This window comes from Streptopelia decaocto (assembly GCF_964273445.1).
Source record: "Streptopelia decaocto genome assembly, chromosome: 1".
NCBI classification, from domain to species: domain Eukaryota; kingdom Metazoa; phylum Chordata; class Aves; order Columbiformes; family Columbidae; genus Streptopelia; species Streptopelia decaocto.
This window is the reverse complement of record NC_138663.1, coordinates 117,112,580-117,216,605: the sequence shown is the minus strand read 5'-3', so window position 1 is coordinate 117,216,605 and position 104,026 is coordinate 117,112,580. Positions and strand designations below refer to the sequence as shown.

The window sequence follows — 104,026 nt, the reverse complement described above, 5'->3', positions numbered from 1 at the left end:
TATCCCTCACATCTGAAAAGCTGCCCTTTGAAACAGCTTTGCAGTCTGTGTCCCAGGTTTCAGCCTATCTGCTTTTGGCCTTATGAGTTGCTCCAGCCTTGGGATTGATCTCTCATCTCTACATGAGAAGAAACACAGGCAAGTTGCAGGGACTATTTTTCTTCTCTGGTGGGGCACATGTCTATGCAACTATATTGAATAAGAGGAGGTCTTGAGCTCGGTGGCCCCAGCATGGAAGCTGGTTGGGGTGAAACAAAAGCCCTGATGAGGGTAAGGATGGGTGGGAGTGATGGTGGTGCTCCAAATTACTCCTGCTGCTCAAATGACACCCAGTGAGAGCAGTGATGATGGCACACTGCTCACCTGGGGACAGAGCCAGGAGCAGATAAGGAGAGGGAAGTGAGACAGAGTTGGCACTAACTGACAAGAAAGAGAAAAAGGAAACTTCCTTCAGGAACAGGAGTCTTCAAAGCCATTTAAAAGACTGGTCCTTTTTAAAGCATGGTTGGCATAAAATTTCAAGTGCTTTCATAAGAAACTTAGCCCTATTTTTTTAGGAGTAAGAGGTTTTTTTCTGTAATACTTTAATATATTAATCCTAGATTGTGCTGCACATACCGGTTTAGGTTGAGAATCTGGACCTCCTTTTAAAATACCAAATAAAACACAAAATGACATCTCTGCCTTCACCCAATGGCATCAGAAGTATTGTCAGGGTGGGTCTGTTGTGAAGAGTAACCTGTAAGAACAGCATCATCACCTTCCTTGGAACAGCTTTCCTATGTTGCTTCCACCATGTGCAACATAGCAATGAAATACTAGTCTTTGCTTTTCACTCCTTTTGGTCTCCAGAAGTAATGCTACCAAAAGCCAGTTTACAGCAGTCTAATCCTGTAGTTGTGCATCAAGTTCCTATCTAAAATGAGTACGTGCAGGCTGCCCTAGAGGCAGGTGTTGAGAGGGGAGATGGACATGGCTGGGGGAAGTGCCCCTGTGGCTGGTAGCACCTTTCTTAAGGGTGAGTGGAATATGAGGGAAGGAGTCAATCAGTATGCCCAATCTTGGTATTTAATCATGAGACCCATAGAGCACAAACAACACTATTTGCAAACTAAATATGCTCAACAGGTAGATTGCTAAGACACTTCAGTAATAAGCAAAAGAAACAGGAAATTATTTTCCAGTTTCTTGATTTTTTATTGCATCTTCAAAAAATAGATGTTGCTTTTCTCCATTGCAATTTTCTTTAACTGGATCTATTTCATTACAAAGTTATGTAGTTTAATAGATGCTTTTAGTACTACCTAAAGAATCAGAATGTTTTGTTTATATCTCAAAAACTGAAAATATATATTATTTTGATAAAGATATACAGTGATGTTAATATATGGCGACACCTTGTGGGAAAACACAGCCTCAGATTTACAACAACTTAATAAGATCTGGTGTGATTGAGAGATGAGGAGGAGGAGCAGCACTTTTTTGGTTTCAAACAAGAATGCTCTTTACATACATGTTGAAAGCATAATAACATAGAAATTTATAATAATGTCTGGGACTACTTCTAGGCAGAACTGCTTGGAGAGACACTTTTGCCCAGTTCTTCTGAAAAGCAAGATAAAAAAAATGCTGCGCATGTGTTGTTCCTGATTTTTCCAAATCTTTTTCATTGGGTCAGTGTTGATACTGCTGCAAGGCAAATGTGTGATTCTGCTGACACAGAACAGCAGTTATTTCTATTCAGTTTGCACAATTTTAAATCATCAGGTGGGGAGTAAAGCAGTTGAGTAGACTTTTGGCTGTCTTCTGAGAGCTTTGTTATTGAAATGCTCTGAAACAAAAGGAATTTTTTAAAAAGAATGTATGCAGCTGTTTATTGTGAGTTGAGAAAGAAGTATGGGCCTGGTCTTTATCTTTTAGTGCTTTCTTTAGTGGGTGATTAAAAATTAAAATGTTCATGACCCTTTGAACCTGAGAACAGCACGAAAGCTTTGAACAAATAAAAGGGGAATAGGAAGGAGTTAGTGAATAATATAATTTTACACTCCATTTTTTTGTGGAGATCACAAAGGGTCTGGACAGCACTTCAGACCTCTCGATTCCGTCACCTAGCTAAAAGAAAAACTTGGAGAAAAACTGTGCAAAACCCCAGGAGGCAATGTCTCCTACCTCTACGGGTGCAAGGAATAAAAACAAAACCATACTGTTAAAAGAAGTTAACTCGATCCACCTGAAAGTGCCTCCTTAATGGAACTATTTGTGTAATCAAGTGTTTGGAAAAACAGGGCCTAAATCTGTATCATTTTGGCATTCAGATACTGCTAGGTTGGAGAGGAAAGCAAATAGAGATGCTACTAACACACACACATGCTCTGGAAAAATGGCATAAATTTCCTTAGCATGAAGTGGATGCAAGAGGGTAACGCTTGCTTTATGCAACAGCTCAAACTGGTCTTGGTTCCCTTAGCATCTGTGACTGTAAAATGAACCTCTCTCCAGAGGTGTTTAAATAATTTGCATTTTCAGGTGGAAACAAGTGCACTCCAAGACCTTCTTGGTGTGAGAAGAACCACAGATGTCTCCTTTAGCTGCAATGAACTCTTATGACCAGCTTCCTTGTCAGCTGCGAAAAAAGTCCCATCTCTGGGAAAGAAGCTCTGCAAGTTAAACATGACAGGGTCTCCTGATGTTTTTCTAAGACATGTGGAACACAGATACTCTCAGCACCATTTTTCATACACAGCTTTATACGTAGGAGAGAATTATCTGACTCTTAATTTTGAACTCATAATGTCTTATATGTCTTCAATATACCAAGGTCGGGTTGAATGAGGCTGTGAGCAACCTGATCTACTGAAAGATGGCCCTGCTCATGGCAAGGGAGGCGGACTAGAGGATCTTTAAAGGTCCCTTCCAACCCAAACCATTTTGTGATTCTATGATTCTGTGATTTGAAGACAAAAAGCTGGATGCCTGCATCAGTACCAGATACATAAGTTAAAATGGTCCAATATTTTTAAATAGTACTTGTACGAACTTTTGAGTACACTTTGGACACCAAAGAGATAACCTAAGGATGAAGAGGTGGAGGGCAAGCTTCAAAGTCTTAAGTTCAACATTATATCCTTGCATTTGGCACATTGTTTTTTTTACTTTATTTAGGAAGATGTCTGAAAAATGGCTGCTATAATACTATCTAAAATGGTCTTTCTTCATTACCAAGAAGTGAAGAGGCAGAAGGATGATTGAGGCTTAGCATACCTTCATGCAACAAGTTTTGTCAAGGATTCCTCACTCTCCAAGATGGGGATGAATGAACCACTATTAACTAGTTTCCAAATTATCCTTTTGGTATTTCTGAAAAATACAGTGAAATGAAATGTCTCCTCTGACAAAAGCACCAGTGGTTTCCAAAAGGAGCAAGCTATCTTCTTAGGAGCACTTTTTAGCACATTAGAGTCTTCCACATGTTCTTAGCTGCTCTTGGTTGTATTCCAGCCAGGATGGACTTTTTGCAAGTATACCCACTGGAGGTCACTCATGTACTAATAAACGGTACAGTGCTGGCTGCTGCAGGGGAGAAGGTAATTTTGTAAATCATCCAAAAATTAACTCAGCTTGAACTGAAAATTACTTTAAAATGGAAATGAGTTGGGAAATATGCTGTGTGGATATTTCTCAAATTTACAATAGAATGCACTAAAACTAGCAAACAAACTAATGATTTTTAGTTTTTTATAAAAAGACAAAAACATCAACATTAGCAAGCCAAGTTTGCTTTCATCTAGCGAGAGTAATAATGGCAATGCAGCACTTCTCTTTGCCAAAGCAAGCAAAAAGAGGAAAAGATAACCACCTTTAAAAATACTCACTGAACTCAAAATCAGTGCGACAAGAAATTGCAAACAAAATTACACGTAAGATAGGAGGGCAAAGATCGCATGGGAATTTTCTCACTGTGACATATCTGGTAGGAGACAAATTGCAGGAAGAAGTAATGAATTCTGTCATATGACTTGTTTCCTTATCTCTACTTTCTGTTAATCCATTGTTACCACTAAAATTCTGGGCACACCTTTGCTGAAATTGTGAGTTGTTGAGAAAAGAAACTTGCTAAAATGTTTTCACTTTTTCCCCTAAATAAAAATTTTAGTATAGATTTCCTGTTCTGACGTGAAGAATAAAAATATGCAGGTCTTGTTTCAGCAAGATCAGTACAACATCTCTTATCCCAGCTGGGCCTAAACCAGTTATTTTACTTCAAAAGCATGTTGCTACTGGCTGGCAACTCTCTACCTCTGGCTCCAGGCCCATCAGCATTTATACCAATGATCTCACTGTGTGAGTCAAAGAAAGTCAAACAGATACATATGTTAACAATTAAGGTATTGTTTACATATTATCAGGAAAAAAAAATATTTCAGAGCAGCTTTATTCACCTGCATAAGAGGAGAAAAGTTCTGTCCATGGCATTTAGTGTTTGCTCCGCCTTCCTCTCTACTTTTAACTTACTATTTATATAATGTCATTTGATTCTGGTGGCTTCCAGGGAACTTCTACAGCTGCTGTCTCCTGTTGGCTGCTTCCTGATTGACAGGTTCTCGATTTAAAAGGAGCCGCATATTCAGTAGCTAGCTGCCTGCTGATAAGGGGGTGCTGGACTGTTGTTTGTCTGCTGTTTAGGGATGCTTATTCAGCTGGGAGATGGGAATACAGCAAGCAGAGCTTTCAGTAGTTTGTGCATGCTGGGGAAAAGCAGAAACCCTCATGCAAACAGTGTGGGGCTGTGCAACACCAGTGTGGATGAGCTGATCTCCAGCATCAGTGAAGAAAGTACCCTTGGCATGTCAGTGTTGACAGCCTAGACAGGGCTTGGGCAGGTGTCTCACTGGGGCTGTGGGTGATGAGGTTCTCCCCTGTGGGAAATGTGTGGTGGTCCAGGTGCTGTGTAACCAAGGGCCTGCAGAGGAAGGTGTGCAGGCTGCCCACTATTAAGGAGTGTAAATGGGATATCAGAAGGGTCACCACAGAGGTGAGAGCCTGAGGTGGAGGAATGCCTAGGGGCTGTGCTGGACAGAGCAATGTACAGGGACTCCCCTGAGGCAGGTAGCTGAAGTTCATGACTTCTGACAGCAGGAGAAATGTTCCTCCTCCCTGCTCAGACCTGAATACAGAATTGGTATTGAGCCCTAATAGCAACGGGAGGAAAACATATGCTGCTAAGGGAGGCTTCAGACCCAGCTGTGCCCATCTTGAACAACAGCAGCAAATGGTAACAGCTCGAGATCCCCTTCTGTAGGGAATAAAGAAACCTAACTGCTGACCAGATGTGCTGTCATGGGATGTTTGCTGTTTGGTAGATGCCCAGACACGGGGTGTTGTAGAGAGATGGCCAAGGCTCATCCAGTCCCCTGACCATTACTGCTCATCAATGTGACCATCAGTGATGCTTCTGAGGGACACCTGGAGCAAAGCAAGAGTACCTGTAAGATTCTGGGTGGCAAAGGACATGGAAACCCAGAGAACATCCCATTGATCCTCCATGGGAAGAGGTCAGGTAGGAAGGGAGACAATCCTGAGAGGTGACAAGTAGTCACATGGCTGTTGCCATAGGTAGTGCGTTAGTTTTCATCACCATGGGTCCTTCTTGGAGGAACAAAGTCATCTAATAAAGTGGAGTAAGAGTGTCTTCGTCAACAAGTTTGTAAATCTGGTGATGAGAGACCTTGAAGGATGGTGATTAACTATGTACACTAAGTAAAGGAATGGAGTTCAGAGGTGGTAAGTGAATGGGGCAGAGTGATGGGAGCAAGGTACCTCTTGGGCAAGATAAAACGAGTCAAAAGGGGCCCTGCCTTAACCATATGTATACAAACGGATCCAGCCTAGGAAAAAAAAAGGAAGAACTAGAAACTGCTCTGTGTGTAGATGCAGAACTGAGTGACATTCTTGGAAAATCTGAAACATGGCAGGACAGTTCACACAACTGGAGCTCTCCAATGAATGAAGGGTTCATTGGTAAAGATAGAAAGGGAAAATGAAAGGAAGAGTTTGTTTGCCTGCCCTGAAGAAACAGCTTGAATGCTGCTTGGAGTTCTGTACTATGGACAACATGCTGCTTAAGAGCTGGTGGATCAGCAAGGGTATAAAGTGTGGCATTGGGAAACAGTTACAGACCCACTTCCTCACCCTGATTAAACAGCTTGAGAAAGGCTAAAAGTTAAAAACAAACAAACAAAAACAAAAACAGAAACAAAAAATGGGACTAAGCTGATTATTACTAAAGTGGTAATATACAGAATACACTGAATAAGTAGTAATATACAGAATATTCTGAATTTTGTATCAGAAATAGTATGGCAAGCAGGACTAGGGAAGTAATCATCCGCTTGTACTCGGCATTGGTGAGGTCGCATCTCAAATACTGTGTTCAGTGTTGGGCCCCTCACTACAGAAAAGACACTGAGGTGCTGGAGAGAGTTCAGAGGAGGCAATGAAGCTGGTGAGGGGTCTGGAGCACAAGTCTGATGAGGAGCGGTTGAGGGAACTGGGGCTGTTTAGCTTGGAGAAAAGGAGGCTGAGGGGAAACCTTGTCGCTCTCCCATTGGCCTCTTCTCCCAAGGAGGTAGTGATAGGATGAGAGGAAATGGCCTCTCCAGGGGGAGGTTTAGGTTGTACCAGGGGAGGTTTAGGTTGGGTATTAGGAAAAACGTCTTCATGGAAAGGGTTGTCAGGCTTTGGAACAGGCTGCTCATGGAAGTGGTGGAGTCACCATCCCTGGAGGTGTTTAAAAGACACATAAATGTGGCACTTAGGGACATGGTTTAGCAGTGAACTTGGCAGTGTTAGGTTAACAGTTGGACTCTATGATCTTAAAGGTCCTTTCTAACCTAAAAGATTCTATGATTCTATGAAAATGGAAGCAAAAGCAGACTACAAAGGGCGAATTTAAAAACACTGCACCAGCGTTAGGAAAGCAAAATTCAGTTTGAGTTCAAACTGACAAGGGGAGATTTAGGGCAACACAAAGAGTTTCTGAAGCTACACAAATAAAAAGAACAAACAAGGAAAATGTAGGTCTGTAATTGGTGATCTAGTGACAGGGGATATTGATGAAGCTGGGAAACCTAATGCTGCCTTTGCCTTTACAAACTAGATCCCCAGGTCTGTGTGCCCAGAGGATTCAAAGAAGAGAAGAACTATCAGTAGCAGGAGTTTGCTTCTGCAAACTTGTGAGGACACAACTTCATGAATCCAGGATAATTCCATGCTGATTTCAACAACTGACTACCTGCTACATGGAATAAAGAGTTACCCTGAGACTGCACACTCCGAGATCGTAAAAGTTTCACAGATATTTATTCCAGGCATAACAGTGACGAAGTGTTTATTCAAAGTATCTTAACTCAGCCTTCTATGAATAAAAATGTTGCAGGTTTACTCTAATAAATGATGCACTCTGAAATTTCCTTTTCTTGGCTCTTTATCTTTAGATGTATCCAATTAGTCTGCTTCCTTTGATTCATCCTCCTAGGTCCTCTAAACTAGTAGTTGCTGTGGAGGTGAAGCAAAAACAGGACATAGAGACACATTTTATTATAAAATAGTGGAAAATAATCCTAGTAACCCGTAATATAATTCTAGGACTATGCTGTCTACTTCAGTCATCTTTCCCATTACCTTTCATTGCCAATACTTGAATGTAACTGTTACACACTGTTTGTCAGCTGCCAGACAGACTCAGTACACACATATATTGACTGCCAGCTGGCCCAAGCATAACTCTGAAACAGCCAAAGAATGTCTCCTATTTAGACAACTATCACAAAAAACATGGAGCAAGAAGGATGGTATTCCTGTCTGTAAAAAATGATGGTAATGTGACAGAATACAAGGCTGCAAGAAGCAAAATTTTGTTACATCTGCTTTTCACATTATGCATATTTTCTTCATTTTGTCTTACTATAACTTAATCTTGTTAAACATAAAGACAAGAGGAAAAATATGTTGCCTAATTAAATATGGATGTAGACCTATGCTGAAAAACGTATGAAATCCAACTCTTTTATACTAGAAATAAAGAGCTGGAAGGAACTGTGAGAAGATCTATCACATTCCTATGTTTTCATGCATTGGAATCTATATCTATATTTTCTCTGACAGGTACTTGGGTCCACTTGCTCTTTTTTTTTTCTTAAAATAATAATAACAATAATAATTTTTAAAAGGAATACCAGGACCGCTTCATTGTGGCAGGCCAAAAATTTGTTAGAACAACGTTCATTTAAAAATAGTTATTTGAGTCCAAGTGACTTTGAGGCAAACCAAGTTTGATTAAACTTTGCCAAATCCACAACAGAGCCATGCAGGAAACCTGCTTAGATTTCTGCTGGATCTGATCCAATCCCAGGGATCCTGTGAGATGCCAGTTCCACACACCAGCTAGCTGGCTAGTCTGCCCTGAAGCAGGACTGCACCTTCAGAGGTGATGAGTAAAAAATGAGAGCTAATTAACTATGAAAATGCCAAGAGCTCACCTAAATGTTTAGTGTATACCTCCAGACATTGAAAACAATGTGTTTTCAGTGTTGAAGAGTCTTTCTGATCCCCATGGAGAGTGCTTTGTTTTGATTTATTGTAAAATGGACTGATAACAAATGGATAAATTTATCTCATGTTTTCATCCATCAGATATGTAATCTTGTAAATGTTAACACAATAAACATGAACACCACAATTTGGTGGAGATCCATAGGCTAAATATGAGTAAACACAGATGCATACTTTTGTTGCTGCTTAGTAATTTTGTATTCAAAAGAGGTTTCTGAACTGTCAGGAAGAAAACTCGAGCATCTGAACCCCAGGTTTCTTTGTTTTGTAAGAGAAATAAATCAACCAGGGACTGTTCAAATCATAACGCATAACAATACCTAAAATTTGTTTCTTCAGATTTGTTTTGCCTGCTTTTTAACTTCAGTTGAAAAAATAAGAATACACAGTTCCGGTCATGAGAGAAAAGTGCAGTGCTCAAAACCCCTTGCATTTCCCAGGGTCTTAAATTTTCTCTCTCATTTTTGCACAGAAAAAAAGTATGTGAATGCAATCACTTAGAAATTCAGCCCTACAGCTGCTGTCAACTGAACATGCATAGATAATGCTGCACAGAGGTGTCACTTCTAATTTGTACTGCTACAATATATGAACTTCACTACTCAAAACCAGTTTACGTCTACAGAGGACTGCCCCCCTTATAAAAGGTAGAGATTCCCATGGTCTCTTTGGCTTGATAATGGACCTCTCAGCAGCAGCATGACTTCAGCTATTGACATACATCATTTCAGACCCTGATTGCTAATTGAAGAATGAGAGAATGAGCAGGCATGCCCCATTCCTCACCTTGATCCTCCTGATCTTTGTTTTCTTCTTCCTCTCTGTTTCCCTCATCTTCCTCTTCTGCATCCCCTGCTGGGCTGAAAACTTCACTGGATGCTTCATAAAGAGAAAGCTCATCATCCCTACCCTCAGCAGCCTCATCAGCGACTGAAATACGAGAAATTAGAAATACCAAAGTAATTTTTACAAATTTGCACTCAGCCATTGTTTTCATGCAGTAGCTAATAATTCTTAATGAAGTCTGCAGTCTCTAATCATGTGAAAAATCCCACAAAATCTTCTGTAACTATTTAAAATCAAGTTTGTATAACAGGCCATTATAGAAACTAAAATGATTCACAGGCTTCCTAAGACAGTTGTACCTAACTATGCTATGTAAGATAAAACAGACATATATATATTTTGTACAGATTATGAACAGGCTTGGAGATTCCTAACATTCAATATGTGGTAAAAATTATAGGAGAAAAAGAAACCGAAACAAAAACAAAAAAACCTCTCTCACACCACTTGATATTAAACCTGAAAAATACTGTTTCAGGGGATGGTCAAAGCATGGAGTTTCCAGCTGTCCAGCAGAACCAACCTGAAGTTGTTGGTATTATTTTCTCCTCTTCAGTTACTGCTTCTGCTGCTGCCACTAGGGAGACTTCTCTGGGAGAAGGTGGGTTTTCCCCATGTGGAGTCCAGAGTGTTAATTTGGCGATTTCCGATGCTTTCCATTTTGGTGCAGCAAGTAATGAGGGTTCTATTTCTTCTTCATCCTCTCCTTTATCCTAGAAGACAAGTCATGAAATCCAGCATCTCATCTTATAGGTATTAAGGGAATAACTAAGATGATGGTTCTGTGTACTGAAACCACTTTATCTGGGCTCAAAACAGCAATCACATGGCCTTTTAAAGTTTTAGAGGTGAAGGAACTTGAGCAGCTGCAAAATCTTGGAAGAAGAGAACTACAGTTTGAACCTTGATTATGCCAGATGGCTATTACCAATGATCAGTGCTTGCCAGCTTGCTTTCTTTAAGGTAAAATTTTGTCTCCCCCTTAAACAGAATGGCTTTGAGGGGCCTATCAACTATGTCTCCTCTTCTATGCCTGTCTACAGTATGACAGCAGCAAATAAGACCGGACTCTCTCTTGGGTGGGTGCTACACTGTCTATCTCACACAGGAACAGAGTGGCCAAACAGCTCCTTCCGCCTCAATTTTTGCTTAGGGAAAACCATGGAATGGATCTAGGAGACAGTGAGGTACTGCACAAATCTTATGTTTTTGAAATTTGAAGAAAACTTTTTTTTATCTAAAAAAATATGTTTTATTTTATCCAAATATGAAGGAGACTTTGTAATGGAATCATTACCTCCACTGCAAACTAATTTATTTGAATTTTCTTTAAATGGGCTTTGTTCTGCAATTACTTCAACTAAAGAAATGAGGCAAAATATAATCTTACTTTAGTGACAGCACTGCCCCTTGATTGACACAGTCATTACAGCATTCACATGAAAATAAATTCTTGTTCCTGAGAGTAATGATTTTCAGAAGCTAAGTGCTTAACCTTGGGCTCTTAAATTCATGTTTAAACTTCCACATCAATGGCCTAATATTCCAAAATCAGCACATCCAACAATTCCCAAATGAACCGAGGATACTAGATACACATTACTTTGTATAGTCATATGAATCTAATACTTAATTTGAGGATCTCTTGTGTTAAGCCAAAAAAAGCAAAACGGTCTCCGTGTTCTGCAAATCTCTGGCACTAATGATAGGTTTTATTATTATTACTATTTTGTCTTTGTCTTAAGAAACAATTGCTGCATTGGTGAATTTTCAGAGTGTGTAATGGGAACTAAACTGTCTGTCAACAGAGGTAGCAAGCTCTACCCTAAAATGTGGCATATTTTCTTGAAATCAAACCAGTAATGTTAAGTTATATTTTGCATCATATTAATCAGAAATATTTCAAAACATTTCTACATGAAGGAGAAGGAAATATAGGCCCTAGTCCCAGCTGTTTCCTACAATCATTAGGAGCTGTGGATAATAAGCTCCTATGAGGATCAGGACAACAATGGGACATATTTCCAAAACATGAATCTGCTGAAAGTTACCATTTGTATCCATAGCATCAAGCAATCCAAAATATAAGAAGAAATATTTTGAATTATTTTCTGGTGTTCAGAACAAAGTGAAATACAGGCTAGGTGTACAGACAAATACATCTACATTCTTTTGTGGTTTGAAACTTCAAATGTTGTGGAAGGTCCTGATTCTTCTAATCAACCGCTTTTTGACTCATTAGATTGACTTTAACATCAGTATCTGTAAGACATTTTATAGATTACTGAACAATGGATTTGATTTACTGAGTTCTCTGATATTAAGTATAATCTGCATTATTTCAGTTACCTGGTCTGCTTGTATGTATTCACCATGCTGTTCACATCCAACATCAAAGACATATTTGCCATGACCTACAGGCTGCACAAAGATACAAAAAATTCAGCAGAACTATAAAGTTAGTACATTCTAAGCATGTAAATGTAAAATACGCTTTTCTACAAAATACATAAAATAGTTAACAACAATATAGTTGAAAGCAAAGTTAGAGAGAAACTTGGCATTCTGTCTACAGATTAATTCAGTGTCATATGTTACACTTATGGTACAAGAAATACTAGAAAAGATGAGGAGCCTAGCTTCTTATTTTAAGTGGAAAAAGATCATATAAAGGCAATTCTATGCTAGCCATTCAGATTAATAGAGAGTTTTGCAGAACACTTACATTTCCTTTCAAATACCTGCCCTTAAATCTATGGTTTAGGTGGATAAGTTCAGCCGCTCCTTCCTGGTTTCCATTTACCCAACCACCAACATACTTAGATCCTGTGTCTTTATAGACATATGTACCTTGCCCATGCCTAAGGAGAAAATAATAATTTTGCTTTATATTACTGAATATTAAGAATTTAGGATGTTGTTAAGGTATTTAAACTGTATTATTCAAGTAGATGAAATTACTCAAGTTGGACTAAAATGCCAAAGTCATCCAGTAGCACTTGATTGGCTGCAATCAGCCACACTTTGAAAATAACCTTTACATTTTAATGCCGTTGCGTGACTTGAAACATCATTGTGAGAATGAAACAAACCTATTGTGGTCACGCCATTCTCCAGTATAGGTGTCTCCATTTGGATATGTGTACTGTCCATAGCCATGTCTCTGGTCATTCACCCAGTCTCCTTTAACGAGAACACAACAAAACCAGAGTGAGATGTGGTATATTTCATAGTGTGATACGGTGGTCAGTTTGTGAAGTTATCATACGCAAATTATTAGAGAAGGAAAAGAAAGCTATGACATCACTATGATTCCTTACCATTCATTAAACTAAGCTCTTGATCTTTTTTCTTCTCTCTGTCCCATTCTGCAAATATTTTGGCAGCTGCCTGATCTTCCTTTCACTCCAAACACATTTTGTCCATCACAGTCTACTCCATTATCTTATGATGAACAGAAGGAGCCCTGTAACATCCTGCACCTATCTTTAAATTTGGTAATAAGTATTACAGTTTCATTAGATAATGTGACACCTCCACTCAAATGAAAAGGGGGACTACTACAATTTGACTCATTTGCTCAAATTGTCCTGACAGTCATGGGACATATGTACTCAAATGCTAGACTGTGTGTCTTAATTAATCTTCTGTTCAAACTTAAACAAACAAAAACAAACAAAAAAAAGCAATCACAGGTGGATACAGTCCTATAAGGCAAGAACTGAGTTGCTCTTTTTGCCCTTTGCTTCTAGCTCTCACAATGTTAATGTTCTTTCTTGCCCAGCTTGGAAAGGAGGAGGAAAATATTGTTCCTTGAAGCTTAACTGATATTCAGAAGGCTTTGGGTACTACTCTCTAGGACAAGGGAAACAATGCAAGTTTCAGCTTCTTCAAACTTCAGAGGTATCCCAATCCCTGACTAAGTGTTCTAATCAGTAGATTATGTTTTAAGGATGGACCTAATAAAGTTCTAAAACACTTTATACTGAACACAGTCTGTGGTTCTAATCATCACTCAGAAATAAGTAATTATACTCTCTTCTACCAAGATGGCAAGAATAAACCACTACTAAATACCACACTTCTCAGAAAAATCAATAAATCCCCATAAATAAAATGAAACACACTCCTCAGTGCTTATAGTAGTTAAAAAAAAAAAAAAAAAAAAAAAAAAGGAAGGAAAAAAAAGAATTAAAGGAAAACATTTTGTAGCAAATTTATCTTCCTAAAATAATACTTTCTCCAATTCACCTAACTCCTTACATTTCAGGGAAGGAGAGAGGAAGAAGGTGTCCTGTCAGTTACAGAAATCCTTGCAACTGTGTTCAGTATTTTACCTTCATATTTTGATCCATCTGGATAAAAAAAAATACCCTGGCCATGCTTTTTGTTTTGAAGATACTGTCCAATGTAGCGAGCACCATTTTTAAATCTGTAGGTCCCCTGAAAGATATTTGTTATAGACAAAATACTTGTCAGTTCTCACGCTTGTTTCAATATAGTGCCCAAACAGAACTATCGAGACATACACACAACCACTGTCTCCTGTCACTGTCTTACCTGTCCATTTCTGAAACCGCGTTCATATTCTCCATCATACGTATCACCATTGGGTAGACGAGCTTTCCCACGGCCATGTCGCTCACCTTCTGCATTGCGTTCACCATCATATTCCTGATCAAATGTGACAAAAAATTAAATAAGACAGCTAGACCTGACTGGATTTAAGCTAACTAGACAGAGGAAAACAGGTCTTTTGCTCAAAGCTCCTCCAGCTCGGCTTGAATCTGAGATTGCAGGAGCAGCTAGGCAACAGATGCACTGCTTATGCAAACACTTTCATCAGACCCTGGCACTCAGAGGCTTTCCTTCCCTTCCTGACACGCTACTGGAAAGTATGGCTGACTTGTTTTTGTCCAGTGGAGAAAGTCAGGCAGGTCCCAGGCAAAATGGTACAGCCCCACGTGCGAAATCCCTGCGCCCAGGGAAGAAGCGCCTCGGTAGCTATCCCAGGCTCGGCACGGCCAGTACACGGTATTTCAGACCGGTAACGTTCACTCTTCCCTTCCCCTCTGGCGCTCCCCCACCCCCTGCCCGGAGCGCCCGTGGCCCTGGGCCGCTTTCCGCCCCGCTCCGCCCCAGCGGAGCCGGGAGACGGGGCAGGGCCGCCTCTACCCCGCGCTGCTAAGCCGCCAGCGGCACCCCGACCGGCCCGCCGGACCCCTAAATCGGCCTCGGCCTCCTCCGCCTCCTCAGAGCTCAGGTCCGACATGGCCGCGGCGTCACCGTCACCGTGGCAACCACGGCGCGTGGGGAAGGGGAGGGCGGGACGGGGGCTCGCGCTGCTGTCCCGGGTGCTGAGAGCAACGGCCGGCCCGGCCCCTCAGGGCGGGGCGGGGCAAGGGGCGGGGCGGAGGCGGAGGCGGGGAGCGGGGGCGCCGCGCCCTCTCGCCGCTGAGGAGAAGCGGCGGCGGCCGGCGGTGTTACCGAATCTGGAGACTTTCGTCTCCCTAAGCGGCCTCCCGGGCTGCCTGGTGGCTCTGGGCTCGGAACTCCGGAGAGGGCTGCAGCAACCCGCCCTTCCCTCGGCGCTGATGTCCCTTCTTGGCTTCTTGGCGCTGAGCTTTGCCCGACCTGTGCCTTGGGGATCTTGAGACAGGCTACTGACATCGGAGATGAGACCTGGGACTCCTAGGTCTTCCAAGAGCTCCCAGGAGTTTGGCTGGTTTGGCCTGTAAACAACATTTTAGATTTTAAAAGCATTCCTGCATTTAGATTTATTTTTTTTTCATCACGTTTAATGTTGTTCATAAATTGCAGTCCATGGATCTTTTTCTATTTTACAAGTTTCAGTCCGATGAGCCTCATTCACCTGCTCCACAGACCAGACGTTTCCCCCTGGTGAATCCTACTGGAAGTTCAGCACACTCCTTCAATGGGCGCCAGGAGGCCAGCGGCATTCAGCTCCAGCCTGAAATCTGACAGGAATCCCACAGCTAACTTGACGGTGCACATCCCGTGGCACGGTTACAGGCAGAGGACCCACGTGTACTCACCAAGAGGTGTCACTGAAACCTGCTTTGGCTGTCACCAGCACGCCTGGAGCACTGTAGTATTGTTAGTGGTCAGGCTCTGTATTCTGGAGCACTTTGAAGAGATTCCCTTGTTTGCTATGAAAAGAGCAGCAGAATGGTCCATATGGGTGAACTGGGGATCAGGACAGAGGCGGGAAATGCTCTACCACAAGTCACTTCTGGAGCTTAGGCACTGGAAGTCATCAAAGCACAGGGTTGTCTTGGCTGGAAAATCCTGTGTTTCTGCATAAATGAATGAAGGTAGTGCGAGTTACCTCTCCCATGACTTTTGCTAAGTTGCACTGAACTGCTGTGGTGACGGGCACTGTGCAGTTCTAAGAGAAATAGCAGAATGATGAGTCAGTCAGGTTTTTACATCACTTAAATATCTTCTGCTTTCACACATACAATTACTTTTACTTCTACTAAATTTTTTTCTACTCCTTTTAGTAACTATAATTCTCAATTATCTTAATATGTAGGAAATTATCTGTATTATGAGTTTTCTCCAAACCCCTCTACTCAGTCATCCTCAGCAGTGATCTCTGATGACAAGTTCACTCACCTCAGCCGGTCAAGAGCTTCCCATACTAGCATGACTGCAGCTAAATCAATGCTGGGAGTTAAGGAGAGGGCTCTCCTTCCTCAAAAGGCCAAGAAGGGAGTGGCTCACAAGGAACAGGAGAGAGGATCATACATGATAGCCACCCTCAGTCCATATAAATCAATAATAACACCCCATATGGAAAAGACCTGTTTTGCATTTCATGATATTTTTTTTTTTTTTTTTATGTTTCATATGTTAGCCGTTGTAATCAAAGCCAATCACTCTTCAAAATTATCTTATTTGCCTCTCTGCAACGTAGTGCTTTGTTATTCTTTGCAGAGGAAAATGCCCTAAAAATCTGCCTTGGCTAAGGGAGCTGTTGGTGATTACATCACAGCTCATGCCCACCTCCTGTAGATATGGAGGACGAGTTGGTTTGGTGAAGGCAAGTGGCACTTCACTTCTCTGCAAAGCAGCAGCTTCACGGTGCATGCAGGAGCCTGGGGGGACTCAGGGCCTGCCAGTGCTACAGGACTCAGGCAGATCCCCTCGCTATCACTTTGCACAGTAGTTTAATAGCCAAGGTTTCACAAGAGGAGCCCTGTGAGGATACGTGTGGTAAAAAGCTGTTAGCTAACTAGCACTGGGCAGAGGAGGTGACGCTTCTGAGGTAGCACAAGGAGTGGCAAGTGGTTGGAAAACATGGGAGAGGTCACCTTATACCATAGGTCAAAGTTTTAGCACCCGAACCAGAAGAAAAACAGGGTTGTCTTTATACAAAGATATCTTAGTTTTCATAGGCAGAAATCTAAATAGCCAGTATTTAAATAATACATAAATAATATTTCTTTGTTTATTAAGATGTGTCACTTATTTGGATATGTATCTTTTTGCTTACAGTTTGGCAAAGATGAAAACGAAAAGAGAACTATTGCTAAATACCATCATGCTCTTAGCTCATAGGAAGCATTTGGCCTTCCAAGTTAACACCCAGTTACTAATTTGAGAGTACTTTCTGTTTGAAACAAGAACACAGAAATTAAATTTTCTTAGCTGCCAGAGCTCTAAGAAGCTATACACTTATTAACTCAAAATTGGATGGCTATTTCTCTTTCCTGTACATCTCCAGCATTTGACTAGAGAAGCTTAATTTGCATAATGGGCGTACTGATAATAAGTAACTGCAGAGCATGCAACATACTGCTCTGATTGCTTACCTCCTGCAGAACTGGATATGAGTGCATATTATCTGATATACAGCCTGCTCATTTCCTTCTTTCTCACTCTTGATGATGCCTCAATCCCTTCTTTCACCTAAGGATGGCTAAATTATTTTATCTGTTATAAGATAATGTCTCTAATTATAAAATTGGTTACTTGGGCTGTGAGCGGCATATTAATTCTAAGCAGACACTGTGGCTCAGAGTTGTAAGGGAAAATATGTTTGGGATGCAGATGGAGGTGCTCCCTGTTAATGACAAAAATAACCAGATATGGCTTTTGACTTCAAAGTTCACGTAGCCCCGGGGACAGCTGTGATGCAAACAGGACACAGTGGCAAGCCATCAGATACTCTCCCCTTAATTATCACTAAGTGTTCAGTCCTGAAGGAGGACCAGTTCACTTCTCTTGGGAAACAGCCAGGAACTATTGCTTTATAAAGTTTAAACTGCTCTGAACCTAGAAGTGGCAGATTGCACAAATGTCTGTGTGTCAGGATCACATAGTTTGACCTAAATGTGGGAGGCATTGTTTAAAGCTTTCTACACCTAGAAACTTGTCTTATGAGGACAACTACAGACTATATGGATGCACATAATTAACAACAAGGAGGATGTATTTTGTAGCTTCTGGTCTTCCAGTTGCATTTGGGTGTGTTTCAATGTCAGATTAAAGTCAAGCTTTACATATGCTACTATTGAAAGAAGGGCTGCTGTCATCCTAATTTTGTTCTTTTTCCTTCTCTGCTGAAGGACTGACATAATACCATAAATATTCTTAAGGTCTTGCTGATTTTATATATAAATTTCATTTGCCAAAAAGCCTGAGAATGTCCGCGGCTGTTCTGAGGATGTGCTCAGCTCTCACTGCTGGCTCAGCTGGCATCTGTCAGCACTGGCTGCCAGTCGCCCTGGCAGGAGAGGGCAGAAGCTGCCACAGCTGTGGGCTGCCCTGGGGAAGCTCCTGGTTTGCAGTTTGAGCAGAAGCCCCATATGGGGATGCAGCTGCAGAGAAACCCAAAGCTCTTGCTGCCGAAGGTTCTTACAAACAGGGAAAGACAGTGACACAGAAAAGCAAAAAGCAGTGAGGCACAGGACACCATTAGGTGCCTCCTGTGAGAGAGGACAGCCCTGGTTGTCCTTTTGTCCTGCTTTGCAGGTCCTCACTTTGAATTTCGCCAGAGAGCACCTGTAGGAAGGAATGGCCAAAAGGCACTTTCGAGACCCGCTACACTCCTGGCTCTCCTTGGACTTCACCCTGTGCTATGAAGGGGAAGACTTTTGGCAGTGTCCTCCACACCCCCAATTCTGAATTATGCCAGATTCTGAAACATCAAAATCCATTGTAAAATGGGAACTTTTCTCTGCACAATTCTTTTTAAGGCAAACTGAAAGCTGCTTAGTATGTTTGTAAACCAAGTAAAAATAGCCTCTATTCGTGCATAAAACCAAGCCAGAAGAACAAGTAAATGACCTTTCTAGCCACTCAGTTTACAACTGCCTTCTCCAAGTACCATTGATGTTGGAATATCCTGAAGGCGAGATGATTAGGAAAGAAAAGTTTGTGTGAAAGCCATTCTTGAAATACCAGTAATATTTTTTTTTGCATCTTGGTTAAATATAACCTTTCAGTTCCCCCCTGCAAATTATCCAAGGGAAAGCATTCTGCTGTGTTTACACCCTCCCTCCCATTTCTCTGACCTTACTGCTCATTTTGAAGTACAGAGCACATTCCATTCTTCAGACATATGGGAAAATTTTCAAGTTTTTCTTTTATATATGGGGTCTCCCTTTCTACTAAAGTGAAATAGGAACAGATACAGGTCACTTCTATTCCATTTTGGAAATTGTTGCTAATGTCTTTTCTCTATACATTTATGACAGCGTTACTACTGCTGCCAAGAAAGAAGTTTGCATTCCTGGAATGAAAGAATATCATATGGTCAGTATAAGAATAAAGCGGTGTTAATATTACATTTTTCTCTGCTTTACTTGGGAAGTGGGTTTTGTTTCATTAAATAAACAAAACCCCAAACCTAAGCTTCTTTATTTAAGCATAGTTTGTAATGCTATAAAGCTAAATCAGTCCAATCCTTTTGTCCATACCATCTCAAGTCCTAACCTGGTAACTCAGAATTAATTCAGTTGAGAAGAATGTAACCATTAGAGTAGATGGGACTAATCTGCTGCCTCCTTATTCCTGTCAGCTCGAATACCTTTGTACTTCATCGTCTTGTACATGACTTGCAAGGCAATTGCTTTAGTGTCAGCTCTCTATTATGGTCTGCTTTCTGTTTTACCATAGTATTTGTAACTGTTCTGGTATTTGGTTTCTACTAAAATATGCCTCAGTCCTCCCTTCTCATATAACTACTTTCCAGTGATCAAGTCTGCAAGCAAGGAGAAATGAAGTCTGTCAGTAGTCTTCCTGCCCATTTCATTCTGTTTACTCCTTAGCAATTGTTTCTGTAGCCATTTCTTGCTCTTCCACTCAGCTCTCTGGGCAACTTAAGAAGAGCAGAAATAAAGGCAAGAGAAACTCCTATTTCCTGCTGGAAGCAGAAATAAATTCTTCAAGATAAGTTCCTCAAAATAGATGTTCTTCTTTTGCAATGAAAGATGGTCTATATATTGTTTTACAGGTTCCATTTATAACAATACAGTTTGGTTGTGGTTTTGTTTGTTCATTTTTCTTAAATTCTGTGTTCTCAGCATATTCTTGTTTATTTTTCTGCGAGCAGGTGGCTGAAGAGATGAGAGTTGATCTTGGTCTCTAACCGGGGAACCTCCAACCTTGCTACAGGGCCACTGATCCTTGTACCAACAGCTCACCCTGCCACAGCTCCAGCCAGGACTCCCTCCAGTAGATCCTACCCCATAGACACCACTGTTGCTATAACTGCATTTTTACAGGTCTTTCCTTAGACAGCACGAGGTGTTTTAGCAGTTCCACTCTCACCCCTCTGGAAAGCCTTGGGGAGAGCTGGAGTAGCATACTGTCAACACCTCGATCTCATTTTTCCAAAGGGAACCATCGACTGATAGGCAGCTCCCAGGGTTCAAATAATTGCCATTGTTCCTACATGTCTCCTGCAGTCATAGCAATATCTGCCTTTACGTAGGAGGTCTGGAGGCAGTTCTACTGTCCCTCCCCTTCCGTGTTCCACATGGTAAAGGTTTTTTAATTCATAGGTAGCCTGTAGTGGTCAGGTACCGTCCTGCTCTGGCTGGGGAAAAGGTTGTGCTGGAAAAGTGGCCTCATCTGCTGGCCTGTTTTCCTAAAGCTACCAACTCTCACTAGCTTTCTGGCAAGCTAGATTTGATAAAAGTACCGGTTGGGAAAATATGTAGTCATATTAGCATGGCGCTGTGCCGGCACTAAAATTTCTCATCAACTGGCAGGACATCCTGTGCTAACTCAGCTCTGTAGCTTCTAGAGCACAGCTGGCTCACCTCCAGCCCTTTCCAAGTGTGGCCACAGCAGGGCTACACCTGTCTACTCCCAGCCATACAGGCATAACCTTCACAGCCTCCTTCTTTTATGGCCCTCTGGATAATAATTTTTTTTGTCTGCCGTAGCTCAGTGGCAGGTGATATTTGGATTGCACCCAGTGTTGATGTGAATTGCTTATACAATATCCCAGCTGCTCTGTTGGGAAAACAAAGCATGTAAAACTAATGAAGGCGAATAAAAGCTGTGATTATACCAGTCCTGAGAATCCTGCTACTTGTGTGGAATAAAGTCTAAATAAATATTGATTTTTTATATAGTAAAATACTATTTAACAATCCATTCTTATGTAAAGAGGTTATGAACTTTTCTGATCCCCTAATACAAAGAGATCACTCCGTGGCTAAACAGATTAGCTTTTTCCATCTGTGCAATTATGAATCATAAAATATACTTGTGCAATTTACTGGAAAGAAAATAAACACATTAATCAGCTAAAGGATGCAAAAGTCTGCATTCAGACCTCTGGTCACCCAGCATCACCTATTCAGCAAAAGAAAGACTATGCTGACATCCACTGACTTCAAAGCGGTTTGCAACATCAGGACTTGAGGAGTTAAGAGCACCACTCGTCTTCACTGGAAGTAAAATTTAATTGTCAACCAGGAAATTAGATTATATTTTTGAGAGGAGCACCAGCAGAAGCATACGTAAGCATCCGTCAACTCATAAGTCTTTACTTCTGTTTGGTTTTGCAGACAAGAACACACCCTTTTCTATTTCCTCTAGTATGAACATTGCCAGAGGCTTAGAAAACCAAGCTGCTGCCACGCTTCCTACCTAATACAACCATTTTCAGGACCATATCCTTTATTTGTATTTCATTCTAGAAAGGAACTGGCAACATGTCCTTCCTGTTCTTCTCTATGAGGCTCTAGATTACATGTTATTTTAAAAAATGTTATTTGTGTTCTGTTTTTTAACCATTTACTCCTGGCTGTGGACTTCCTTTTATCTCTGGCAGACATCTGGTCCTCCTTTGATAACTGTACACCAGAAGGCTGTTGTGCAACCAGAGGCATGAGCTCACGCTGCTCCTTCTGTGTTCTCACTTACTTGACGACTTCTGGCAGCTGGAGCTGCTGGTGACCAGCACTGGCACAGTAGAGAGAGCAGCTGTGCCAAGTGTGGCAGCCAGCAGGTCCCAGTGATGTCAGAGGAATGGATTAGGAGGGACCTTTATTTTAATGGGAGATGCAGTTTCTACTTTAAGTAGGAAAAATATCAGGGGAGTTTGTGGCTGTTTGGCTCGTGCTTTTTGCAAGTTGCCTGTAACTGAAAATATAAAGATACTCAAGCAAGGTTAAATTATTTAAGTAACTTAAAAAGAGGCAAGACAAAATAAAATTTTTTTTAAAAAAAGGATCCTACATGATGATGACAGTTGTCATGATTATTTGAGATGGCTAATCATGTATACAAACAAATGCACTGCCATGGGCCTGACCTTTTCTGCTGTAAAGAGACAAAGCCTCATTTCTGCATGTGCCTGTGCCAAGTCAGAATAGATGGTGCCTGGGTGCCTTCCTGTGCTGCTGCAGAAGTGCAGCCACATGATTCACACAAATCCCTTTTCCTAGGGGAGCATTCCCTGTCTAGTTTTGTCTTTGCTAAATGGTTGATACAGAAGAAATGACAAACATCAATATGCACAGATGCTTTGCTCTGTCTGTAATTACCTCATCTATATCTGACCTTAACGTGTGCTTTTCCACCCTAGAGAACAAATGAGCCCTCCATAAGACAGTGGTATTTCTGCAATAAGCCTGCTTAGAAGAATAGAGAGGCTTGAAGTATTTCCTTGTCCGCTTCTTGCACCATCATATGTGGGACAGCAAACGTGAAGAGCTTAAGAAGCTCTGAGACATGCCTGTCTGTGCTTCACCTCCAAGTGTTAACAGTCACCTAAACATAGTCCTACTGCCCAGAGCATCAGCCATTTCAGCTGAGCTGATGGGGCTCTGGGATAGATGATTTTTTGTTTGGATTCACAAGGGACACAGGACTGTACTGTCCAAAAGCCACTATGCACTGTCCTTTCCCCAAAACACTGGGTGAAATCGTGGTTCGTCTTATACTGCATGATGGTTCTGTAAAAGCAGTGCTAATGCAAGACCTTTTGATGCTGAGTAGTGGCTTTGGCTTTTATCTGTGAACCAAAAATAATCTCCTTAGATTGCCGCTAATCAAGAGCAGTGCATTAGCTTTTCAAGTAGGAACTTTGTAGCATTTGGGGAACCAAAGTGAAGACTTTTTTTTCCAACCTTTGATTCACTACTTACAAACCTCAGATAGAAGGATGTGAGCCTGAGCAGGAATCAACAACAGCTGCTCTAACACCCACCTGCATTGCAATGGCCTGGTGGAACTTTGCCACCCTGGTTCTGCAAATGACTGGAGAAAGCAAAGGAAAACGCCACTGGGATCATGGACCAAAGCTGAGCATGTGTCTAAGTGTTTGAAATGTGGGGTCTAAGTAATTTCATACTGGGAATCAAAGTATCTTTTATTGGAATTACCAGCATAGGCAGTGTGAGAAGGAAGAGACAAAACAAACCAAAACATTCTAGTGAATGCCTTAAGGGGGTGGCTTGTGCCAGGCAGGTGATACTCTACAAGGGACAAACAGTTATACAGATCAATTAAAACCTGCACGTGGTAATTGTTAGCAGCTATTCAGCTTTGGATGAAGTAGAAGCATGGCATTACCAGCACTGGTGAGATGGTCATGATAGAGGAATACAGCTGCAAGTATGCATTTATATAAATAACTAAGCTTTGAAACATACACATTTGTTGAAAATGAAAATGTGCTGCAGGATGAGAACACCAGAAGGCAAATAAAATAAATAAATATTTTTTTCTAAGAGTGCCACTGATTTTTTCCGTCATTTTTTGGGAGACCCGGTGCGTGATTTCCTAACGTTTGCGGTTTGGCAGCAGAAGTATCACGCATTTCACGCGGGCAGCCGAGAGCGCTGCAGCACAGCACCTGTGCACACCCGCCGGGGCCAGGACCGGCCTGGGAATGCCGGGCAACGGCGCCGGGCCGCCCCCGAGCCGCCGTTCTCGAACGCGGGGGAGGCTGCCGGGGTGATAGATGGGTCGGCGAGGCCTGCGGGCAGTACCAGCTCAAGGAGTGGCTTTTGTCTCCCCAGCGGGACGGGGGTGGGGTGGGTCCCCCCCGAGGAGCCGCCGCCTGAGCCCCGCGGCGGCAAGGTCCAGGGAGCGGGGGAGGCCGGGCCGCGGTTCCCTCCGCAGGCTGCGCCCGCCGTTACAGAGGCGGCCCGTAGCCTCTGCGGGGCGCGCTGCCCGCACGGACCGGCCCGCGGCGCGACTCCTACCGGCCGCCACGGCCCGTCCCACCCTAGCGGTGTGTCCCGCTGCCCGCCGAGCCCAGCCGTGGCGCAGCCCGCCCCGCCACCGCGGGGCGCCCTCCTCCGCCACGGTACGGCGGGGAAGGGCGCGGGCAGGTAGGTGCCGCCGCGCAGCTCCCGCGGCCGGGCGGTGATCCGCAGCCGCGCCCGGCCGCGCAACCCCACCGGGCTCGGCGCAGGCCAGGCAGGAAGCAGGAAGCTACCAGCGGCGGGAGGGCGAGAGCGGCGGTAGCGGGTAGGCTCAGCGGGCGGGGGGGCGGCCGTGCACCTGCCGTGCCCGCGGCGGGGGCGGAGCGGGGGCGTCGCCGCCGCCGCTTCCCGCGTGTGGGGCCGCGTTCCCCGCGGGACTGCTCGGGGGTGGCGGCGGCCGGGGGGTGTCTTGGCGCGGCGGCTCTTCTCCGCCGGAGGCGTTGGGAGGGCGGCTGCGGTGCTGCCGGCACTCAGGCGTTCACCTCCCCGGCCACCACCGCCCCCGGCTCTCCGTTTTCTTTCCTTTTGTCTGGCTTTCCCCATTTTAACTCTTCGAGGCTGGGCTGCTTGTATGACCCCCCACCCCCGCCTTCCTTCGCCCCAGCCGGGCCCCGGGGAGGATTGTTTTGGGGTCAGCCCTTGGTTTAGTTAGTAGCGGAGGGGACAATTGTGAGCTTGTGCCCCTCCGGGTGCGCGGCTGCAGGCAGGATGCCGCTGCCCGGTGGTAACCCAGAGGCACAGACCAGCCCTCAGCTGGCGTTGAACTGCCCGAAACCTCTTCGGGGGCAGCAAGCGGCAGCTCCCGGAGGCCGCAGCCCCTGGTAACGCTGGGGGAGAGGCGTGTGCTGGCACCCTGCTCCTCGTTCTGCCCCTGAACTGGCCCCGCGGGGTGCGGGGAGGCTGTCCCCGGCCTGGCTGGGCGGCCGCCCCGGCTGCCACCGGGTCATCGGGGGTGCCGTGGCCCCCGGTGCGGGGCGGGTGGTCACGCAGGGTCTCGGGACGCAGGTGTGGGTTTGCTGTGTGTTCACGAGCTCTCTCATCCCACGTTGTTAAACTGGGATTAGCTGTTTTTTGCTTTCTGTATTAAACAGAAGGAATATGGCCGTTACAGGTCCAAAGCCGATGGATTTGGCAGTTCATGGCTCAGGTGCCGAGCAGTTGGGTGTTAAACCTAATATGCATTAGATCTGCATGTGCCTAAAAGTCCTTTTGAGTCCTGAAGGGACATCCTGATGAGGACTCCCCCCCGTCTGCATACACAGAATTAATTGTCTGCCCTCCAGTGGAACTGTGCACAGCGGGGCAGGAGCTTCTCGCTGTGTCCCTGGCACGCAGCACAGCTGAGCCAAGGTTTGCAGTATGATTATTTGCAGTGGTAAACGCCAGTCACGAATGACCATATTTTCCTGAAACAGGGAGGGAGCTGTGTTTCAGCCAGTGCAGCAGGAAGCCTGAAGAAGCAGTGCAAAGTTTGGAAGGTAAATATGGATTCAAAGTAAGTACCAGGATATTGCTTTATATGTTGCAGTACAGCAAGGAGGAAGCAAAAGTGTTTGTTTTCATTGCCAGGTAAAATAGTTGCTGAAAATGAGAGAATGGAAAAACAGTTTGGGTGATTCAAATGGAGCTTGTCCTTGGGCTTCATTAGGAGAACGGAAATATAAAGGATATGTTGGTAAACTATCAGTTATGCGTTGTAGCCTGTTAATGTAATTTCTGGAGAATAGCTCGGTTTTAAAATCCATTTGAATCTGCAGCAGGATGTAGTCTTTATAACCTGTTATCACAAGTTTTATTGCCAGAAGTTTCTTTGCTTTTGTAGAGGAAGTTTCATTTACCTATTAAAAGCACATGAATGTCAGAGGAACTTGCAGATATATGAGGGCAGAGGTAATCTGTTGACGAGTAAATGAGAAACTCGGGTCTGTGTGCCTGCGGTAGGTAAAATGAAATCAGCTCCTGTCAAAGAGAGTTAGGCTGTAGTTCCCTCAATGCTGCTGGTAGTCCAGTTGCCTTTGTGACTCTGGATTTACAGCCAGGTTGCTGTTAGGAGGTGTTGTGAGTACGATCAGTGCAGCAGGTGCACAGATGTGCAACCTTGTGTGACCGTTTGGCATTGAAACCTCTCTGTAAGATATGTGAAGCCTTTTTTCTGCTTACACTACAGCTGTTAAATAGTAACCTGCTAAACAATTACTTTTCTGTGATGACAATTACCTTGTCCAATTATATTTTAAGGGAACTGTTTAAAGAGGTTTATGACCTCAGATTTTTGTTCCTTTTTGGTTTCTCACTTTTTTTTTTCCTGTAAATGAGTGTTACCTCACTTAAAATGTGACGACCAGTTAAATAATAGTTTTGATGTTTGGGATAACTGTGAGTGAGGGGAGATGGTGTTTGTGATCACCCTGGAACAGGTCTGTTACTGCTGGAAGAAAAGTTCACTCTTCTGCTGGGCTGCTTGTGCCTACCTCTTCTTACCTTTCTTCTCCCACTTGAGCTATCCACAGCTCATTTCAGCCAAACATGAAATTATTGACAAGCAGTTATTTGTTTGAAATTAGAGTGCAGCTGACCTAACTAGCTGGCTGTGGCCGTAAGGGGCAGTCCCACCTTTAGTCCCTGCCTTCATGCTCCTACTGCTTTGGATTCATTCTGCGTATTAGTTTTGTGGCCAGAGAGTGAGTTAATATTCTCTTTTGGATCAGTTGTTTTTCAGGGTGGGTTTTCTGATAGATGAGCCACCTGAACCATCACTGTATCGCTACAAGGTCTGACATGGAGACAGAGACCTGCAGCTGGGGTTGGGAGAGGGGTGAAGGGTTGCCCTTTCCCTAACCTTTGCAGTCTCAGGGAGGAGGTAGGAAGCTCATGTTGGGTGGGAATGATTGCTGGTTTGCTGGTTAATTGCACAACCAGTTATCTGATTCGGGGCAAGGAGAAGGAGGTGGAACATGCCAAACAAGATTAGCAAGTCAATTCAGTTTTAGGGGAGGGAGGTGTCAAGCTGAACCAGGACACTGTGGAAAAATTAAAGGTATGACAAAAATGTGTAAGCATAAGGGAGCAGACGCTTGATCTTTTGATGGAAGACTCTGTTAAGTGAAGACGTGGTAGTTTTCCTCCATTCCTGGGGAAAAAGCCTATGTAGATAGTGAAGCTTTCAAGTTTTCAGTTTTGATGCAACAGATGCTGTTTGGTGTTGTCATTCAGCTGGTGGAGGAGGAGTAGTTTTGATTTCTGTAGAAAGATGAGAGAAGAGGGGATCACAGCTTTGCCTGCCCCGTGTCAGTGTCCAAAATTCCCAGGTTAAGACAAACCCCTTGGTCTTGGCAGGTGTGTTTTCCTCAAAGGAAATTTTGCTGTAGCTCTCCTCCTGTTGTTTCCCAGGAGAGCTAGTCCTGTGTTATACCAGCTTCCCATCAGGATCGTGGTTGTGGCTGGTGCTGCCACTGGGCTACCGGGAGGGCAGGGATTATGTTGTAGACCATGGTGTGTTATTTGGCATCCTGCTGGGGTGGCTCTGCTGTTAGCACACAGGGAGTGAGGCTTGGCTTGCACACCTGAGCTGCAGTCACACCTTTTGCCTACAGTGCCTTTTGTCATCTTACTCAACAGTTGGCTCAGGCTTGCTGAGAAATAACAGTGCAGCTAGTTCCTGCTGCAGTACCTGCAGTAAAGGGTACTGTGCATCTTTTTCTGCTGAGGGATTCAGCCTGAATTTGAAGAAACAGGAGGGGCTCTGCAAGATTTTAAACCAAACTGAATTGATGCTGCCACAGTCTCAATTTTCCCTTCATGTCAGGTACACACGTATGCCTGCCTTCTCCTTGGGGCTGGATGACTGTGTAGGGAGCTCAGGTGGTGGGAATAACTTTTTTTTTTTTTGCTTTTCCTTCTGACAATGTGGTGCTTTGTGCAGCACAGATACTGGGACAGGGAAATTAGGCTGGAAGAGAAAGTGCTGGTCATGTCTTGCTGGCAGCATTGTTCAGCAGGACCGCTCAAACTGGAGGAATCTGTTCTGGGCTGACAACACTACAGTAGTTTTTGAACAAATTTCAACTTCATGGATGTTTCCGATGTGTTAAAATAGATCTTTGTGAGGTGGGGAATTGCCTATTTGTAGTCTTTCTGAGACAAAGGCAGAGTGTTTTGATGTCAGCTGGCTTTGAATCATGTTCTAAGTGCATCTTTTCCTTGTCTCCCCTGTGCTGTCTTCTCAAAGTAGATTATACATTATAAAATTCAGAAAAGGCTGTGATTTATATTGGCTTAAAATTCTCCATTGCATTTTTGTTGTCTGGAAGGTTAGTAATGGTAATTACTTGTTTCTGAAATAGATAATTGCTGATTGAAATGTTATTATTAGAAAATATTACAGTAACTTGATAAGAATATTTACTTATCATCTTCTCCTGTTTGAAGATCAGCAATTAACAATTGCCACGTCGTGACTGAAGGTAAAAAAAACCACCCAACACTACAGGGAGATCAGCTCAGCAGCATATCTTCCACATTTGTTAACAGCCTACCATCACACAGCTTTGGGAGGATCTTTTCAACACATTCTGAAGGACAGATAACGTTGTCACGAGCACATAATTGTGTCACCTAAAATTTGATGCCAGCTGTAGAGTAGATGGCTCAGCTTCCTCTTGGGATTCGCTTCATCACTTCATTTTCACGGGATCAGTGGTAAGTCTGGAAGTATGGTGGTGATCTTTGTTTTGGGTTATGTGAGTTTGTGTCTGGGGACGATGATGCTGTTGCCTTGCTCTATTTTTGCTTTTTTCATTGCTTAGTATATACAGCAAGAAAATATAGTCAGTTGTATAGTAAATAAATATTGCTGAAATTTAAAAAGTGACATTTAAAAAGACAGACCCTTTCTAGTTAAATGTGCTAGAGAGTAAAGTCTTTTTTCCTTTTCTTTGCAAGGTATGTATTTGAAGGGATGCATTTCAGATTTGTATTTTCAGACTCTTAGTTGGGAGGGGTGCTTGAGGTTTTCTTAACCAGAATTGTATTTTCTCCCTCATAATTGGATGTATAATATACGGTTTTATGTCCTGCTACTGTAATATTAAAAAAAAAAAAAAAAATCTTGGAAGTTGGATGGCACCAGTTCTTGTGCTTTCTGAGATAGAATTCTGAGGCAGTTGTGTGTGAATAACAAAAAAATAACAAATGAAAGACCAAGCGCTTCCCGCTTGAGCAATTTTCTTACATGCTTTCTCTAGTAAAGCAGCAAGGATAAAGTCATTTCAGTTTTACCAGTTGTGAGGATGTTTTCAGTTATGGTGGTAAATAACTCAACTTGTGGGATAACTCACTCTCTAATTAATGTCTCTCTGAATATGCCAGAACTGTAAAACCAGACCCTTGTTATGTAGAAGTTTATAGGGCAGAGAATTATTTAAAGAGGTTAATTTAAAATTAGGGACCATAGTAGGCTGTGTGATATCAAATCTTTGTATGTATTTATGTACTTTTATTTACGGATGTTAATTTTAGGGTCAAGGCTACAAGCAGCCAGTAGATACACTCCAATCTCTGTGTATTGTTAAAAGCACAAATCCACAAAACACTCTCCTTCTTGAAAAACTGAAACATGCTGCAGGTAGAGAACAGAACAGATGGGATTATCTTTGTTTAAGGCTTGCTGTGACAGGGAGTTTGAGATGCCCGTTTAATTCAGATGAACTGCAGAAAGACCCAAGGATGACAGTGAAGGTACAAGGGAAAATTCCTTCCCAATCTCAAAGCTGGTTAATTATGTCTGTGTGCTACAGCTGACAGTACACACAGTCAGTGTCAGTCCCCTCGTCTGTCTCTAGAAATGGCTGATTTCTATTGTTACACAGGAAGGGAGAAGTAAAACAAAATCCTAAAACCAGTGAGGAAGGAAAGAAGTAATAACCCACAGTACCAAAACTGACAATTCACCAAGCCATCGTTTATGTGCTAATCATATGAGAAAAACAGATGAGACAGTGAAATGTGAAATCTGATTGTTGGTGTGTTTAATATTGAACTGCCTTTGAACAGCTCCTAAAGGAAGCTTGCAAAGAAGGCAGATCAGTGCTGTGGGCTCCAGAGCACTGCCCTGTGGTCCTGCCCATAGGGGTGTGGTACCCAGCTGCCCCCCAAAGCCAGCTCAGAGCAGATGTGGTAAAGCAGAGAAACTGCTGGGGTGGTTTCTCCGGCTGTTAGAGAATGGGGAAAAAGTTGTCTTCCACTGTTATAAGGTTGTCAATGACTTGTGTAATACTTTTGTGTAACTTAAAGCTAAAAATAAATCTGAATTAAATAATCTTCAAATACTTTGCTTCTATATTGTAGGTACAGAGCCTTCATTTTCTCTCTCACTTTCTTCTTGTACGCCAGCTTCCATTTATCAAGGAAACCTATTAGTATAGTTAAGGTAAGGAAGGTTATGTCCTTGTTTAAACATCCTTCTAATCCTATCAAACACGGAAGTAGTCATCTTTTTCAGCAGTTCCTTTTGTGACAGCAGTGTTAAACTTTAACTTGGAATGGTTTGAAAGCTGGGATACTGATGAAGTTAGTACACGGTGACATTTACTTGATAAATTTTAGCGAGCCCACACCTATAATATTGTGTAAACTTCTGATCTTTGGCCTTAACACTTGAAACAGCTGTGCCTATGCTAAAGACTATTCGTGTGAATTAGTCTCATTATAGATACTTAAGAGCTTACAGGTTTACATTCATATCTTTGAGAAAAGTTGCTCATAACTGATGAGTCAAAGGTGATAAAAATCTACTGGCACTTACAAGACTGTTCCAAGTACTGTTGAGCATCATAGTACTAGTTGTCTGTACACTTGAGACTCTGTGGGATATATATATTTTTTTTTAGTTTCTCCTGTTCCCAATGAAGCTGTTGGCAAAATATTATCTAATTCTGGGTTTGTTAGTCTAATCTTTGGCCTGTATAACTTGCCAAAAACAAATCAAATCTCCCAGGATGCTATTTTAAATAACTGATGAGTAACAGTGAGCAAAGTAGCTTGATGGTAGTGAAGAATTTTGAAATTCTGCATTAGCTAAAACACCAGTTCACTATAGCATGTTGTTTCTAACCACATAATTACTCTGTCTTGTAATGGTGGCTTCACCCAGCAAACTGCCAAGCAGTTAATGATGGCTAACAATTTTACTGGTTTCATTTGGTTTGACATGGGTTCATATAGAGCTAAAATTGTTAAATTCGTTGCTGTATCGCATTTAACAGTCACAAGTTAATTTTACAGTTTCAAATTTCCTTTTCGTGTCAGGGAGAGCTTCATAAACATTGTGCTGCTTCACATGAAGTTCAACTCAGCTCCTACAAAGAATATGCTGCCCAGATTCAGCCTGTCAAAAAGCTGTCTAATGTATCTCGGTGTGGTTGGGAGCCATTTGGTAAGTGTTGTTTTTTTTGGTTTGGTGTTTTTTTTTGTGGGTTTGTTTGTTTGTTTAGTTGGTTTTTGTTGTTGTTTTTTCAAAATAATGAGCTGATATTCATAATTAGATTGTTTGCCTCTTGCTGATTCTTCTTCATGTGAGGGGGGATTCAGGAGATGTATATGGGAGGAGTGTTTTGTTTTCAGTGTTCTCATTGACTTTTCCGAAGAAAGTTAAGTTTTGACTTACTTTATGGTATCTTTCTTACTTTAAGTCACTTAAACAACTTGTTTTATTTTACCTGTTACAGCTATGAGATGGTTTCAGTAGATCAGTTTTCAGTCAGAAAATGGGATTTGTCTTTAGAATGTCTATTAGGGCAAAAAAGGGGGTGAAGAATAAAATAAGTCATAATTTTCTGCTTTTTTCCTTCAAGGTCAAGCAATCATTTAAATGAAATTACTTGGTGTTTATCTAAATTGGAACTTTTCAGAGTCCCTATCTGCCAGAAAGAATATTTTTTTTCTTCCCATTTTAATGGAGAAAAATGTGAGACTTTATTGTGGAATAGAGTTGACAACTTACTGAATAGCTTATGAACCTGGCCTTTTACTTAAAGAGGAAAATACTTGCCTACTAACAATTAAATTTGAATTTAATTGTGTTTGGATTTAATGGAGATTTTGAATCATTCATTGGCACTTTTATCACTACCAAGAATGTCAGTGGAGTAGAATAGTACATTCTGCCAATGTGCCAGTCTGCTCCGGTCTATCTAGCCATCCATTCTAATTATTCTTCAATTAGAAATTAAAAAAAAAAGAAGTCCCACGCTGTTAAAAGATAAAGATCTGAGCCTGGGTTTTCTGTGGACAGAAATCTGTGTATTAACTGCCTGCTGCAACATAATCAGTTTACTGAAGTTATTTAGTCCCACAGGTTTATAATTACATTGGGATGAAGTTAAATTTGATTGCTGTTGATCTTGGACCAAAGAGAGACTGAGCTTGCTCATCTAAAACACTAGTTAGTTTTCTTAATGGAGACTCCTGAGCTCCAGTGTCCTCGTTTTTCATGAATACACATTACTGCAAAGCAGCCCCTTTGGGATGGCACTCTAGACTTGTTCTTTCTGCTCTGTTTTTGAGGCAGCATGAGTGGCAAGCTGGGAGTAACACTGAAAGAAGGAAGGATTTAGTGACTATTACTTTATTCTCAAAGTCAATGGGAATTGTGGTTCCTTGCAGATACACAGGGTATGAGCTCAGGTCTCTGGAAACTAGATTTGGTATTCCTGTTCCCTCCATCCTGCCTGCAAGTCCCATTTAGTTGTGATTATGGTCACTTGCTGTACAGAGCAGAAACCTGTTGTTTTTAAACAAGACTTCTGTCCCTGTGCCTTATGAGTAGTTGGAAAATTAAATGTAAAAGGCTATAACCATTTCAAAAAATCAAAACCATATTAAGCTGATTCCTTGAAATCCTGTATCATGATGGAGTTTTTTTAGCCATTTTGACTTTTAGGACTTGAAACACTTGCAACACATCTTTCCACTTAACTATAGAGTCGGTTAAAGTTTGGATTTTCTTTTGTTTAAGGAGCCATAAGAAAAGGCCACCTCGTTAATAGCTGGTGTTTCTTCTCTTCCAAAATGCTATTTTGAATAAGGTGGAATTAAGAACGGACCTACAAATGTAGTTTAAGAAGGACAAGGAATTACTGGAGGGAGTCCAGTGATGGCTACGAAGATGATTGGGGGCCTAGAGCATCTTTCTTATGAGGAGAGACAGAGAGAGCTGGGTCTGTTCAGCCTGGAGAAGAGAAGGCTGAGAGGGGATCTCATCAATGCTTACAAATATCTCAAGGGTGGATGTCGAGAGGATGGGACCAGACTCCTTTCAGTGGTGCCCAACAATAGGATGAGGGGCAATGGGCACAGACTGAAGCATAGAAGATTCTGTCTGAATATGAGGAGAAACTTCTTTACTTTGAGGGTGCCAGAGCACTGGAACAGGCTGCCCATAGAGGTTGTGGAGTCTCCTTCTCAGGAGACATTCAAAACCCACCTGGACACATCCCTGTGTGATCTGCTCTGGGTGAACCTGCTTTAGCAGGTGGGTTGGACTAGATGCTCTCAAGAGGTCTCTTCCAACCCCAACCATTCTGTGATGTTTTCCTAATACGTTACAGCAAAAGGGTCAGTTGTAGGAGGTTGGTTTGTTTGTTTGTTTTAATAATATGTGTTTTGCAAAATGAATACTTAAGTCTAAAAGTGTCCATTGAAAATTAAATGTCAGTGCATGTCCACTAACGTTTTTCTTGTAATATGTAAAAATAGTTGGGAAGTTATTGGTCCATTTAAGCTGATAATGTGTTTTGATAATTATTCTTAGATAAGAACAACTACAAACAGTTACTGGGAGCACTGGATTACTCATTTCTGTGTGCATATGCAGTTGGAATGTACTTAAGGTAAATTTCACTGTCTTGGAAACCTCCTTCATTGCTTACTGTTAATGTATGTGGCTGTACTAGTTCTGAGATATTGTCCTTTCCCACTCTAAAGTTTCTCATGAAGAGAAGGAGAACTTGAGTGTAATTATCCCATCTATGTGCTAGTTGGTGTGGAAGGAAATGCATCATCTTGAGTCCACAGTGGTATCGTACCTGTTGGTATGTAGGGAGCTTCCTACCTGGTCCCGTCCTGGTTGCCTTGTGCAGGAATATCTTCCAGCTGACAATCTAGTCTATGTTCCCTTTGTATGCAATATGAAGCAGTATATGCTGAAATAGAAGTTGCCAAAACTTATCAGTCTCCCAGCTTGCGCATGTAGACTAAGATGATCGTCCTGGCTTTCTCTGTAGTCAAAGGACAAAAGCAGATGCCAGGACAAGGGGTGATGGTTTTAAACTAGAAGAGGGGAGATTCAGGCTAGATTGTGAATTGGAAGATCTTGAACTAGATCGGGTTGCCCAGAGAGGTGGTAGATGCCCCATCCCTGGAGACATTCCAGGCCAGGCTGGACGGGGCTCTGAGCAACCTGATCTAGTTCAAGACAGTAAATCACTTGCAATGTGCTTCAGGGGGGTGTCTCTCCAAAAGGTGGTTGTGCAGATGTCAGCATGTGGAAATTAGCGAACACGAAAAATTTGTTGATTTTTCCTGTCAAGTGATAAATATTGCTCGTGTGCCATTGTCAAGAAAAGCAGCAGTTAACAGTAAAGTTTATCCTCAATCAGAATTAAACAACACAAATATATTCTTTATTTGTCAAGACTTGGGGTATGATGTGATTATAACTGTTGCCTTTCTTTTTATTTCTTTCCACACTCTAAGTGGAATAATAGGAGAACGGCTACCTATCCGGTACTATCTGACAGTCGGGATGCTTGCCAGTGGACTCTTCACTGCAATGTTTGGATTGGGCTATTTCTATAATATACATAATCTGTGGTTTTACATAATGGCCCAGGTAGGCACAATGTTATTTAGATACTCTGAGTTTCCATGGTGCTGTTTAATGTTGTACTGGCTTTTTTTTTCAGTTGCCAACAGTGATTAGTGGTTGCATGGGAAGATGTAAATCCTGGCGCATGTTGTCATTGATGACAGGCAGAAATGATAGAGTGGATAGCCCCAGGTTGTTGGTGGGTTTTTTGGGGCTTTTTTTGTGTAAGAAATCTGTGAAAACAAATCAGTGTGTTTCAATCAGTGTCAAATCAATGATAAAATCTTTGCAAGCTTAAATGTGGGCGAGTTTTAAAACAAATGTGTTTACTTTTGTCAGTCTGCCAAGACCTGAGTGACACACCCTGGCTTTCTCTGCAGGAAAACTACATTTATGCTGCTAATGATGAACAGTCTCCCACATCGGTGGGGCTGAGAACAGTCAGCTTCTGTAATGAGATTTCATTGTGTGAGATTTTTCATAGCACTTGTAGATCTAATCAGGCGTTACAAGAATGTTTACCATTGACCTAAAATGGAATTTAGGTCAGGACCAGGATCCAGTTGGCACCTCTGAGTCATTTTGGACAGGTCTACACCTTGCACTGCTGCTGCCTTTGTGTTATTGCAGCAGCACTTTCACTGCCGGCATGTTTGCACGGTGTTGTGCAATGGGGCACACAGCAATGCTAACTGGGGAACTGTGAGCTTTTATAAACATTTCACCAAGTTGTCCCTTCAACCATGTCACTGCTCCAGTGCTATTGGCTTATGTGGCTTCCAAAACAGGATCCGGCTCCTTTGGGGTTAAGCTAAATACTTCTACCAACACCACACTGCTGCGTTGTGTGGTCTGTGAATCTTGTAGTACCAAGGGGGGTCTTGCACCCCCAGCCTAATTGGGTTTTGTTGGGTCGAGTGAGGTGGTTTCGTTGCATGTTCAAATGCTCACTGTACATGTGAATTGGTGTGTGATCTTTGTGTTAATGTGTAATTCTAGACAGGGAGCTTTTTAGGAGCTGAGATGAGTTATGATCTGTGCAATGTGGAGGCTGAAATAGTTCTTACTTCAGCCTGAATATAAGTTAAGTTTCCCCTCCCAGTTTATCTACACATGTCTGTTAAGCATTTTAAAGTTAATGCTCAAACTTATCTGGGCTCCCCTGAAGCTTTATTTTTTCTCGCTTGCTTCGATTGCAAACATGCTTACTGAGATGAGTATTATGTTACTGTTTGAGTGTGAGAAATTTGTTTCTTTGTTCAGTTCAATACAATGTGATTTTTTATTTTTTTTTTGTAAGCATGTGATTGAATTACTATTTTCTTGTGTTTTAAATCATAAAATTATTGGAGAGACATAGGTAGAGGGAAGAATCTCTGGAATATCTGCAAAACACTTTAACTTGTTTATTCTTGGAAAAGAATAAACACTAAACTTCTAAATTCAAAGCATTTGTGTAGGCTTCCTTTTCCCAATGCAGCAGTCGGCAGGAATTGTGTAGGAACCTGAATTATTATAGGGTATGTTTATTTATTGTTATTTTTGTATACTTTCAGATAGCTAATGGGTTGGTGCAAACTACTGGCTGGCCGAGTGTTGTTACATGTATTGGCAACTGGTTTGGAAAAGGAAGGTAAATAACATGTAATCCAGAGTTTTGAAAGTACAAAACAACATGTTCTGGGCTTTAATATTATAGTAATTTTAAATATCTTGCTTTTACTTCAGTGGTTTTTTGGTATGAAACAAGCAGTTAGGTAGATCTTTGAGAGGAGTTTTCTTTGTTACGCTGATTAGTTTCTATATCAGTTTGAAATATTCTCTCTCATGTCAAAACAGTGTTGTGTCTGTGGTAGCTGTTTAGCCTAACATTTAATTTTTCAGATGAAGTATTTCAGAATTACATTAGGAGTAATTCTTACAAATGTTAACAGTCTAAACCCACTTTTAATAAAGGCTGTTATTATGCCATTTTAATGTGGAATTTCTTGTGTTTTTATTTGTGTTTCAAAGCAGTTGTGAGGGTGTAACTCTAAAAGTATCTTTCTGTCTAATGCCTTTTTTCCTAACGCACAGAAACTTGAAAATGTAATTAAAATAAGAAAATACACATGGTAACTGATTTAAGGTTTCTTTTTGCCAGTTTCTTTAAATATCCTCTTTTTCCTTCATCCTGCATAGAGATCACTCATAATGTTTATTATGTCATACCACACAGGAGTTTTACATAAATTTTACAAGAGCTGCATGCTAAATCCCCTCGTTCTGGTAATGGTTGATGCATGTAGCGTATAGTAATGCTACTGAAGTGCCATCCGTTGTGGGTACATACCATTGAGTGAACATTATTGTCAACTGGTTCAAGAGAACGACATGAAAATTAAGTATATGCTTTATATATAAAATCATGGGATAGTTGAGAAGATGTAGGCTCAGACTAGTTTTCTGTAGTCCCTGCAGCCTTTTTGGTGAATGTTACAAAATGCAAAGAATGATAACCATCGTACAGAACTGAACAAAATGGGCAAGTCTGTACAAAACAAATACATTTTTTCAGATTTTGCTTTGTGCAAAAGCAACAGCCTTTTCTTTTAGGAGGCTGCATAGTGGACTGGTGGATAGGGCTCTGATTTGAATGTCCGCGGTCTGAGTCTTGATTTTGCTACAAATTCCATGAAACATGAGCAGACCTCTTAGATCCTGTTTTCAACCAAAGGAAAATACTTGGTTTAGTTTAGTCAAATTGTGTTGTTCCGGATAAACTCTGGCTAAGGGCAAGGCAGTTTCCCCACGACTTACAAGGAAAAAAATACCTGTTAGCTGTCATGGCTTCAGTATTATTTTTGTGGTTTACATTAGCTCAGCTGGAGATATTCTACAGCAGTTCTAACCTGGGATTTCCAGGCAGACAGTTTGATGTGCCTGTTAGCCAAGCATTCACAGGCATTGTCTTCCACTAGTGCTTGGCAAGTCCCGAATGTGATCAGAAAATACTGAACTTGCTCTCCCCATCCTGCACAGATTGTTTTCTTCTGCCTGATGAGTCTAGCATATCTTTAAAGCATCAGATTACTGGTGCAATGTGTTTGCAGGAAGATTTTCATTCCCAGAAGCATCAGATTTAGTTTGCACATGCTACGCAACATCTGCGTGCTTGCTTTTATCAGAGAAACTCTCTTGCTCTCTTGAGCAAGCCCTAGTGGTGCCTTTAAATGCCATTAAATGCAGGATGAGTTCTGTCATGCACAGAGAAGTATTTAGAACACTTCTATTAATATTTAGGTGCCTCGAAATTGCCAGATGGAAGACTGTAGCATAAATAAGTGGTCAGTTAAAGAACAGTAAGATTGCAAATATTACACTAACACCACAGATAAACAGTCACTTTTTATACACTTTTCTCAAGATAGTAATGCTTATTGTTGGAATAATAAGAAATATTTGTGAATTTTTTTTAAATGCAGGAGAGGTTTGATCATGGGAATCTGGAATTCACACACTTCAGTGGGAAATATCTTGGGATCCTTAATTGCTGCTTATTGGGTGTCTACGTGCTGGGGTCTCTCCTTCGTGATGCCTGGTGTTATCATTGCTGTGATGGGGATTGTTTGTTTCCTGTTTCTTATTGAACGTAAGTGCTTTAATGGGGTAGAACCATGGAGGGCTCATTATGGGGGAGGAACACCAGCTGTTTAAGCTAAACGACCCATGCAAAATATATTCCTCAAGCTGTGCCAATACTTAAATAACTTTTTCCTGGAACACTAGACAGAGAAGAACCTGTGTAAGTCTAAAGAGTTCATACACTCAAACTCTGGCATACCTGAGAGAGTAACACTTCCAAGTTCAGTCCACTGGCCTGTCATTATTTCTCAGTTTCTATAAATTGTTCAAGTGTATCTTAGCAGAATGCCCCACCTGGCTGCAGTGTATATTCTGTGCTGCTGTTCAACCTGTGCCATCCATTTTTTGTGCTACGAAATACAGAAATCAGCTGATAGAGATTTTGTCACTTTAAATTAGAAATTAAAAAGGAATACCCTGTCTTGTCCCTACATAGACTCAGAGGTATTAGCATGAATGTGTATTTTGCTGTAACTGTCCTGTCTTGGGAAGTAGAAAGTTCTGCAGAGATACCTAGAATGCTGTAATGAGCTGGACTGCCAGAATAGCACTTAATGTGGTCGCAGGATGAGAAGGGTACCATGAAACATCCTTTTCTTTCTCCCCAAAGCTACAGTTACATATTTCTACCAGGGCTGCATCTGTGTTGTCTGTACTGTTAATTTATTGTTGGCAAATGATACTACTGGTGTTTCAAGAGGGATTCATTGTGCTTCTTTTCACTATTAAATATGTGTGGTATTCTATTTCAGATCCTAAAGATATAAGCTGCTCCTGCACACTATCCAGTGTAAGTGAATGCTGCTTCTGTTTTGATTTTTTCCACCTAATACATGTGTTTATTATGATAGTTCTGGAAATCAGATAATCTGCATGGCCCTTTTGTACCAGGCTGTTATAACTGAGCCTATGCTTGAGGGAATGATAGGTCTTCTGTGGTTCACTGGTAAAGCAGCAGTTTACTTTCTATCAAAGCGATGTGAATCAAGATCTGAGTTTGTTTTAACTAAGATTTGGCAATAGATTGTATTACTACACTAAACCAAGTAAAAACTGTTTGTCTTTTTTTTGGGGGGGGGCGTTTCTTGCTTTCCTCCAGTCTTCCTGGCCATCTCCAGAGCATTTTGACCTGTCTCCTGCTGTTGCATTCTTTGTTTAGGCATGACATAGCCTAAACATAGCTGCCAGACATAGCTGCCAGACATATCCTGTGAAGGGTCTCACTGTTTGAGAACCCTGTATTAGGCATTGCAGAAAGTAAAGAGCAAACAGACCTTTTCCTGATGTACCATCAATGACCCATGCATCTGTGGGTTTGGGAATGGAAAGTGAGATGTTCCCGTGGGTGGAGGGAAGGACAGTAGGAGCACATTACTAGGGAAAAGAGGAAGCAAGGGAGGGATATGAAGCTGAGGTGGAGAGGCTGCAGAAGTCAGTCGGTCTGACGGTGAGCTTAATCACGGTGTAATATGGCCTTTATTTAAACAAAACTGACATTAATGAAGAGCTATGAAAAGGAGAGAGAAATGTTCTGTGCTTAGTGGTATGTCTCATGTGACAAATCAATGCTTTAGTTTTTGTGGTATCACAGAATAATTTTGTTTGAAGGGACCAGACCTCTGGACATTGTATGGTCCTACCGTGTGTTCGTATTAGGCCAAAATTTGACATAGGATCAAATTGTTCAGGGCTTGCCTGTTAAATTTCTAAATCCTCAAGGATGGAGATGTTGTTTATACATAGATTTTTTTTTTTTGTTTGTTTTAATATACACTGGGGTTTTTAGAATGCAATGATCACATGCTTTACTGGCATCAAGTAAGTGAATCGCGCTATTGTATGAGAGCTTATACTTCAGGGGCTTAAATTTTGGCAAGGTAGTGAACTTCACTAAGCTGTAAATATACTGTCAATGCACACAAACTGCGGAACTCATACTGCCTGGATCATGAGGGAAGATGCGACTCTCTGGACACAAGAGTCTGAAAATCCAGCATCAGAGATTGACTGCTTAAGGCACTGTTGAAGCAGGGTTGGAGTGTATGTGTGTCAAATGTCTAAGCTTTCTCTGGGTTGCTGAATATTGCATGTATACTTCCTTGTGCCATTGTGGCAGCAAAACTCAGAACTTTTAATTGTTTCTAAAAGGAAAGTTTTCTCTCTAAGTATTAGTGTAAAGTTGTTCAAACACTATTTTAAAAGTAGGTTGGAAATGGTTAAGCTTTGGTACCAAGATGTTTGCCCAATGCTTTTAAAACAAAAATTCGAAAGATACTTTATGTATTCAACATTATTAATGTAGAAAGCCATGTCAATGATGAAAAGATGCACCTTAGAAAGCTTTAGCTAATATATGGGGTGGCGATTTCTTTCTTGCCTCGTGTAGCTGTGACCCAAGAGGAGAGAGGCAATCCAAATAGAATAAGAGAAAAATAACAAGGAAGGAAAGGGAACAAAAAAAGAGAGCATTAGGAAGACCAGCTGTGTATAGCTTCTTAAAACAGAATGTCATCTATAGCCTCGTTTCATTTAGGAGGGTGTTTGCAGGTTCATCTCTGTTTGATGTTCCATCAGATTCTGGTAAATGTTTGTCTCTACTGTAAGGAAAACCTGGAGCAGCATGTTGCTCCAGGCTCTTTCTCCTCTGGCTCCCAGGGATCTGTGGCCAATCAGACCTGCCACATTTTTAGCAGGTTCTTTGGAAGTATGGTAGGGGGAAATTGCCAACAAAGGTCTTAAGGTCTCCCATGTGTGAGTGCAAATCAGGGCTGTTGGGGAGATTGTTGGAAGGAAGGTCCCAAGGGAACCCCGCGTATGTTTTTCTATACTAGAGGATTATACATGGAAATTGTTTGCACATGTAGGTGTATGTGAACTGTACCTTCTAGTTGCAAATCTCGCAGATAGATTGTACAGGGATAATTGCTGGATTTTTTACCCATGTCCCCCAGTAGTTTCAAACAGATGTTTTTATACATTTTAAATGTTTTCTTCTTCTTGAATAGGAACTGGAGGTGACTTCTCTAGTCTGTGTTCTCTCTTCTTTACCAGTAAATGGATTTTTTTTTTTTTCCTCATATGGAGTTCTCCCGATAAAGCTTCTGAATACTTTTAGTGGTCCTATTCTTAGTTTGTTACTGTGAGATAAGGTGTGCTCACAAGGCACTCTTTTTTTTCCATATAATTCTCTTTCATTTCCTAAAGGTAATAGCCATCAAGTGACAGAATATTTTAAGTGACTGCTAGAGAATCCAAACAGGAGGCATTTTTTTTTTTTCCTTAGGTTTTATATAGTTTAGAAATGGTCCTATGAACATTTCAGCTCTGCTGTTTGTAATGCCCAGAGCATAATGTTTACAGAATTTGCTGTTAAGCTTTGTGGAAGTAAATGTTTGTTATTTGTTTCAAATACACTTATACTGGAAACCATAAGTAAAGAGCTCTGCACAATATGTTGCTCATATGTCTCAAGGAGCTGGTATGGAAAAACTCGATATTTAGTATCTACTTGCCATTATATTTTTAACAAAAAATTAGTATTTTAGGAGGTTTTTTACATTTCCATTCACCACCTTTTCCCCAAGTCCCAGAAAGGGGCTGTCATTTGACATAATCTTCTCTAGGACACCAGCAAGATCACAGCTCCAGGCACAGTCTCATTGTGCAGAGATGTGTTTGACCTTCTGTTTCCCTGGAAACCTTGCTCTCCAGAGCAAAAGGCATCACTTCCCCCTTCCCTATTCCATATATTCACATCTGCTAATCTTGTAGGTTTATAAAAGTGCTCTCCCATGGGCCTTGGACCTTTCTCTGATTAGGATTTGCCATTGTCTTGGGAAGCTGTATCACATTGAATTGCTCAAATACCTCTCTTCAGACCTGTGTGGTCTGCAAAGTACAATGGATTTTAAATCCTTAGTGAACAGGGCTTGCAGCTTCTGTTTGCCACAGGGAGGGTGGTTTCAGAAATAAAGGAAATTAATAAGATAAGAATAGAAGTTCAAGAAGATCTACAAATATAGGTGCAGTAGTGACCATGTCTGATTGTAAAGAAAAAAATAAGATTACTAACTGAAGGAAGGCTCATGTAATAAAATAGACCGTGATATCACTGGGAACAAAAAATTTCAGCTGTGTTGTACAAGGGGTAGAATTTGCTGGCAAGCATGAAATGCTAGCTGTCCTTTTTTGCTATGTCGTTTCTGTGACAACCTGGACAACCTGTGTGCTTTGGCAAATAGTTAGAAATATCTTTTTCTAGGAAATTAAAGAAACACACACACTTGCTTCGCTTATAAAGCTGTAGTATGTCACTTTGGACCTATGTCTTGTTTAGGTGCAGGCAGTTCTGCCAGCTGGTGCCAAAAGCCAAACCTCATTGTGAAAGAATGAGGCCAGTTAAATTTAAGCACAACTAAAATAAATGCTCAATGTGAGGGAAGGATTTAGGGTGGATTTAGATTAAGATGATGTACAGATCAGATTCATCTCTGTGTGATACCACTGTCTTGGATGAATTCGGTCTACTGTTTATTTGCAGCATGATCGTGAGCCCAATATTTCTACAGAATTTGTAGTGGTGAGTAATCTGATTTCACTGAGTTGTCCAGAAGGCAGAGAGCCAGGCACAGAGCCTTGCATGTGTGGTTCTTTCTTCACTGATTCCTTGGGCTGTGCTTCATTTGCTTGTCTTCACCTTGGCTCTGCTTTATGAATCTGAAATTTGTACTCAAATATTTGTTTTGAAACAATAAAGTGGTTTCAAATGCTAGCATTGGAGGCTCAATCTATGACTTTCCAAAAGGCTAAACCTATGACAAATCCAAATGAGAAGCCAGTGTGCTTTATTAAGCATTGGTGCACTTTCATAATGAAAGTTAAAAAGTAGGTTTAATTGCTTTTGTGAAATGTGATTATTTAGAACTTTTTTTATTGCTTATCTTTTTTCCCTGGAGTTTGTTTTTTTGTTTGTTTGTTTTTTTCATAAGCAAACACATTAGTTGCAGCATGTTCATACAGACCTGTCTTTATGTGCCAGGAACTTTCTTTAACCTGACTTTGCATTTCCAGAAAACTTAGCTCTCTTCAACTCCTGTGGTAAAGTACGTGTACATTTATAAGATACCGGGCTGCAATTTTTATATTCTGAAGAGGAGAAAGAAGTCTAAGAATTAGATGTGTAGCCTCTCAGTCGAGTCCTTATCCCCAGACATTTCCTCCTTACCACAGTAAATCATGTTTTTGACAGTCAAATGTAAAAATCTTTAGTTTTTTCTCTTCTGAGCTGCTGAATAAAGGTATAGATGACTAGTCTCTAGATAATGGATTTTCTTCCCATAGGCTATTGTAAATCACTTTTTTGACAAGAACCTGATTTTCTGTAAGATAAAATTTAAAAATCTGTTTTATCAGGCCCCAGGAGCTTCAGCGTTGTTTGTTTATTTTGGGGAATGCATTCCCAAGACTGCTTGTGCCTCAGCTCTGCGTTGAGCAGCAAAAATACTTTATCCTCAAGCCTTAAAAGTTTTTTGCCTTCTTAGAAGGATCTGGTTGATGAATTGCAGTTTGTCTAGAGAATACTGTAATACATATCCTTGTATTTTTATTGGGGAAGAATTACCTAGTAACAAATTTTGAATTAAAATGTTCAGTGAGGATGGGCATTCTTTTTTCATTTGTGGTGGTGGGTTTTATTTGGGGCAGGGTTTTTTTGTGTGATGTTGTTGGTTGGTTGTTTTTTTTTTAATAATAATAATGGCATTCAGGGTGTGGTTAGACACTTAAGCATCCCTTAGGAATGTACAGTGCCTCTTGTGCTCTTAGCAACAGGTTGTCCCTACCTGGCTGCAAAGCTACTTCAAAGCTGTGTTTTTAATTCAGTGGACAAACCTTAATGTCCCCAGCAAATCTTTTTAGACCTAGGATCTCAGAATGATGTTTTCCAAGGAATGCAATGTTGGTGTGAACTAATACACTAATACACTTGTTAATAAGTAAGTATAAAAAGCAGTGTATTAGTCGAGATCCGTCTGGAGCCTAGAATGTAGCTGGTTGCCTCAGCTTCTGTACTGAGCATGCTGGAGGGGCACAGATGCTTCACCAGCCTTCCTGCTCACAAGAGCACAGTCCATGTTAGAAGAATACAGCTACCATAAGCTAACGGGATAAAATTTTATCGTAAAATGATAGGGAAATGAAGAAACAAGGTTTTCCTGAAACAAATAAACTTCTGTATTGCTACTAAGATCATCTGCTTATGAGAAAAAGACTAGGTTTTCAGTATCAATGAAAGTTCAGTGGAGGAAAAAGCAGCTAAATATTTTAAGAATGGCATGACTGTACTCTGAATTCAGTATACTCCTCCTTTATAAAACAGTGTGAAGTTAACCTTCAAATAAATGTGTGATTGTGTTTTATGCACATTGCCAGAGGCCTGCATAAGAACTTTAAAAACCCAAATTTGTTGAGGGTTTAATTGTGGGGTGACAATAAAACCCTGGCAGATGTATTGTTAACCTCCTCTCCCCCCCACTTCCCCCTTTTACCCCTCCCTCTCCCCCCTTCCCAGTAAGGACAGGCGATTGGGAGGGAAAGAAGGACAGAGAGAAGAGAGTTGGAAAAATTAAAGATGTTTTACTAATAAGAATAGAGAAAATAATACAAAATATACAAAACCAATCTTGAAAGTCTCAGCAACTGCAGGGCCGGCACCCAAAGTCCTGGATTGGACTCTGCAGCCAACCGGAGCTGGATTCAGTCTCTCACTAGGCCTCAGTTCGCAGGGACAACTAGCAAGGTCCTCTCCTAATGTCGGCCATAAGGAAAGGCACGAGATCCTCGTGATCTCCCACTTTTATATGAAGTACTCACGTGAATGGAATGTTATACACACTTGGTCAGTTTCTTGGTCACCAGTTTCTCGTTGCCCCTCTGGCGAGATGTCCATCCATGCTTATCAATAAGTTTGCATTCCATTGCTAGGTTTACCAAAACATGTGTCTGGTTCTTCAGGAAAATGCAGTTAATATGAAGGCTTTAGCTGACAGGCAAAATTCACTAAAAGAGAAACTTGTTTTTTAACAAAACCAGGACAAAAATGCAGTCATTACAGGAAAGATGCACCATTTGGGGTCATGTTTATGTTACAATGCACAATGACTTTTGTTGCATAGAAATGATTAATACTAGTTAATCCTTTAAAAACAAGCAACAAAAGTATAGGGTGTTTTGTCTTTGTTTTTTTTTTTTTTTTCCTTTGATTTTTTTTTTTTCAGAGTTCTAAAACTTTCCTGAATGGTGAATCTCGATTTAGAGTCCAGATGCCAGCCTTAAATTCTAAGGAAAAAAGCAAGACTCAGGTAAAATACAGCATATTGTTGTAAAGTAGTATAAAAGACTTCCTAAAGCTCACACAGAATATTTACAGTAGATTTACTGTTGGTAAAGATTGCTCTTCCTTTTATAATCCTGAAATATACCTCCCTTTTCATACACAAATGTAACTTCAGGCAAGAGGACTAAGCATTATCTGACATAAATACTGCAAAATAAGATGAATACGATAACGTGCTTACTCAGTTGGTCTTAATTTGTGATCTTCATACAATTCCAGCAGAAATAATGTACCACAAAATATTTTCAAGCTAGCCCATTTGAAGTCATTAAACTACTTCATGGTGTTTGTCCCATCCTTGCAGTCTCAGTTCTCTCCTTTTCTATGTAATAGATGTATGTGTGTACAGCGTTATTCAGGAAGATGGAGAGTTCTAAACATGAGACATTATTCACAGGGATCCTGCTTAAAATTTGTACCTGTAATGCTGGTAATTATCACTAGAAACTGAACTCTGAATTTGCCCATTCACGGGTGAAAAGACAGTTTATCTTATGGCGGACATTAACTGAAAATTTCCATTTGAAATTTTGTATTTGTATTCAGTACACTTGGCACATCACATCCTGAAAACATAACTTTTTTTTTTAACTTCTTTCAGACTTTTAAAGGAAAATGGAAGCTTCCTGTTATTTTCATTCTTTGCGCATAGAATAATAAGTAGCATTCACAGGGTATAATAACCAGTGTTGATGAAAAGGTTTTGAATTTTTTGTTAAGGCAACACTTTACTCATAATTTTGATCAGTCTATCTTAAACCCCCTCTGTACTGAGTTTAATCATGTTTATGCTGAGCTGCCCAAGAACAGTCTTCAGCCCAGAAACCATTTGTCAATGTTATTTCACAGCCAGCTGGAAGATAAGGGGAGAAGACAAATGAGTATCAGTAGCTGTCTTTAGACAAGTCATAAAGACAGAGCTAAAACTGCAGTTGGCAAATTAGTAAACAAAGGTTTATCTTCTAACTCTGCTCATACCTCTACTGTCAGCTGGTGCAAAGAGTCTGCATAGCAAGTGGGCAAGGAAAATGTGCCCCTTCTCACACTGACTGGTGGGCAGGACAGAAACAGCAAACCATGAGGGCGCTTGCTGGCAATTCTCTCAGTATTCTTTTTTTTTTAAAAATTCTTTTTTCCAACTGCACCACTCTGCATCCTGCCAGCTGGATTATATGTTTGTCATATGGAGTCATAGCAAGCTTTAAGAAGAAATAAATAAAAACCTAAAAATCCTTGTTTATCACTGTTTGGGACTCCCCCTGATTTTCTGCCAGTGACAAAAGATAATATTTTTTTTCTGTAAAGGGGAGTTAAATCTTTGCTCTTTACAGCAGTTGTGTTGCAGTTATGCTGAGATTATTGCAGTCAGCTTTTGTGCTGCACAAACAACAGATGTTTTGCATTTATGACCTGGTCTCCTCCAAGTGCACTGGAATGGCAGTTTTTACTGATTTTTCAGTGACCTCTTCAATTACTGTAAAAAGCAAGCAAATATTCAAGACATGCAGTGATTGAAAGCAGAATGTGCTTTTGACTGCATGACCTTGAATACCTCTGTGTGTTCATTACCGCTTATATCAGGTTGGCCTTTAAAAATTACACAAAGTCGAGGGATAATGAATCTATCCCCAGAGATCAAGAGTCTGCCATATGCATAATCACACTCGGTGACAAGCTGGCAAGGCTAAACAATGTTATCTCTGGCAAGCACAAACTGCTGGTTTTATTTCTCATTTCACTACGTGCAGTATAAAAATCCTATGTTGTTGATAAAAGTTTCCATCATGAGTTGCTAAGTAAGTCATTCAGACTTTGGTGACTTCCACTTCAATATTTAACCCTCTCTTCTTAAATAAGCTTGGAGCAACCTGTCTGAGAAAAGTGCATCATTACTCTCAGACGGTCTTGTTTAGGTTTGCTATGCAAGTTGTGCAGGAGATACTCACCTAAGACACTATCTAGACGTGTCTTCTATTGAATCCAGTGGGGAGCTTGACTATATAAACACCTTTCTCTCTTTTTTTTTTTCAAATGTTAGTAGCGGATGGTTTCAGTTGCTGCTGTAAAAGTAGTTCCAGCTTTGAAATTGCTTCAGTAATTCAGGAGATGGATGCTGCTGATGATGGAGTGACTCGTGTGCCATGTCAGAGGTCCCTAGATGTTTTTCCGGTCTTTTAGTTCCCGCTTCATCAGGGTGCACCATCTCCCATAAGTTCTGCATCTGATCTACCAACTTGTACAAATGTTAGGGTAGCTTCTAAAATTATAAGAAGTGTCTGGGCTCATTTGCCCAAATGGTTCCCTAGTGTTTTCTCTTAAATAGAGTTCTTGAAAAACATAATTTATTTAGAATTATGTAGTGTTAAATAGGAGGATTGAATCTGAATTTGTCCAGTACTTGATTTTTTTTTTCTTTCTTCCTCCACCAGCTTGCCAAATAATAATCAGAAAGTTTTGATCTTTGTAATAACTATGGGAAACAGAATGATATGCCATTTTATCTTTACCAGCCTACATATGTGAAGCTTAATTCTTTACTAACACTTTATTCAAATGCACAAGGCTTGGGAGAAAGAAGACAGTATCTAGAACACGTCCATAGCTAGGAAAAGTACGCAGCTAGGGAAGCTTCTCAGCAAGCGAGGGTGAGGACAGCTGATAACTTGCTCCACAAGTAGTCTTAGCAGCTGGTGCAATTATTAGAGTAAAATCCTTCCCAGTGCTAGAAAATAACTCAGAATTCACAACTTAGGTGTTACTGGTAAACTCCAGGCTTTCATAATTTGTGAATTGCAATGCTTAAATGAAACAGACGTGAAAAAATAAGGAATTGCTTAACATAAAGCACTCAGTATGCATAATTTAATTGGAAAGATGACCTGTATTTAAATCAGTGAATAAGATGATGTTACAGTTTGAAAAATGGGAGTAATATTTGTACAGAAGGAAGATAATTCATGCTTTAATACAGAAGTGTGTTGTACTAAGTGGATTGTCAGTTTTAATTAGACCACATTTATGTAGTGAGGTAAGGGAAGACTGGAAATGGTTTTGTTCCATTCAACCATACTCTATTGTGCCACAATAGAACAGAAACTTGATTCCATATTAGAGTATGTGCATTCAGACATAAGCAACCAGGCTTGTTTCACCTGATATTCTGTCTGTATTCTGTGTATCCTCTGTAGATCCAAATCAAAATATTTTTAAATGCTGTAACTTTCTGTGATTAAAAAATATACAATTAAAAAATATTTTGGAATTATTTGATTCCTTGATACATGTTTTGATACGTTGTTCCTTTCTCTTTTATGTGGTGTTGCTGAGGGAAATTGCAGGATCCCGAGATGCAGCATTTGCTTATTGACAGTGAAAATTGCAGCGTGTCACTGGACTCCAGCACTGTGGTCACTGGGGAAGGCAGACATGGGACATCAGCTATCAGCTTTCTCGGGGCCTTGCGAATACCTGTGAGTACATACGCTATTCTTGTCTATTCCTCAAATAAATAAGTTTTGCCTCAGAAGTCATATTTCCATGAAGCTCTGAATGGAGTGGTAGATGAATTTAACTTTGCATTACAACTTTGATTGGCAGTTCTGGTGTATATAGGGTAGAGCAGATTCTGGTATACATGACAAGATGTGCTCCTCCCAGAGCAGGAGTGAAAATCGATAAAAGCGTACTTTCTTCCACAGTAAGCAGATGGCTCATGCTCATTGGTAGCATCTTAGAATCATAGAACCACAGAACACCAGGTTGGAAGGGACCACAAGGATCATCTGGTCCAACCTTTCTTGGCAAAAGCACAGCCTAGACAAGATGGCCCAGTACCCTGCCCAGCTGAATCTGAAGAGTGTCCAGTGTTGAGGAATCCACCACTTCGCTGGGGAGATTATTCCAATGGCTGATTGTTCTCATTGTGAAAAATTTCCCTCTTGTGTCCAATTGGACTGTCCCAGGGAACAATATGTACCTGTTGCCCTTCATCTTTTCTATGTGACTTCTTGCACAAAGAGGAGCCTCCATCATCCTTGTTGCCACCCTTTAAATACTGGAACATGGTGATAAGTTCTCCCCTATGCCTTCTTTTCTCAAGGCTGAAGAGACTACAAGAATCTAGGTTCTAGTACCCATGTAAACTTCTGTTTTGTTTTATTTTTTCTTCTTTTGTTTTTCCTTTTTTCCTGTTTTCTTTTTTTTTTTTTCTTCCCTCCCCCCATCTCATTATAACTGACGTTAGAGCAGCCTATAATGTAAAAGTTTATTGGTCTTAGTTAATGACACATGGGTATTAGGATGGAATAGCAGGCTGAGTCTATAAGCACTTCTCTGCATCAGACCTTCCTTCCATGGCTTCCCTTTCATGGTCCTCAACATTCTTTTTAAAAGCTTCAATTTTAAAATTTCTTGTATGGTTTTTATTGAGAAGATTCAAACAGCCCAAACATTTGGACTGTTGGCAAAAGGAGAGGAAGTTTCCTTTAGGTTAGAGACTGTTATACTTGGTTGTTCTCTAAGCTTGAAGCCTAGCAGCTTCAGTAGCTTGCATGAGTAGAATTATACGCACATTGATTTGGACCAAGCGCAAAGGTAGAGGAGGAAATCCTGAGCACCCAGCTGCTGTGTTTCTGCATCTTCTCATCCTGTTCAATCTGGTCCTTGGTCTCAACTGTTTTTCCTGTGACAAAGTGGAAGTAATGGGTAGAAATGGGTAGAAGAGTTGCTGCTGCTGCCACCTGGAACTGCTGTAACTCTGTGGTATTTTTCCTGCCTGTGGTTGGAGAGGATCAAAGCTGTATGTGAAACAGAGCAAGCTGTGTATGTGTGTCATCCATGCAGATAACTGCAGTACTCCATACCAGCGATTTAGGAAATACGTGTTCAAACAAAAAGGTGTCAGATGGTGGGGGGAATGAAGATAGGTTGATCTGGCAGTTTAGTTGCAGCTCTCTGCAGTAAGTATACTTCTCATGTTCCCAGCAAGAAAGAGGATGGAACAAGTTAGTGGTTTAAACAGCCATGTGCCCTGTCTGTAACATACTTTTACTACATACTGATTTGAAATGTATCATACGGGTTAACTGGCTTTTTGTAAAGAGTTAAACAATAAGTGAGAAATCTCAGACCGATCTGAAGGAAGGATCTAAAGAACAGAAAAATTTGCCCATTTCTCTGAAATACACTCCAGACCTGCTATAATGCTTTATAAAAGCTCTTTACATGAGGAAAATAAGTGAGCCAGGTGTCCCAAACAGCATCAAGTCCTTCCTATTCATTTTAGTGTTCTTTCTTTAGTCAGTTGTGTACCATTGAGTGAAAACAGATAAGTAAAATACCACAGTCTGCTCTGATTGTAAGCTTGGCTGTCAGGGGAAGAAGGCCTTTTGAGAATTCTTGAGAGAAGATAAAAGCCTAAATGCTTCTTAGAAACCATTTTCATAATGATCTTTGAAAGCAAATAGCAGCTTCTATCAAGATACTAACTTGCTGTTTTCTTTGTTCTCTCAGGGAGTCATAGAGTTTTCCCTTTGTCTTCTGTTTGCAAAGCTGGTGAGCTATACTTTCCTCTTCTGGCTTCCCCTCTATATCACAAATGTAGGTAAGTATCACAGTGAGGAGATACAGAATTATGACTACAACGCATCTGGAAATATGAGCTTGAAATACATAAGAAAATAAACATTACTGCTGCTGAAGTAGATTCTTTGCTACAGTAGCAGGAGAGTTGTAAGTCACCAACTACCATATTTTGCAGTGCTATTAATTCAGTATTATGAGTGGGCATTTTCAAAACAAACAAAAAGAACCTGGCTTATCTTCAACAATTCCAAGCATCAGTGCTGTGGCTGTGGCTCTTGCAAATCAATCAAAAAGGTTTACTTTCTAATAAAGTTTTAATGTGATTGAAGTGCCTTATGAAAATTTATACGAAAAATCCAAATGAGCTTCTTCATCTGTTCAGTACTGCTGTTTTGGTTTGTGCTGTAGAGCGCAGAGAAAGGAATTCTCCCTAGCCAGAGAAATTAATGTTTTTGTGAGTCATGATGTGACCTTTAAACCCCCAGCTAAGAAAATAGCTATACTGGACAAGTCTGGCAATAACAATCAGCAGAGAGGGACAACTGGAACACCCTATGAAAAGACACAGAATCACAGAATGGTTAGGGTTGGAAGTGACCTCTGGAGATCATCTAGTCCAACACACAGAGCTGCTAATCCTGTAGCTAAAGGCCATTGTGTGTGGATTCCAAACAACCTGTGCTCCTGCAGGACTGACTACCTTGAAAAAAGCAGACTTTTAGTAGAGAGGTTAATGATATTTACCACAGTACTGCCAGCTGTGCTGTGGCAGATGTTGGTGAGGTTATGGTAGTGCCGGACACCACTGCCTTAGCACATACTGTGCTTTCAAATGTATTTCAGAGGCTTAAAAGAAATGCTAAGGGGGTTAAAAATTCAGTTCGTTTTGAAACTTCACACTTAACATAATGGGACTTGGATGCTGAACTTCCTGATGTACTTATCAGTAACTACATTAGACTAAATGTAAGTGTGTGCAAACAGTGATCCTCACTGTCCGTGGCAAATGGTGGAGTTGAGGAAATCATTGTCTCTTCGTAGTCCCCATTAATATTGCTGATCATGTGATGGAGGACTATAGGGTGAGGCTCTGTTACTGATGCAAATATACACTAATCATGCTTTTAGGGCAAAGAGCCTCACAAATATTTATTAGCTGGTTGTGAATCTGTGGCTATTCACAAATGGGAATATTGTTAGTCTCGACAATCAACAGCTCTATTGCTTGGACTGTATCTACAGTTAAAGTGGTAAGATGTCATGTCTTGAGTGTAATTGCATTTAAAACACTGTATTCCTGAATACCCAGTTGTGATACATTCTTATTTGTCATATACAGTGGCAGCATATGGTAGCTTATTCCTGTGAACAAGCAATACTGCCTTAAGATGTCTTTAGCCTACCATGACCAGATGGTGTTGAGTTTTCTACATTTTGTAGTCTGGAAGTAATACAAATGTTTTGCTTTGGTTACTAGAGCATCTTGATGCCAAAAGAGCTGGGGACCTTTCTACACTGTTTGATGTAGGTGGAATCTTTGGTAAGTTTTAATATTTTATCCTTAATCAGACCAGTTTATGAAAAACTGCAATGTGCACAGCTTATGTATATTATTAGTTCTTGTGCCTTATAGCTGCTAAAGAAGAGTGGCAGTAGAAATACTAAGTTGGGAGCTGGGTTGGTTGTAGGAAACCTTGTGAAGTATCATTAAATTGAACAACTCACAGCACCAATGATATTGTATAGTACAGATTGTAAGAGTTAAGTATTGTGGAATCTTTTAGCTCCATCAGTTCTGGCCCATGTGTCTTGATCATACCATCTATCAAAATGTCTTCCTTTTGTCACTCTAACATAGTAGAACTATCCCAGCTGGTACAGTTGTGTAATTTTTATGGGCACAGAGCCCACAATTTTACTTACCTGCAGGTGGCTTTTTTTTTCCTTGCTGCCTCATATAACTGTATGCGATAAAATTAGGAGATTGTAATAATAAGGATGAGACTATTCCATTGTAATTTGTGAGGTGACCACAAAATAATAAATTTTTATGCCAGTGCAGGCAGTATAACTCACAATAAAAAGAACGCATTATCATCTAGGTGCCCAACTGATTTGGGTGACCTGCCATTCCCCTCTGCTTCACTCACTTCCCTTATGGAAATAAGACATGTATCAGTCTGTTGGAAAACGATGCTCATGATGGAGAAGTTCCACTGGATCAAGAGCTTTGTAGACCCCAGTGGTTCATGATGCGGGTGTCAAGGTGTGTTGCAGTTACTGTTCCAGTCTTGTTCTGGATGTGACTTCTGCCATTTTTGACTGGTCATTTCATCCCAGATCTCTGAAAGCCAGAGTTAGTAGTACCTTAGAGATGTGGATGATTTATTTCAGCAGCATCTTATTCCACTGTAAATGCAATCCTAATAAGGTGCCCTGTGCTGCACAATACTGTTGGCATTGGCATTTAAAGTCAAGTGGGATGTGAGAACTTTGGAGATGGGCAGCTGTGAAAGGAGAGGCAGGCCCAGTGATATTTAGGAATCCAGAGAATCCAGGAAACCTCCTTTCCTTTTCCCCATACCAAATTCCCTTTATATCATTTTGGCAGCTCTTTCCCTCAGGCCTTCCAGCCCCCTCCTGCCACATGATCCGATTAGTACTTCTGTGTACAGGCGTTGGCAAACACAAGAAGTAGGGAACACTAAAGAGCTTAGAGTGACTGCTTGGAGAGAAAAACAAATATTGCAATTGCCCCAAGATCTAGAATAGGTAATTTCCCCTAGTTTGGCTCTGACAAAGGCAGGGCACTTGAGACCCAAGTTTATCATTGCATATGAGGAGTTGGGACCAGTGAGCAGCTGGGCACAGCTGGATGCCAGGGTGCCAACAGTGGGGTCACATGACACCTGGTGAAAATGCTTTTTGCGTTGAAAAGCTGCAGAACAATGACTTCTAAATTTTTTTCATCTCTGTTCTGCCCCTGGCCCGTCAGCTGGGATAATTGGTTGGCATAAACAATGAGGAAGAACAGCTGTCTGCTTCTGTTATCTTCCAAGTCAAAATCACTTGGGTTAATAAGGATATCGCTAAGTGCAAATTATGTTGTCAGTCTTCTCCTCTGTGCTGCTTTGTACATTAAAAGTCGTCCTATTGTTTTAATCTAGGCTGGGTTTTATGAAGTATAACTGATGTCTCTGTGTAAAACATGCACAGTGTTTTCCTCACAGACCTGTCTCTTCTTTTAGGTGGAATTTTGGCAGGCTTGATTTCAGACAGGCTGGAGAAAAGGGCATCAACCTGTGGAATGATGTTATTGCTTGCAGCACCCACAGTAAGAGTTTGTTCCTCTCTTGTAGCTGTGGCTGAGACTTTGACAGCATTTCGTGGGAAATTCTGCAGATGGTGTCGTAATTTAGATGCAAAGAACTCAGGCTGGGTTAAAAGCCGGCTTGAAAAGTTGAGCATGTGAGCAAGTATAGACACTGGGGCTGCCTTTACTGAACAAGCAAACCAGTCTAATGTATTGCTTGTTAAAGGATTATATGGAAAGTTTGTCACTGTCTTGTAAAACTTGCTGTTCAGTTCTTAGCTGGAATTTTAGGTGCTCAAAGGCTAAAATTTCTGTGCTGTAAAGGCTGGAAAACTGGCAGTTGGCCATATGAAATGCATTTGCCTTTGATTCTCTTGTGAACCATATTCTGTGTTGTGTTGAAACTGGCAATATGAGAGTTTAAAATTGAGTGGTCTCATAACGCGACCCTTCGGAATATTGGGGAATAGGAGCATATACCTCATCTCCCTCCTCTGTCCAATCAAAGAACCAACCTACTGTGATCTAAAAGGATGTAGTAAAACCTAGGACTAGCTTGCACATAATACCAACCAAAATATTTTACAGTTAACGTGTCAAATGGGGGACCTAAGTTTAGTCCCTAAGTTGGTATTCAACATGTTTGTTTTTTCTTCTTTACAGTTGTACATGTTCTCTGCAGTCAGTAAAATGGGCCTCGAGGCAACTGTAGGTGAGTATTTTTTAATTATTTTCTGCCTGCTTTATGTGAACATTTCATTCATCATCCTTTGATGCTCTTTCCTATTTTGTTTTGGTTTGTTTTTTTCTATTTTTATTTCTATTTTCCCTGAGAGGAGGAAGTATGGAATCAAATTATCTAGACTCTGCTTTTCAGGCTTTTTACAGAGTAAGCAAAGAGGCTAGGAAATAAGTAAGGGGTAGCCTGAGAACAGTGATTTAGTTAATATCATTAGTCTTCTTTCTGGAGCTTTTTATGTCAGCACAGGCTATATTATATTCGGTATGCCAAGTGTCAGAGGTGGTTATAAGCTACTTGTAGTACCTTTGACAGCAACGTTAACTTTACTTGTAGAGGCTGAATTCACTTGTGGCTTTCTATCTTGAAACAGAAGTTGAAGAAAGTGTCCCACCTACCTAAAGGCCTTGTTAAGTTTTAGGGCCTTCTGGTGCTTGGTGCTGTACAAGCAGAGTAGAGGCTTATGGGTGGCTCCCTGTGAGCATCCCCTGCTCTTGGGGACAGTGTGGTCAGATTTTCACCTTTCTCTGACCTACCAGGATTAATAAAGGCCCTGGGGAGTGCCTTTTGACTCAACTCCATCTCATGTTATGTTTGAGAATGTACATCATGGAGTAAGTATTGCAGGGAGATATGAATATATGTTGCATTTCCTCCTTTCCCAATTCTGTAATGGGGTGAGGGAAGCCAGGGAAGGCTTAAACTGTTTGAGAATGACATACTATATAATCTCCTGTTGTTATAGTTAACAGTCATCCAGGCAACTCACATTTTCCATTTTTGTTCAACTTGCAACAGTGATGCTGCTTATCAGTGGTGCCCTGGTGAACGGCCCTTATGCACTGATCACCACTGCTGTCTCTGCTGACTTGGTGAGTTTGGCTTCACCTCTGCTTCCAGTGTAAGACCTTTGGCCTCCAGAGAGAGCCCTTTGACTTCTGCAGGGGCCACATTGTCCCAAAGTAAAGGGATAAGGTGCTGGATAGGGAGCATTGAACTTGCCCACTGAGATTGTTTTAGACTTTATGTATTACTACGAATGAGTGTCATGACTGTGAGGCTTCTAAATTATTCTTGCCTACTAACAAGACAACCCAGATCTTATAGATGACAGCCCAAAGTGAAGGTGAAGGTTGCATGCAAGGCCAAGTCTCTGTAGAGGTGCCTTCTCCCCTTCTACACTTTGCATCTTTAAATGAGGCAAGGGCCTCTATCTGAGGGCAGAGCTCTGTTTGTGTGAGAGATGAGCTGAAGACTTAATTCCCATCAGTGTGGAAACCTGTATGTGGCACATACCTTTATTTTTGCCCATGCTACCCTCTACCTTTTCATGCACAGTTTCTCTGGTTGCCAGCACTTCCAGCTGGATCAGGTCAGTCAGTCACAAATACTGTGTGAAAACATTGACCCTGGTACCTTTCATTAGCTCAGCTTTGGACGGTTGCTTTCAAAGGTCCTTATTACTAAAGGCACCAAGCAAGAGGCAAAACTTGTCTAAAAACAGACATTCTAAATATAAGAGAATGACCTGTTGTGGAGCAGTGTAAGGGAAGGGGACCTGGGGGTCCTGGTGGACAGCAGGATGACCATGAGCCAGCACTGTGCCCTTGTGGCCAGGAAGGCCAGTGGCATCCTGGGGTGTATTAGAAGGGGTTGGTTAGTAGGTCGAGAGAGGTTCTCCTTCCCCTCTGCCCTGGTGAGACCACACCTGGAATATTGTGTCCAGTTCTGGGCCTCTCAGTTCAAGAAGGACAGGGAACTGCTGGAGAGAGTCCAGCACAGGGCAACAAAGATGATTAAGGGAGTGGAGCATCTCCCTTATGAGGAAAGGCTGAGGGAGCTGGGGCTCTTTAGCTTGGAGGAGACTGAGATGAGGGGTCACCTCATTAATGTTTATAAATACGTAAAGGGTGAGTGTCATGAGGATGGAGCAAGGCTCTTCTCAGTGACAACCAATGATAAGACAAGGGGTAATGGGTTCAAACTAGAACACAAGAGGTTCCACTTAAATATGAGAAGAATCTTCTTCTCAGTGAGAGTGACAGAGCACTGGAACAGGCTGCCCAGGGCAGTTGTGGAGTCTCCTTCTCTGGAGATATTCAAAACCCACCTGGACACATTCTTGTGTAGCCTCATCTGGGTGTTCCTGCTCTGGCAGGGGGATTGGACTAGACGATCTTTCGAAGTCCCTTCCAATCCCTAACATTCTGTGATTCTCTGAAAAGGGGCAGGACAGAAATCTCCAAAGGTCTTCTGGAGCCCCGTCCGTGTCCTAGAGGTCTTGGCAAGCAGAGAAGGCCAAAATGCATTGCTTGTTTTATCCTTAGCCTTGCTGAAGGACTGCTAGCTAGAAAGTAGGGTCTGACATTGCAAGATCCCTACCTGTCCTTTGGGAAGAGTGTTGAAACTGCCAACTAGTTCCTCAGATGTCAGCAGTTAAACAATTGACATGAGGGTGATGGTTTTAAACTGAAGGAGAGAAGACTCAGGTCAGACACGAGGAAGAAATTTTTCACCATGAGGGTGGTGAAACACTGGCCCAGGTTGCCCAGAGAGGTGGCACATGCCCCATCCCTGGAGACATTCCAGGCCAGGCTGGACGGGGCTCTGAGCAACCTGATCTAGTTGAAGATGTCCCTGCTCATGGCAGGGGGATTGGACCAGATGACCTTTGAAGGTCCCTTCCAACCCAAACTGTTCTACGATTCTATGAGCAATGTAAAGGGCTAATTAGCTGACAGTAGTCTCCTAAGTGTACTAGAGATAAAGGACTGTCTCTTGTTAGCAGGTCTCTGAGCTATTCAGTTTTTCTCTCTTTTTAAGTCACTCCCTTTATCAGTTGTTTTGTTCTGAAGACCTGGCTTCTAAAACTTGGACTGACCAGCTTCTTTTGGCTCAATAATTCTCTGAATTAGCATTTCAGTATATATCCGTAATTCTGGTATTCTAGTATTGCTGTCACAGCAGTGATCTTTTTTTCCTGTTGTTCCGCAGAGCTCTGCTGTCTTAGCAAAGGGAAACAGCCTGGCAGCACAATGCAAAGCTGAAGTGCCATCCTTGTTGCTTGAATCCACAGTGTGCAGACCAGAAAGCTGCTTGGCTCCTGTTGTTTAAATAACGTACTTTAATAAAGGAGAACACTGTAGGCAACAGGTTGATGGGGTAGAAGGCTTCTTTAAGTAGTGGTAAAAGGGTTTGAGCTAGAATATTTAAGGTACCTTCACAATGTACATCTGATGTGGAAGGATGTGAGCTAAATTGCCATTGTAAGGACTTTTTCTGAGTTCAGCTGAGCGTGGTTCTAAGCAGTCTTTGTCATTTTAGGGTACTCATAAAAGCCTGAAAGGGAATGCAAGAGCTTTGTCCACAGTGACGGCGATCATCGACGGGACAGGATCTGTAGGTAAGCCAGACCTGTAAGGTAGCCTGCCTTAGCTGTGCTAGGTTGAAAGGAAGGATCTTTGAGAAACTAGGCTCTCTTCAGTTCACATTTTGCCAGGACTTGGTACAGCTTTGGAAATGGGGAGCAGACCAAACTTAGCCTTAAACCTCTCTAGTGGTCCCACACCTGAGGGAAGGACAGAGGGAGGAAGAGGGTGGCAGACTGACACTGAGCACAGGCAGCAAAAATAGGTATCATCGGGCTGTTTTTGAGATTGTGGGTGTTTTGTTCATGCCCTCCGCACTGGCACGTGAAAGGGAAAATTGGGTAGGTTTTAGCTTAATAGGAGTTGGGCATCTTGTTGAGCCAAAGGATGGCATTTCTCAAACTTCTAGCCTGCCAGCTTCCCTGTGTCAGGTTTCCTATTGGCTTGCAGCTGTACCAGTATTGAGCTGCACTTCCTGGGGCCTTTTAATACACAAGGTAATACTGAGTTAACTAGGTGGAGAGGCTGATATTCTAACTCAGAATAACTTATCTTTCAGCATACTAAATCTTACTACACTGCATCATTCTGACAATATCAATATTACATTTTAGGTGCAGCTTTGGGGCCTCTCTTAGCTGGTCTTATTTCCCCATCTGGTTGGAACAACGTGTTTTACATGCTTATGGTGGCAGATGCATGTGCCTTGCTAGTAAGTCTAAAATTATTATTTAGTTGCTGTGTATACCCTTTGTGCTAAACTACCTCAAAATGCCAATTTTCTGTTCGCAATTTCAATACTTCATCTTATAAGAAACTTCCAATTGTGTAGCAAAATTTCAATTCAACAGCAATGTCGCTCATTTTGAAAGTCATTAAATTTTAAGCAAAAGTGCATCTTACTTCTGATGCACTTCGGTTTCTGAGCAAATATACATCTGTCAGTTGCTGGCTGAGCAGGTAACTGCAGGCATAACTGTATAAACCTTCATACATAGACCTGGGAGATGCCTCAGATTCCACTCGCTGAAGAATTCTGTTTTCCTTAAAGCTGGTTTAGCGAACCGGTAACAAATGCTTTGCTACATTACTATATCACCAAAATCACCACGATAATGAAACTGTTGAAAGTTAATACATCACCTTCTCCAGATGGGCCCTAAAACTGCTGTAGCATGTTAGACAGAAAACTGGCATCCTAACTTTTGACAGTAACCAGGAGCAGATGTTTAGGAAAAAGGAGTGTGACACACACTCTGGCTTAATACAAAGCACATCCATTTTCCTTCTTTTTTTCTCCTGTTTGAGATCCTGTATGATGGATAGGAAGATCTGAAAATGTTAAAATGTTGGTGTGGGGTTTTGTTGGTGTTTGTTTGGTTTTGTGTTGGTTGGGGGGTTTTTTGGTTGGGTTTTTGGGTTTGGTTTTTTTTTTGTCATTGTTCTGATTTGCCCTGCTTTGCTTTTAAAGACTGAAGAAGACTCAAGATGAGGCAAGGCAAGTCTTGCTGTACCTTTGAAGTCGATCTTGCTGCCCTCACCTGTAGGTTAGCTTATAGGTTATGTTTTTGCATTTGCCATGGATTTCCCCGGCAGATGTCAGTACCAGCTTTGTTCTCCAGCAGAGCAGAATGCTGCTGTGACTTCCTCAGGCGTGCCCTGCAGTGTCACCTTCTTATCCTCTCCTTTTGAAGTCCTGGGTAGAAGTGCTCATGAAAGGGCAGAGTGACTGTAAAACACTTCAGAAATCCTCCTTCCTCTGTACTGACTGTGCCCAGACAAGGCCCTCTGCCTGCACATCTTGCACCAAGGTCTGTGCTCCTGCAGAGAAGCTGATGCCGAGTGTGCTGGGTCACTCTTCCCTGACACAAGAAAAGCAGAAAGTCTTGCCTTGAGTTACGATTGAGGCTTTTTTCTAAACTCAAGTTAAACTCAAACTTTTAAAGTAAATTTTTCCACATTTAAGATGTGAAATCTCTGGAAATTAAGTTAATATATTAGGTAAGTTAACAGCTGAAGTACATTCCAGCTGGTAGTCAGCAGCTCTATAAATCCTGATTTGTGCTGTTTTCAGTGTTGCATATTCCATGCTGCAGAGTGAGGTTTCAGAGGTTGTTGTAGTTTTCCCAAGTAGACTTAAAGCTCTGCTTCTTTCTCTTTTACAGTTTATTAAAACCAAATTCTAAAATCACACATTTCTTTACAGCATCAGTAAAAATGCCTTTGTAAAGTTCTGGTTTTGAGAGCATTGACTCTGCTGTTGTAATCCTGGTTTTTGTTAACTCTTGTTCTGCTTTTCCTGTTCTTTGCAGTGCAGCATATAGATGCCTGCGTTCAACTGTTATTTCTTCCAAGATATTTGGAGAGGCTTTAGCCTCTTATATGGTGTTCAGTTCTGTCATGCTTGGCCACTCGGGTACCTCTGAAATGTTAGGTTTAACTTCTTAAAACACCGATACTTATAATAGTGAAGAAACTTCAATTTATAACAGTGGGACTCAGAGGATAAGGAAACCTGTAGCAGTGAGGTATCCTGGAAGTTCTAATTCTGTCTTTAATGTACAGGGGAGCCATGAAATTTTGTTTGTAAAATCACTTTCCCAAGTACTATCTTAGTACACCTTTTAAAGTGCACTTGAAAGTCCTGATCCTACACACACAATTAAACATGACTGACTTCACTCATCTTGGCTAATTGAGCAATTAGAGCTTTTCACACACACAGCTGTTTTTCAGAATAGCAGCTGAAATAGTTTAATGCTCCAGAATTTCTGTCTGCCATGTTTTCTTGAAGTCTTGGGTTCCCCCTGCTGGTTTCTCTACACATCTGCTTGTAAAGTAACTTTGGAAACCCATTCTGGTTTTTACAAAGAAACTGATCTCTCAGTTGAAAAAGGGAATTATTTTCCTCTTGCCTATTCATTGTGAAATGTGCCTCTCTTCCAAACATTGACTGAGCATCTCTAAATGTTTGGGGTTTTTTTAACTGAGTTTGACGTTACAGGGTAGTGTTTCAAGTTACGAGCTCTTTGAATAAGTGTACATCTTATCCTGAAACTTACCCATACAGATATACGAATGAGCTATTAACACAGATACTGTGTCTGTTCTTACAGTTCTTACTCCGTCTTATCCAGAAGGAACTTCGGTGTAACACAGATCATACCTTGTAAGTGTTGTGCGTGACAGTTGCTTTTTAATGGCAGTTTAAAACCGTGTTACTAAGCCATTGCCCCATAATACCTCGATGTAGGCTGAATGCGTTAAGGTTTCTGTACGTCCCTTTCTGTTTTAATTTTGTTTCAAAAGAGTAAGCTCATTTTGGTGTTTTCATATCATGAACATTTTTCTTTAGAACATCTTGTTTTGAAAAGCATTTGAAAACTTTTTTCTCTGTCACAGTCTCTTAGTTATTGTTTGGTTTTTTCCCAAATATGTAATCATCCTGGTTTTCATCATGGAGCTTGCAGATGGGGAGTAAGAAGCTATTTGATTGCTTGCTCTGTGTTTTTTAATAGTGTCAAACATAACTTTTTCCAAAGGTCTCCTTAAAGGAAACGGTGACTCTGAATTTACAATGTTTTGAATTGAGGGTGCTGGGGGGTGGAGTCTACTGAATCAATGAGGTTACACTTGCTTAAGCAAAATCTAAATTGGGCCTCTTGGCTGTAGAAAAGTAAAAGGGACAGAGAATAGAAAAATGCATGGCAAGGAGGGGATCCTGCATTTCGAAGTTAGTGGCTGTTAAGCCTCACACCTCAGCTTTTCCTGCCTGATTGCTATTCTTTCCCAGGTTCAAAGAACACTGAGCTAAGAGACCAGATTTGGAATAAGGGCTGCATCAGCGATCAGAGTTCTTCCGTGAAGAAGAACCTTCATGGAATGCATTATTCTGTATTTAAGATATTCTGTTTGGCGAAGAACTTTGCACGTTTATGGGAAGCAATGTGAGAAATGCAACTGGTAAATCCCTGAAGCTCTTATTTTTGCACATGAATAAGTACCTCAGGATGGCAACTATTCATCAGATGAAGAGACAGGAACTTTGGGAAGGTTTTAGCAGTGCACCTCAGCTGAGCCAAAGAGAAATACCAAGTGCCTTTTTATTTCTTTTGATAGGATGTTTTTAGTTAAAATGCTGAACTGCGTGTTTTCCAAAAACAAGTCAAAACTAGAGGAGAAGGAAGGTGAAATCTTAAGAGTCTAGCAGTCAAATGTCCAGTGTCAGTGAGTGAAGTATGTATCCCTAATGTCATCTTGCGCACATACAAGACAATACCAGCTGGTTATTCAGATACACTGCTGTCAGTATTTTGAAGCTGCTCAGACAATAATAACCTCACCATATTATTAGTTTTTAACTACAGTACTACTTCTAATCCCAAGGACAACATTCAACCTTTCGGTAGGTAATGAAATGGGATTTGCTGTTGCGGTGTGCTGCAGTTAACAGTTTTCACAGACTCTCTGGATGGATGTTAGTCCTCAATTAGGATTGTGCAAAAAGGAGTCCTACACGACAAAAAAGTAGACTATGAGTCAGAATTTCCATTGGAGGGTTCTAATGATTTTCGGGGCATTATAAACTGGTTGCACAAACGTCACATAATTGTTGTGCTGCTCCTCTAGCCTGGGCTGAAACGAGAGGTTGTTCCTTTGGGGTTGGAGAGAACTTTCAGCACGACAGGACTGAAGATATGAGCTGCTTTAGTGCCAACTGCCACAGCGATCTCTGGGTCCTCCCTGCCTTCAGTGCTGGGGTGTGCACGTGGAAGTCATCATCAGATCAGAGCCTTAATAACCAGGAATCTTTCAAGTGTCTGGTTTCAAGTAGCTCTGAATTTTAGATTCAGGGCCAAAATATCTTCATATGAGAAAAGAAAAATTATCTAGGTGGTAGGTTGTAAGAAAACATTTCACGAACTGGTGTTACCCACCAAATAGACAGTTTAATGTCTTCAAAACATATCATTTTGTTGTACAGCTATCTTCTTTGCAAAACAGATGTTTCTGTGTTTGGTTTTTTTTAATATGTATAAAGTGAAAAGGATTTTTTTTTTTTTGTATGAGGTGTTTATACTTAGATCATGAAGACGAGATAATTTAAACTGTGTATTATTCTTAACCGTATTTATTAAAGCTCTAGGCATAGGTGTTGTTCTGAACTACGCTTTAAGTTTTGTGAAACAATGCAGTAGTCTTAACACTTGATTAACAGAACAGCACTCTCCAAAATAGTCTTGTAAAATCTGGGGAAATGTCTCATCGGCTGCTAGTGTTGCGTTCCATGTGCTGGCACAAGACTTTATTTCCAGGGCTATTTTGTAATTGTTCAGTCTTTGATCAGTTATTTCATTGGTTTGATTCTGCATGTACTTGATGCTTGACTTGGACAGTACAAGAGTGTGTTCATTTTTAACTGTTTTGCTGAACCCGGAAGACCTCAGTCCCGCAAAGACATGAGGAAGGTACCAAAGTCCTTGCAAGTGGATGCTCTACTTAAGCCCTGAACCTCCAGTTACATAGATGAGTGGTTAACCTCTTGTTACATCTTGTGTAAACCTGTTGATACTAGTGCGGATACTCAATGTCTGCATTTGTAAATCTGTGCTGCGTTCGGGCTCTAGACTGTAGTTAAACGTGACAGAGCTCTGCAGCAACGTTATTTGATAGGACCTCCATCCCGCTGGTGTGTCACCCTGCCCCTCACTCAGCCAGGCTGGCCCTGGGGCACCGCCAGTCGAACTAGGGGATGGGTCTGGCCTCTGATGCAGGGAAAAATAACACTGCAACCCCAAAACAGCTGTACTGGCACAACTTCAGTGGCTGAGGGGGGGATGGCAGACATCTTTAGCTGTAGATGCCAATCCCTTCACCGTACAAAGGTATGTAGAGCTATATACTAATTTATCAAACAATTTAAACTCTGATGCACTCCGATTTTGTGAGGCTGTTCCCTATGGGCTGAAGTCTTAAGTTAAAACACTTTCAGTTGTATTTAACAGTCACAGGTTCTAAAGATATTTAAACACGTTTGGGGTTTTACATGTTTTAGTTGTTGGGGCTGCTGCTGTTATTTATTTATTTATTTGAATAGCTTTTGCACTGCAGTGCCTCAGGCATGGGATGGTGACAGCGTTGGAGGTGCCAGGCTGAGTCCTTCCTTCCATCGATTGTAGGTGTGAGTTAGGACTCTGAGTGTGCTGATGTCTCCTTCCTTGTTATTGTGCAGCATTTTGGCTCTTCCCAGCTACGCATTTGTAGGACAAAAGATAAGGATTTGTTTTTCTTTCTTGACAACCCTAGAAGTCCCCCAGGTTGTGAATAAACTGTGTGTTATGTTAGTATCGGGTGTCAGTATCCGTTAATCTGGAAAAGAAAAGGACTGACAAAATTGTCTATGTAGAAATGTGAGTGACCAGTAGGTAGAGCCAAATTTAAATATGGCTGCAGGGTTTCTTTGTTGTTTTTTAATGCTGGTTATTGTGAATTGTATCCATTTACCATTCCGTGTCAAATAAAAACAGATTCTGCTTTAAAAAGAGAAATGTTGATTACTTCATCTTTTACATCTCATGAAGAAATAGTCCATTTATTGGTTGGAAGGATAGATTTCCCTGCTGGGACAGCACTCCTGTCCCTTGTAAGGATAATTTAAAATGGTTCATTTGGAGAAAACCTAGAACCTTTTGTTTTGGTAAACAGTGCTCTTCTCAAATTGAACATGCAATTTATTTCATTTTGTGGATTGCACAACACCAGTGTTTCCAATCAGCTGCATCAGATGGGTGTATCTACCAACTTATTTTGGTGCAGAAGGGAAGTAGGATGCTCACCTGAGTCAGGGATGGAGTCCAGCTCCTGCAGCATAGTTGTAAGGTGACATTTTTGTTGTCTGCTTTGCTTGCCCTTCAGTTTATAAGAAATTGAAATTGAAAAGCTTAATCTTTTCTCTGTACCTCTATCTTGAAGAGTTCTTGTCTCGATTCTGTTACGATTTTTGATGGGGCTTGTGGCCTCTACCAGAGCTACAATGTCCACAACAGATGTGCTGGGGAGAAACTACTTGGAAAGGAAAACAATTTCTGGTTAGAAAAAGGTGTCTGAGGGTCTTGGACAGAATTTCTGACCAAAATGTGCCCAAAATGCCTCCCAGGAATAGGCAAATAATAGCTGGGGCATCTTATAAAAGAAGGGAGGCTGGAATCCAGGTTTCTGTTCTGCCCAATTCGGAGCAGAAGCCTCCAGCAGAGGACTTGTGCCCTCGTGAGCACCCTGGCTCTTGCTGGATATGCTGCAGTGAGTGGAGGTTTGTCTCCATTGTGTGTAGAAAGGGTTTATAGGGTGGAAAAAAAAAAAAAAAAAGCAGTATGGAAGTTGGTATCTTATTCAGAGGTCACTGTGAGACTTCTTTTGCCTTTAAGTTAAACTGCTAACCTGCTCCATGCACTAAAATACACCTATTCCTACATGTTTTTTTCCAGTTAAGAAGTTCCAGAGAGATTCTGCCACCCGCTTCGGGGGGTTATTGCATGTATTTCTGGCATAAAATCCTTGGAATAACAGTGGGAATCCTCCACATGTGTTTGTGCCAGTGTCGTGCTGCCTCAAACTTTGGCTGACCTCGTGTTTACACTGGGAATCTGTCTGGTTGCTGCTGGGGGGTTTCTCCAGTGAGGTTGTTTATATGAGAACTGCTGCTCAAAATTAGGTAGGTGACAGAGGGTATAAATGAAATCAGAGGATTTTTAGAGCTGCTGGAGGCTACTGGTCTTCATATGGAATTAATTTGAGGAAGATTGTTTACAATCCCATAAAATGATGAGGCCCGGAATTGGTAACTATGGTGTTCCCTGGTCTGAGTGAAATTTTATGGCCTGCATATTATATAGGAGGTTAGATTAGATTATTGCATTATTTGTCCCAACCTCAGAGCTTATCTGATATGATGTTCTAATTGCTGACTTATGTCACTTTCACCTTACAGCAAGCCTGTTTATATTTTTGTTTTGCTCTCTGCTCAACCAGCCGGGCAATGGTTCGGACTCTTCCTCCTGCTTCCCCTTGCCGCCCGCCATGCCTGCGGAGGGGCTGCAGGCAGTTTGCCGAGAGGTTTGTCTCTGCCCGCTCTGGGGCTGTGGTAACCTTGAACCACATTTTCCGCCATGCTGAGATAAAAATCTGTCATCCTTAAAAGCTAGGGAGGGGGAAGGAGAGGATTTAACTGCTGGTGTGCTTCAGCCTCCTGTGCCCAGTGACCGTAACGTTGTGTTATGTGCCTCCCTGCCTCAGAGTTTAATAAACTTGATTGCTACAGAATGTTGGTTGTTCCTTTCTTTGTCTCCCTTCTTTTGGTTTGCTTCCAGTTTGGAATAAGGAGAGAATTAGAGAACATCATCAGCTGATGCTTGGGGTTTATTTTTTCCTCTGTGTTTCTCTCTTGGTGGAGTATGCTGGTTACCCTTCTGCTACAGTGAAACTTTTGCAGCTCTGCAAACTGTGAAGACAAGAGCCAAACTTTCTTCAGCCGTATTTCAGGGAACCTACTCATCTCCCGCATCAGGAAATTAGCTGTCAAAAATGTGTTGAAAGTCTCTTTTGATGCTGTACTTACCAAGAGGATTTTAAGGATGTTTTCTTCACCTCCTGATGATACTGGGGTAGGGTTTCTCTCCTTCCTTCTCTTATAAAAGTAGCTGACAAATATTTAGCCGCATTTCCACAATGCTCCCTGTGGCCCTGTTGTTTGTTTCAGGCAGAGGAGGGCACTAAACTGATTTCATGTGTCCTGCCACCTACATATAGATATTGGAATGCTGTTAAAAGGCTGACACACCAGGTGATGTGTCTCACTTAGATGGGGTTGCAAAAACATTTCCTTCCTGAGGGTTGATTACAGTCTTTGCTCCAGCCTCTTCCAGCCATTCAGAAATGGAAGATAATTAAGAACTCTTTTCATTAATGTTTTATGCCACGACTTCACATTTTAAGGGACTGTCTTTCTGTTTGAGAGTTGATACATATAATTCCGTGACAATCAATATGGATATGAGCGCACACATACAGAATATCCTCACTTGTGGCTGTTAAATATCCAGATGTAAATAAATACAAATTAGTCTGTTGGGGTTTTTTCTTCCCATCCCCCACTGGAGAGGTGTATCTGGGTGTCAGTAAGGTTTAAAAAAGAAAAAAGGCAAAGGGAAGTAAAGTACCTGTTAGTATAACTCAGCAGAAGGCAGCATTCAAGAGCTTGGACAGATTTAATCTAAAGAAAAGCAAGGGCTTTTGTGTATGGAAAATTGGGTACAGATGAAAAAAGGGCAATGCAAAGACAGAAATGATGGTTCAATTTTGGAAATGAAAGAGGAGGACATCAAGCGATGTCGCATAATTAAAATGCAGGGCATAACTGGGGTGCTATAGAAATGTGAATGTGGGATGGGGTAATAGTAAAAATGCAAAGGCGGCAAAGCACAAAAGAATGGAAAGCTATGAAGAGAGGTGATAATCTGGTGCTGGGATCCAAAAAAAACGGGTGAGGATAGAGCCACCTCACTCCAAAGGCCCTGCATGCTGAGCAGTGTTTGAAGGTGGGAGGAGGGGGCTGCTCTCCCCATCTGCCCCTGGTGGGCACTAGGCTTGGGAACCCCAAGGGAGGTCTCCCCATGGGAGAGGGCTGGCATGGCTGACTGTGCAGCTGGTCAGCTCCCGGGTCCCCTCCCACAGGTTATTCAGGTGTACATAACCTGTAAGATCATAGAATCACAGGATTGTTTAGGTTGGAAAAGACCTTTAAGATCATTGAGTCCAGCTGTCAACCTAGCACTGCCAAGTCCACCACTAAACCATGTCCCTAAACACCACATCTTACACGTCTTTTATACACCTCCAGGGACTGTGACCCAACCACATCCTCGGGCAGCCTGTTCCAGTACCTGACAAGATACCTACATCTTATGGCCTGAAAAACCTTCTGATTTTTCAACTGCCAGTGGGTTCATTTGAAGTCTGGCATTTTTGTCCTCACATCTGTAATTTATTTATTTTTTTTGAACTTTCCAGGAACCAGTTGGCTCCTGTGCTTATAACAAATGCCTGTGAGAGTTGGGGTGATGTCCTGTCTTAGCACTGCAGCAAACAAGGGCTTCTACAGGTCCCTGTGGAGCTGTCATGAGACTTGCATCCAATAACATTCAGTTGATTTTTCGCTCTTTGGCATCTGTGTGTTCCTTTGCTTGTGTCGTGGCAGGCTGGACACAGGGCTGGATGAGCAGCTAATGGAAAACCTGAGTGGGGCTGACATTTAGGATGTCCTTTTCAGGCAAGGTGCAGGGCTGTCCATATGGAGTTGACTTTGAATTATTTCCATCATCTTCAGGTTACTGCAGTTACTTGAATCTGGGCTTGGGGCTAGAGCTAGTGCTTCAAAAATTAATGTCTTGGAACCAGAATTACTCTGATATTTGCATTTATTTACCATCATGCTAATAGATTCTCATGCTCTAATCACATTTATAGTGTGTTTTTTAAAATACAGCAGAAAAATTTGAACTAAAACTTACTTCTCATTTTTACTCGTCCCCAAAGGTCACTTTCTTGGATAAAGCTGGCCCTGAGCTTGTAAGGTTTCTCACAGTCTCACTGGATGTGGAATTTGTATTTGTCAGAAAATTGCCTTTTTGTGGCCTGCCATCTATGACTGACTTAATGTTGGTTTGCATTTTTTTCACATAGAGATTCACAGAAGGCAAAACCTTGGCAAGGTGTTATTGGATAAATGAACTGCAGCAGGACAGGGTGAGGTAAGTTTCTGAGCCTTTCCCAACTGTGAGCACTTTGGCAAATGTACTCACATGCAGCAAAGGTGTCATCCCTTCCAGACTTTACACCCGGGAACTGATTCCCCTTTTGCTTGCCTTGCTCAGGATCAAGTGTTTGAAGAACACAAAAATTCTATTTCTTTGCCATCTTGAGCACTGAAGTTTTTTAGTTTAATCCAGTACCTAAATCCTTAACAGGTGGCCTGAATATCTTAGGTTATTCAGAAACCAATGCTTCCCACATTGAGGCCAGAACTCAAAGCAGCAGCCTGAGTTCATATGCCAAATCAAGAGGGATACAGATGCCCCTCTGTGTGTGTGTTTATATATATATATATATATATACATATGCACACATGAGTCACAGCATGAATTGGGAACAAGCTGAAAGGGCTGGATTTCACTGCCCAATAGGCACAGGGAGTCTAGATCAAAAGTCAAGTGTCAAAATGATAAATAACTTCTGAGTTCTCACCTTCTTTTTGTGATGCAAAGGGTAGTTGGCATAGGCAGCCCATTGTAGCTGAGTGACGTACAGGAAAAACGTTTGGAAGGAGGCGGTTTCTTCTGAATCTTCCGCCAAACACAGTGATGTTATTTCTGCTGCAGAGGACAGAGTATTATATTTGAGTCTGAGTCACCCAATTTCACCACAGGCCACGTGAGACTTCAGCTTAATAAGTACAATAAGTTCTGAATCTATTCTTAAATTGCTCTGATCATCTGGTAGGAAACAGCTGAACGTTGCGTCATTCTGTGGCAGAATCTGCAGGTTTGGTTTTATACCAGTAGGTGTAACAACAGGATTCGATTTAGCCATCCTTCTTAGAAATCTTTATAAAGCTTCCTCCTGGCTTTCCTCTGGCTGCAGCTTTCCAGTTACATGAAAGGTAGAAAGCATGTTAACAAAGAGCAGAAGAGATCACAAAAATGTATCAAAAGCATATTCTCTCTCCCTAATAGAAGCTGAAATGGCATGCAGGGTCACCCATGCTGGGGTGACTATCACCCCCCACCAGGTGTAGGTGCGTTCAGCTTGGTGCCAGCTCTTCACTTTCCTGTTGGCCCTATTAGGGGTTTGGAAGTAAGAAAGTTCACTCACTTGCTTGGCACTGAGGGAAATCCACTACTACAGGTGGTCTGCGTGTCAGCTTGCAAAACAGTGCAGTTGCTGAAAGTGGAGGGAAATAGAGAGAAACCTGGTTTCTCTGCTCTGATTTTTACAGCAGCAGTTCTCAAAATAGGGGTCACCAGCCCAGAAAGGCCTGACAATGTAAGTTTTAGGACTGATATCTGTATCAGAGCTGCATTAGACAGGCTAACTTCCCATACGCTTTGCTGTCAGGCAAATCACAAGACTCTAAACTTACCCCAGATTTCAGCAAATAATTTTTTGAGGAGGATGAAATCCCTCTCCAGCAAAGCACCTGAAAGTGGTGAGAGGATTAAATCCCCTGAGCATCTGAAGCAGAACTAACACATCTAGTTCTCAGAGCAATTTTTACTCTCATTTGAAATGAGACCTCTTGGTAGAAAGGTTACAGATTATTTAAGTTATGCAGTAACAGGGAAAACAAAGCTCCTTGTATTTGCCTGCTTGAAATCCTCTAATACAATAATGCATCTGTCAAAGCAGCATCTAAATGTCATTTCTGTGTGTCATCACAAAGGAAATGTTATTCCTAAGCACAAACTGGTTCCTATACACAGGTTTTTTTTACCCTTCCCAGACCCATAAAAGCAGCCAAAATGGGTGATTAGCAGCTCCAGTAAGTTTATCTTATGCATCCCTGTAAACACCAGGAATTGCCTTCTCTGTTGTTTTTGCCGTCTGTTTTTCAAGCACAGTTGAAATTACCCATGTAAATGGGTTCTGTTGAGAACAACAACAACCATGAACAACCCTGTGATAAACTGTCTTGCCAGTCTTTCAGGCCAAAAAAAATGATCTAGTACCCACTCAGGTGCTGCATGACTTCCCAGCAAGTTTAGTATTCTGTGGCACGAGTCTATTTTCAAGCAAGTTTGTCCGAGCAATTACTTTGTGAATTACAGTTCGATTCATACAGAACCAAATCCTGGGTCATTTCAGGGTGTGCAGCCTTTGCTGGGCTCTGCCTGTACAGGTGCCTGGGCTGTCTGCGGCAGCTGGTGCTCCCTGGGGGATGCGCTGGCTGGCGGAGGCTGGGCCAGGGTGCCAAGGGCCAGATGCTTTCACAGAATCACAGAATGGTTGGGGTTGGAAGGGACCTCTGGACATCATCTGGTCCAACCCACCTGCTAAAGCAAGTTCACTTAGAGTAGTTCGCACAGGAATGTGTCCAGGCGAGTCCTGAATGTCACAAAGTGATCCTAGTGATGGATTTTGTGTCTTGGGAGAACTCAGCCAAGCTTAAACCTCCTCACCTTCAGAATATATAGCAGAGCCACTTGTTGAACCTGGCAGGCTCTCAAGTGATCACGTCAGAAGAAACATGGGGCAGATGCATCCAGAGAGCAGCAGCAGCACTGGGAAGATACTGGACTCCAAAGGTGTGAGAAAGAGCATGTGGCTTCTCTCAGGTAGTGATGGGATGTCTTAATCTTGTAAAAGGTTTGGATATACCCATGAAGATCTCTGTAGAATTTCCTACAAATAATACTTAGAGATGCAGAAATGGCTAGTAATGGTGATTTTTGCATGTTGCAATATGATGCTGTAGCAGGCTAACTTTTAATTCATGGTAGCCACCATGTCTCGGGGGATGGGGGGGTGGTGTGTGTTTGGAGGTAGGGGTAGCATGTTCATAACATGTGCCATACCTAAAGAACTATAGAGACTCACACAGGCACGTGCATCCAACCCAAGCACACAACTCTGAACAGCAGCTCTTCAGCAACAAGCACCATTCTTCAAATAAAACTCAGGTCTCTGTCACTCACTCTGGGAACACAATGTGACTGGTTCGGAGGAGGGAAGAGGGGTGTGTAGAAGACAAATAGACCAAAAGCACCATTTTATTAAAGGCAACAAAGCGATGTGTTGCCTTTGGCCTTCTCTCTAGTAAGTCGAGCACTCGTATGCTCCAAAGCAAGCAGGACTCGGTGTCTCTGCAGGAATCCTGTTTTGTTGTGATTCTGGCTCTGTGTCTTTTCTGCTGCTTGTGGACACCATTCCTTGGGCAGAGGGAAGGCAGAGAGCTGTTTGCACTGCTGGCAGGAGAGACAGATGGCAAACAACAGGGAAACTATGCCCCTCAGATGAAACGGGGCAGAGGGAAGAGTGTGGGTCATCCCCAGCCATAGCAGACACTGGGGCAGATAGTGGGGAGCAGAGCGCTGATCAGAGGAGATGATGATGATGGAAAAGCAGCAAGAGAAACAAAAATAAAAGACCAAAAGTGCAGGGAAAAAGTGTGGACTTGGAGAGAAGAGCTGGACACAAGGTTGTACCCTTTTTAGAGGAAGGCTGTTGGGTTTTTACTTGATTTCTACATGTTTACTTTATTTCTGTATGTTCTTGATCTTTTTCGTTTCTTGTCCAAAACCTTCTTTGCTGCCTCTGGGAAGGTTTTAGACAGTGGCTAAGATTCAACAGTGCATTTTCATCAAACACTTGGGCAGAGGGAGAGGTCCAAGGAGGTTAAAACTTCACATCCAGTGTCCAGTTTATGTGGAAGCAGCCGAAAGTGAGAGGATAAGGATTTAAAAAAAAGAAAAAACAAAACCTGGGTGAATCCAGTCAAATCCATTCAAAGAAGGAAGAAAGGAGGAAGAGTAGGATAAAAGACTGGGAAGGAGACATGGCTTCCTCTGTATTGGAGTGTGATGGGAGAGGAAAGCCACTCTGGAAGAAGCCAAAAGCCAGCAGCTGTCACACTAGGAGCCCTCAGGGACAGCCAGGAGTCTTGTCTCTGGTGATGGTCCCTGAGCTGCTCTTCTCAATTTTTAGGCTAAATACATGCTGTAGAGCTAGCCTCAACGTGGTGATGTCGGGTCCTTCCCTGTGCAGGAGCCAGGAAAGAAATCCCTGACTTGAGCTTGTTTTCTTTACCTCTTGCAATATCTTAGACTTGAATGTTCACACCCCAAAAACAATGTTACTGGTCTCAGGGTTCACTTGGGGCCACTGCTAAGAAAGGGGGGGTGCAGGAGAGGAGGGGACGTATGGGCTGAAACCCAGCACCGTGGTGAAAACTTGAGCCGTGCAGGGCAAAATCCAGTGGAGGATGGAGAAAGGGTAGTGAAATATATTTACCAAAGAAAAATAAAATTGTGTGAGACACTCCCTTCCCCCATATGCTACTTCCATTTCATTTTCTGTAATACTTCGGTGCTGCCCTTTCTCCTGACCATACTTTAATTTATTATATTTACCATTTTGTTCAGGAAATGGAATAATCTTATTGCATGAAAATCTCAGTTCAATTTTGTTCCTTAGTGAAAGCTTCTGGCTTTCAAAGTTGTAGAGGAAAGCTCACGTACGTGACCTGGATGAACAGTGAGGTTCAGAAAATAGGAGACAAGTAAAAAGAAGAGCCACAAATGTGTTATTTGAAAGCAGATGCTAATTATTTCTTACCCAATCTTTTGAGTTTCTTTGGTCGTGACCTATGATTTTGAGATACAGTGACAACTTAATAGAGAGATGTGTGATGGGTGATTGTCTAGGTAATGCTCCTGGGGAAATGCATCACTCAATTCAATGTAGTTTTGAAAACTGCAAGAATAGTTAAAAACTTTCCCATTTCATGCAGCTTTCAATATTCTGGTGGAGCAGATCAGGCACTTTCTCAGTGCTACATAAGGCTCCTGTCATCATTTTCACACAGTGTCTGTGACTCTCTTCTGGCCTCACACCCTAAAAGCTGAGAATCTTTAATGCCTTTTATTGAGCAAACGTGCTTCTGCCCATTAGTGGAAACAACACTGAATGATCTGTGCAAACAGCAAATACGAGAAAATATGTACATTATAGAAAAATGTTATATATTTGAGATATTATCTAGCTGTTTATGAAGATCAGTATTTTTAAAATCACATTAAAATAGAAGGTCTAATATTTTATGTACTGCAAAGAAATTGGCAAAGTCCCTTTATGCTGACCCCCCAGGAATTCACACAGCTAGCTCTGATTTTTATGGGATGCAGTTATGATGCATTTGAGGTACAATCTCCCACCCAGGGTCCGAACTTTGCCAATGCACCTTGCTTGCTGGAAGGCAATCCCAAGTAGGGAAACAAGTATTTTGCAGCCATTCCTGCTGATGTGACGCTGTCTTGGTGGTGTGAGGAAGTGGTGACTGTCAGTGTGCAGACGAGGAGGCACCCAGGGCTGAGTCACAGATGCAGCAGAGATTGCCTCCTGCTCTGCCCATGTCAGGTCTTCAGCCCAGACATAAAAGTGCAGGGACACCTTCATCCCCCAGGCCCCACACCTTGTGAAAGTGTGAATAAGCCAGGCTGACACCAGTATTAGCAACCCTTCATTAGTCTTTGGGTTGCCAAGACTTTGGAGTGTCTGGGGCCTGCTTGTCAGAAAGATGGAAATAGCTGATTTATGTTAAGTCACTGAGCTGCTCAGATGGCAGTCTCCCAAAACAGACATCTGAAGTAACTTCACTTTCCTGCACCATGTGAAATGCCAGGCAGTTTTCCCCAGGTTGAGCCATATACTGCTTCCCTCCCGTTTGGGAGCACAGGCTGCAGCCCCCGCTCAGGCTTTCCTGCCAAGAGCGTGAGCCAACCTTGTCCAACAGAGGGAATTGACTTTTCTGCTTCTTGGCTATCATCCCTCTGAATGATCTAGCGGGTGACTCCAGACACAGTTAATTTCATTACTTTTTTTCTCATCAGCTCGTGAAAGTTCCAGTTGTGTCTGCTAATTTCTTCCATAACCTTATGAAAAGACAGCTTTTATAGCTGGGCTTTCCCAGATGCTCTATACCAGGGATCCAGTCACGCTGATTGCCTGTGTCATTAGCAGCTAGTTAGAGTCTGTGTGTGTACATAAGTATGTATTGCGTACTTCATATTGTATACAGCAGTGCCTAGGGAAAGTTTGCAAGTCACTTGCATACTCTTGGCTCCATGCTGATACTCTACATCATAGAATCACAGAATAGTTTCGGTTAGAAGGGACCTTCAAAGGTCATCTAGTCAAACCCCCCTGCCATGAGCAGGGCATCTTCAACTAGATCAGGTTGCTCAGAGCCCCGTCCAGCCTGGCCTGGAATGTCTCCAGGGATGGGGCATCTGCCACCTCTCTGGGCAATCTGGGCCAGTATTTCACCACCCTCATTGTAAAGAATTTCTTCCTTGTGTCTAGCCTGAATCTCCTCTCTTCTAGTTTAACACCATTTCCTCTTGTCCTCTTGTATCAGGCCCTGCTAAAAAGTCTGTCCCCATCTTTCTCATAGGCCCCTTTTAAGTACTGAAAGGCTGCAATAAGGCCTCCCTGGAGCCTTCTCTTCTCCAAGCTGAACAACCCCAACTCTCTCAGCCTGTCCTCACAGCAGAGCTGTTCCAGCCCTCTGATCATTTTTGTGGACTTCTCTGGCCCCTCTCCAACAGGCCCATGCCTAGGAACAGGTAGCTGGATTGCAGATATGGGAGAGGAGTGAGAAATGAAGGGAAGAAGTGGAAAATGGAAAAACACAGAGAGGGAAGCAAGCCTGAAAATCAAGCAGCAAGGATGCAATGGAAGAGAGTGCAGCCAAGGCTCCCCCTAGGGAGCTCGCAGCACACTGTACCATGGCATGGGGCATGGTGATGCCTGAGGTCCTGCTCACCACTGGTAGGGAGAAGGGGTCACTTGAGGAGGTGGTGCAAAGCGCTTTTAGCAAAACCAAGACGTAGAGCTGTTCACACTGCAGCATTGCAGGGCCTGTGCCAAGGACATGATGGTAGCACTGCAATGAAAAGAAATGCTTGTGAAGGCTGAGCTTCCCCCACACCCAGCTGGAAGCAGGGAAAGGCCATGGGTTTGCACCCCTGGGACACCTTGAGGAAATCAACCTGGGCACCTGCCAGGTATTGCAAGTGCTTTGAAAAACAGATTACTAAAAAAAATTGCTAACGTAGAACTGGGGAAATAAGGTTTTTTCCTCAGTGGATAAAAGAGGAAAGTAAAGAAATGCCAGATGTTGTAATGGACACATGCTTTCATAAAATGGAAGCATTGCCCATGGCTTGAGACTGCTCTTCTTCTTCAAGCCACTATTGGACACCCACACAAGTGTTTTTTAGTTAACAACATTTCCTGTTTTCACCTTCCAAAGATTTGAGCCTATTAACTGGTACATGTGAGTCTTGAGACACAGGTGAGAACTACTGGTACCAGAATTTTAACAATTATGAACAGAATAAAGTCAGTATCATCACCGAGGTGGCCAGCATTGTCAGATTAAAGAGCAAGGCTGGTTCCTGAGTGAGCAATAACCATGTCTCCAGCCCACAGGGCTCTATATCTGCACCCTGGTGCCCCACACCAGCCACATCAGGAGATGCAGCAGCTCCCTTCCAGCCCACATTACTGGGGGTTTGCCATGGAAACCAGGATGCAGGTGATTATGCTTGCACCATGTGGGTTGGGGCTGGGGCTGGAGTGGGCAACAGACCCAGAAATGGGGCTAGAACCAAGAGTGAGGTGTAGAGCTGCACTGCTGCGTGGTGAAGGGCCAAACTCAGGCTTTCAGAGCCCATACAGACAAATCATAAAAATGTCCCAACATTAATAATCAGTAATTAGCTTAAAATACGATAATTTCCAGGACTGGTCCTGTGGAAAGCTGGCAGTGTATAAAAGAAATGTGCAAAGAAGCGAGCTAAAATTTCTGTATACAGCAAGCCATATGGTTCTCATAGGCTTATGGAAAGGAGCGAGGGCTGGACTGAAAAAGCCCGTCATGCTCTACAACAAGCGTGGTGGAGGAGCCATCAGTGTAGCTGCTAACAGCATAACCGCCATGGAAAGTTAATTCCTGTACAGACTCAGCCCTGACTCACGGGTTTGTGGGGGAGAAAAATCTTGAAGCAGGAGTAGCAAAACACTCAAGGTAGTGAAAGGAGGGAGAGAAGTTTCAGCGAAATAGGGAGGGGAGAAGGAGCTGGAAGAGTGAATGGGAAACCTTTCCAGCTCCAGGGGCAAGCAGACGTTTTGGTAGGTTTGAGGGAAATAATGCAGAGAGGTAAAGCAGGGAAGTGAGGTCCTGTGGAAAGTGGAGACAGACAGACACATGCAAGAGACCTACAACTGAGGGAGGGGACCTGCAAGGGAAGGGATTAGTGGGCAGAGGAAGCAGCTGAGAGGCTTAGACACAGACTAGGTGAGGAAAAAAAATATTTTTGAATTTTCATTTCTTCTGGGCAAACTTTGTTCAAAATATATCACTGTCCTTAAAATACTTGGCTCGAGTCATAGTCCAGCTGCCCATCATCTTCTCAAGGCCGAGCTACACCTTCCCAGTCCCAATAACCCACGAGGCATTTCCAAATACTACCTTAGACCCTCATCAGCCCCTTCTGAAGGCATCCAGGTACTCTCCATGCTTTGCACAAAACCTCAAGGTTTTCCTTCTCCATTCTTGACCACAGGCATCTCTTCCTGCCCATCAGGTGGGGTGACCTATTTGGTGTTGGGTGCAGCCCCACACAACCTCTGTGGCAGGGTGCAGGCAGGGGCAAGCACCACAGGCAGGGCACCGGGAGGTCTCACTCCATCATGGAGAGCAAGGAGACTCAAAGGGCACCAGGGAGTGAGAAAAGAGGGTTCAGCAGTGACTCATGTAAAGGTGTTCCTCTGAGAAAAACCGAACAGGAGATCTTTCACTGAAAGGTTTAACTTATCTGGCTTTTTCTTTAATCTGTCTAAATCTCTTTGAAGATTACCACCCTGCACTCCCGCAATTTGGATGTGCAGCTGCTTGCAGCAGGTTGCAAGGGTTGCTCAGTTTCTTGAGTGCTGCAGGAAAACTAGGGTTTAGAGATGCTGGGGATCATAGTCTGCAGTGGGTGCCACCACGTGAGCACAGCAACTTCAGGATTGGTGAAGTGAAAACTCCGGAAGCCCCATCCCATGGCTGTAAATAGGTGACTGGGATTGATGGGGATGCTTCAGAGAAAGGACAGATTTGGGGAGACAATTGCAAAGGACGTTGCCACCTCGAGACATATCTGACAGGGGCAGCTCCCTAGAGGGGCCGCCCAGGCCGGTGGTCCATGGGGAATGTGAGCAGAGGCAGTGGACATGCCGTCCCTGCCTTGTCCTTGACAATTCCCCGCCCCGGTCGCTTCCATGTGGTTGCAGCCATGGGCAGGGGTGGCAGCGTGGATGGGGATGGTGCCATGCCATCTCATGCCATCCCTGCCTGGAGAGTGGCCAGACAGCTCTCTTCATCCCTAAAGCTTTACACTCACCCTTTAAGTAGGGTTTGCAGCATGGGCTAGATCTTGACCTATGTAAAGACAGCATGGCTGGCTTGTGCCTTGACAGAAGAGAGTCCAAGTGCAAACCATGTGTGATCTGAATATCCTACAGTTACACCTTGGAAACCCTAAAAAGCTGCCTCTGAACCACAGATGTGGAACAGATGCTAGGACTGGGAGACAGAGGCACCTTTTTTACTCCTTGGTAGCACCCACCAGGGTAAGTGACATCTGGCTGGGGCATTACCAAATTGTCAGGCCACAGGCTCAAGTCCCAGAGCCCTCTGGAAGCATCACCTACTTCTAAGCGTTGGGTGTACCAAGCGCTGTGTGTTGGCCTCAGCAAACAGCTTAGCAGAGAAAACAAAGCAGAGCTCTGCCACACTTGAGGTGCCGCCTGTGATCTGGGGCACAATAGCTTCATGCTGCACATAGCTGGTCAAAATGCTCCTTTAGGGCAAATGACAGAGAAACATTTTCTGGTGCTGTATTGCCAGGATTTGGCCAAGCTGATGGACTGTTGAAGGGTTTGATAAGATAGAATAATTCTTCAAAGTAATTTTTGACCTGCATTGCACAGCATGTAATGAGATAAGGGGATTTCGGAGGGTTAAACCAGCTAAAGGGAGGCAATTATCTCACAGAGCTGCACATCCTCTTTGATGAACACTGTCTTTTGCCACCTTTCAGACATGGGCCTGAGCTACCATAATTTCTGAGAACTCAGCATTTGTAGGTTCACTTCTACATGAAAAGTACTTGAAAAATGCAGTATCAGCAATTTTACAGCAAAGCAATTTTTCCAACAAGTATCAGTGTAACTAAGCGCAGGTGGGATGTGTGCTGGAGCTTAAGAAACACAATTTAAATGCACAGGGACAACAGATATGGCAAGGAGGGTGGACAAGCAGAAACAGGATCATCACATGGATTTCGGAGCCTGTCTTTTTGCTGGCTGAAGAAGCTGGTTGCTTTTTTAAGTGGAAATCAAAAGGTGGATGCTCACTAGTGTGACATTCTGGTCTTTAGATGTCTCAACAATGTGCAAGCAAATCCTGCAGTGCGCCGGTGACCTTGTCTGACCACTCTTGGAGTAGGTCATCATGGAAACAGGTCTCAGGCGTCTTCTCTGCAAGATCAAACACCCCATGTACATTTCCTAGTGTGAGTGCTCTTGCTGCCTCTTTCTAAATGGCTGCATTTTTGTCATCATGGCTGCCTCCCTCAGGTATACACTGCTTGTCAAGGTCGATCAAATCACCTAGGAGTGAATCATGGTAAAATGGGGTTAAGACAATACGTAGCAGAGCAGGGTATGAAATGATCAGTCACAGAAGTCCCGACTGATGTACAGAAGCAGTGAGGTTGATGTGGAAAGGCTGTTGCAGTGGGAGAGGCCCACCTCAGAATAGCCATGGGCACAGCCTACAGCACAGGCTAGGGGATTAGCCTTCAGGATAGCTTACAGGATAGCCTATGGGATAGACTGGAAAATAGCCTAGCGGGTAGCCTCCAGGACAGCTTAGGGGATAGAGCGTAACACAGCCTAAAGGATAGCTTACAGGGTTGCCCATGAGATAGCCCTAGAGTGGCAAGGGCTCTCTCCTGGGAGACTTCAAGTGCCTGCTCCAAGCTGGCAGAGGAAGGATGTGAAAGTGTTTTTCTTATGAGGAAAGACTGAGAGAGTCTGTTCAGCCTGGAGAAGAGAAGACTGAGAGGGGATCTAATTTACATTTATAAATATCCCAAAGGCGAGACCAAACTCTTTTTAGTGGTGCCCAACAATAGGATGAGGAGCAACAGACACAGACTGAAGCACAGGAGGTTCCATCTGAATATGAGGAGAAACTTCTTTACTTTGAGGGTGCCAGAGCACTGGAACAGGCTGCCCAGAGAAGTTGTGGAGTCTCCTTCTCTGGAGACATTCAAAACCCTCCTGGACACATTCCTGTGAAATCTACTCTGAGTGAACCTACTTTAACAGGTGGGTTGGATTAGGTGATCTCCAGATACCCCTACCAACCCCAACCATTCCGGGATTCTGTGAAGCAAAGGCTTGTACCTCCCAAAAGAGTCACCTTGCTTCTGGCTCTGAGAGCATTAAGAGTGTCACTGGCTTCAGTCCCAAAGGCCAGCCTGGCTCTGCAGTTAAGTTGTGCCTCGCTCGTGTTGCAGCAAAGGCCTGGGGGTGGGCAGGGAAGGCAGCACCAACCCCATTGCCACAAGCCCAATTCTCCCAGACTGCACTGCCGAAGAGACCAGGAAATGTTTTTGCAGCTGCTCCATCAGAAGCCTTAGAAAACACAGAGAACTAACGCTCACAGGACAGGCTGTTTCCAGCCTCTGTGCATGCTTGCAGCCCATCAGACAGCCTCTCCCCAGCAAGGATGGAGGAGCTGCTGTCTCCAAAGCTCTCTCCCCTCTGTGACCGAGCATCACCCACCGCTGCTTCAGCCTCCCACAGGCACCGGCACTGCAGCACAGCACAGACACACAGCAGATGGCATTTGGCATCTGCTCAGGGAATCGGCTGTCGGGTGCTTTGCTCCCTCCTGGTTTTCGGCTGCGCCTTCCCATGGGAGATGCCTGTGCCAGGATACTTCACGTTCCCTTAAGTAACAAATTCCTTCGCTCCGGGGGTGGTATGCACAGGGCGTTGGGCGAGAGCATGGGTTTTACGCTTTCTTTGCCTGCTGCTTTTTCTTTCCATCCTTGTAATGATAACAGGAGGGATGTGGAAATTAAGCTGCTGAGTTTGGGCTGAGATGGTGCGAGCCCTGGCTGTGTCAGGTGTCCGAAAGGAGACTCCCAGCGCAAGGGACAGCTGGGAGCCTGTCACACCGCTTGCAGGGTGCAGGCAGCTCACCAGAAGGATTGGTACTAATTAGTAGTTACGGTCCTATTTCAGCATAAAAATGAATGGCATCTCTCACCACCCTGATGATGGAGAATTTTTCCCCTCCCCAGCTCCCCAGGGGATAAGTGCCACTTGGTCTTGTGTGTATCAGGGGCTGGTCAGCCCCAGGGTCAGAGCTACAATGTGAATGCCCAGCAGCTCTCAGCCCTAAAGCTAAGAGGGGTTGTTGCTATGGGAATGGAGAGGGCACTTGCAGACAGCATCTGGAGCCCGTGCCTTTCCCTGTCCAAGGCAGCTGGATTTGGAAAGAGGCAAAACTAAAAGGAGGTGGCAGAGAGAGACAGAGGCACAGCAAAATGCATGCATGTTAGAGGAGGGACCTTCCCAGAATGAGAGTACAGTGGGATACAGAAGAGCGGGGACACCAAACTGTCAGGCAGCGGTGGCTTGGCTTAGTAGGATAAACCTTATTTTCTGCTCTGTTTGACACTGGAAAAAAAGTCCAGTGAAAACCCAGCTGTATCAAGATGGGATCTGCCTCCTCAACTTACCGGCCCAAGTGTATTTATTTGGATATTGATGGAAGAATTCAAAAGGTACTTTTGCTGTTTTTCACCAAGTAGCGTCTCCGGAGGCAGCAGAGGCTGCGGGCTGTGTTTGCTGCACGACCTATTTTTGTAATGTGAGTTAGACGCGTGTTTGCATTCAGTGCCGTTGTGGGCTTCAAATCCTTTTTTTTAAGGGGAGAGGGGGAGATCTTGAGTGGCTTCTGCTTTGCGCACGGATGTTTATTTAAAGGGGAAGGGGAGGCTGGCAGCAAGGGAGGGCTGGGCGCTGCCAGTTCTCGCTGCCAGTGCGGGGATCCTTGGCTTCACAGCCATGCAGGCTTCCCCTCTCGGAGCAGCATCGCGACGTGTTTACAAAGTTTTGCCTGCAGAGAGGTTTTTCACCCAAGCAGTGGGAGCTGGAAAGCACGGCGTGATGAGTTATTTAGAGATTGCCTGCCAGTGGGGTTAGCAATGGGCATCTTCCTCTCGCCACGCTGAAGGGCAGGCAGGTGCCCGGCTGTTGTGTGATGGGGTGTGCTGCTTCTGCATCGCCGGGGGGCTGAGGGGTCCCCCCCATCTTTGCCAAGTTGTTCGTCAATGGCGACAGACATTAATGAAAACTTTCACTTCCATTAGCCTGCCTTGTTTGCTTAACCACAGTTCACAGCACAGGGGAAACTGCAGGAGAAACGTATTCTGGCTGAAAGGGAGAGCTCGCACGCTGTCAAGCTGACAGCCCACTGCTTTTAAACAGAAACAATGCCCCTGTGTCTTTGTAAGTCAGCTTTTTCTTCTTTTTGTCAGCAGTTCTTTGGCCATAAACCAAGTGCCTTTTTTGTGATAGAGTGAGAGGGGCCATGAGGCTCAAGAGCAAGTAAACTCTATCTTGCAAAATTCAAATGTATCTCTCTCGTCTTCCTGCTCTAAATCTTCTTTTTGCCCAGCCTTGCCTTTTGTTTCTCCTTTAAAAAGGAACAGCAAAGATACCCTTTCCCTTCCCTCCTCTTTGCTGTATGAGTGACTGCAGAAACGAGGTAAAGGGAGAGCTGATACTCACAGTCCCGTCCCACCGCACACATCTCCATTGCCTGTGGTCCTCTCTGCCACTTTCCTGGAGACCCACCACGGCTGCCAGAGTCTTGCCCTCAGGAACAAGACCTCAGAGAATCCAAATCTGCACCATGTTCCCCAGAGCAGGCTGCTTCTCTTCATCCATCTTGGGGTCTTAGACGTGATGGTGGTCCCTCTGCCACTGTGGTCTCCTCTGTATGGGTGGGCGGGAGCGTGCCGGCTCTGCTGAGCTGAAGGTGCCTCTTCTCTTTTGCTGGAGCTTAATGAGTTTGTCGCCTGGCAGCCCCAGAAGCAACGCTTCTGCCGAGCTCCCTGGCACCTTTACAGTTCAATATGAAAATGTTTCAGTATTTTGAGAGGGTGGCAAGTGTTTCCATAGATGCTGGTAAAGCACATTGTCTGTCATTTATGCTGGTTTAAAAAAAAAAAAAAAAAAAAAAAAAGGAGAAAAGAAATAGCATTTCTCAGAACCAGTCTCTGGAGAGTACTTTTGACACTAAAAACACAGAAGAGGCACAATCGCATGAGCAAGCAAATGCAAACTCAGGCAGTATTAAGGGTTTTTTTGCCTGATAAACATTATCTGTTTCTTCTGTCAGATGTAAAATTCCATCTGTGCAATGTTTGGAAGGATTCCTGCAGTAAAAATGCCATGTAAATGGGGTTCACCCAGGGGTAAGCAGGGCATATCTCAGATTCTCATGCCTCCTCAGTAACAACATCATTAGAAAGTAAAAAAAAGCTACCCTTAATCTTCCAAGGAATGCAGTATTGGAGGCTTCAAAAGGGAACTCATTAAATCAATGCTAAGCTGCTCATCAACCCAGTAATGAGGTATGAGCTCCATTATAACTACGCTTGTTAAGTTTGAAAGGGCTCAGTTCCAACTTGCAACTGGCTTGCTGGACATTGCAACCAGGCATCCTACAATAGTGCTAGCTGTGCTGGCAAATATTCACAGGTAATTCTGTGTTTCCATCCTGATTTTCTGTCACTGCAGCCACAGGGCATTCTACTGACTTTGAGAGAAGTTGTTTTGCCACAGCGCTGAGGTGGATGAAGGGACACACCAGGCTCAGAGACCTGCACACCACCTCCCCTGGGAACCTGCGCATTGCAGAGGAGCACTTGGAAATGCTCTGCAACAGGACCACTGAATTAAGCTAAGTAGGTTTGTGTGTCAGCAGGTCCAGAGGGACACAGTGGGGAAGGCAAAGGGACACGGTGGTTGCTGGAGGAGGGTTTGCTGGCTTTGAAACCATCCTCAGTGGCTGCTGAAATAAAGACAGCATCATAGAATCATAGAATCATTTTGGTTGGAAGAGGCCCTCAGGATCATAGAGTTCAACTATAACCTAAGTCTAGCACTAAACCATGTTCCTAAGAACCTAATCTACACATCTTTTAAACACCTCCAGGGGTGGTGACTCCACCACTTGCCTGGGCAGCCTGTTCCACTGATTCACAACCCTTTCAATGAAGAAATCTTTTCTAATATCCAATCTAAACCTCTCTTGGTGCAACTCGAGGCCATTTCCTCTCACCTGTTACTTGGGAGAAGAGACCAACACCCTCCATGCTACGACCTCCTTTCAGGTAGTTGTAGAGAGTGATAAGGTTTCCCCTCAGCCTCCTTTTCTCCAGGCTAAACAGCCCCAGTTCCCTCAGCGGCTCCTCATCAGACTTGTGCTCCAGACCCCTCACCAGCTTCATTGCCCTTCTCTGAACTCTCTCCAGCACCTCAGTATCTGTCTTGTAGTGAGGGACCCAAAATTGAACACAGCATCTGAGGTGCAGCCTCACCAGTGCTGAGTACAAGGGGATGATCACTTCCCTAGTCCTGCTGGCCACACCATTCTTGATGCATGTGATCATCAGCGGGGCTGAGGCTGAGGCCAGCATGTCCCAGGGGAAGGGCTGAGACCCACAACTGCCAGCACCATGGGCACCCAGGAGTCCAGTGGTCTCCTGTGGGAGGGCAGTGGGAGGCTGACAGCAGAGGGGAGCCCAGCCCAGTGCTACTGTGCATTACTCCTGTATCACACTGGGGAAGCCTGGCCCTCACCTCAGTAACTACCTCGGCTCCTGCCCTTTCCCCTTGGCCCCATCCTGCCTGTGCCCACAGAGGCTCCCGGTCACTTGTCACAGTCTGATAAACTGACCTTTCAGAGGCATGGGAAGGCACCAAATGTTCTTCACCAAAACTGACCGCAGGGGCAGGTTCTCTTCCCATGGGCAGAGCTGACTGAGTATCTCCCCACGCTGGGGAAGCAAAAGCTCTGCTTTTGGAGGGACACAAGATGACCCACTCTGTCCCAGCAGACACCAGCCGTGGAACTCCCCACAGGCACCTGAGTTCAGAATCCCCAAAGGGGCGGCTTTTGTGCCCACCAGGGTAAGGCTTCAAGCTGGTGTTATCTGTGTCCCAGCCATGGGGCAGGGGATGGAGGTCTCCCATGGGATGACCACCTGTCAAGCTGGTGGAGGTAGAGCTGAACGTGAAGCAGGAGGCAAAGGGGACAGCCATGCCAGGGCTGCTGGAGAGGTAAGATCAAAGGCTTTGTAGCGTTACAACCCTGTGCCAAACCAGGGACTCTGTGCAAACCAGATTCAAAGAGGTCACTTGTTCTCGGAGCTGGTTCAAAAATGAAGTTACAGCATAATGCACTTCCTATCCAGTGCCTATGTAAAGGGGATACATGCCCAGGGGAAACATGTTCTGCTTGGTTTATTTATGTTTAAAGGATTCTCTCACCCAGAAACACCCGGCAGTTCATTACTCACTTGCCTGGACACAAACTCCCTCTGCACTTCGCACGCATGCCCGGGGCTTAGCACACCCGTGAAACACCTCCCTGTCCCACCTCTGACACAGCCTGGCCTGCTGCCAGGCAAAGGAGAAGACAGCAGGATGTGGCGAAGCCATGGTCGTGTTTCATACAGGATAAGGTGATCTTGCAGCACCACTATGGATGGGGATTTCTCGTTCCTGGAATGCCAATGGATGGGATCAAGCACCTAAATCCCCAACCTGCCAGCAGAGCACCGAAGTTTGCTCTACCAAAACTAAGCCAGATCTGTAGTCTTATTTTCCTTCATAATTTTATTAACCCTTTGGCTGTGTTTTTAGGAAAAATTCCTACTGAGTCTGTTTCAAATTAAAAATCCACCAGAAAGAAAATATTCCCTAGCCCATGCCCAAATTTTTTCCATGGAGAAACTGTGGGGGAACATTTTCTTCTGACCTTCAAGATTCAAATGGTAGCAGAGCCAAACCAGCCAGTGACCATATTCCCAGATGGATGCTTCATGGCTCTTGTTTTCAAATGTCACAGGTCTTTGCTTACTGAGTCGTAAGGAGTTCCTTTGACAAAAATGTTTAATTCAAGAGGGTTTCTGTTTCCAGTGTCTTAATCAGCATCACATTTGTAACAAGGATGGAAAATTAGAGGGGTACAGAGCCTGAGCTAACTGGAAAAAAAGAAAAGACTGCCGCCTTTGTCAAGGATTCAAGGAAATCTCTTAGGGTGGTATTCTCTTCATCTTCAAAAAGCAAGTAAAGAATTTTGGAGCCATTTTTCTGGTTGACTGAGTCATTCTGGATGCCAAACAGAGAAATTACCTTTTTTTTTTTTTTTTCTCAAACAAATGTATTGAGTTCAACCTTTCTGGGTGTCTCTGTACTGGCCTGTGGAGCAGGACATGGGTCCATCCACGCTCATCGTTCCTTTGGCTTGAGGTCCACAATGAACAGGACAAAACTAAGACCGCATTTTGGTGCTGTGGTTATTGCACTGAAACATCAGCACATAGGAATCGTTTCTGTCATGCGAGCTTTTCTTTTTAATTAAAGCAAGAGCAACTGCGGTATAGATGCCTAGACTCCAACAAACCCAACAGATTTTTCCGAAGCTTGCAGTGCTATTTTTAACATGCCAAACTAGATTCAGATTAAAACCAAAACACAGCAGAAAAATAATGGCGTGATGATGAGTTCAAGGCGATTAAATATTTTGCATCCCATCTCTCAGCACAGCCAGACGAGCATGCTCTGCGGTGCCCATGGACCCAGTTCCCAGGTGTTTGGGGCAATACCCTTTCGTCTGCCAGCCATCAGAGGGGTGCACAGGCAGGGGGTTCACAGGCGGTCAGGACATGGACACCTCCAGGAGCTGCTCTGCCTGGCTGGTGTTTGTAGGTTCCTTCCGTACATGGACAAAGTGATGCCAAACCCTCTTTAGCATGGTGAGGTATGAGTTTGTCTTTGTGGGATCAAGGCCATTTTCTTAGTGCTGGCAAAGCTCTGTGTGTGAGGGAAGGTGCAAGGTAGCACAGTCTGAGTCTGGCCAGGGGTCTTGGCTCACCTTGGCTTTCTGATTTTAGCTGGCCCCAGTGATTTTTGGTGGCTGCTGGAAGGTCTTGTTGTAAAGCAGCAAGAAATGAAGAGCAGGTTCCTAACACTCCACCACATTACAGCACATAAACATTTTATAGAGTAAAAATGTCTTAAAAAACAGGCTTTTTAAAAAGTGAGAGAAAATGTCACCATTGAGGCCTCTCTCATTATTACTCCACCTTCTTTTTCCTCCCCAGGGAGGGCTCCTCAGAGCATTTAGGAAGCCAAACCATAATTCTAGCACAGCTCCGTAATTCCAGCATAGCTCCATAATTATTCTGTACCCACCACTCAAAACAGCTTGTTTACTGCTGTTTGTGTTCCTGAAGTCATATGCAGTCTGTTATAGTTATTACAGTTTATGCTCACGTTAGCCAAGACAAAGCGTAGGTCTAACACACTGCTGCTAGCTTTACTCATGGATTCAGACAAGTCAACTGCAGTGACTTATGCTACTCACATACAGACTCCTCTGGCTTTAATACAAACAAGGCAAAACTATTTTGTTTCTGTCACATTTCTAGTGAATTTGCTTCTACAGCTGCAAATTGGCCTTTCATTTGCCTCCCACCATACCTGTTTTTCTTTACTCCGTTAACTAACATCACCCTTCTGACAGTCCTATTAATATACTATCAACTGTGTTGTAATGTCAAACATTAATTTTGTGAGTAGTTTTGAAAGAAGCAGCCTGGCTTCACTCACATGTGGTGAGGACATTTAGTGCTAAAGCATCCTTATTATCTCGTTTATGATACATTTTATGCTTAACGCATTAATGTGCTACAGGGCTAATTGTACCTAGCACTACACTAGCAGCAACTGTGTGCCGTTTCTGTTTTAAGTAAGTAAAGCCAGGGCATAGACGTTTCTGTTATTTGTCAAAAGCTGAAATACTTTTATGTGTGCTGCAGAAAATAAGAAACTTTTAGCTCAGCCTCTCAGAAGCAGCCGCGTTGGTTCCTGATTACATTCTGCCATTAATCACTAACACTGAAAGACCGAATAGTAGCAATATGTCCCTTAGTGTAGTCAGGAGGTTACACAAGGCTCTCTTCAATGTAACCTGGCTTCCCCTACAAGCCCCAGTGACTTTAAAAAGTAATGAGATCCTTCCTTGCTCATAGTGACCGAGCCAACCCCTGTCATGCTGTCCCTCTCAATGGACATCGAAGGTTGCCCTGAGGGTCACACATATCAGTGTACCATAGACAGTTTCTCTTTTCTGAAAAGAGAAAAAAATCTCTTTTCCTATAGCGCTCTGTTCAGGGATGTTATAAGGATGGGAATTGCAACTTACCATATTGCTGCGTGCCTCAGGATCCTGATACATTAGCTCTGTCTGGTTGCTCCTGTGTCTCATTTTAAGGTAAAGTATATAATTAGGAAGTTAACAGGATTTACCCCATTTAACCGTTAACCATAGCCACCTAAAAGTTAGTGATGACTGCTCCAAGCTAGTCATACAGGCTCCCCCGTATTTGCTGGGGAGGCGGATGGTATCTCCAGAGGATGACTCATCCCATGTTAAACTGTGTTTTGGAGACATGTGGGCTGATTTGCCCTTTGGAAGTTGTCCTCTTTCTCTGCTGGCAAGAGAGAGAGTCTAGCAGAGCAACATCCATGAAATGCCAAACCTGTAGATGGCTAAAGTTACATCAGACAAATTCCACCCGTAGATTTCACTTAAGTGTCATGTTGACATAAACGTTGCCAAGCCGCATCACTGCCCGAAGGTGCGTGTGAATCAGCAGGGCTGCGGAGCTCCGGCTGGTGGAAGTAAAACATCTACCACGCTCCTCACCCTCTGACAGGAACGGCATTTGAAGATCTCGGAGGTGCTTCCATTTTTGCTCAGACTCTAAGCTGAGGGCTCTCATGTTTTCTTCCCCACACAAGCACACACACACTTATTTTCTGTTCTTCTCTTAAAGGACCTCCTACTGCATCAAACAGATGGCATATTATTTTTAATACTGCCTAACATTTGAAGCTCAGATAAACTGAGTGGTTTTCCAAATATCGACTGTTAATTAGTGCAAGAAATGAAAAACAGACAGGTGGTTTGGATATAGTTGAGCTCACGCTATGCTTGTGTCTGAATTCAAAGAACAAGAAACCTGGAAGATATTTAGATATGGGACTTCAGGTAAAGCTTCTGTTGGATATTGGAAACTATGACTATGATGTGTAATTTATTGCTATTTTTTGAGGAAGACCTATTTGCTTACATGTTTAGAAATATGAATTCTTTTCAGTGATTTCTACAGAGTGGTATCTAAAAGTTCTGGATCCTGTTTACTTTGGATATGGATAACAAAGACCACTGGAGGGACAGGGGAAATCACGATGAAAAATTTCACATCAGCCTTCTGCCTCAGCAATTCAGAAATCCTCTGTAAAAGCTGCTATTACAGAAGCAGCAACATTTTTCACCATCCATGCAAGATACATAACTGAGTTTTACCAGACTGTTTTCTAACACACCCTCTTCTGATCTCATTAGCGAATGATTATCATTTTAGTTTGTTTCAACTTGACACTTTCAGCCCTGACTCCAAACATTGCTCACTGAGCTGAATGAGAAACATCACCACATGCTAAAAATCTGGAACACAGCAGGTTGAGCTGAGCAAAAGGAAGTAGGACTGGAAACTAAGGGTACACTGGCTTTGAAAATATTTCTGCATTATTTATTTAGGAATTTTAGTAGGGGAAGAAAAAAAAAAAAAAGAGACAATTCAAATTCTTGGAAGAAAACCCAATTACCAACAGCAGATCAGAACAGGATAACATTTGGGACAGGGTTTGCAGTTTACAGAGAGGATTAGCTGTTCTGAGGATCAAATATAGAACAGAAATTGGATTTGTAAACTGTATTTTTACCCATCCTATCTGAAAGCAAAATATAATGTGATTAGTTGTAAATAGGTAGGTTACAGAGTATGTGCACGATGGACCCCTAGTAATATCTCCATCACAGTCCTTAATATTGAACTGCTCCTCTGAGTAGGAGAGCCAGCCAGAGTGACAGGGCTCTTAATCTCTACTCTTTCTGAGAGGTGTTTTTAAATCCTTGTCCTCAACCAGAGGTGGATACTATGGATTAAGAGACAATGGCCCCTTATTTCAGAGGAAGATGTTTCAAAAAATGCAGAACTGTATCCAGGAAAGAAACCAGTCCCACAGAAATGAGCTCTGGAACCGGGAACCAGGCATCCCCATGGAGTCTCACTGTCCTACTTTGCACTCACTGTATGCTACATCAAAATTCAGTTTCCATTTGAAGAAGCCTCAGTTACAACTCATTCTGCTTTTCCCATCTTTGCTTCTTGTTACTTTTCAAGGCAGACGGACACCATTCCTCACTTAAACCAAATGGCTGCTTTTTGGTCTTGATGGAGACCCACCGAAACAATCAAACTGAGCGTTCAGAGAAGATCAGTTTTCCTGTCACTTTTTTCTACACATGGTAGAAGTTTTACTAACAGTAACAAGGACAGTTCTATGAAATAATGTTAACACTCTAACAGGGGAAAGGAATTGTTTGCAGATCAGTTTTGAGGAATACATTCTTTTCCTCCTGGCACAAATCCAAGGGAAATGTAATTAACGGGGTTTAAATGTAGCTGATTTTCTTCATGGCGTTTAGTCACCAATCTGCAGGCTGAGGGAGAGGCCTCTGTTTCCCTTTCCCATGCAGTGTTATCATTACTTTGACTGTGCTTACACATGACTTTGGCTCTGCCTTTGCTTTCAGAAATGACACTGGTAGGCTGTAGAAACTGTGGTCTCCTCTCCTTGGCCTCTGTTAGGCTCCATAGCTTGGTCACAGTCCTGTCCTAAGCAGTGATTCTCCCAGCACCAGGCGTTAATGCAGGGAGTAAGGTGCTGTGAGACACACCGTAGCAGTGGCTAGCCACCCAGGTGTAGAAAGAGAGATGTAAGCAAGAGGATGACTGTGGGTCAGAGACAGATGAGGCAGGTCTGAAGGGAGGTGAAGTCCCTCCGTGCTGACTGTGAGTCTGGATCAGATCCACAAGCATTGCCAGAAAAGTGTCATCATGGAGACCCAGGCTAAACAGCAATGGTTTCAGGCCATCTGTCCAAGCAAGGACATATTCACAGAACTGGGTAAGATGCTCACTTCTGCAGCTAGTGTCAACAGGGCTACCTGTCAACAAAGCTGCAGGTCAACGGTCTTCCTGGTCATGGGAGAAACCCTGTGTCCCCAGTGGCTGAAGTGTAGCTGCAAGACCAGCGTCACTATATTTGCCCTCATGTTGCTAATGTCCCTGCAGTGATAGTGGACTTCAGGCAAATAGGATTCCTATACTGTGCTGGACCCATCAATAGTACACAGTACCATTCTCCCATCTCTACAAAATACATTCCAATTGTATTCCATCAGTACAGCTGACATCGACCTAATTGGGAACATAAACCTGCAGGCAATAACAGGAACAATTGCATACTGTTGGGAAATGTCTGAGGCTGCCCGCTTTGTTCTAGAACAGAAGGAATTTGGTCAGAAAAGCTCAGTAGGCTGAAATAGAAGAAAGCTTTAGTAGCATACGCTCTTTGATTTAAAAGAAAAAAAATGCAAACAGCTGAGGACAACCATCCTGAGATGAGTGTATCAAAGTGTGGTGGGTGATTCACAAATCCACTTTTAGCAAACTTAAGTAAAAATGCCAAGTATGGAAAGCTAAAAATCATGCATGGAGACAGCTCATGATCTAGTATCTACAGTCTTTGTTTTGCTTCCCACACTTTCACTATTACGTGGAGTAAAAGGAAGCATTAACATTTATCCCCAATGCATTGAAAGCTTCTGCTGCTTTCTATGAGTCAGGACAACTTTCTTACCTTTTATGTTTTTAAATTTATTTGTTTATTTTTCCATCTTTTCTCTCTTATCTGTCCTAGTCAATAAAAATTTATTTCCAGAATAAGAATCCTGAATACCTGAAATAGCACTCCTGCCATATCACAAGCCTTTACTGTCTGTTCAGGTGCAATTAACATGAGCTGCTCAGTTACTGCACGTACTGGTTGCTGTACCCTCGAATACTCTATCAGCCGATTTTCACAGCAATCACACCACTAGGACACTGTGTTTTTGCTAGTAGCAGGGTTTCAGTCCTATCCGAACTTGACTGGTTATGTTTTATTGCTTTGATTGCTGCTGTATTTTAATAACCAAGGGTCAATCACTGGGCAAAATAGGTCTTTAAAACACAGACAGGCATTAATCCCACCCATTTGCCTGGTAGGCAATTACTAACTACTTCAGCAATTAAGTGCTTTGACGTTCTATAAATAAAAATATTGCCTAATATAATCTCATCTGGGTTAGCAAACAGGGAAGGCAGGTGTGCATGCACGTATCAGTCACAGTCACCTCTTTGAGGTGACCAATATCGTTCTCTACCACAAAATCCCTGATACTCCACTCAAGAGTAAGAAGGGTCATCACCACCAGTGAAAACTGAGGTCTGATGCCTTAGAATCATAGAATCAGAATGTCCTGAGTTGGAAGGGACCCACAAGAATCATCGAGTCCAACTCCTGTCCCTGCACAGGACAACCCCACAGTTCACACCATGTGTCTGAGGGTGTTGTCCAGTCTCTTCTTGAACATCGTCAGGCTTGGGTCCATGACACCTCCCTGGGGAGCCTGTTCCAGTGCTCCACCACCCTCTGGTGGAAGAACCTTTTCCTAATGTCCAACCTGAACCTCCCCTGGCACATATTCCTGACATTCCCTCGGGTTCTGTCACTGGTCACCAGAGAGAAGAGATCAGTGCCTGCCCCTCCTCCTCCCCTTGTGAGGAAGCTGTAGCCCCATGAGGTCTCCCCTCAGTCTCCTCTTCTCCAGGCTGAACAAACCCAGTGACTTTAGCCGCTCCTCATAGAGCTTCACCTCCAAACCCTTCACCTTCCTTCAGCATCAGCTTGAATGTTAGTGCATTGCATCCCAGGCACAACAGGACTTAACCAGGCTGGCCAGATCTTGCAGCGTTGCCCTGACTCTCCCAATACACCAGGCTGGTGATGTCCCAAGCTGTCAGCAGGCATCAGCAGCTCCTTGCTGGCAGAGCATCCTGCAGGCCCTCCCACAGCCTTGCCATTGCTAGCAGCAGAGATTTGGGTCGACAGCACGGACATCTCCAGGTGAGGGATTTCCCTTGGTGTCTGAAAGGCACCTTAGAAAAGGTGCATGGGAACCATGTTACTGCAACACTATTACGATTTAGGAATTAAAGCACTCAGAGGCCAAGACTGCTGGAGTGAGGCTGCAGGCTTAATTAACTCCTGGCACCTATGCCTTTCAGAAAAGTTTAATTAGATGATGACATGCTATTTTTCCATTGTGGTCCTCACCTTGCAGGACATATGGGACCTGTCCTACTGATCAGACCCAGGGAGGGTGGTAGCAGCCCCTATTGCCCTCAGCCTCTGCCTCCTCTCGGCAGCATGAGGCAAGGCAGCAAAACAAACCACTGAAAGGCCATCCCAGGTGACATGTTCCTCGTTTTCTGGGTCACCAGCCTCCAAGATAATCTGTGAGCATGCACATCCCCTGTGGTGGATGGCAGTGGGAACTGCGCCTGAGAATATGGGATGTTACGGGTGGCCATGGGGGTCGGAAAATAACATTTCTGGTGAGGCACCTGCAAGGAGAGGAGACTTTTGACCTTGATCTCCCTGTGCCTCAGACCTCATCTGCGAAGGATCACTTTCTCACTCCTCCTGAGTTTTGCCATTAGGTCTCCATAAGTTCCTCTGAGCTGCTGCATCCCAAGCTCAGTTGCTGCTACTTCTTCAGGGGTGTGAGAGAGCTGATTTCCAGCCCTGGCCAGGGAAGCTGCCCCGCTCCACACCACCACTGGCCCCCACAGCCTGCAACCACGCAGTTAACACCAGCAACCCAGGACAAATCAGCCCTGCCATTCGCTGTTGTGCATGTTTGAGAAGACAAGCCAAACTTGACTGCAATGAGGCATTTTATTTCCACAGCAGATTCAAAGCCTCCACTGCAGTCAATCAAAGGCACAAAGAGAGGCTTTCTACCCCCCTACCCCAGCTGCAGAAGAGCTTCTCAACCAGGGAGCACCATCACCCATGTGTCCTGATGGATGCAGGAGTCTTGGGGAAAATTGTGGCATGGGATCGTGTTATCAAAGGCTGTATCACAAGGGGATCAAGGGGATGCTGTGTTCCCAGACCCACTGCTCCAACAACAGTCTTCTGCACACAGGGTCTGCCTGGTGTGTGTGGAAGGGCAAGGCGATGAAGAGGTGTTTGGGGGTGTGGGAAGGTAACAGTGGCAAATCTTGTAATTGAAGGTCCAAGCTCTGACCTAACAGCAGGAATGATACAACCTGATAGTTGTCAGGAAATTTAGCACAACCTGACGGGGGGAAAAACCTTCTCTTCTGTTGAAAGCTGCCTTAAGCTGGTGTAGTCCAAAATGCAGTGCCCTTTTATACCATCCAAGGGCTTCTGCAAATCTGGAATGTTTTCTTCCTAATTCTGGGCTCTTACACCCTTAATTTTGCAGTTGTTATCATGCTGCAGCAATACTACATTATGAGATACCTTTTGCTCTCGGTTCACATACATTATTGCTCTTCTTCTGAACAGTGCAACCGGGTCTCCAGGGCTTGCTTACTTTATCAAAAAAAGCACAGGTATTAAATAGGAATAGAGAAATATTCCAGCTCACAAGTCAAATCAGATAATTGAAGTGACAGGATGAGCCTTAAAATCAGCCCAGTTCACACCTGAATAGCATTCATATCTCACTGCGAACTAATTGTTCTTTCTCTTTTTTGTTTTCTGCTTTTTTTTTTTTTTTTTCCCTGCTGATGTTCAATTTGGAAGGTGATCTTCAGTAAATATTGCAACTCCAAAGATATCATGGACCTCTTCTGCATTGCAACAGGTTTACCAAGGTAAGTTTCTCTTTTCATTTGTGACATTCTGTTCACTTCCATTCCTCTGCTTCTGGGGACAACTTAAAGACAGGTCCCAAGTGATTCCTTTATATGTCATTCAGGCTTCTCTCTTGTTCCAGTCTACTGGAAGAAGAAATTGGGGCAATCCAGAGAGTACCATCTGGAAAAGTGGATAAAGCTCTGACAAGCACTGAGCCACTTCAGTGCCGGCTGTGCCTGAGGAACAGAGTGGAATAGAGTAGAATGGAGGAGATATAGTCTAAAAATATAACTAAGTGTAGAAGCCCAGCCCTGAGTGAACACAGGTTGTGTGCACCTACCAGTTGTACCTCAGCACTACATTTTGCCCATACAGTCTGAAATGTAACCATATGTTTAGAACCTGGTTTTTAGGAAAAAAAAAATGGGAACAATGAGAATCATTGCCACTTGGTGATAAACTTTCTGTTTACATACAGTACAACTTAATCCTGGGTACGGGATGGTCAAACATAAAGTACTCCAGCAGAACCATTTCATAGAACACAAATATCCCAAATCCATTGCCCAGGCCAAGTGTTTCCTAATTTATGTCATCCTGCAAAGTCCAGGCATCTCTCCTGCTGTAATTGCTTGTCGTGCTTGTTTCTCTTACCTTCAACCCAGAGAGCAGCATCCAACTTAAATCTCTGTGTTGAGAGAGATCCAGGATCAGGTGTATGTGTATGCTGGGGTGGGAAAGACTGGTGCATGGTGGATGGTGGCTTGATGTAGCACCCAGACACTTCTGTACCACCTCCCAAGAGCAGTGGTGCAGGTGCAGGGGGGAAGCCCCTTAGTCACATCTAGAAGGGGACATCTGCCATCTGCATAGGGACCTTGAGCAGTGCAGGCCAGATGCACAGCAGAGTGCAATAAGCCATAGTCCTTACCTTTGTACATACAGGTTTACAATACAGGAAAAGCACAGAAATAAAACTCAAGCCAATCGTTCAATTATGGGTCATTGCTTGACTCCAGCTCCGGGGGCTGAAAAATAAAATTATCTGTATTGACTCAGAATTTGTATGAACTGCTGGACAGAATTAATGATGTTTACTGTTTATCCTGGCTATTTCCTCCCATTTGCCATTAGAGAGGTTTATAACTCTCATTTGCCCATGATATCCAATACTTCCACTCCATCACCCGGAAACTTCGTTTAGCAGTTTTAGTCGTTCATGAACAGAGTGTCCACTGCATATTTGTCATTTCGTTTTCAACAGAAGACTTTTAAAGAATGTTGATTTCAACCACTTTCATTTCTGGCTCCTGGAGCCATAGTAAACCTCCAAGACTTACATCTGAGTCTATGAGATCACACCTAGCACAATATTTTAAAAAAAGGTCCCATATTCAGCAAGATATTTGTTTTGTTTTCATTTTGCTAAAAGAGTAACTAGACAATTCCAAGACATTCAGAGCACCGGTAGTCATTTGTATAGTGTGAGTCAATACATAGCCAAGTCAATGTTTCACAAAACATATCTTTTTAATAGAAACTATTAGTTGATGAGTCATCAGAATACATGAGTTAGCAGCGAGAAAAATCTACTCTGAGATAAGGATGATCACACTCAACATTTTTCTGGAAACCTGTCTGGTAATTGATATGGGTGAAACATCAAGACTATCCCCAATCCTGTGCTTTTACCCTTTCTGAACCAAGGTAGAGCGGGTCCAAGACAGTGCCAGGCCAGGCCAGGCGCGCTGCAGGAGAGAAGTTGCCTATGCACCATATGCAGCAGCACAGGATTTCAGCCAGCATTTCTAGGTCTAATAAACCTCTTTCAAACATGCTTTTCAGGAACACAACAATCTCGCTTTTGACGGCAGACAATTGCATGGTATCCATTGATCCAACCATGCCTGCAAACTCAGAGAGGTAAGCCTTGCTGCAACTGGCTCTTCAAAAATGGGATCAAGCCCAAGGGAAGTGGGGGTGGTTGCCTGCAGATGCCTTTTGTGTGTAGTGGGGACTGAGCAGCTCCCTGCTCAGGGAGATGACAGTAAGAATTGCAGGCTGGCTTATAACTCTAATGCCTGCTGGTTTTGAAGCTTTTTAGTTGTCATTAAAGTAGGAGTAATTGTCCAAGGAAAAAATACCATTTTTAAGTATTTCGTGTAGAACATCTGTTCCCATTCCATCCTGTTTGCTGTCAAGTCTCCCAGATCCTTTGTTCCCCCACTCCTTTATTGCTCTGTTAGGACACAATCATGACATTACTTGCAAAGTAAAGTCAAAGTCTTTGATGAGGTTAGGCCTCTTCCATGCTGGCTTTGGCCCTTCCCACCTCCAAGTCCCTTTCTCTTCTTCTCCTTGGCTTCTTGTTGCTTGTTCAGCCTGGCACTTTTAGTTTCACCCTGACCGCTCGCAGTTACTCCTTCCGCTATTGCATATTTCATCATTACTTATCACTGGCATTACTCTCACTGACACTGAGTGCCACAGCCCCAACAGCTGGGAGAGTTCTACTGCACAGGACGGTGCATGAACACAGAGCAAAAAGATGTTCCCCACCACAGAAACTCCCTTCTGACTTACAAAATTTCCTCACCATCTCAGTCCACAGGCTATCAAGGCTTACCAAAGAGGAGGGATTTTTACCATGTTCATTGTGTGACTGTACAATACAAGAAGGATCTTTGTATTCAGTCCAGTAGTAAATAGAAGGGTCACGTGTTCATAAAAAGTGCCCATTGCATATGCTAACAGACAGGTTTTAAGAGAGCTTAAAATACATTCAGGTGCTTCCTTCCTACTTCTCAGGGAGTATGGATGTGAAGTACAACCTGCTTTCTGAGTCTTGCTAACATCAACCCTCCCTGACTCTTCCAGGTCTCCATACAAAGTGATACCTGTTGCCACGGGGCAGCTCTCAGGTAAAACGACCCTTTTCAACTGAATTTACTAACACTGAATTTGCAAACATTTGTGCATGGAAATTAAATGGCTATGATGCAAGAAAGAAATATGATAGTGTCATGGTTGAAGCTATGGCAGAATAAGAAGTGTTTGATCACAGTGTTCTGGAGAAAAGTTAAAAAAACTTCTTCAAATTTCAAAGTATTTGAGAGTGGGGTGGAATGGCTGGGGTTTAAGGGACTTCACAGTGCTTACCTTTGGTCCGACTCAGCACCACTGGTGTCCTGGGGAAAGTGTCACATGGAGCAGTGGGTTTTTTTCAGGCAATGCAGATGATGTTTGAAAGGCCGTCCTGCAGTGTTTTGTTAAACTCATTCACTGCTCAGCAAAGCTCTAGTGGAAAGCTGAGCACAACATGTGAACCCCATGTTATTTCCAAACAGCTGAAGAGCGAGCCTAATTTCTGTTGTGGGCATGGTAGCTCCAAGCATAATAAATACATAAATACACCTGACAAGATTAAAGAAGGCCTGGATGAAATAACACATCTGGAACACATTCCCCAGCTCACCACACTGTTGTACTCCACAGGCAGGACTGAAGAGGCACTTCTACCATTTCTCTTTGCCTACCAGTGTCATGCTCAGGCCAACAGCTTTCAGGCACTGGAGCGGAGCACTTGCTTGAGGCAATTCCTGTAGAGCATCTGGCTCACGGTCTCTCTCTTCTGTGCAACTGCAGTATCTCCGGCCTCTCACTCCAAGGTAGCTTGAGCAAGAGCCCTGTACATCATGGAAGTGCAGGGAGAGGCTGGCTGCCAGGACAGGGGCTGCAGGATGATGGGAGATGTCAGCTGGGGACACATTTTGAAGCAGTAAAATGAGAAGATAGGACAGAAAAGGGCCAAAACATTAAAATTATCTTGGAAACATAGTGTGCGCAGACAGGAGGGAGCCAGGAAGTCTGGGGCTGAAAAAAAGTAGTTTGCAGGAATGGGTGAGGCTCCTGGGACAAGGGCAAGGCAGTTTTGCTGGTTCCACCTCATCTTCTTGCTAATGCTAATTGCAGGTCCCACCTCTTGTTCTTACTTAGTCTCCTGTGTTACACAAGAAAACATGGTGTCTCACAGCACTGTCTTTTATTAGATAGGGAGGTGCAGGGAACCAAAACCATTGTTTGAGGTAGCCACGTCCACTGCAGCAAAAACATCTGTAGGAGAAGGGCACAACAAGGCAGCGTAGGAGGATGTTGGGGTGAACCAAGAAGCAACAGCGGGGAGCTTCTGCATGCAGAGAACAAAGGCAAAGAGAGAGCAAAAAGAACAAAGAAGCAAGGAAACAAGGAAGAACTTTATCACAGTAAGATTAGTTATAAGCCATAAACAGGTCTCATGTCAGTGATTGCCATTGTTGCCAGAAGGCGGTAGTCAAACTGAGGGATGTGACTGCTAAGGGAAGCAGTCTCCTAAACTATTTCCTTATTGTAACAAACTCTGCTGGAACGGCATCACTCTTCTGATCCAGGAGCAGATTATTTGCATTATCAGATCAGAAAAAGTGGGGTCTTAACAGGAGCATGCGTCTCCATGTACCAGCTGGCATGGGTAACCAGCAGCCATGTGCCCAAAGTCGAAGAAAGGGGCCAGTAGGGCTCTGCCGGGGAATGCCACTGTGCTATACCAGCTGGAAAGCTGGTCGAAGGACTTTCTAGAAAGTCTACCTTTTTTTTTTTTTCCCCCTAACATGAAACTAACTGTATATTTTTATAAGACCATGTATGACTTTTTGCACTCTCCCAGGGCCCTCATTTTTCAGCCCAGCTGACAGCATATGGCTCTATTTTGTGCAGAACACAGTCCACTGTGTCAGCAAGGTCTCTCTTCCCTCCCTGCACTTTATAAAACAAGGATTTCCAAAAATCTAAGCTGAAAAGGGCAAGAAAAATTCTAGCCGTAGGTTGCCAAAGCATAAGTCTGCTATGGAAAGAGGAGGAAAGTTGAACTGAGTGTGATGGAACTAATGTTCCTTGGTATCTGTTTCTCTTTCACATGGGTTGTCATTAATCTTAAGCATTCCTGACATTTTGCTGAGAGTAGGAAGAATAAACAGAGTGGGAAGTTGTTCCTCTTCATTAAAAGAAAAAAAAACCAGCTCTGTTCTAGTCTTCACTTCTTAAACAACTCTGCCTGTGTGATTCTGCTTCCTGAAGCAATTCATCCAGACATATGCCAAAAAAGGGGTCACCCTGATTTTCACAGCAGTGGGAGGCAACACACCTCTTTTCAGCAGTGTCCCAGGCATCTGGAAAAGGCTAATGCTTGCCTCAGTGGAGCAAAGTCTGTAAAAGGTGGGACTGGAAAATACGATCCTTTGGGAGGAAAATACAAGCTGTGGCTTTTGTCCAGCAGAGGAGATATCCACCAGAGTCCTGCTAAGAAACCGTTCTTAATTTCCTGGCCATAGTCCTGGGACAGGGTTGGAATTAAAAAAATTATTATTCCACTGAGCGTCCATTGGATGCAGCAACAATTGCCGTATCACAGCGGGGTCAGCTGGCTACAAGGCAAAGGGGGGGCCCAGCTGTCCCTCTCTGAGCCTGTGGGGCCACTGCATCACGCGCCGTCCACCATCCCATGGCCCCGGACCAGAAGGCATGTGGCTGTCCCAGAAGACCATCAAATCCCTGGTCCAAAACCCTTCCTTCTCTCCAGGAGGTTTAAACTCCCAAGCCTATAGAATGGGCATCTTTCTCTCTTCTGACAGCAGAAAGGCTCTGGTCTGCGTCCTCATGGTGGAACAGTCTCAAAACTCACAAACCAATAGCTTTGTTGCAGCTGTAATTAGTAGGGTTCAGGCAGTCTGTGATATTGCTGGAAATACCAATTAAATGAACAAATCCTACTGGCAGCACACTTTCGAGAAATAAAATTGAAGTCTGTCATGTTTCTGATAGTGCAAAAAGGCTATTGTGGAGCTCGAGTTAGCCTGACCCACCACGGTCCTAAATGGGGGGAAACACACACAGGGGTTCTCCTACCTCTCCAAAGTTAGGGCAGCGAAACCCAAAGAATGACCCTTTCGAGATCACACCAGGGATGTGATCTGAGAGAGCATGAGATGTGCCAAGTTTAGCCCCAGCTCTCTCTCAAGTTACCTCATACTTGCAAGGAGGAAAACACACAGTCTTTCCCCAGGGATATTGGCTTGCAGAAGGAGAGGTAGCTCCACCAAACCTGTGTAGCTGCCTGCTAGGAGGCCCACATCTGGATTGGTGCTAGCCCTGCCTTGCCCACCACTGAGCCCACTGACAGTGTGTACAGCTGAACCAGAGGTCTCCGGGGACTGCTTTTTTCCCCTGAATGATTAAATACACAAAATCTTGTGCAGATTGCTATTGGTAAAGCAACAGAAGCTTGTCACTGAGCCTAAATCTTCTTATTGTGGCATTTCTTTGCCTTTTGGAGGCATATTCCCTCTTGCAGCTCAGGCAAGAGGGAAAAGGCAGAGAGTGTGAGAGAAAAAATCCCTCCTGCCTGCTGCTCCCTACACACATCCCACGTGAATGCGTGCAGCAGGGTGAGGGCAACTGCTCAGCTGCTTCAGGATTACTCACACAAGCAGGGACTTACATGCAGCAGCCCAAATTAACCTGGGCTGTCAAGTGAATTCGTTGCTCACTATGATGTGATTCACGGTCGTGAACTTGGGCTTTAAGCACACCCCTTTCTGAGACTTTCGTCCACCTGGCTGTTTGTTTTTTTCTAAATTCCTCTGACTGCACAGATCCAAACAAACTGCAGAAAGGGAAATACAGACAGGAACCCGAGCCAGAGGCACAGGCATACGTGAGAAAAGAGACCGTGTGGCAGGAATTCACTAGCCTGATGCTGTCAGGGAAAGGCAGACTCCCACGTCCTCCCAGCCTCGCTTGGCTACAGCAGAAAAGATGAGGGAAACCAAGCCACTGCCACGACCCTCTGCCCTCCCCATTCACACCCCATTGAGGCTGGCAGGGTGGCGACAGGAGCTGGGGAGGATGGGAGGATGGAGGTGGCTCTCCAGACATGATCCTGGTGGGTAAGATGGGAGAGGAGGAGTTGCTGCCAAGCAAGGGTGGTGTGAAGCAGAGGGTGCATGTGAGGTGGTTATAAACCATCTGTGTCAGTGGGTACATAACCTGAGCTGCCCTAGCGTGTCTCCGTCTGGCAGGGAAGGTGTGTGCTCACTGCCAGCCCTCCGATCCAGCCACTGCGAGGGCTGCAGGAAAAAGTGCTGCTGCCACATTCCCCATTGCCTGCTTTCCATGCAGACCTGCTGGAGACAGGGCTGCTGAGAGAGAGAGAGGGAGGGCAAAATAGTTCCTTGCTCTGCGATGCCCCAGCCAAGCTCCCTGCTGAGCTTCGGCCAGGAGCCAAAGTCCCTGTGCCAGCAGCAGGGGCGGGAATGAGCCATGGGAAGCCCGGGAAGGCCTGGGCTGGCCTGTCCCCTGCCTGGCATTATGCTGTTGCAGCACCTTCTGGAGGGTTGTTGTTTTTTTTTTTTTTTTCTACTTTTCATTTGTCAGCTCTAAAATACCCTGTGTATTGTGCAAAAATCTGACTTGCTGAACATCCACACTTGCACACATTGCACTTTCACGGTGCTGGCCGGGGGTGAGCTGAGAAGAGGGTTGCTGTTGGCTTTTGGGTTACTGCAGATGGGAGCTGGCCACCCTCAGCAAGGTGCACAGACTGCAGCTATGCGTGGTAGGATTTCCTTTTCCCTGAGGTAATTGCAGCAGAACAAAAGAAGCAACTGAGGGAAAAGGTAGCTGCATGCACCTTGGTTATGTGCCCTGCCCAAAGGTATAAAAAAAGAAGACAGAGGGTAATGAAGACAGTAAAAGGACACCTAGCCTTCCTGTTTCACAAAGGAGTGGACAAGCAAGACTAAATGACATTGGCATGATGTCTCATTTTCTTCAGAGGCAGAAGTTAGCAAAGGTCTTCCCCTTGGAAAGGAACAGGGCAAAGAAATGGATCTTTGTCTCTTTAAGATGAG

The 104,026-nt window shown here is 43.1% G+C and overlaps 2 protein-coding genes and 1 long non-coding RNA gene across 7 annotated transcripts; 2 read left to right on the top strand and 1 right to left on the bottom strand.

The window, feature by feature from the left end:
• Positions 1-7,373: 7,373 nt before the first annotated feature.
• RSPH1 (radial spoke head component 1) lies at positions 7,374-14,785 on the bottom strand. Its single transcript, XM_082053424.1, has 9 exons — positions 14,678-14,785; positions 14,017-14,130; positions 13,794-13,899; positions 12,549-12,639; positions 12,182-12,317; positions 11,806-11,877; positions 9,980-10,169; positions 9,397-9,540; positions 7,374-7,554 (listed from the first exon to the last, which is right to left on the bottom strand). Exons 1-9 carry the CDS (start codon positions 14,726-14,728, stop codon positions 7,523-7,525), a joined length of 936 nt encoding a protein of 311 aa, XP_081909550.1. The 5' UTR covers positions 14,729-14,785; the 3' UTR covers positions 7,374-7,522.
• Positions 14,786-17,797: 3,012 nt separating this feature from the next.
• Positions 17,798-21,057, top strand: LOC309442173. The gene is made up of 3 exons (XR_014184555.1): positions 17,798-17,949; positions 19,182-19,239; positions 20,039-21,057. It is a non-coding gene; the product is annotated as an uncharacterized lncRNA (long non-coding RNA).
• A 3,123-nt stretch (positions 21,058-24,180) lies between these two features.
• SLC37A1 (solute carrier family 37 member 1) lies at positions 24,181-65,574 on the top strand. 5 transcript variants are annotated; one of them, XM_082056210.1, is made up of 23 exons: positions 24,181-24,420; positions 25,571-25,633; positions 28,584-28,618; positions 28,701-28,853; positions 30,501-30,582; positions 31,461-31,587; positions 33,964-34,042; positions 34,908-35,043; positions 36,576-36,652; positions 38,484-38,650; positions 39,396-39,433; positions 43,184-43,222; positions 45,918-46,001; positions 49,375-49,506; positions 51,548-51,638; positions 53,097-53,159; positions 54,868-54,953; positions 55,596-55,644; positions 56,470-56,543; positions 58,996-59,074; positions 59,654-59,751; positions 62,156-62,208; positions 62,833-65,574. In XM_082056210.1, the coding sequence occupies exons 4-23, from the start codon at positions 28,798-28,800 to the stop codon at positions 62,846-62,848; spliced, it is 1,626 nt and encodes a 541-aa protein (XP_081912336.1). In that variant the 5' UTR covers positions 24,181-24,420; positions 25,571-25,633; positions 28,584-28,618; positions 28,701-28,797; the 3' UTR covers positions 62,849-65,574. The 5 variants fall into 5 exon arrangements, with proteins under 5 accessions (XP_081912336.1, XP_081912335.1, XP_081912334.1 ...); XM_082056209.1 differs by having other exon boundaries at positions 28,584-28,853; XM_082056208.1 differs by lacking the exon at positions 28,584-28,618 and having other exon boundaries at positions 24,182-24,420; positions 28,686-28,853.
• Positions 65,575-104,026: the final 38,452 nt, after the last annotated feature.

Excerpts from the sequence above, each read along its gene's own strand:
- SLC37A1 (XM_082056210.1), top strand. The coding sequence starts at position 28,798 with ATGGCTCAGCTTCCTCTTGGGATTCGCTTCATCACTTCATTTTCACGG. Across the intron at positions 54,954-55,595 it reads TATTGCTTGCAGCACCCACA|TTGTACATGTTCTCTGCAGT; the intron begins GTAAGAGTTTGT and ends TCTTCTTTACAG. Across the intron at positions 55,645-56,469 it reads GGGCCTCGAGGCAACTGTAG|TGATGCTGCTTATCAGTGGT; the intron begins GTGAGTATTTTT and ends AACTTGCAACAG.
- RSPH1 (XM_082053424.1), bottom strand. The coding sequence starts at position 14,728 with ATGTCGGACCTGAGCTCTGAGGAGGCGGAGGAGGCCGAGGCCGATTTA. Across the intron at positions 10,170-11,805 it reads AATACATACAAGCAGACCAG|GATAAAGGAGAGGATGAAGA; the intron begins GTAACTGAAATA and ends CTTGTCTTCTAG. Across the intron at positions 7,555-9,396 it reads CAAAGATCAGGAGGATCAAG|CAACTACTAGTTTAGAGGAC; the intron begins GTGAGGAATGGG and ends TCACCTCCACAG.